Source organism: Hippopotamus amphibius, chromosome 15, assembly GCF_030028045.1.
Source record: "Hippopotamus amphibius kiboko isolate mHipAmp2 chromosome 15, mHipAmp2.hap2, whole genome shotgun sequence".
Lineage (NCBI taxonomy): Eukaryota > Metazoa > Chordata > Mammalia > Artiodactyla > Hippopotamidae > Hippopotamus > Hippopotamus amphibius.
In genome coordinates, this window is record NC_080200.1 from 14,213,897 (window position 1) to 14,358,075 (window position 144,179).

General features: G+C 37.9%; 4 protein-coding genes and 3 pseudogenes across 4 annotated transcripts; 5 read left to right on the top strand and 2 right to left on the bottom strand.

The window, feature by feature from the left end:
• Positions 1 to 10,366: 10,366 nt before the first annotated feature.
• Positions 10,367 to 17,611, top strand: LOC130836263 (olfactory receptor 7A17-like). The gene is made up of 4 exons (XM_057708327.1): positions 10,367 to 11,273; positions 14,469 to 14,491; positions 15,289 to 15,304; positions 17,154 to 17,611. The coding sequence occupies exons 1-4, from the start codon at positions 10,367 to 10,369 to the stop codon at positions 17,609 to 17,611; spliced, it is 1,404 nt and encodes a 467-aa protein (XP_057564310.1).
• An 8,279-nt stretch (positions 17,612 to 25,890) lies between these two features.
• Positions 25,891 to 26,894, top strand: LOC130836620 (olfactory receptor 7A17-like; annotated as a pseudogene).
• Positions 26,895 to 36,638: 9,744 nt separating this feature from the next.
• Positions 36,639 to 62,071, top strand: LOC130836264 (olfactory receptor 7A17-like). Its single transcript, XM_057708328.1, has 2 exons — positions 36,639 to 36,887; positions 61,088 to 62,071. The coding sequence occupies exons 1-2, from the start codon at positions 36,639 to 36,641 to the stop codon at positions 62,069 to 62,071; spliced, it is 1,233 nt and encodes a 410-aa protein (XP_057564311.1).
• Positions 62,072 to 67,519: 5,448 nt separating this feature from the next.
• Positions 67,520 to 68,487, top strand: LOC130836265 (olfactory receptor 7A10-like; annotated as a pseudogene).
• A 12,805-nt stretch (positions 68,488 to 81,292) lies between these two features.
• Positions 81,293 to 82,231, bottom strand: LOC130837283 (olfactory receptor 7A5-like). Its single transcript, XM_057710105.1, has one exon. It carries the CDS (start codon positions 82,229 to 82,231, stop codon positions 81,293 to 81,295), a length of 939 nt encoding a protein of 312 aa, XP_057566088.1.
• A 27,272-nt stretch (positions 82,232 to 109,503) lies between these two features.
• On the top strand, positions 109,504 to 110,565 carry LOC130837451 (paraneoplastic antigen Ma1-like; annotated as a pseudogene).
• A 15,400-nt stretch (positions 110,566 to 125,965) lies between these two features.
• Positions 125,966 to 126,862, bottom strand: LOC130836266 (olfactory receptor 7A17-like). Its single transcript, XM_057708329.1, has one exon. It carries the CDS (start codon positions 126,842 to 126,844, stop codon positions 125,966 to 125,968), a length of 879 nt encoding a protein of 292 aa, XP_057564312.1. The 5' UTR covers positions 126,845 to 126,862.
• Positions 126,863 to 144,179: the final 17,317 nt, after the last annotated feature.

Genomic DNA, 144,179 nt, shown 5'->3' on the forward strand with positions numbered 1-144,179 from the left:
ATTTCTTGCTCTAGTTCTGTGAAAAATGCCATTGGTAATTTGATAGGGATTGCATTGAATCTGTAAATTGCTTTGGGTAGTACAGTCATTTTCACGATGTTGATTCTTCCAATCCAGGAACATGGTATGTCCCTCCATCTGTTTGTGTTGTCTTTGATTTCTTTCATCAGTGTCTTATAGTTCTCTGCATACAGATCTTTTGCCTCCTTAGGCAGGTTTATTCCTAGGTATTTTATTCTTTTGGTTGCAATGGTGAATGGGAGAGTTTCCTTAATTTCTCTTTCTGCTCTTCCGTTGTTAGTGTATAGGAATGCAAGAGATTTCTGTGCATTAAGTTTGTATCCTGCTACTTGACTAAACTCATCAATTAGTGCTAGCAGTTTTCTGGTAGAGTCTTTAGGCTTTTCTATATATAATATCATGTCATCTGCAAAGAGTAACAATTTTACTTCTTCTTTTCCAATTTGGATTCCTTTTATTTCTTTTTCTTCTCTGATTGCTGTGGCTAAAACTTCCAAAACTATGTTGAATAATAGTGGTGAGAGTGGACACCCTTGTCTTGTTCCTGTTCTTAGAGGGAATTCTTCCAGTTTTTCCCCATTGAGAACGATGTTGGCTTTTGGTTTCTCATATATGGCTTTTATTATGTTGAGGAAATTTCCTTCTATGCCCATTTTCTGGAGAGCTTTTATCATTAATGGATGTTGAACTTTGTCAAAAGCTTTTTCTGCATCTATTGAGATGATCATATGGTTTTTATCCTTCAATTTGTTGATATGATGTATCACGTTGATTGATTTGCGTATATTGAAGAATCCTTGCATCCCAGGGATAAACCCCACTTGATCATGGTGTATGATTTTTTTAATGTGCTGTTGGAGTCTGTTAGCTAGTATTTTGTTGAGGATTTTTGCATCTATATTCATCAGTGATATTGGTCTGTAGTTTTCTTTTTTTGTGACCTCTTTGCCTGGTTTTGGTATCAGGGTGATGGTGGCCTCGTAGAATGAGTTTGGGAGTGTTCCGCCTTCTGCAATATTTTGGAAGAGCTTGAGAAGAATAGGTGTTAGCTCTTCTCGAAATGTTTGATAGAATTCGCCTGTGAATCCATCTGGTCCTGGGCTTTTGTGTGTTGGGAGATTTTTAATCACTGCCTCAGTTTCCGTACTTGTGATTGGTCTGTTCATGGTTTCTATTTCTTCCTGGTTCAGTCTTGGAAGATTATATTTTTCTAAGAATGTATCCATTTCTTCCAGGTTATCCAATTGATTGGCATATAGTTGCTTGTAGTAGTCTCTCATGATCTTTTGTATTTCTGAGGTGTCTGTTGTTACTTCTCCTTTTTCATTTCTAATTCTGTTGATTTGCATCTTCTCCCTTTTTTTCTTGATGAGTCTGGCTAATGGTTTATCAATTTTGTTAATCTTCTCAAAGAACCAGCTTTTAGTTTTATTTATTTTTGCTATGGTTTCCTTCCTTTCTTTTTCATTTATTTCTGCTCTGATCTTTATGATTTCTTTCCTTCTGCTCACTTTAGGGTTTCTTTGTTCTTCTTTCTCTAGTTGTTTTAGGTGTAAGGTTAGGTTGTTTATTCGATAATTTTCTTGTTTCTTAAGATAGGACTGTATTGCTATAAACTTCCCTCTTAGAACTGCTTTTGCTGCGTCCCATAGGTTTTGGGTTGTTGTGTTTTCGTTGTCATTTGTTTCTAGATATTTTTTGATTTCCTCTTTGATTTCTTTAGTGATTCCTTGGTTGTTTAAGAGTGAATTGTTTAGCTTCCAGGTGTCTGTATTTTTTGCAGTTTTTTTCCTGTAATTGATATCTAGCCTCATGGCATTGTGGTCTGAGAAGATGCTTGATATGATTTCAATTTTCTTGAATTTGCTGAGGTTTGATTTGTGATCCAAGATGTGATCTATTCTGGAAAATGTTCCATGTGCACTTGAGAAGAAAGTGTAGTCTGTCGTTTTTGGATGGAATGTCCTATAAATATCAATTAAGTCGAGATGGTCTAATGTGTCATTTAAAGCTTGTGTGTCTTTATTTATTTTCTGTTTGGATGATCTGTCCATTGATGTAAGTGGGGTGTTCAAGTCTCCCACTAGTATTGTGTTACTGTCGATGTCCCCTTTTATAGCTGTTAGCATTAGCCTTATGTATTGAGGTGTTCCTATGTTGGGTACATAGATATTTACCATCATGATATGTTCTTCTTGAATGGATCCCTTGATCATTATGTAGTGTCCTTCCTTGTCTCTTGTAATAGTCTTTACTTTCAAGTCTAATTTGTCTGATATGAGTATTGTTACTCCAGCTTTCTTTTGACTTCCATTTGCATGGAATATCTTTTTCCATCCCTTTCCTTTCAGTCTATATGTATCCCTTGGTCTGAAGTGGGTTTCTTGTAGGCAGCATATAGAAGGGTCTTGTTTTTGTATCCATTCAGCCAGTCTGTGTCTTTTGGTTGGAGCATTGAATCCATTTACATTTAAGGTGATTATTGACATGTGTGTTCCAATTACCATTTTCTTAATTGTTTTGGGTTTGTTTTTGTAGGTGTTTTCCTTTTCTTGTGTATCCTACTTAGAGAAGTTCCTTTAGCACGTGTTGTAAGGCTGGTTTGGTGGTGCTGAATTCTCTTCACTTTTGCTTGTCTGGAAAGCTTTTGATTTCTCCCTCAAATCTGAATGAGATTCTTGCTGGGTAGAGTATTCCTGGCTGTAGGTTTCTCTCTTTCAGGACTTTCAGGATATCCTGCCATTCCCTTCTGGCCTGCAGAGTTTCTGTAGAAAGGTCAGCTGTTATCCTGATGGGTTTTCCCTTATATGTTGTTTGTTGCTTTTCTCTTGCTGCTTTTAATATTTTTTCTTTGTGTTTAATTGTCATTAGTTTGATTAATATATGTCTTGATGTATTTCTCCTTGGGTTTATTCTGTATGGGACTCTCTGTGCTTCTTGGACTTGGTTAATTATTTCCTTTCCCATGTTGGGGAAGTTTTCCACTATAACCTCTTCAAATATTTTCTCAGACCCTTTCTTGTTTTCTCTTCTTCTGGGATGCCTATAATTCGAATGTTGGTACACTTAATGTTATCACTGAGGTCTCTGAGACTGTCTTCTATTCTTTTTATTCTTTTTTCTTTTTCCTGCTCTGTGGCGTTTATTTCCCCCATTCTATCTTCCAACTCACTTATTTGTTCTTCTGCTTCAGTCATTCTGCTGGTTATAGCATCTAGAGTATTTTTAATTTCAATTATTTTGTTATGCATTGCTGTTTGTTTTTCTGAGTTCTTATGAACTGTTTCTTGTACTTTCTCTATTTTGTTATTGAGATTTTGTATCATTTTTACTATCATTACTCTGAATTCTTTTTCAGGCATTTTTCCTATTTCCTCCTCATTTATTTGGTCTTGTGGGTTTTTTTCCTGCTCCTTTGCCTGCATGGTGTTTCTTTGTTTCCTCATGGTTGTCCAAGCTTTTGGGGTTGCTTGTCCTGGCGATAGAGGTGTTTATAGAAGACTGTCCAAGCCTCAGACTAATGTCCAAGTATTGAATTAAACAAATATTAAGTCTAGGAAACACATACATGTATAAGACACATGATTACTGAATCCATTAGGACATAAGGCTCTAGAAAGACCTGACAGAACCCCAGTGTGCTATCAGATATTCAAAGAGAAACCCAACAGAAATTGACAACTGAAACAGAACAAATCAGAGACAAAAGCAAAAGCAAACAAGCAAGCAAATAACACCTTACACACACAAACATTAATCCAGGGAGATTTTGTAAGCTAGGATCAAATATAGAAAAGAGCCAGATTACCACCAGAGAGAATGGAGATTCTCAGAATGAAATTAGACAACTGTACTAAGAACTAAGATAAAGACAAAAACCTAATATTAAATACCAAGGTGGTGCATCATCTGGAGAATAGAGCAAGGAGTCTGAGCAGATCAATAGTGTTGCTTATAAGTATGTTAAGATAAAATAAACTTAAAATGGCTGGAAGAAAGGGGAACAGAAGAGCGCAGTGTGGTTGGAAATATGCAAATAAAAAGAAAGGAATAGAAATGTATAAAAGATAGGGATGAAAGGAAAGTATGAGAGATATATTGTCCATACTACCAAAAACTTAGCTAGATATAGAAGTATATAAAAAGGCAAAAAAAAAAAAAGAATAAAAAATATCATTAGAAAATTATGTTATAAAACTTGTAGATCCCTTAGGGCTAAGATTGTATTTAATAAAGAAAAAAAAGAGAGAGAGAGAAAAAGAAGAAAAAAAAATCCAGAACTGATCCCAGAATGGACCAGTTCAATAGGAATTGATAGTAATATTTCTGTTTCCTTAGTGTCTCAGCTGTAAGTGTCCTTCTCCTCGCCTTGGGTTTTTTTGCATTATTCTGTGACCAGCAGAGGTTCCTTTGTTGTTCGACTGTAAGCATAGGTGTGTGGGGAGGGAGAGGGTACAATAGTGGCTCCTTCCCCTGGGAGTGAGTGAGCAGTGGCGCACTGTTTCAGTCGGGCTTGGAGGTGCCTGTTGCAGAGGGATGCTGGTGGCTCAGGCGTAAACAGAAAGTCTCAGAGTTGGGCCTCTCTCGGGTTTTTTTTTTGTTGCTGTTGTTGTTTTGTTTTGTTTATTTTTTCTTGGCAGCCTCCCTGCTGCCAGCGTTCCAAGGGGTTTTAATCTAGCCTTGCCCAAGTGCCTGAGCGTGCTTGTTATCCCTGAGCGCCTTAGGTGGCCAACGGGGCGTCTCTCCACTGCCTGTTGCAGAGGCGCGGAAAGAGAGAGAGAGGCTATGCGCGCAGCTCCTCCCCCCCGCCCGTGAGCCTGCAGCCTCCAGCCGCCATCATGGCCGGGCAGCTCTCAGGGGCAGGCATTCCTCACCCCGGACCTCTTCCCTCCTGTCCTCTCAGTCCGTCACCTTACTGGCAACAATTCTTCTCCCCCTGAACCAGCTCTCCAGTTCCCACGCTCCTGCTCCCGGACCCTCTGTTCAGCTGTGGATCCACGTCCCAGTCCGGGAATGCTAAGCTGCGCTGCAGACCCTCCGTATGTTTCTCACTCCCTCCCGTCTGCCATAGCTCTGCTGCTTCACCCTCTTTGAGCCGTCGTAGATGCCTCCCTACCGGTCATGTCGGGCTCCTTGCGATCCTTTCCAGCGTCCGAGGCCGTCTGCTGGTGTTCAGCTGGTTCTCTGTGGGAATTATTGCGTCCTTCGGTGTATTCCCAATGCATCTGTGGAGAGGGATGCATTCCACGTCCCTCTACTTCGCCGCCATCTTTTTCCCCTCTGAAACTACAGTTCTTGAGACACCCATGTCACAGAATTTTCACTCACATTGAGTATTCACTTGATTAAACAATTGCATTTAATATACAAACAGGTATATGGTAAAGGGCTTAACTTTGTAATTAGTTCATTACCTGGGAGTCCGAATATATTTCGGGGCTTATTAGCCATTTACTTTCTCCATTACAAATTATCTATGCAGATTTTTTGTTTCATGTACTGGCTTCTGTTTTATTCATTTTTTTTTTCTGTACCACTTCCTTTATAATTTATTTCATCTCCAGCTAGAAAAGTCCAGGGACTGCACACCAACATGTGGAAGAAGGGGAGCATGAGATGTATTTTAAATACCTTGACAAGTCTTCTTCCTGAAAATAGAGTTACATGCAGCTTCTCTATCCCCACTCATCCCCTCCCCCACATAGATGTGTCAGGCACCATTTCTGTGGCACAATTTCAAGAAAACTGCTCTAAGCTGCAATTGCTTCCCCTACTCCAGATTCCTTAACCCAGTCTCTCTTCTTGTTTTTTATTGTATTCTTTTATTTTATTTTTAATATATCTTTATTGGCGTATAACTGCTTTACAATGTTGTGTTAGTTTCTGTTGTACAACAAATTGAATCAGCTACATGTATACATATATCCCCATATCCCCTCCCTCTTGAGCCTCCCTCCCTTGCTCCCTATCCCACCCCTCTAGGTCTTCACAAAGCACCAAGCTTATCTTCCTGTGCTATGCATCAGCTTCCCACTAGCTATCTATTTTGCATTTGGTAGTGTATATATGTCGATGCTACTTTCTCACTATCTCCCAGCCTCCCTGCCCCAACCCATCCTCAGGTCTGTTCTCTATGTCTCATTGCATTCTTTTAGACAAATAGCTATATTTTTTAAAAGAAGTTTGCTATTTGCCATTTAATTTTTGTATGTATGTATAATGTATTTGTTGGGTTGTAGGAGAGTTTATAAACTGAAAGTGGTCAAACCTATCAGTTGGTTGTAGGACAAATCTATCAATTTGTCCTCCCTCCCTTTGCTTTTCAAACATAGAAAATTCTTGTGCATCTTTAGTAAAATAAACCGCCATTGATATGAATTGCCATCTTATTTCACATGTTTTTCCTTACCACTACCTTTTGCCATTTATGAGTAGATCTATTTTTTTTAATTTTATTTATTTATTTATTATTTTTGGGGGGGTACACCAAGTTCAATCATCTGTTTTTATACACATATCCCCGTATTCCCTCCCTTCCTTGACTCCCCCCGCCTCGAGTCCCCCCCACCCTCCCCACCCCAGTCCTCTAAGGCATCTTCCATCCTCAAGTTGGACTCCCTTTGTTATACAACAACTTCCCACTATCTATTTTACAGTTGGTAGTATATACATGTCTGTGCTACTCTCTCACTTCGTCTCAGCTTCCCCTTCACCCCCTGCCCCCTCCCAAACCTTGAGTTCTCCAGTCCATTCTCTGTATCTGCGTCCTTGTTCTTGTCACTGAGTTCATCAGTACCATTTATAGATTCCGTATATGTGAGTTAGCATACCATATTTGTCTTTCTCTTTCTGACTTACTTCACTCTGTATGACAGACTGTAGTTCTATCCACCTCATTACATATAGCTCCATCTCATCCCTTTTTATAGCTGAGTAATATTCCATTGTATATATATGTCACATCTTCTGTATCCATTCATTTGTTGATGGGCATTTAGGTTGCTTCCATGTCCTGGCTATTGTAAAGAGTGCTGCAATAAACATTATGGTACAAGTTTCTTTTGGGATTATGGTTTTCTTTGGGTATATGCCCAGGAGTGGGATTACTGGATCATATGGTAGTTCTATTTGTAGTTTTTTAAGGAACCTCCAAATTGTTTTCCATAGTGGCTGTACCAACTTACATTCCCAGAGTAGATCTATTTTTAAAATGGCCGTCATTTGGTGCCATCTTGCAGAACCCATGCTTTTGAATTCAACTAAATGTTGCTTATATCTTTTTCATAAGCATGTTTGAATCCATTTATATATATATATGTTGAAATTATACTTTTACATACTGCTTACTACAATGTATTAAAAAATTATATTTCCTATCCTTTTTTTTAGGTTTTTGCCCATTTCATTTAACTTTTGTTAATGTGACTATTATTATTTTGTATATTTTTTCTTTCAAAAGTTCATCTTACTATTTAATTTTGTTTAAAGTTGTTTTGAACCCACTATATTTAATCTGGCTTTACTTCCTCTGCTATTCTTTTTATTTTATAAATTCCACTTTTTAAAAACTTATTTTATATAAATGCATACCTTTATGAAACCACAACAGTAAACAAAGCAGGTGAGGTCCCTGCCCTTTTGGTTCTCACATTTCTTCATGGAGAAAGAATATTACAATAAACTAAATATATGTATGACAAAATGTCCTCAGGTATAAATCAAATGAAGGAATGGGTAGGTTTTGTGACATGTAGAGGATTTTATAGGGTATATTGTAAGGAGGCCTTCTCACATGAGACAAGAATCAGAAAGAGAAGTAGAACTTACATGAGAAGAGTCTGAAAAAGAATGGACATATGACTGTGTAATTGACTCATTTTGCTGTACACCTGAAACTAACACAATATTGTAAATCAACTATATTCCAATGCAAAATTTAATCTTTTAATAAATAAAAGGAGTAAAGTTTAAAAAAAGAGAACTAGAGTGTGACCAATGGGTTTTTCAAAAGAAGAGAACAAAACCCAAATCCCAAAAAGAAAAAAGAAAATGACACATAAGTGAGAAAAGGGCCAGCATCAGCCTTTGGACCATATAAAACAGTGTGGTCAAATACACGGGAATAAATATGGAATAATTCAATCAGAACCCTTGTACGGATACTGTGATGAGGCAGGTGGAGGAATAAAAGTGCAGTCCGGATGTGGTCCCTGGAGTCTGAGGTCATGTCAGCACCCACGCTGCTGCCTGTTCTCTCTGCAGCCTGGCTTCTCTGTTGAGTTCCTCATTCATATTGCTTTTCCCTCCACAGAAGCTAGCCTTCTGTAAAACTATTCTTGAGTTTACTGCAGTGTATAAGAAACTTTTTTGATGTGTTCCAGCAGTCTACATACCTTTTACATGTGATCCTCATGTGTGCACAGGCAAGCAAGAACTAGACACATATGCACGTGTGCACACACACATACACACATCTGAACAAAGAGAACCAAAAAACCCTTACTGTGTACTATGCACTCTGTTATTTTCTTTTGTATTTTATTTATGTTCTCTTTTATTCTTACAAACCACATAGTCTGACCCCCAATAGCTCAGCATGTTTTCCATACCTACGTTAATGTTTCCCTGCTTCTTTTTGTTCTCTCATCCACAGCAATTTCTGTGAAGACATTCTTTAATTCCTTTAGGCAATATATATATATTTAGCTACTGTTCCCAACTAAACTAAGTCTGGGGTTTGAGGAGTATGTATGATATTGACACATGCCTCAGGACACTCACAGTCTAACAGAGAATAAAAGATATGGAATTAAATAAAAATTATACAATGACAACCTTCTATCTAAATTATTACAAGAAAAAGTGTTCTTTTTCTGGGGGAATGTTAAAAAAAAAGATTCATGAAGGAGATGATCTAGGCAGTCTGAAAAAGAAGATGGAGTTTTGAAGATAGGGATGCGTGAAAAAATTCCAGATAGACACACGGTTGACCCTGGAAGCAGGTGTACATAGGTTCTGAGGTCTGAGCCTGTGGCATCAAGTGAAGCTGTGTCTCAAGTTCAATGCTTATGACATTGATGTGGGTGAGGGCAGCACGAGGGTGAAATTGGTCGTTCAGTCAGGGAGATCAAGGCTAGTGTTTGAAGCTATGGAATTGTGGGTTCATGCTCTAGTGGGGAGTCACTGGGAGATGGTTAAGTCAGGGAGCGGGACAATCTGCTTTATAATATAGAAAGATTTCTCTGGGTCAGTGTGAACATTGGCTACAGGGGTGCCAGCCTTGGATAGAAGGAAATGATGACAAGAAACTGAAATAAGTTTGTGGAATTGGGGACCTTGATGTAGGAAAGCAACGGAGATATTTGAGAGGAAGTAAGAAGAAAGCCAGTCAAATCTCATTGTCAGAGGTAACCTTTCATTTACTAACAGGAAGGAACCATGCTAAGCTTTTCACATATATTGACTAAATCTGTCCACCACTCTCAGAGGATAGATTCCTACTGTTTGGGTGAGGATATTAACATTTAGAATGTTTCTGGTGGCTCTCCAAGATCAAACAGCAAGTATGTGCAGAACAAAAATTCAAAACCAGGGTTTCAAATGACAAAAGTTTTGCATTTGATATCACTTAGAAACGTATTTTACCAACTAACTTTTTTAAATCCTCCACTTTCACTGTACTTTGTGTATATTCCTTTGTGAATTTTTTTTAATTTTATTTATTCCTCTTGCCCATTTTTCTAGTAGGATGTTCAGTTGGACAGCTATCATAATAATGTCAATATATCATTCCTTTCCTTTTTGATAAAATAGTTTTTGCTCCTTTACCCTTCTGGGCATCATGGGAATATATCCGGGGTTGAAAGTTTGCCAGGACCAAGGAAATTTTTATCCTTATCACAAAAAAAGATACACCCATTAAGTCTCTTCTTTATATGTGGTTTCTTTTGCTTTACAGCACCTGTCATTATCTGATAATTTTTATATTTTTATTGCTTATATTCTTTCTTCATCATTGAACTATAGGGACTATTATATCTCAGCACTGTATACTGCTTGTCCAGATGATGGTCAGTCCTCAATTTAGATACCCCAACTATGTGACATAAGTTCTCATTAAAAGTTTACAATAAATGATTACATGAGGAAAAGCCTGCATACGGGATAGGAATTCCCATTCAGAGAGAACACAGAGGACCCCTTGAAGGGAAATTTCCATACAAAAATTATGGATATTAATTTTAAATGCAAAATATAAATTGTAGAATTATAACAATGTTTGCAATGCCAATTTCTGAGAAAACTAGTCTTGTTATTTTTGTTTCCTGGTAGTCACATCCACCACATGGAACCAGGGAATGATACACAAATTTCAGAATTCCTTCTTCTGGGATTATCAAAAGAACAAGAACTGCAGCCCCTCATATTTGGGCTTTTCCTTTCCATGTACCTGACCACCTTGTTTGGAAACCTACTTATCATCCTGGTTGTCAGCCTTGAAGCCCACCTCCACACACCCATGTACTACTTCCTCTCCAACCTGTCCTTTGTAGACATCTGTTTCACCTCCACCACCATCCCAAAGATGCTGCAGAACATAAGGACACAGAGGAAAGTAATAACCTATGAAGGATGCATCGCCCAGATGTATTTTTTCATACTCTTCGCAGTATTGGACATGTTCCTTTTGACCGTGATGGCCTATGACCGATTTGTGGCCATCTGCCACCCCCTGCACTACACAGTCATCATGAAATCCTGGCTCTGTGGACTGCTGGTTCTGGTGTCCTGGGTGATGAGTGCCCTGAATTCCTTGTTACAAAGCTCAATGGTATTGAGACTGTCCTTCTGTACAGAATTGGAAATCCCCCACTTTTTCTGTGAAATTAATCAGGTGGTCCAACTTGCCTGTTCTGACACGTTTCTTAATGACATAGTGATGTATTTTGCAGCTGGGATGCTGGGTGGTGTTTCCCTCATTGGGATTCTTTACTCATATTCCAAGATAGTTTCCTCTATAAGAGGCATCTCATCAGCTCAAGGGAAGTATAAAGCTTTTTCCACCTGTGCATCTCACCTCTCAGTTGTATCCTTATTTTATTGTACAATGCTAGGAGTGTACCTTAGCTCTGCTGCTACCCACAGCTCACACTCAAGTGCAATCGCTTCAGTGATGTACACTGTGGTCACACCCACGCTGAACCCCTTCATCTACAGTCTGAGGAACAAAGACATAAAGAGGACTCTGAAAAGATTCATTGGGATGGCAGCTGTAAAAGGACCAACTGTTCTGGGGCTGAAGAAGTAGCTGAAGAAGTACCCGTGATTGCAGGGCTCAAATAAATGGAGCCAGAAATTGCTATTCTTTGGTCAGATTTGGGAAGGAGAACTCGTCCTTCTATTTATTTCCTGGAATTTCCATTTATCTGAATTCAATTCCTCTGCACAATTTAAGTAACTCACTTTCTTGAGCCCTATTGTGAACAAAGTCTTTGAAATGTTGATAGAGATTGCATTGACTCTGTAGAATGCTTTGGGTAGTATGAACATTTTAATAATATTAAGTCTTCCAAATCTTATACCTTTTCATTTATTTCTCTTCTTCAATTTCTCTCATCAATATCTTTCAGATTTTAGTGTATGTGTCTTTCAGCTCCTTGGTAAAATTTATTGCTAGGTGTTTTATACTTTCGGATGTTATTGTAAGTGAGATTGTTTTCTTATTTTTTTTATTTCTGATAGATTATTGCTACTGTATAGAAATGCAACTTATTTTCATATGTTGATTTTATACTGGGAAACTTTATTTGATTTATAGTTCTAATCCTTTTTTAATTGAGTCTTTAGGATTTTCTGTATATGAGATCATGTCATCTACTAATACAGCTAATGTTACTATTTCTTTCTGAATTGGATGCCTTTTACTCATTTTCCTGCCTAATTTTCTCTGGAGAAATCTTCCAGTACTATCTTGTATAGAACTGGCAAGAGAGGGCATTCTTGGCTGTCTGCTTAGGGGGAAGGCTTTGAACTTTTCATCTTTGAGTTTGATGTTACGAGTGGGGTTGTCATATAAAACCTTTATTATGAAAGAATGTCGAGGTATATTTTTCTAAAACCATTTTGTTGAAAGCTTTTTAATCATAAAAGGATGCTTAATTTTGTCAAATGATTTTTCTCAATATGTGGAGATTATCATATAATTTTTTTAATTTATTTATTATTTTTTGGGGGGTACACCAAGTTCAATCATCTGTTTTTATACACATATCCCCGTATTCCCTCCCTCTCTCGACTCCCCACCCCCACCCTCCCTCGAGGCCCCCCTATCCTCCCCCTCCCAGTCCTCTAAGGCATCTTCCATCCTCGAGTTGAACACCCTTTGTTATATAACAACTTCCCACTGGCTATCTATTTTACAGTTGGTAGTATATATATGTCTGTGCTACTCTCTCGCCTCGTCTCAGCTTCCCCTTCACCCCCCGCCCCCTCCTAAACCTCGAGTTCCTTTTTGTTCTTCATTCTGTTAATGTGGTGTATTACTTTTATTGATTTGTATATGTTGAAACATCCCTGAATCTCAGGGGAAAATCTCACTTGCCTTCAATGTATAATATTTATATTGTGCTCTTGGATTGTTTCCTGGCATTTTTTTTTTTTGAGCACTTTGCGTCTATGTTTACAAGGGATATTGTCCTATAATTTTATTTCCTTGCAATATTTTTACTTGGCTTAAGTGTCAGAGTAATGTTGACTTTGTCAAGTGAGTTTGAAAGTTTTACCTCCTCATCAAATTTTTAGAAGATTTTGAGAAGGGTTGGTATAATTCAACAGGGGAGCCATCTGGTACAGGATTTTTCATTCACAGGCGATTTTTAATACTGATTCCTTACTTGTTATCGGTGTATTCAAATATTCTATTTCTTCATGATTCATTCTTGGTAATTTGTATGTTTCTAGGTATTTATTCATTGCTTCTAGTTACCTAACTTGCTCGTGGAAGTCTCTTATGATTCTTTGTGCTTCTGTGGTATCAGTTGTTATGTCTTCTCTTTCACTTAAACTCTTTTTAGTCATTACTCTTTAATCCTTAGTCTAACTAAAAGTTTGTCAATTTTATCTTCTCAAAAACAACCTGTTAGTTTCATTGATTTTTTTAATCATCTTTATAGTTTCTATTTTGTCTTTTTTTTAAGCTCTTTATTGGCATATAATTGCTTTACACTCTTGTACAAGCTTTTGAGGTACACCAAAGTGAATCAGCTGTATTTATACATATATCCCCATATACCCACCTCTTGCGACTCCATCCCGCTCTCCCTGTCCTGGCCCTCTAAGGCATCACCCATCATCGAGTTGAACTCCCTTTGTTTTACAGCAACTTCCCACTAGCTATCTATTTTACAGTTGTAGTGTACATCTGTCTATGCTACTCTCTCACTTTGTCCTAGCTTCCCCTTCGACCCCACCCTCCCAACCCTGTGTCCTCCATTCCATTCTCTGCATCTGCATCCTTATTCTTGCCCTGTCACTGGGTTCATCACTACCATTTTTTTTTTTTTTTTTTTAGATTCCGTATATGTGAGTTAGCATACAATATTTGTTTTTCTCTTTCTGGCTTACTTCACTCTGTATGACAGACTCTAGGTCTCGCCACCTCATTACATATAGCTCCATTTCATTCCTTTTCATGGCTGAGTAATACACCATTGTATATATATATGCCACATCTTCTTTATCCATTCATCTGTTGATGGGCATTTAGATTGCTTCCATGTCCTGGCTATTGTAAATAATGCTGCAATGAACATTATGGTACATGTTTCTTTGTTGGATTATGGTTTTCTCTGGGTATATATGCCCAGTAGTGGGATTACTTGATCATATGGTAGTTCTATTTTTAGTTTTTTAAGGAACCTCCAAACTGATTTCCATAGTGGCTGTACCAACTTACATTCCCAACAACAGTGCAGGAGGGTTCCCTTTTCTCTACAGCCTCTCCAACATTTATTGTTTCTAGATTTTTTGATGATGGCCGTTCTGACCAGTCTGAGGTGATACCTCATTGTTGCTTTGACTTGCATTTCTCTAATGATTAGTGATGTTGAGCATCTTTTCATGTGTTTGTTGGCCATCTGTACATCTTCTTTGGAGAATATCTATTTAGGTCTCCCTCCCTTTGGGGATTGGGTTATTTGCTTTTTTGGTATTAAGCTGCATGAGCTGCTTGTATATTTTGGAGACTAATCCTTTGTCCATTGCTTTGTTGGGAATTATTTTCTCCCATTCTGAGGGCTGTCTTCTTGTCTTGGTTATGGTTTCTTTTGCTGTGCAAAAGCTTTTAAGCTGCATTAGGTCCCATTTGTTTATTTTTGATTTTATTTTCATTATTCTAGGAGCTGGGTCAAAAAGGATCTTGCTTTGATGTATGTCCTGGACTGTTCTGCCTATGTTTTCCTCTAGGAGTTTTATAGTGTCTGGCCTTACATTTAGCTCTTTAATCCATTTTGAGTTTATTTTTTTGTATGGTGTTAGGCAGTGTTCTAATTTCATTCTTTTACATGTAGCTGTCCAATTTTCCCAGCACCACTTATTGAAGAGACTGTTTTTTTTCCATTGTATATTCTTGCCTCCTTTGTCAAAGATAAGGTGCCGGACTTCCTAGGTGGCACAGTGGTAAAGAATCTGCCTGCCAATGCAGGGGACATGGGTTCGAACCCTGCCCTAGGAAGATTCCACATGCCATGGAGCAACTAAGCCCATATGCCACAACTACTGAACCTGTGCTCTAGAGCCCGTGAGCCACAACTATTGAGCCCATGTGCCACAACTATTGAAGCCCACGTGCCTAAAGCCTGTGCTCCACAAGAGAAGACACTACAATGAGGAGCCTGCGCACCACAATGAAGAGTAGCCCCCACTCACAGCAACTAGAGAAAGCCCGTGTGCAGCAACGAAGACCCAACACAGCCAATAAATAAATTAAATAAATAAATAAATAAATTTAAAAACAAAAAGATAAGGTGCCCATATGTGCTTGGGTTTACCTCTGAGTTCTCTATTCTGTTCCATTGATCGTCCTTTCTATTTTTGTGCCAGTACCATACTGTCTGGATCACTGTGGCCTTGTGGTATAGTTTGAAGTCAGGAAGCCTAATTCCACCAACTCCATCTTTCCTTCTCAAGATTGCTTTGGCTATGTCTTTATGCTCTAATACTTATTTCCTTCATTCTGTTATCTTTAGGTTTAGTTTTCTCTTTTTATAGTTCCTTGATGTGGAAAGTTAGGCTGTTTACTTGAGATCTTTCTTTTACCTTAATTTAGTCATTTATAGCTATAAACTTCCCTCTTAAACTGATTTTGCTGTGTTTCAAAGTTTTGGTATATTGTATTTTCATTTTGGCTTGTTACAAGTTATTTCCCATTTGAATTCTTTGCTGACTCACTGGTTATTAAGTAGTTTTTAAAACTTTCCACTTACTCTTGAATTTTTAGCTTTTTCTCCAGTTAGAACCATTGCAGTTGGAAAAACTGCTTGATATATTTTCAGTCCTCTTAATTGTGTTAAGACTTGTTTTTTGACCCAACATATAACCCTTTTGGACAGTGATTTGTGTGCACTTGTGAAGAAATTATTCTGCTGCCTTTGGATAGAATGTTTTGGACACACTTGTTAGGTTCATTTCATCTAAAGTTTATTAGTTCAAGTTAATTATTTCCCTCATTAATTTTGTATCTACATGATCTATCCAATGTTGAAGGTGGGGTACTGAATCCTCCACTATTATTGCATTATCTCTGTTTCTGCCTTCAGATCTGTTAATAACTGTTTAAATGCTCTAACGTCTGTATGTGTATTTACAATTTTATACACTTTTGATTAATTGCCTCCTTTGCAATACAGAATATCCTTCTTTGTCTCTTGTTAAAGCTTCTCACTTTTACTGTATTTTGTCTGATGTAATTACAGTTACCCCTGATTTCTTTTAGTTTCTATTTTCATGGAATGTCTTTCTCCATCCATTCACTGTCAGTGTATATATTTCTCTAAAGCTGAAATGAATCTCTTTTAGGCAATATTGTTAAATCTTTTAAAAAATACATTCAGTAACTCTGTGTATTATTGTATAATTTAAACCATTTTTATGTAGTGTAATTATCAATAGGTAAGTACCTTCTGTTACCACTCTGTGAATTGTTTCCTTACTGTTTTATAGTTCCTTTGTTACTTTCTTGGCCTCTTTCTGTCTTCCTTGGTGAAGTGGTGATATTGTTGGCACTAGTATGTTTTTATTGCTTTTTCTATACTTTGGTGAATGTACTATGTTTTTGCTTTTGGATTGCTCTAAGGCTTTCAAAATACATATAGTACTTATGGAAGCCCATTTTAGGCTGAGAATTTCAAATACATAAATGGCTCTACACATTTATTTGTCCCCTACATTTTAGGGAATGTGATTCAATTCAAAATTTTTATGTTATTGTTCTATTAACAAAATATTGTAACTATTCTTATTCTTAACACTTTTGTTTTTTAACCACGACACTAGAATTCAACATATGATTTACATACTACAATTACAATGTCAATTTTTTTTAATTTCACTATATATTTATCTTCACCAGTGATATTTAACTATCATATGTTTCATGTTACTAATTTGGGTCCTTTCATTGTAGCTTGAAGAACGTTCTTAGCATTTGGAGGAAGGCAGGTCTAGTGGTGATGAATTCCCTCAGCTTTTGTTTTTTGGGAAAATTTTTTCTTCATTTCTGAAGTACAACTTTGCTGGCTAAAGTAATCTCAATTGACATATTTTTTATTGAGCATTTTGACTATATCATGCCACACTCTCCTGGCCAGCAAGGATTCTGCTGAGAAATCTGCTGATAGAATTATTGGGATTCCCTTTTATTTCATGAGATTTTTTTTCTCTTACTTCTTTCAAAATTATCTTTCCCTTTTATTTTTGAGAGTTGACTAAATAAATGTCTCAGTGAAGATCTCTTTGGGTTGAATCCGTTTGGGTATTTTGAAATGCATGTACTTGCATATCTGTAACTTTCCACATTGTTAGAACTTCCAGCCATTATTTATTTTATTTCACTGTATTCTTTAATTTTTATGGAGCCGGTCGAGGTGCTGGGCTTTCCAGCCTTTTGGAGCAGCGTGCACCGCCCCAGCGAACACTGCACCCAGACGCAGCGGCACAGGTTCACCTGGAGGGCCACTTCCCCAAAGCTGGCTCATCCAGTACAGAGCAAGGCCAGGGCTCATCTGTGAAAAGTGGGCCACGATCTGCAGCTGCTGGTAGCTGTGGAAGTACTTGGCAGCCACTAGCTACCCATAGTCCTGGAGGGAAGAGGATGAGGCAACACCGGCAGAGGAGGAGGCCAAGCGAGGGTAGCCCCTGTCTGGTGCAACCAGCCTCACCACCACTGCCCTCCTGCCCTTGGCGGCTGGAACGTACAGGTACCAGCAGAGGGCGCATGCCTGTTACATGCAGCCATCCAGCACAGAAGGTAAGAAGAGTTACAAGAAACTGTGATTCACCAAGAAACAGCAGCTTTGCACATATTCCCAAGTAGATATAGAAACACGGTGAAATAGCTGAAAGAGTAGAAAAATTCTTCCTGAAACTATGTGCAGCCAGCGTGAGAGAGACAAGTGTTTAGGTCCCTGCATAGAACAAAGGTAGGATGGTGGCCTCTCAAGGACTCTGCTCCCTGCATGGGGCCCTGGGAGCAGATCTTCAAGACCACATCTCGCTGTCTCCCAGGATCAGGTAATGTTGGACTCCCTTCTTACCCCAGGAGATTCTCTGGAGTCCCAGGGAGCTTAGTAAATGCAGAACTTGGACGCAGTCATAATAGCTGCTGTGAATTGAGCATCTGCTCCATGCCAGGTAATTTCCTATGAGCTCTGCATTATTACCAACGTTTCACACCAACTGCTTAGGAGGAATTTCCCCAGTTTATAGATAAGGAAACAAAGGCCCAAAAATTTATTTCCTGTCAAGTGGGAGATACTCAAGAGGCTCCTGTAAACCTGTACATGAAGCTGAATGACTGTATCTAATATCTGACCACCTTACATCAGACATATGGTGGGAAGGAAGATTATTAATAGAAAGGGACTAAAGATACCCATACCTGATTCTAACGCTTGGATCACAGTCTAGATAGAGAAAGAGTGGTCCACACAATAGGACCCACAATACCAACAACATCTGGGAGTTTGTTACAAGTGCAGAATCTCTAGGCCACCCTAGTTCTACCAAACTTGAATCTGTATTTAAACAAGATACCCTAGTGATTCATATATACACTGATGTTGGGAGAAGTGCTTGTTTAGAATAGTTTTTTCTCCATCTCACAACTATTGACACTCGTGCTGGGTAACTCCTTGTGGTGGGGGCTGTGCTCTGCCTTGTAGTTTTCTGGTCTGCATCTCTGGCCTCAACTCACTACATGCCAGTAACAGTTCCCCAAATATAAAAGTCAAATATTTCTCCAGATATTCCCAAGTGTCCTCTGGAGGCAAAATCTTCTCCAGTTGAGAACCCCTAGCCTAAAGCATGAGAACTAAAATTATCTTGTGTTCTGTACAAAGCACATTCCTTACTCAGTTCGTATCTTTGGGCCAATCACTTAACCCTTCTGAACCACAATTCTGCAAATTTAGAAGGAGGTTCATAACTGTACATTCCTCATAGGCCGGACTTTCGCAAAAAATGAATGGGACCATACATTTAAGATTCTAAGCTTAGCCTGTGATGTATTAAAAGAGCCCAATGTATCTTTATTTAGCAACTGTGTTATAAATAAAGTACTAATTGCCAGCTCTTTGCTTGTGTTAAAAGCATGAAACTCCTGATTGATGTGTCAAAAGCATTATGAAGCTAAGGGTTGTTTTAACCATGGTTTTATTGCAGAGGAACACAGCTCACTCCCTCACTGAAGAATAAATACGAGTAATTTTCTGGAGCTTTCAGGAGCTGTTCCCACCACAAGTCAATGCTTTCAAGGCTCAAAGGACCTACTCAAGACAGGTTCCTCAGGCTTAGCTTTGGAGAAATATTTAACTCAGGGTTTTAAAAAGATTCAATGTTGCACCTCTGGAAGCCAGAAGTGTTCCTGGAGTAGTAACAAGAATTGGATACACCTGACTTCTAAATCTGGTCTCTTGGGAACAGCAAACCCGCACAGAAAATTTCCATTCTGTCCAGATAAATTCCCATGGGGGAGTATGCTCAAGGTTGGAGCAAGGATGGAAAATGTGTTAATGAGCAGATATAGTGAATATACAGAGCTGTAAATGTCTCCACTGCTGCAATATCTGAGCACATTCAACCTTGAGCTGGGGGGGAGGGGAGGGGTTTTTGCTTTTGGATTCCTAAGTCTTGCTTAGGTACCAATGCTTCACTCCATCCTTCTTTCTCATCTCAAGACACAGCTTCAGTCTCCACCATCAACCATCCTGGGAGGAACTGGATTTTCACATAGAGACCTTCCTGTCAGCCTACCAATCCAGGTGAGTATGAGACCCCAATAGACACTGCAGGAGAAAGTCAGGGGGAATGAAACCCAACAACATTTACCTGAGGTCACCCGAAAACCCAGACAGCTTGCTCAGAGCTGAAAGATCTCCATGTTTATTTGCTTGATTGACTTATTTATTTATTTTCCTGATTTACTTTGCTGTATACCTGACACTAACACAACACTGTTAATCAACTATACTCCAATAAAAAATTTTAAAAAGAAAGTTAAAAAAAGACTGATTTATAATCAATTTATTTAATATGTTAAAAGAGAATTATCTACCAGATTCAGCAATACAAGAATTATTACTGACAATTAAGTGATGGGAATGAAAATCTGATCTAGCTGGATGAGATTGAAGAAGAAATTGGAGGCAGAGTGGTGTCAGTAAAATCTGAACATTTCAAAAGAGATTTAGGGAGTAGGAAAATAAACTACTATGTGAGGAGGAATTTGCAATGAAATGAAGACACTATTCATTTTTTTTTTTAATTTTAAGATAGGGTATATTTGAGCATATCCTGTATTCATTAGGAAGAGCCAGGTCAATGGAGTAGCTACTGCTGGAAACTACAGTTGTTGAGACACACATTTCACAGAACCTTCTCTCACACTGAGTATTCACTGGAAAAAGTGCGTTTAATATGCAAACAGGCAGCTAGTAAAGTGTTTAACTTTGCAATTATTTCATTACCTAGGAAACTGAATATATATGGGGGTTTATTAGCCATTTACTTCCTTGCAAATTGTCTATGCATATTCTTCACTTTATATACTGGAGTCAGAGAGTTTTTATTCTTCCCAGGGTTTTGGGGGGGTTGTTTTTTTGTTTTGTTTTTTTGGTTTTTTGGTTTTTTTGCTTTGTTATTTCCCAACAAAAGGTCAGGAATTACACTCCAATATGTGGAAGAAGGGGAGAGTGAGCTGTATTTTAAATACCTTGCCAAGTCTTCTACATTGAAAATAGAGATACACGCAGCTTCACACTCCCCACTCTTCCCCTCCCCACACAGATGTGTCAGCACCATTTCTGTGACACTATTTCATCCAAAACTACTCAAAGCTGCAACCACTTCCCCTCTGCTGGATTCTCTATCCCCATTCTCTGTTTATTCCTTTCTTTTATTATTATTGCTTTCCTTCAAACAAAGAATTGCAATTTTAAAGCAAGTTTGCTTTTCACCAGTTAAACCTTGTATAATGTATTTGTTGGGTTGTGTGAGAGTTTATAAATTTGGGGGTGTTTAAATCTATCAGTCAGCCATATTTTATCCACTCTCCCATTGATTTTTTAAACATAGAAAGTTCTTCTGCACTCGTAGTAGTATTAGGGCACCTGTTATATGTATTACCATATTATTTCGTGTGTTTTTCCTTTCTGCCATCTTTTGCCTTTCGTGAGTAGGTCTGTTTTAAAAAACAGCAATTATTTGCTGCCATCTTGTGGAATACGTGCTTTTGCATACAACTAAAGATTGCTTATATGTTTTTCATAAGCAGATTTGAATCCATTTATGTTTGCATAGGTTGAAATTATAATCTTAGATACCACTTCCTGCACTATTTTTTAAAATTGTATTTTCTAGTCTCTTTTTTTAGGTTTTTACCCATTTCATTTATATTTAAAAACTGTTTTAATGTGACTATTGTTATTTTGTATTTTTTCTTCATCTTATTACCTTGCCTTATTTTGTTTAATAACATTGTTTTGAATCCAATATATTTAATCTGGTTTTTTCCCTTTCTGATCTTTTTATTTTGTAAATTCCATTTTCTAAAGTATTTGTTTCTGTGTAAATGCATACCACTATGAAACCATGAGAGTGAACAAAGTAGCTGAGGTCCATGCTTTGGATCTCACATTTTCATGGAGAAAGAAAAATGTAATAAAAAAATGCATGTATGACAAAAATATCCTCAGGTATAAATCAAATGAGAAAGGAGTAAGTTTTGTGACATGTGTAGGTTTTTATAGAGTATATGGTAGGGAGGACTTTGCATCTGGGACAAGAATCAGAAACAGAAGTGGAGTATGACTGATGGTTTTGGCAAAAAGAGATCAAAACTCAAAGCCCAAGATTAACAAAGATGTCACATAAGAAAAGAGAGAAGTGACATCTTCATCCACTACTAGACCACATGAAAACAAGTACGGTCAAATACACGGGAATAAATATGGGATAAAAATTCAATCAGACATCTGATGTGGATACGTAATGAGGCAACTGGAGGAATAAAAGTGCAGTATGTGTGTGGTCCCTTGAGTCTGAGGTCACTTCAGCACCCACACTGCTGCCTGTCCTCTCTGCAGCCTGGCATTTCTTTCTTTTTTTTTTTTTAAGCTCTTTATTGGAATATGATTGCTTTACACTCTTGTACCAGTTTTTGAGGTACACCAAAGTCAATCAGCTGTATTTATACACATATCCCCATATTCCCTCCCTCCCTCGACTCCCCCCCACCCTCCCCATCCCGGCCCTCTAAGGCATCACCATCATCGAGTTGATCTTCCTTTGTTATATAGCAACTTCCACTAGCCATCTATTTTACATTTGGTAGTGTATACATGTCTATGCTACTCTCTCACTTCATCCCAGCTTCCCCTTCGCCCCCCATGCCCCCCAACCTTGTGTCCTCAAGTCCATTCTCTGCATCTGTATCCTTATTCTTCTCTAGTCCCTGGGTTTCCCTTGAACTCTATTTATGTTGCTTCTCCCTCAGCAGGGACTAGCTTCTTTTAAAAGTATTCTTGCATTTACTGCAGGGGATAAGAAACTTTTTAGAATGTGTCCCAGAGTAAAACATGCCTTTTACATGTGACCTAGCATGTGTGTACAGGCAGAAAAGAAATACACATGTGCATGCGTGTACACATACACACTCACAGCTGAACAAAGAGAATCAAAAACTCCTTACCATGTACAATGCACTCTGATACTTTTCTGTGTTTAATTTATTCCGTTTTATTCTTAAAAACCATAATCTAATCCTCTAATAGGTCTGGATCTCAGAATATGGAAAAAATTCTTCCAGCATGTCTTCCATACCTATGTTAGCAGTTTCCTGCTTTTTGTTCTCTCATCATTGGCAACTTCTGTGAGAACACATTTTTTTTATCCCTTTATGCAATATATATTTATTCAGCTACTGTTCCCAACTCAACTATGTCTGGGGTGTTGAGGGGTATGTATGATATTGATATATGCCTCAAGGCACTCACAGTCTAACAGAATAAAATATGGAATTAAATAAAAATTACACAATGACAACCTTATGTCTAAATTATGGCAAGGGAAACTGTTCTTTTTCTTTTGGAATGTTTAAAAAAAGATTCATGTTGAGCATTTTTTTTATGTGTTTGTTAGCCATCTGTATGTCTTCTTTGGAAGCCAGGAAGAGAAAAACAAATACTGAATGCTAATGCAAATATATGGAATCTAAAAAAATGGTACTGATGAACCCAGTGGAGGGGAAAGGGAGGAGAAGCTGGGACAAAATGAGAGAGTAGCATTGACATATATACACTACCAAATGTAAAATAGATGGCTAGTGGGAAGCTGCTGCATAACACTGGGAGATCAACTCAATGACTGGTGATGACCTAGAGGGCCAGGACAGGGAGGGTGGGAGGGAGGCCTAAGAGGGAGGGAATATGGGGATATATGTATAAATACAGCTGATTCACTTTGTTGTACAGCAGAAACTGGCACAACAGTGTAAAGCGATTACACTCCAATAAAGATCAGAAAAAAAATGATTCATGAAGGAGATGATCTAGGCAGTCTGAAAAAGAAGATGGAGTTTTGGAGATAGAGATGGGTGAAAAAATTATAGACCAGTGGTTGACTCTCCAAGAAGAGGGAATCAGGTGTATGTAGGCTCTGAGTATTGAGTCTGTGGCATCAAGTGAAGCCGTGACTCAAGTTCTATATTTAATAAGATTGAGGTGGGTGAGGGCAGCATGAGGGTGAAGTTGGTGGTTTGGTCAGGGAGCGTCAAGCCTAGAATTTGAAGCTATGGAATTTGAGGTTCATTCTCTAGCGAGGAGTCACTGAGAAAGTGTTTAGTTGGGGAGTTAGACAATATGCCTTATAATATACAAAGATTTCTCTGGGTCACTGTGAACATAGGCTACAGGGGTACCAGCCTGGGGTAGATGGGAAAGATGACAAGAAACTTAAATAGACTCTAAAATTGGGGACCAAGAGTTGGGAAAGCAATGGGGATATTTGAGAGGAACAAAAGAAAAACCAGTCAAATCTCATTGCCAGAGGTAACCTTTCACTTACTACCAGGAAGGAACTATGCTAAGCTTTTTACATATATTGACTAAATCTGTCAACTACTTTAGAATGGGTACCGCTATCTCTAATACTTGCATAAGGATATTAACATTTAGAATGGTGCGCCTGGCTCTCTGTGTTCAAGCAGCAAATATGTGCAGATCCAAAATTCAAAATGGGTTTCAAATTACAAAAGCTTTGCATGTGATAACACTTTAAAAAGTCTTTTACCAAATCATTTTTTAAACTCCTCCAGTTTTGCTGTATTTGTGTATTGACTTTGCGAATTGTGGGTTTATTCCCTTCACTTATTTTCTACTGCAATGCTCAATCTATCACATATCTTGATAGCACAAATATATCACTCCTTTCTTTCTTGAAGAAAATGCTTTGTGTGCTTTGCTATTCTGGGCATCGTGGGGATAGAACAGAAGCTGGAATGTTGCCAAAACCAAGGAAGCTTTATCCTCATCACAAACTCTGGGGATCACCTGAGCTTATTAGACTTTTCTTCCCCCCACATATCCTGTTTGACCCTCTCAGATTTTTTAACTGACATTTTATTTTTCTTTATTTTTTCAGGCTTAAACATCTTATTTTTTATTTATTTTTAATTAAATTTTATTGGAATATAGTTGATTTGCAATGTTGTGTTAGTTTCCGGTATACAACAAAGTAAATCAGTTATATACATGCCCACTCTTTTTTAGATTCTTTTCCCATATAGGTCATTCCAGAGTATTGAATAGAGTTTCCTCTGCTATACAGGAGGTCCTTATTAGTTATCTATTTTATATGTAGTAGTGTATATATGTCAATCCCAATCTCCCAATTTATCCCCCCCTCCCACCATTTCCCCTTTGGTAACCATAGTTTGTTTTCTATATCTGTGACTCAATTTCTGTTCTGTAAATAGGTTCATTTGTACCACTTTTTAAATACTGGACACAAAATGGGCACATTAAAAAGGACAGGTCCATGGGAGACAACAACTGGAATTAGGTATTATTTCTACAATTTTACAGTAAAGATAATCTAACACTGACAGCGTGCCTTATGTCATTGTTTTCCTAATTATTGTGGCTGTGGGTAGCCTGATAGTAGCATCAGCCCAGGAGGGGTGTGTGTGTGTGTGTGTGTGTGTGTGTGTGTGTGTGTGTGTTGTGGAACATGAGCCATTCTCAAGGTAGAGAAGGGGTACCTGAGCCCATATTCTCCAATATGAGACCCTTGTAATACAGGTTCCAAAATATTAACTAACATATAAAAATAAGGAAGAGATTCATTTCTAATCACAGAATTTCTTGGTAACAAAGTTAATAAAGTACAGGTAACAACATATGAACTAGGGACTCCCTGTGACTTGAAGTTTCAGCTTCCACAGGGAGGATACCTTGTTCCTCCAAATTCTCTGACACCAGCTGGCATCACGCTCCCTCTTGCACATGCCTCTGGATACAATCGCTTAGCTGGAACCTTGATTTTTTTGAAATGACTGCCTTTTCAGGGCCTTTGCCCTGCTTGTTCCCTCTGACCTGCGCACACTTCCCCCAGATAACCTCATGTCTACCACCCTCTTTTCCAAGAGGTCTCCAATCAAATATTTTCCAGTCTAACCTAATGACCAAGTGAAAAACAGTACCCCCATTAACCGTCTTCTTATACTACCTGATTTCTTTTACTTCATAGCATTAGTCACCATCTGATAATTTGTATGATATTTTCCTTATATTCTTTCTCCATTGTTGAACTATAGTGACTATTGTCTCTCAGCACAATGTACTCTTTGCCTAGATGTTGGTCAGAGCTCAAGTTGTATTCCCAAAATGTATGACATAACTTCTTATTAAAAGTGTAGAATGCATGAGCATGTGGACAAAAGGCTGAATGCACAGTAAGAATTTCTATTCAGAGATGGCACAGCTGATTCTTTGAAGGGAAAATTTTCATACAAAAATTATGGATACTGATTTTTAATGCAAAATATAAATTGTAGAATTTCAACTTTGCTTGAAACACCAATTTTTAAGAAACTTAGTCATGCTATTTTTGTTTCCTGGTAGTCACCTCCACCACATGGAACCAGGGAATGATACACAAATTTCAGACTTTCTTCTTCTGGGATTATCAAAGGAACCAGAACTGCAGCCCCTCATATTTGGGCTTTTCCTCTGCATGTACCTGATCACTGCGTTTGGAAACTTACTATCATCCTGGCTGTCATCTCAGACCCCCACCTCCACACACCCATGTACATCTTCCTCTCCAACCTGTCCTTTGTAGACATCTGTTTCACCTCCACCACCATCCCAAAGATGCTGATGAATATACAGACGGAGAACAAAGTTATAACTTATGAAGGCTGCATCACCCAGATATACTTTTTCCTACTCTTTGCTGCACTGGAAAACTTTCTTCTAACTGTGATGGCCTATGACCGCTTTGTGGCCATCTGTCACCCCCTGCACTACACAGTCATCATGAACCCCCAGCTCTGTGGGCTGCTGGTGCTGCTGTCCTGGGTGATGAGTGCCCTGAATTCCTTGTTACACAGCTTAATGGTGCTGTGGCTGTCCTTCTGTACAGACTTGGAAATCCCCCACTTCTTCTGTGAAATTAATCAGGTGGTCCGACTTGCCTGTTCTGACACCTTTCTTAATGACATAGTGTTGTATTCTGCAACTGGGATGCTGGGTGGTGCTTCCCTCATTGGGATTCTTTTCTCATACTCTAAGATAGTTTCTTCCATGCAAGGAATCTCATCAGCTCAGGGGAAGTATAAAACATTTTCCACCTGTGCATCTCACCTCTCAGTTGTCTCCTTATTTTATTGTACAGGCTTAGGAGTGTACCTTAGCTCTGCTGCTGCCTACAGCTCACACTCAAGTGCAACAGCCTCAGTGATGTACACAGTGGTCACACCCATACTGAACCCTTTCATCTACAGTCTGAGGAACAAAGACATAAAGAGGGCTCTGAAAAGAATCATTGGGATGGCACTTATTCAAGGACCAATAACCCTGGGGCTGAAGAAGTACCCATGATTATAGGGCTCAAAGCCTCAGAAACAGAAATTGCTATTACTTTTTAATATTTATTTAATTGAAGTAGAGTGGATTTATAATGTGTTAATTTCTACTGTACAGCAAAGTGATTCAATCATACACATATACATTTTTTTTCATATTCTTCTCCATTATGATTTATCACAGGTTATTGACTATAGTTCCCTGTGATATACAGTATAGGACCCAGTGGTTTATCCATTCTATGTATAAGAGTTTGCATCTGCCAATCCCAAACACCTAACCCATTCCTCCCCCACACCCCCTCCCATGTGGCAACCGCAAATTTGTTCTCTATGTCTGTGAGTCTGTTTCTGTTTCATAGTTAAATTCATTTGTCATATTATTCTTATTTTATTTCATTTTATTTTAAATACATTTTTATTGGAGTATAATTGCTTTACAATGTTGTGCTAGTTTCTGCTGTACAACAAAGTGATTCAGCTATGTGTATACATGTATCCCCATATCGCCTCCCTCTTAAGCCTCCCTCCCACCCTCCCTAGCCCATCCCTCTAGGTCATCACAAAGAACTGAGCTAATCTCCCTATGCATGCATCAGCTTCCCACTAGCTCTCTATTTTACCTTTGGTAGTGTATATATGTCAAAGATACACTCTCACTACGTCCCAGTTTCAACTCCCCCACCAACCCTGCAGTGTCCTCTAGTCCATTCACTACATCTGCATCTTTATTCATGCTCTGCCACTCTGTTTATAAATACCATTTTTCTAGATTCCATATATATGTGTGTGTGTTTGTGTGTGTGTGTGTGTGTGTGTGTGTTAGCATACAGAATTTGTTTTTCTCTTTTTGACTTACTTCACTCTCTATGACAGTCTCTAGGTCCAGTCACCTCTCTACAAATAATTCAATTTCATTCCTTTTTATGGCTGAGTAATATTCCAATATATACATGTACCACATCTTCTTTATCCATTCATGTGTCAATGGACATTTAGGTCATTCCATATCCTCCTATTGTAAATAATGTTGCAATGCACATTTTGGTACATGGATCTTTTTGAATTATGGTTTTCTCAGGGTATATGCCCAGTAGTGAGATTGCTGGGTCATATACCAGTTCTATTTTTAGTTTTATAAGGAATATCCATACTGTTCTCCATAGTGACTGTACCAATTTACATTCCCACCAACAGTGCAGGAGAGTTCCTTTTCTCCACACCCTCTCCAGCACTTATTCTTCCTAGAACTTTTGATGATGGCCATTCTGACCAGTGTGAAATGATACCACATTGTGGCTTTGATTTACATTTTTCTAATAAACAATGATGTTGATCATCTTTTCATGTGTCTCTTGGCCATCTGTATGTCTTCTTTGGAGAAATGTCTACTTAGATCTTCAGCCCATTTTTGGATTGGATTACTCATTTTTTTAATATTGATCTGCTTGTATATTTTGGAGATTAATCCTTTGTCAGTTGCTTCATTTGCAAATATTTTCTCCCATTCTGAGGGTTGTCTTCTTGTCTTGTTTATGGTTTCCTTTGCTGTACAAAAGCTTTTAAGTTTCATTAGGTCCCATTTGGGCCTTTTTCTGTGCCACTACCATACTGTCTTGATTACTGTAGCTTTGTAGTATATTCTGATGTCAGCGAACCTGATTTATCCAGCTCCATATTTCTTTCTCAAGATTGCTTTGGCCATTCAGGGTCTTTTGTGTTTTCATAAAAATTGTATAATTTTTTGTTCTAGCTCTGTGAAAAATGCCATTGGTAATTTAATAGGGATTGCATTGAATCTGCAGATTGCTTTGGGTAGTATAGTTGTTTTCACAATGTTGAGTCTTCCAATCCAAGAACATGGTATGTCTCTCCATCTGTTTGTATTGTCTTTTATTTCTTTCATCAGTGTCTTATAGTTTTCTGCATACAGGTCTTATGCCTACTTAGGTAGATTTACCCCTAGCTATTTTATTCTTTTTGTTGCAGTGGTAAATAGGAGTGTTTCCTTAATTTATCTTTATGATTTTTTGTTGTTATTGTATAAGAATGCAAGAGATTTCTGTGCATTAATTTTATATCCTTCTACTTTACTAAATTCATTGATTAGCTCAAGGAGTTTTCTGGTGGCATCTTTAGGATTTTCTATGTATAGTATTATGTAATCTGCAGACAGTGAGAGTTTTACTTCTTCTTTTCCAGTTTGGATTCCTTTTATTTCTTTTTCTTCTCTATATTCCGTGGCTAAAACTTCCAATACTATGTTGAATAATAGTGGAAATTGTGGGCACCCTTGTCTTGTTCCCAATCTTGAGGAAATGCTTTCAATTTTTCACCATTGAGGATGATTTTGGCTGTGGGTTTGTCATATACAGCCCTTATTATGTTGAGGTTGTTTCCCTCTATGCCTACTTTCTGGAGATTTTTTATCATAATTGAGTGTTGAATTTTGTCAAAAACTTTTTCTGTATTTATTGAGATTGTCATATAGTTTTTATGCTTTAATTGTTAATATGGTGTATCACATTGATTGATTTCCATATATTGAAGAATCCTTGCATTCCTGGAATAAATCCCACTTGATCATGGTGTTATGATTCTTTTAATGTGTTGTTGGATTCTGTTTGCTAGTATTTTGTTGAGAATTTTTGCATCTATGTTCAACAGTGATATTGGCCTGTAATTTTCTTTTTTTGTGACATCTTTGTCGATTTTGGTATCAGGGTGATAGTGGCCTCATAGAATGAGTTAAGGAGTATTCCTCCCTCTGCTATATTTTGGAGGAGTTTGAGAAGGGTAGGTGTTAGCTCTTCTTGAAATGCTTGATAGAATTCACCTGTGAAGACATCTGCCCCTGGGCTTTTGTTGGTAGGAAGAGTTTTGATCAGTTTCAATTTCAGTGCTTTTGATTGGTCTGTTCATATTTTCTGTTTCCTCCTGGTTCAGTCTTGGAAGGCTGTACTTCTATAAGAATTTGTCCATTTCTTCTGGGCTGTCCATTTTATTGGCATATTGTTATTTATAATAGTCTTTAATGATTCTTTGTATTTCTGAAGTGTCAGTTGTTACTTTTCCTTTTTCATTTCTAATTCTGTTGATTTGAGTCTTCTCCCTATTTTTCCTGATGAACCTGGCTAATGGTTTATCAATTTTGCTTATCTTCTCAAAGAACCAGCTTTTAGTTTTATTGATCTTTACTATTGTTCCCTTCATTTCTTTTTCATTTATTTCTGATCTGATCTTTATGATTTCTTTCCTTCTGCTAGCTTTGGGGTTTATTTGTTCTTTCTCTAATTGCTTTAGGTGTAAGGTTAGGTTGTTTATTTGAAATTTTTGTTTCTTGAGGTAGGCTTGTATTGCTCTAAACTTCCCTCTTAGAACTGCTTTTGCTGCATTCTATAGGTTTTGGATTGTTGTATTTTCGTTGTCATTTGTCTCTAGGTTTTTTTTATTTCCTTTTTGATTTCTTCAGTGATCTCTTGGTCATTTAGTAGGATGTTGCTTAGCCTCAATGTGTTTGTATTTTTTACAGTTTTTTTTCCTTTAATTGATATCTAGTCTCATAGCATTGTTGTCAGAGAAGATGCTTGATACAATTTCAGTTTTCTTAAATTTACAGAGGCTTGATTTGTGACCCAAGATGTGATCTATCCTGGAGAATATGCCATGTGTACCTGAGAAGAAGGTGTATTCTGCTGTTTTTGGATGGAATGTCCTATATATATCGATTAAGTTCAGCTGATCTAATGTGTCACTTAAAGCTTGTGGGTTTTTTTATTATTTACTATTTGGATGATCTGTCCATTGGTGTAAGTGGGGTGTTAAAGTTGCCTACTATTATTGTGTTTCTGTTGATTTCCCCTTTTATGGCTGTTAGCATTTGCCTTATGTGTTGAGGTGCTCCTATGTTGGGTGCATAAATATTTACAGTTGTTATATCTTCTTCTTGGAGTGATACTTTGATCATTATTTAATGTCCTTCCTTGTCTCTTGTAATAGTCTTTATTTTAAAGTCTATTTTTTTCTGATATGAGTATTGCTACCCCAGCTTTCTTTTGACCTCCATTTGCATGGAATACCTTTTTCCATCCCCTCACTTTCAGTCTGTATGTGTCCCTAGGTCTGAAGTGGGTCTCTTGTAGACAGCATATATAAGGGTCTTGTTTTTGTATCCATTTAGCCACTCTGGGTCTTTTGGTTGGAGAATTTAATCCATTTGCATTTAAGGTAATTATTGACATGTATGTTCCTATTACCATTTTCTTAATTGTTTAGGGTTAGGTTTTGTAGTTTCTTTTCTTCTCTTGTGTTTCCCACTTAGAGAACTTCCTTTAGCATTTGTTGTAGAACTTGTTGGGTTGTGCCAAATTCTCTTAACTTTTGCTTGTCTGTAAAGCTTTTAATTTCTCCATTGAATCTGAATATGGTGACCTCCATATTTTACTCCTTTGACATCTTCCTGTGAACTCATGTCATATTTTAGATGCCACATATAAATTATATCACACAGTATTTGTCTTTCTCTTTAGGACTTACTTCACTGAGTATGATAATATCTAAGTCTCTTCATGATGCTGCACATGGCATTATTTTATTCTTTTTTATGGCTGAGTAGTGTTCCATTGTGTGTGTATGTATGTATGTATACAGACATACACAAACACACACACACACACACACACACACACACACAGGAGGGTGAGTCAAAAATTATCCACACTCGGGTTATATTAAAACTTCTGTTGGCCACACTGTCTTAGCATTTTCCATTCAAGGCTACTGTCTCCCCAGTCACTGCTGTGCAGATGTGAACGTGTTATATCAGTTCAGTTGTAACTGCAGTGTGAGCAAAAATGGATGCCCCACTTGTGATTTGCATGAAAGAAAAGCAACATGCAGTGATTTATTTTTTGTGGTCTGAGGGTGTACCTGGTGCAATTATTCATTGAAGACTTTGTGTGCAGTATGGAGAAAGTGTTTTATTGTGAAGAAGTGTGTATGAATGGATAGAGAAGTTCAAGGAAGGTTGCACAAGTGTCAGAGATCAAGAAGGAGCCAGGCACCCATCCATGTCCATGGATTAAACACAGAGGACTGCTATCCAAGGGCTTTGTGATCTTGCATAACATTGCACGTCCACACACTTCTACCCACACTGTCAACACTCTGCAAAAACTTCATTTTGAGGTGTTAAAGCATACTCCCTGTAGTCCTGATCTTGCTCCATCAGACTTTCACCTGTTTGGTGCCCTGAAAGCAGCCCTACGAGGGTGAAGATTCACTTCTAAGGAAGAAGTGAAGACAGTGGTGCATTCATGGCTGCAGCTCAGCCTAAAATATTTTTTCAATGAGAAAATATGAAAGCTTGTTGACAAATGGACAAAGTGTATTGCAAGGCAAGGAGATTAGGTCCAAAAATGATGTATTCATCTTTTCTAAAAGTTAATTAAAATAAATTCTACAGCCAGAGTGCAGATAATTTTTGACTCACCCTCATATGTGTGTGTGTGTGTGTGTGTGTGTGTACATCACTTATACTTTATCCATTCATCTGTTGATCAATATTGGGGTGCATTATCTATTCACATTATAATTTTCTATGGATATATGCCCAGGAGAGGGTTGCAGGATCATATGGCAACTCTATTTTTACTTTTTTGAGGACCCTCCATACTGTTTTTCATAGTGGCTGCATCAGTATACATTCACACCAACAGTATAAGAGGATTCCCTTTTCTCCACACCCTCTCTAGTATTTGTTATTTGTGGACATTTAATGATGGCCATTCAGACATTGTGAGGCGGTACCTCATTGTAGTTTTGATTTGCAGGAAATTGCTATTCTTGATCAGATAGTTGAGTTAGAATTTGCTTCTTCTATTTATTTACTTGAACTCCCATTTCTTTGAAATCAACTCCTCTGTACAATTTGTCACTCACTTTATTAAGCTTCTGCTCTGTATGATATATAGACAGTTTTTCTCTTTGTCCATATTCATACATTCCCTAAGTTGTTCCCAAGCTTAGATCACAAATATTTGAAAATTTCCATATCTTACATGAGACAATTTCATCTCAAATGACCTATATCATACCAAGTAATTTTACCTTGTTTTCCTGAAGGAATACCTGCTGTATTACTGATGGGGGGAGAAACTATACTCATCAACTAAGCCCATTTACGTAACTTCATGGTAGATGAAAATCTGAAGTTACAGATTTTACTTTAGTTCATAATTTTTTTAATGATGAAACAATAGGGTTTATTAATAGGCTCATTTCAAATGCTTAACTTTAGGGCAACAAATATAATTTTGAGTTTCACTCTACCTTCTTAAAATACCCAAACAAGCATTCCAGGTGGGCAACATTTATTCTGCAATTTAAATTCAGAAAGTCAGAATTTCAATGTGTATTAAAATCCATTGCCTCAGCAATATCTGTAGGGGAACTTAAATAAAAAAACTTACTATTCACAAGTCCTGGAGGGTACACACATTCCTAAAGGCCATACAGGTCTGTCTTGGGTAGGAAGAGAGAGAGAGAGAGAGAGAGAGCGCCAACTTGGGCTCTGCCTTTATTGGGTTCTGTGGGCAGAGTGACTAGGATTCAGCTAGTTCACACTTTACTGATGAATTTCAAACATAAGAGTGGAATTAGGAAATGATCCAGGAAAAACAGGTTCACATATATGGTTGGGTATCAATCTACACAAGGTTTTCTAAAAGGAAGACTTCATGGGTGTCAGTGGCCCGGGTTCTTGTCTAGTAGCTGTGTCGTATTGCTGGCAATATGTTTATTTGACATGATTGCCTTTGAAATGGATACATCAGAAATCAAAAGCTGAATTTCAGTCACTTACAATCAAAAAGGTTAATGTATGGCATTTATATTACACTCATAAAGCTTAATGTAAGGCACTTACACTGCAAACATGCTACTGTGTCTTATAAATTCTCTCCTGGTTTTATTCAATTATTTACCTTGGTGTCCAGAATGCCTAACCTAGTCACTGGCAAAAATATTGTCAAATATATATCTGCCAGTGGTGTCTATGTGGAAAGATAAATTGGAATAAATTGACCTGATATGATCTTAGTGTCAGAAAAGACCATAAATATAAGGGAGCAAAATGTCAAGCCACATATTTTGTTCCTATGCACAATATTTTTTTTCATGCTCTACATCTATTTATTAAAGTATGGAAGACTAATGGCCATAGGTGAGGGGATTTATTCATTGAGGTGAGGGATTGGTTACTGTTTTATTACTGAATTATCTTCATGTTTCTGCTTCTAATGCTACCTACAAATATGACTCTTTCTGTTGTTCTACAAAATATCTACCCTTTTCCTAACATTTATCATAAATACAGAAGGGATAGTGAATGAACAATGTCAGTTCATCCATTTCCCATCTCCTTCACACCCAGGAGTCTCTTCATTCTTCATGATTAGGGGATGATCCACAAGACAGCTTGATATCCTGTCCAGGCATGTGATTCAGGTCACCAGTTTTTCTGCAGAACATGAATGTCTGTCCATCTCTCCTAGTTACCTAGAAGGGAGCCTCAAGGTTGTCCCTTGTTACTACAGTTATCTGAAATAAACTTGAGTAACAGAATTATCATGAATGTTCTCTTCAAATATCAGAACATATGCCAAACATAAAAAGATGCAGATTAGTATAATTGTCCTCAGATCTGTTCATTTGGATTATTGTGTCAGTCAGCTCTTGCTGCATAACAAGCCATTCTATGTCAAATTAGACAACCTAATACCTTTACTATAAGATGAAATTATACATGCTGACTTCTATTGTGCTCCTCATGAGTGAGTCATCAGCTCAGTCTCTACTTTGTGTTCTAAAGCGCATCCATGATGTTGAGTGATGCTGTCATGCTCTTCTGTCTTGAATCAATCTATGGTTAGTTTACTATGTTTCTATATCTAGGTTAACCTTCTATTTACAGGAAAAAAATGAGTTTATCAGGTGAATTACTTAAATTTAATAACACTGATTCTACATCCATAAATTTCACTTGGCTTCCTTCCCAGTTAGAAGACATATCTCTCATTCCTGTTAAGTGAGAACCTGCTGTCTATGCTCTAGACTCAACCATTAGCCATGCAGCAGCAATTTTTCAATTTAATTAAATTATTGAAGTATAATTGCACACAATAAAATTCATATTTAAAGTGTACAATTTGATGAGTTAAAAGAGTTACAAAAGCTAAGAGAACATACTGCATATTTCCATTTGTGTATAATTTGACAGTGCACATAGCTTTAGATGCTTTGCTATGTAATTTTTAACATTTTAAGTCCCCTGAGGCTCAGTTTCCTTATTTCTGACATTAATACGGAATACTAAGTATGACTTTATATGGATGCTGTGAGAAATAAATGAAATGTATGGAAGTTCTTTTTTTGTGTGCAAAGAGAATATTCAAGGGTAAATTATCTTTTATGTTGAAAGAAAACTTGAGAGAAAGTTGGAGAGAATAAAAATGAAAATAATGAATATTTGAATTAACATGAAATAAAAGAGTGTAGGAATATAGGCACAAAAATTTAAAGTAAAATGGGTGACCTTCATTTCCATAATGGATTACTCTCCATCTTAATGTCACAAAGACATCATAGTCAAGCAACATTTACATTTATGCATTTTGGAATTCACTAATGGGACAGCATGTCTTCAAATTGATTAAATATTTTTCTCCTTCATGTGGGTTTTCAACATAAAATGCCCTTATCCAAGGTAAACCAATGAATGAATGAAGAGGCTTAAACTAAATTCCTGCAAACAAATTTTATTGAATAAATGTGTATATTAGATTCTTATTGCTATTATAAAATACTCCCACACTCATTGCTTAAAATAAACAAATATACTGTCACAGTTCTAGGTGTTATAAGCTTCAATTGAGTCTCATTGGGCTAGTATTAAATGTCTGGGGAGTCAGTTTATGATGGTAGCATAGGAAAATTCTAAACTCACCTCCATTTACAAACACACCAAATATACAGCTACATGTGAATCAGTTTCTTCTGAAAAAGACCAGAAAACTAGGTGAGTATCTCCTTCATAACAAAGACTAACAGGGCCACATGAAGATGGTAGGAGAAGCAGAGAAGTGGTCTCTTCAAAAACCCCATGCCTGGGGTTGGTAATCCACAAGTGGGCAGGATCTCACAGTTTCGCTAAGGGACAATGGGTGTGTGCCTTACATCATGCACGCCAACCCTTGGGACCTACACCAAAGAGAAAAGTCACCAAAATGTGTGGCTTTTGAAACCAATGGGGCTTATGTCCAGGAGACCCAAATGCCAATGAGGAAAGGAAAGTCTCTTCTTAAAGAGCTCATGTGCAGATTCACTCATCCTGGGACCCAGCACAAAAGCTGCAGTTTAAAAAGCACCTAGAACATACATAAAGGAGATTCATTATTTAACTAAAGCACCTGCTGGGCATACAGGGGCTTGTTAATATTTTCTCTGGGAATACAGACACAAACAAACATCATTTTTGTGCTCTCAATCCACCTTGCTAGCACCATAGCTGACAGGTGCCACTATTGCACTCCTTCTACCTTACTAGCGAGGGAATGTCATACCCTCATACTTTCCCTTCACCTTGTGAAGCCAGCAGGCTTTCCTGAAACTTGCATTCTCGCATGCCACACTAAACCTGGAGAGGTGGTCCCACCCCACACTCTCCCATGCCCCTGCTATGGTCAGTGGACTTGTCTCACCCATGGGTCCTCCCACTGCCCTACTGCCCTTGGAGGGCTCATTTGACCATGGCTACCTCAATCCCCACTACACCCAGTGGGCTTTACCTGGCTCTGGACTCTCCTGTAGTGCCACTGCAGGAGAGTGTGCACCCATGATCTTCCAAGGCCCTGATGCAGCTAGGGGCTTCCCCTGGTCCAGAATTCCTAGCAGCCTCACTGAAACCAGAGAGTTTGACCAACCCTTGTGCTCATCCATGGCCCTCCTTCAAGTGAGCTTGCCCTATGCTCCTGCCCCTCCCATTACAGCTAGTGGTCTTGCACAAGACCTGGACTTCCCTGCACACCCCCTTCATGCAGCAAGCACATACAGTACACACAGGATATGCCCTTTGAGCGCCTGGCATGGTGATCAGGGGGCCTGTGTCTGTGGGGGAGAGCACAGACTGAAATAAGCAAACAGTTCTGAGCAGGCTACTACCCCTCAAGGCATAACACATAAACTAGACTGAAACACTGCTTCAAGTCTTCCTTTGAAAAAGGCCATTCACTTGTCCTGGAGCTTCAGCCTGAGGGGTAGGCTTTGTGTAAATCACACCTCTAGAGGCTATGGAAGACCTCTTAGGGCACAAACCTCAGGGATGCTATCATTGTGCTTTCCCATGGCCTCACCACAGCTCACTGGTATACTTCCAAAAAGGATCTTATAGATGCATCTGGATCCCCAATTTTTGCAACTAGCCAAGTAGAGGGGTTACAATGGTGGTCCCAAAGAACTATAAATATTCACATGTTTTAATAGCTGCTGCCTGAGGATCTATCTTCCAATAAATCTGAAACTACATACTGACTGAGATCCCTTCCTTTGTAACACTGACAAGGCTTGACACCATCTCCAAAACTGGACCAAACAGCAGTCACAGAACCAAAGAACACAATTCTTAAATTAAAAAGAAAAAAAATACAAACACTAGAGAGGTTCAACAGCAGACCAGATGACATGATGTAAGAATGGATCAGCAACCTGGAAGACATGGTAGTGGAAATCACCCAAACAGGGCAGCCAAAAGGAAAAGAAAAAACAAAATGAATCTAGTTTAAGAACCATATGTGACAACATCATTTGGAATGATACTTGCATTGTCAGAAGGAGAATAGGTCCCAGAAGGAGAAGAGAGAGGGAAAGGTACAGAAAATTTATTTGAATAAATAATTGCTGAAATTTTTCTTAACCTTGGGATGGAAACAGGCATTCACATCTAGGAAGCCCAGGGAGTCTAAAACAAGAAGAACACAAATAGATCAAGAACAAGACACATTATAATTAAAATGACAAAAGTTAATGTAAAGTTTTAAGAGCACCAAGAGAAAAAAAAAAAAAAACTTGCTTTACAGAAGGACACTCCTATCATCGTAGCAAAGTTATCATTCAGAATTGGAGACTCATACAGTTTTATAGATAAGCAAAAGCTAAAGGAGTTCATCATTACTAGACAGCCTTACAAGATATGTTAAAGGGACTTCTTGAAGTTGAAAAGAAAGACCAATATTAACAACAACAAGAAAAACATATGAAAGGATAAATCTCATAGGTAAAGTAAATACATAATAAAGATAATGGAGTGATTACCAATAAGCCAGTATGAAGGTTAAACAATAAAATAGTAAAAATAGCTGTAACTACAATAATTTGTTTAAAAATACACAAATAAAAACATAAAATGTGATATCAAAAACATACAACATGGGGAGGGAAAATTTAAGGTTTTTAAAAAGTGTCCAAATTTAGGTTGTTAGCAACATAAAATAGACTGTTCTAGTTATAGGTTGATATATATAAGCCTCATACTAACTCTAAGCAAAAAGCTATAGTAGATACACAAAATATAATTTAAAAGGATTCTAAGCATAACTATAAAGAAAGTCAACAAACAACAAAGAAAGAGAACAAGAGAAGAAGAAAGTATAGAGAGGAACTACAATGAAACAAGGAACAAAATTATTACTTTAAATGTAAATGGACTAAATTCTCTAGTAAAAAGACTGAATAGGAAAAAAAAAGAACCATCTATATGCTGCCTACAAGAGACATACTTTCAATATAAGGACCCACAGACTGAAAACGAAGGGGTGGAAAAGATGTTCCATGCAAATGGAAACAAAAAGAAAGCTGAAATAGCTATACTTATGTTATAATAAGTAGTCTTAAAAACAAGGACTGACATATGGACACCAAGTGGGGAAAGCTGGGGAGGAGGGGGGATTGGGGTGGGATGAATTGGGAGATTGTGATTGCCATATATATATTACTAATAAGTAAAAAATAGCAAATTGTACACTTTAAATATATGCAGTTTATTGTATGTCAATGATATCTCAATAAAAGTTCTAAAAAAATAAAATAAAATGTGGAAGCAAAAAAAAAAGATTATGATAAAAGATGAAGAACATCTTTACATAATGATAAAGAGATCAATCCAAAGCCAGGATACAACATTTATAAATATTTATGCACCCAGAATAAAAGCAACTGAATATAGAAATCAAACATTAATAGACCAAAAGTGAGAAATAGACAGACATACCATATTAGTAGGGGACTTTAATACCACATACTTAAATGGATAGATCATCCAGATAGAAAACCAATAAAGAAACATTGGCCTTAAATGAAACATTTGACTAGAGGAGCTTAATAGATGCATATAAAACATTCCATCCCAAAGCAGCAGAAGACACAATCTCTCAAGTGCACATAGAACATTCTCCAGGATAGATCACATCTTAGGCCACAAAATAAGTCTCAATACATTTGAGAAGACTGAAATCAGATCTAGCATTTTTTCACCTACAATAGCATCTTACTAGAATTCAATTACAAGAAGAAAGCTAAAATTATTACAAATATGTGCAGATTAATCACAAGGTTAAATGAAGAAATCAAAGGGGGTAAAAATATACCTTGCCACAGATGAAAAGAAATACATTACAAAATCTATGGTATTCAGTAAAAGCAGTTCTAAGAGGAAATGCTAGTGATGCAGGCCTTCTTCAAGAAACAACAATCTTTTCAAATAAACAAACTAACTTTACATTTCAAAGAACTAGAAAAAGGAGAAAAAAATTGATGCCCAGACTCAGCAGAAGGAAGGAAATAATGCACATTAGAGCTTAAATAAATAAAATAGAGATTTAAAAGATAATAGAAAAGATCAATGAAACTAAAAACTGATTCTTTGAAAAGATTTTTTAAATTACAAACTTTAGCTACACTCACCATGAGAAAAAGAATGTGGGTTCAACTACATAAAATCAGATATGGAAATAGAAGTTACAACTGATACCACTTAAGTACAAAGGAGCATGAGAGTACTTCCACATCAACAAAGTGGAAGAAATAGATAAATCCCTATAAATATACAATCTCTGAGACTGAATCATGAAGAAAGAGAAAATCTGGATAGACCAATTACTATAAATAATCAAAAAACTTCAAACAAATGTCCAGGACAAGAGAGACTCACCAATGAATTCTATCAAATATTCAAAGATTTAATTACTTTCTATTTCAAACACTTCTAAAAAATCAAAGAGGAAAGACTGCTTCCAAACTTATCATACAAGGCTGGAATTACCTTGATTCAAAACCAGACAAAGACAAAACACAAAAAAATAAAATTATAGGCCAATATCCTTGATGCACATACAAGCAAATATCCTCCATGAAAAACTAGCAAATAAATTAATCAGTACATCAAATGATCATACACCACAATCAAGCGAGATTCATTTCAGAAATGCAAGGATGGTTAAACATCAGTAAATCAATCAAAGTGATACCAAATTAAGAAAATGAAGAATAAAAATAACATGATTATTTCAAGAAATACAGAAAAAGCATTTTTAAAATTTTAACATTCATTTATGAAAAACTCTCAACTAATGGGTATAGAGGAAACATACCTCCAAATAGTAAAGACCACATAGGACAAGGCCACAGATTAAACCATACTCAATGAAGAAAAGGTGAAAAATTTTCCTCTAAGATCAGGAAAAATACAGGGATGCTCACTCACACCACTTTAATTCAACATAGTGTTGGAAGTCCTAGCCACAGAAATTAGGCAAGAAAAAGCAATAAAAGTTTTCCAGATTAGAAAGGAAGAAGTAAAACTGTCACTATTTGCAGATTAAATACTATATATTTTTAAAAATACTAAAGACTCCAGCAAAAAACTTTTAGAACTAATAAATGAATTACATAAAATTCCAATATACAAAATCAACACACACAGATATCTTGAATTTCTAGACATATAAAAAATTATCAGGAAGAGAAATATAGAAAACAATCCCATTTACATTTGCATAAAAATTAATAAAATACATTGGAATAAACTTGACCAAATACTTAAAAGACTTGTATACTGAAAACTATAAGTTATTGAGGAAAGAAATTGAAGAAACAAATAAATGGAATATACTTTGTGTTCAAGGATTGAAAGAGTGAATATTGTTAAAATGTCCATACTACACAAAGCAATCTAGAAATTCATTATAATCTCAATAAAAATTTCAATGCCATTTTTCACAGAACTAGAACAAACTATTCTAAAATGTATGGAACCACAAAATACTGTGAATAACCAAAGCGAACTTGAGAGAGAACAAAGCTGCAGGCATCACTCTTTCTGATGTCATACTATCTAGCATGGTATTGGCATAAAAAGAGACACATAGATAAAAGGAACACAATAGAAGGCCTAGAAACAAGCCCACACAATTAATTTATAACAAAGGAGGCAACGGTACACAATCAGAACCGAGAGTCTCTTCAATAAACGGTGTTGGAAAACCTGAAAAACAGCCAACCTGCAAAAGAATGAAACTAGACCACTATCTCACACCATACACAAATATTAACTCAAAATGATTGAAGGGTAGAACTGAAGACGTTAAACCAAAAAACTACCAGAGGAAGACATGGGCAGTAACCTCCTTGAAATTGATCTTGGCATGGATGTGTTGAACTGACACCAAAATCAAAAGCAACAAAAGCAGAAATAAACAAGTGAGATTAGATCACACTGAAAAGCTTCTGCATGGCAAAGGAAACCTTCAACAAAATAAAAAGACAACATATAGAATAAAAGAAAATATTTGCAAATTATGTAACTGATATGGATTTATATCTATAATAAAAAAGAAGGCAAACAACTAAGTAGGAAAGAAAAAGAAAGAAAGAAAGGAAGGAAGGAAGGAAGGAAGGAAGGAAGGAAGGAAGGAAGGAAGGAAGGAAGGAAGAAAGGAAGAAAGGGAAAGGAAGGAAGGAAGGAAGGAAGGGGGGTCAATTGTAATGTGACAGATTTATTATGTTGATTATTTGTTGATTATTTTGTAGTGTATACAATGATAAAATTATTATTTAAATTATTATTTTTTACACCTAAAACTAACATAAGATTTTTCATCAATTTTACCTTAATGGAAAGAAAAAAGAAAGGGAAAGGAAGAAAGAGAGAAAGAAAGAGAGAGAGAGGAAAGAAAGAAAGAAAAGAAAGAAAAAGAAAAGAAAGAAAGAAAGAAAGAAAGAAAGAAAGAAAGAAAGAAAAAGAAAGAAAGAGAAAGAAAGAAAGAAAGAAAAAAGAAAGAAAGAGAGAGAGGGAGGAAGGAAGGAAGGAAGGAAGGAAGGAGGGAAGAAAGAAAGAAAGAAAGAAAGGGAATGTGATTTAAAAATGGGCAGAGGAACATTCATTGCAGTACTATTTACAATAGCGAGGACATGGAAGCAACCTAAATGTCCATCAACAGAAGAATGGATAAAGAAAAGATGGCACATATATACAATGAAATATTACTCAGCCATAGAAAGGAGTGGAATTAAGTTATTTGTAGTGAGGTTGATGGACCTAGAGTATGCCATACAGATTGAAGTAAGTCAGAAAGAGAAAAACAAATACCGTATGCTAACACATATATATGGAATCTAAAAAAATGGTACTGATGAACTCAGTGGCAGGGGAAGAATAAAGATGCAGATGTAGAGAACAGACTTGAGGACACAGGGAGTGGGGGAAGGAGAAGCTGGGACAAAGTGAGAGAGTAGCATTGATATATATACTCTACCAAATGTAACACATATGGCTAGTGGGAAGCAACTCCATAACACGGGGAGATCAACTTGATGACTGGTGATGACCTAGAGGGGTGGGATAGGAAGGGTAGGAAGGAGGCACAAGAGGGAGGGGATATGGGGATATATGTATGAATACAGCTGATTCACTTTGTTGTACAGCAGAAACTAGCACAACAGTGTAAAGCAGTTATACACCAGTAAAGATCTGGTGGGGGGGTGAAATGGGCAGAGGACTTACAAAGAGATTTTTCTAAAAGAATATGCAGATGGTCAACAGCGACATAAAAAGATGTTGAAACATCACTATTTATAAGGGAAATTTAAACCAAAACCACAATGAGACATCACCTCACATCTGTTAGGATGGCTATTATCAAGAAGACAAGACATGGCAACTGTTGGCAAGGATGTGGAGAAAAGGAGACCCCCAAACACTGTTTTTTAGGATTGTACGTAGGTGCAGCCACTAATGAAAAACAATATAGAGATTTTTCAAAAAAATTGTAAATAGAACTGCCACATGATCCAGCTATTCCACTTCTGAGTTTTTATCTGAAGAAAATGTAAATGTATGTGAAAAGATGTATGCACCTCTATGTCCATTGCAGTCTTATTTATAATAGGCCAGATATGGAAACTATATACTTGGTCATTGATATATGAATGGATAAAGAGTATGTGAGATACACACCATGGCATACTACTCAAGCATAAAAAAGAAGGAAATCTTGCCATCTGAGACAAAAATGGATGAACCTTGCAAGTATTATGCCATATGAAATGGGTCAGGCAGAGAAAGCCAAACACTGTATGATTTCACTTATATATGGAATCTAAAAAGCAAAACAAACAAAGAAAGCAAAGAAAAAACTCATAGATACAGAGAACAGATTGGTGGTTATCAGAGGGGAAGTGGATTGGGGTGGGTGGACAAAATGGATGAAGGGTGTCAATTGTAATGTTACAGATGGTGACGATTTATCATGTTGGTTATTTTGTAGTGTATACAACGACCAAATTATTATTTTTTTACACCCGAAACTAATATAATGTGGTTCACCAATTTTACCTCATTAAAAACAAAAAATTGTCTGCAGAGCTGAGTTCCTCCTAGAGGCTCAGGGGAGTACGTGTTTCTTTCCAGTCCAGTTTATATTGCTGGCCACCTGAATTCTTTGGCTCATGGCCCCTTTTCCATCTTAAAAGCAAGTAGAGTAGCATTTTCAAAATCTCAGTGATAGCAACTCTTTTGCCTCCCTCGTCCATGTTTAGAGGACAAGCATGATCACCTTAGTCCTGTCTCAATAATCACAAATAAATTTTAATCTTAAAGTCAACGGTTAGCATCCCTGATAAATCCAGTACCTTAATCCTCCCCTGCTACAAAAAAAAATATCATATTCAAAGTTACTTGGGATTAGGATATAGAAATATTTTGGAGGTCTTTATTCTGCATACTACACAGTCTTTTCCAAAAGTGTATCATTTTGTGTCATTCAAGAACCCTTATATAAAAGAAACAAACAGAATTTACCACAGCCTCTGGAATAACTGAATAAATTACTCCTTCCAAATTACATACAAAGACAGATTTTGCTGCAGAAGAACTAAAACTATCTACAACTAACCGTGTCACGGTATCACAGCCTTCCTACTCAAGGAGTGGTCCACAGACCAGGACCTGCAGCATCAGTATCACCCAGGAGCTTGTTAGATATTCAGAGCCTCTGGGACCAGCCGGACCTGCTGAATCAGATTCTGCATTTGTAGTAGGATTGTGGTTGATCGTAGATACACTGAAGTTAGAGAAGAGCTGGTCCAGAGTAAATTTTTCCACTTTACTGTTGATATTTGGGGCAGGAGGATACTATTTTGGGATTGCTTTTCCCATGGATCTTAGATGTTTAGCAGCAGCATTTCAGACATTGTCAAACATCCCAGGGGTGGGCAAATCTTTGGTTGAGAAACACTGGCCTAGAGTTTGAAAACCAGAAGCATGTGGACAGATTTACAATCAAGACCGATCACAGTCAGATATTAACTTTGGACAGATCACCTCCAAGCCCCATTTCTGCAATACTTCCTCATAGGTAAGACATTTGTAAATAACCAATCAAACAATACGTACAAGGTGCTAAGCTCAGGTTTTAGTAAAAAAGACCTAAATATATGTCTTATAATTAACACATATTTTATAATGAATGACTAAATGACGACTCTGAACTAGAGACATAAGTATGAAATTCTAAATTGTTATGGCAAAAGAAGACATGAAGACAACACATGTAGTGCCCAAGCTTTACTATCAAAAGAACTCAGTCACACACCCCACCCCCCACCCCCCACACACAAAGGAGAATAGAAATTTTCTGGGGATTCAGGGGCTGTGTCCCAACCACAGGTCAGTGCTTTGAAGATACAAGAGACCTAATCCAGACAGGTTCCTCAGTCTTAGACTTGCAGAAAACACGAACTCAAAGTTGAGATAAGGTGCTATGAGATGTAGAGATCTGAAAGGCAGGCAATTTCATGGAGAAGGAGTGAAAAAAAAGAAAACAAAACTGGATTCACTTGACTTCTACCCTGATCCCTTGTGAATAGAGAATCATTAGGGAAAACTTTGATCCTTCCAGAACAGTTTTCCACAGGGGAATTATGTGTTTAGAGGTTGAAAAAACGAGAAATGTGCCTAGTGAACAAATATAGGCAGTTATAAATATCTCCATGTCTTCAGTCTCTCAGTGTGTGTGATCTTGATCTGGAAGAGCCCTTTTTTTCTTTGTTTGTTTGGAGTCCTAATTCTAGGGTGTGTGGGGAAGCTGTAGCTTCACTCCTTCCTGCTGCCTTATCTGGGGACAAAGCCTTAGTCTCCATCATCAGCCATCCAGGGAAGAATTCATACTCCCCCACGGAGACCTTCCTCTCAGAGTTCCCACCCAGGTGAGTCCAACAACCCAGTTGACCTGCATGAGAGAATCAGAGAGAATGGAAGCCAGTGCACCTCAGCCCAGAGGCAAGAGATTGCTGTGTCAGCCTGTTTGCTTGATTAATTATTTAATGTATCTATTTAGGTTGTCACATAATATTTCATAGTGCAGCAGTGCTGTTTACACTTTTGATCATTTTTCACAATTCTTTCTCATTAAATTGCTAGAAAAATATGTCAAGATTGTTAAGTTCAAGCTGTGGTTCCTATCAGGGGTGATTTTTCCCCAGGGGACACATTGAGCTATGTCCAGGGACATTTTTGGCTGTCACACTGGGGAGGGGTGGGTGGTGACCACAGATGCTGTAAACATCTTTCAGTGCATAGGACAGAGCACACAGCAAAGAATGACCTCGCCCAGAAAATAACAGTGCTGAGCTTGAGAAACCCTGGGGTAAAGAATATCATTATTTTAATACTTACGGCTGTCTTTGGGTTGTTTTCCAATTGTGCAACACTTTGTGTTTCTGCTGGCAAAATTAGAGTACTGCTTTTGCTACCAGCTTAAAAATTCCAACCTCAATTAGCATGCCAGTTCTTTTTTTTTTTTTTTTTTTTTGGGGGGGGGTACAACAGGTTCAATCAACTGTTTTTATACACATATCCCCATATTCCCTCCCTTCCTTGACGCCCCCCCCTTCGAGTCCCCCCCACCCTCCCTGCCCCAGTCCTCTAAGGCATCTTCCATCCTCGAGTTGGACTCCCTTTGTTATACAACAACTTCCCACTGACTATTTTACAGTTGGTAGTATATATATGTCTGTGCTACTCTCTCGCTTCTTCTCAGTTTCCCCTTCACCCCCCGCCCCCTCCCATACCTCGAGTTCTCCAGTCCATTCTCTGTATCTGCGTCCTTGTTCTTGTCACTGAGTTCATCAGTACCATTTTTAGATTCCGTATATGTGAGTTAGCATACAATATTTGTCCTTCTCTTTCTGACTTACTTCACTCTGTATGACAGATTGTAGTTCTATCCACCTCATTACATATAGCTCCATCTCATCCCTTTTTATAGCTGAGTAATATTCCATTGTATATATATGCCACATCTTCTTTATCCATTCATTTGTTGATGGGCATTTTGGTTGCTTCCATGTCCTGGCTATTGTAAAGAGTAGCATGCCAGTTCTTTAAGTCTTTTTCGCCAGGTTGACGGCTGTGAAAAGATTTATTATTTTCTTAAACTATTGCTCAGTTTCAGCAGATTTTACATACCTGATCACCATTTTGGTTTGCCTATTATTATTATATGTCCAGGTATTATTTGCCTATTTTTATACAGTTTTCAGCATTTCAAAAGATATCTGCAGACATAAACCTTCATCAGTGATTGTTATCTAACAACAAAATCATCTTGAAAACGTAACAAACAAATCTGGCTTTTGTTATAAAAAATTTAACTGTGTCTTTGATCATGCACTGTGATAAGAACAGAGTACTTAACCAGAGGGCTGATGGATATGAATAGAAAAGGGACAATAATGGGATTTTTATATTTACTGATGAGTAGAAGTTCAAGTATATCTGCACGTCTGCAATCAATGCCCTGTGTAAATGTAAGCAAAATGCACTTATCTACCTGAAAAGAAGCTCATCTTGCAAAAATAAAGATTTAGAATAGTTTCTGTTTTGCAATAGGAAAGAATGGTGATAAATGAGAAACTTGTGTTCATCGTAGAGACGACTGTGGTTCACACTAGTCCAGGTGCCACAGGGTCACTACCAAACTCTCACGTTCATGGTTGAAGTTAGAGTGGTTTGCTTAGGTACATGGTTTGGAATGAACAATTATTACCCATATGTTATACACATGTCTCAACTTCTATGGTGGTATAGAAAGAACAGAGACTTCAGAATCTCCTCTTCAGATTCACAGTGTTACAAAGACAAATTAATGGAAACCAAAATGAACTCCTACGAGCCCAAAGAACATAACTTTGACACTATCAGCCTAAAATACTGCCTTCACTTAGTCTCATGGAAGTTCTAAAAGACACGGGAGGAAGCATTCATCCAGAGGTAAAATGTATTCTACAGAAACTGTCCTTTCTTTAAGGATGCTTCTGGTATGATCAGCGCTTATCTCACAAATGATTCCAAAAAATGACTCCATAGTCCATGATTTATCTTTTCAAGTGTGCATCCTACCCAACTCTGGCAGTTCCATTTTCAAACCCCAAAGAGGTATAAGCAGGACTGTGAATTATGTCACCAACCTGATAATAACCAGTGATCAAATTTAATCTGTTTCCAAATTTTCCAATAATGATACAACATTACAATGTTTGGCTTCAAAATGATGTAAATAACACATTTTTAAAATGCCAAAAGAAAGATTTCTGCAGATCATTGTTTCTCAATAGACTTTTGGAGGTTGTACATAATACTTCTGGTTCCTTTTTGTATGAAATCTGAGGCAGGAAACCAGTTTTATTTTCTTCCAGAGAGGTAGTCACTTATCCCAGATTTTATTTAACAATTTGACCTTTTCCAACTAAATTGAAATATAACTTTGCCATATGGTAAATATCCATAAACACTGAGACCTTAATTAATTATTGATCAATATATAGTTCAATTACTACTATTGTACATTATATTTTAGTTAGTTTTTAATGCTCCATTTCTTTGTTGAATGCAGTTGCATGACTCTATTATATTTAACTGTTTTCATTATCTTTGCCAGTCCTTTTATTTCATAACATCATTTTCTAACATTTGTTTTTATATAAATGCACATATATTCACATGTTATTTTCAAAAACTACAGCGAACACTGCAAGTGAAAGCCCTGCTCCTGTGGGACTTGCATTGTCATGGTGAAGTCACAACACAAAATAAATGTACATATGACACGTAACCTCAGAAATAAATCTTGTGAAGGAGGTTATTCAGAGTTAGAGGATGGGTTACCATGGTGTGTGCAGAATTTTATAGTGCGGTCAAAGAGGGCCTTGGTACAAAGGCCAGAACCAGGACTAGATTATGACCCATGATTTTTTAAAAAGAGATGAAAATGCAAAGTCCAGGAAAAACGAAGAAAAGATGACACACAAGAAAAATAAAATGGACTTGTCTCACCTCCTATAATGTCATATAAAATCCAATTGGTCACATAAATATGGAATAGGCACAGAAAAAACAAGTCTTCTACTGCTTCATGCAAAGCCTGCCCAACTTGGTTGAACTTTGCCTATTTCCTTTGGTGACATGTTGGTTTATTCCCTTAGCATGTTTTTCTCATGCAGTTTGAATCTACAAGAGATTGACACCATGAAGATATCACTGCTTTTTTTTCTACTGGCCAAATTTATTTTGCTCCTTTATTATTTTTTCTGTATATCAAGGAGCTATCACAAGAGTTAGAATAACACAGATTTTTTTTTTCTTTCTCATCATCTCTCAGGGCCCACTTGAGCTATTAGATCTTTCTTCCTGCTCATTCATGTACAATCTCTCTCTTTCTCTCTGTCTCTGTCTCTGTCTCTCTGTCTCTCACTCTCTCTCTCTCTCTATTGACCAGATTCTTTATGTTTCTTTAAATATAGGGTATGAAATGAGCATGCGAATCTGGATCCTCAATTTTCTTTGTCCATGAGAAGCTTACTGATTGGAATTTCAGTTACCAATTCTACATTCTTTGGGGAAATGATAATTGATCTAGACAGCTTGAGTTATATTCACTCATAGATTAACCACTGGGGATGGATATGAGAAAGGTATAGTGGGAACACAGCCCAGGAAGCAATGGTTTGGGTGTGTGTGTGTGTGTGTGTGTGTGTGTGGTGAAATAATCCTCTGGGCAGCAGTAAACAGCAGGTCTCATATATTCCAAGGTGACCCTTATAATACAGAGGTCAGAATTCAAACAACAGATGGTGTTAAAGAGAGGGTCCATTTCAATTTACAGGATGCCTTTACAGCCAGATTTATAAAACACAAGAGGTGCAGATGAGTGACTCCTTTTGTCTTAAAGTAAAACCAACAGTGAGGCCACCTATTTCTTCAAAATTGCCTAACACCATCTCTGATTACTCTCTCACTCTCTCGCTTATTCTGCTTCCTAAACATGTTTCCAATTTTGGAGTTGAATAAATAAAACTACTGTAATCCTGTAGGCCTTTGAAACGGTCATTCCCTCTACCATGCACACACTTTCCCAGTTATGTTTGTGTCTTCTGCCCTCTCTTCTCCTTGAGGTCTCTGTTCAAATGTCATGTTCATTACTGGTCTTGTCCAAACACCAGGAAACTATACAATTACTACAGGAAGGAATAATGCTATCCTTTTTACATATATTGACTAAATCTTTTAAGCACCTCCAGAGAATGGAAATCATTGTTCCCACTATTTGAATGAGGTTATTAATAGTTCTGTTGGCTCTCCATGGACAAACAGCTAATATGTAATACATCCAAGATAAAGACTCAATTTTCTCAGAACCAAGGACATAGGGAATAGACTGGGAGCAGGGGAAGGAAGGATTGGAAGTTTGGAATTAGCAGACACAAACTGGTATATATGGAATGGATAAACAACAAGGCTATACTGTATAGCTCAGGGAACTATATTCAATATCCTGTGATAAACCATAATCGAAGAGAATATGAAAAAGAGTGTATATATGTGTATAACAGAATCACTTTGCTGTACAACAGTATTTGACACAACATTGTAATTCAGCTACACTTCAATAAAAATAAATTAAAAAAATAATAGAAAAATAAAAGTGAAATACACAAAGTGTGTAATTATTAAAAATGCTGTAAAAATAGAATCATTCAGTATGAAATCTTTGGGATTGACTTTTTCACTCAGCATAAATGTGGACATTCATACAACTTGATATATTAATCATTCATCCCCGGTTATTAATAAAGAATATTCCATGTGATGGATGCCCCAGTTTGTTTCACCATTGATCTGCTGATGGGAATTTGAGTTCTTCCCAGTTTCTGACTCATACAAATAAAATTGCTATGAATATTTGTATAAAAGAAAAAAAACTCAGTTTTCTGATGCCAAAAGGTTTGCATTTAATATCATTTTTTGTCTTTCACCATTTAATCTTTTAAACTCTTCAATTATTTTTGTACCTTGTATAATTTCTATTGTAGTTTGAGGGTTTATTTCCTATGACCACTTATCTAATGGGATGTTGAATCAGTTAAAAAGTCATAACATTATATCACTTCTGTCTCTTCAGAATATATCTGATTTTTTTTCCTGCTTTATTAGGTCTTCTGGGCATCAAGAGGATATAACTGAGGTCGGAATGCTGCAAGAACCAAAACTCTTTTCTTTTCAACATAGTCTCTCAGGGACCACCTGAGCATGTTAGATCCTTTTTTCCCACTCCTGTGTATATCTATCCTTGCTCTCTGTTTTTGTACTGCTTTTACATTTCCTTAAAGCCAGGACAGAAAATGGCCATATGAATACAGATCCCCATGCTTGCATATCCATGGGAGGCTTACCAACTGGAATTTGGATAAATTTCTTTTATTTATCAAGGTAACATTGGTTTATAACATTATATGTTTCACATGTACAACATTATGTTTTGAATTCTACCACAGTGTGCTCACCACCAAACATTTAGTTTCCATCCATCACCACATAGTTGACTCTCTTTACCCATTTGGCCTCCCCCTCCTCTCCTCTCTGGTAACCACTACTCTTTCTCTGTATCTAAGTGTTTGTTTTTATTTAGTTTGGTTTGTACGTTATTTGATTTGTACATTCATTTGTCTTGTAGTTTTTGTTTTGTATCTTCCACAGATAAGTGGAATCATAAGGTGTTTGTCTTTCTCTATATGACCTATTTCACTTAGTATAATACTCTCGGGTCTTTCTTCTTGTCAAAAGTGTCAAGATTTCACATTTTTATGGCTGAGTGGTATTACATTGTTTATATATGTATGACATCTTTATCAATTCATCTAACAATCACACGGGCTGTGTCTATATTTTGGCTACTGTAAATAGTGCTGCAGTGAACACTGGTGTGTGTGATATCTGTTCAAATTAGTGGTTTTGCTTTCTTCAGCTAAATACCCAGAAGTCAATTGCTTGATCTTATGGTAGTTCTATTTTTAATTTTTTGAGGAACCTCCACACTGATTTTCGTAGTGGCCTCACAAATTTACATTCCTACCAACAGCATAAGAAGGTTCCATTTTCTCTACATCCTGTTCAACACTTACTATCCCTTGCCTATTTGATATTAGCCATTCTAATGGGCCTGAGGTGGTGTCTCATTGTGCTTTGATTTGCATTTCCCTACCAATTAGTGATGCTGAACACCTTTTCATGTGCCTGTTGATCATGTATGTGTCTTCTTTGAAAAATATATCTATTCAGATATTCTGATAATTTTTTAATACATTCTTTGCTTTTTCTTTGGGGCAGTTTGAGTTTCTTATACATTTTAGATAGTAACCCCTTCTCAAATACTTGATCTGCAAATATCTTCTCCCATTCAGTACATTCCCTTTTCATGCTGTTCATTAAGAAATGTTTTACTTGGAAATAGTCCCATTAGTTTAATTTTGCTTTTGTTTCCGTTGCCTGAGGAGACATGTCAAGAAAGATATTTCATAGAGTATACTGACTGTGTTTTTTCTAGTAGTTTTAGGATTTCAGGTCTTACATTCAAGTCTTTAATCATTTTGAGTTGATTTTTTTGATGGCGTAATATAGTGGTACAGTTTCACTCTTTTCCATGTGGCTGTCCAGTTTTCCAAACACCTTTTATTGAAGAGACTATCCTTTCTCCATTGTATGTTGTTTGTTCCTTTGCCATAAATTAAACTACATATGTGTGGATTTATCTGGAGGCTCTCAATTAATTCCACTTATCTGTGTGTCTGGTTTCTGCCAATACCATGCTGTTTTGATTTCTATAGCTTTGTGACATAATTTGAAATCACGCAGTGTGATACCTTCAGCTTTGCTCATTTTCCTAAGGATTTCTTTGGCTATTTATTTTATTTTGCAGTTCCATATAAATTTTAGAATTTTTTGTTCTATCCGTGAAAATGCCATTGGGATTTTCATAAGGATAGCATTGAACCTGGTAAAATGGACATTTTAACAATTTTAATTCTTATAATCCATTAGAACAGAGTATGGTTCCACTTATTGGGTCTTCTTCAATTTTTTCAACAATGTCTTATAGTTTTCAGTGTACAAGACTTTCATCACCTAGGTTAAACTGATTCCTAGGTATATTATTCTGTTGCAATTGTTTTCTTAATTTCTTTTTCTGCTAATTCATGATCAGTGTATAGAAACACAAAAGATATTTGTGCATTGGTTTTTGTATCCTGCAACTTTATTATTTCTAATAGTTTTTTGATGGAGTCTTTAGGATTTTATATAAACTAAATCATATAATCCACAAATAGTGACAGTTTTACTTCTTGCTTTCCAATTTGGATGCCTTATTTATTTTTTTGCCTATGCTCTATCTAGGACTCCAATTCTATCTTGCATAAGGGGTGAGAATGGATATTCTTGTCTTGTTCCTGAACTTAGTGTGAGAGCTTTTAGTTTTTCACTGTTGAGTGTAAAGTTAAATGTTGGTTTCTCATGTGTTGCTTTTATAATGTTCAGGTACATTCCCTCTGTACCTGTATTGAGAGTATTTATCATAAATGGGTGTTGATCTTGTCAAATGCTTTTTCTGCATCTGTTGAGTTGATCATATGATTTTTTTAATTTTATTGAAGCATAATTGATTTTTTAAATTATTTATTTACTTATTTATTTATTTATTTATTGGCTGTATTTGGTCTTTGTTGCTGCACTCAGGCTTTCTTTGGTTGTGGCAAGCAGGGCTACTCTTCATTGTGGTGCATGGGTTCCTCATTGTGGTGGCTTCTCCTGTTGTGCAGCACAGGCTCTAGGCATGTGGGCTTCGGTAGTTGTGGCACATGGCTCAATAGTTGTGGCTCACAGGCTTAGTTGCTCTGTGGCATGTGGCATCTTCCTGGGGCAGAGATCGAACCCATGTCCCCTGCATTGGCAAATGGATTCTTAACCACCGTGCAACCTAAGAAGTCCCAAGCATAGTTGATTTACAATGTTGTATTAGTTTCAGGTGTACAGCAAAGTGATTCAGTTTTATATATATATATATATATATATATATATATATATATAAATAGTTCTTCATATCCTTTATGCATATAGGTAATTACAGAATATTGAGTAGAGTTCATTGTGCTATACAGTAGGTCTTTGTTAGTTATCTATTTTATATATAGTAGTGTGTGTATGTTAATCCCAAGCTCCTACTTTGTCACTGCCCCCTGCCCGGTATCCACCCTGGTAACCATAAGTTTGCTTTCTGAAATCGATGAGTTCATTTCTGTTTTATAAATAGATTCTTTTCTATCATTTTTTAAGATTCCACATATAAGTGTTATCATATGACATTTGTCTTTTTCTGTCTGACTTAACTTACTATGATATCTCCAGGTGCATTCATGTTGCTGCAAATGATATTCTTTATTTTTTATGCCTAAGTAATATTCCCTTGTGTATATGTAACACATATGCTAAACTATAATGAGATATCACCTCACAACAATCGGGATCACCATCATCAAAAATCTACAAACAATAAATGCTGGAAAGAGTGTGAAGGAAAGTGAACCCTCCTACACTGTTGGTGGGAATGTAAATTGGTGCAGCCACTATGGAGAACAGTATGGAGGTTCCACAAAAAACTAAAAATAGAACTACCATATAACTCAGCAATCCCACTCCTGGGCATATATCCGGAGAAAGACATAATTTGAAAAGATACGTGCACCCCAATGTTCATAGCAGTACTGTTTACATTAGCCAGGACACTGAAGTAATGTAAATGTCCATCAACAAAGGAATGGATAAAGTAGAAGTGGTACATGTATACAATGGAATATTACGCAGTCATAAAAAAGAACACAATAATGTCATTTGTAGCAGCATGGATGGACCTAGAGATTGTCATACTAAGTGAAGTATGTCAGACAAAGACGAAATTCATATGGTATTGCTTATGTGTAGAATCTAAAGAAAGGGTTACAAATGAACTTATTTACAAAATGGAAGTGGAGTCACAGATGTAGAAAACAAACTTACAGTTACCAGTGAATGAGGGGGGAGGGATAAATTGGGAGACTGGGATTGACATATACACACTACTCTATATAAAATAGGTAATTAGTGAGGACCTGTTGCATAGCACAGGGAACTGTACTCAGTACTCCATAATGGCCTATATGGGGGAAGAATTTGAAAAAAAAAAAAAAAGAGTGCATATATGTGTGTGTATATATATATATATATATATATATATATATATAGCTGATTCACTTTGTCATATACCTCAAACTGATACAACATTGTAAATCAACTATACTCCAATAAACATTTTTTTAAAGTTCATATGATTTTTATCCTTTATTTTGTAATGTAGTTCTTCATGTTCATTGATTTGCAGGTGTTGAACCATCCTTGCATCCTTGAAATAAATTCCACTTGATTATGGTGTGTGATCCTTTTGAGGTATTATATTCAGTTTGCTAATAATTTTGAGAATTTTTGCATATATGTTTATTAGAGATGTTGGACTATATTTTTCTTGTTTTGTGTGTGTTGTCCTGGTCAGGTTGTGGTATCAGGCTAATTGTGGCCTCATGAAATGAGATAGGAGTGTATCCTCCTCTTGAACTCTGGAAGAGTTTGGGAAGGGTGGGTATTAAATCTTCTTTGAATGTTTGCTATAAGTCATGTGTGCAGCTATCTGGACCTAACATTTGCTTTCTGGGAGCTTTTTGATTATTGTTTCAATATCTGTACTAGTTCTCAAACTACTCAGATCTTTTGCTTCATGATTCAGTCTTGGAAGGCTGTATGATTCTAAGAATTTGTTTATTTCTCCTAGGTTGTCCAGTTTGTTGGCATATGGTTGTTCATAACTTTCTTTTGTAAAAAAAAATCCTTTATTTTTGTCATATCCATTTTTACTTCTCTTCATTTCTGATTTTATTGATCATAGACTTCTCTCTTTTGTTAGTGAGTCTAGAAAATGTTTCTGGATTTTGTTTATCTTTAAAAAAAACAGTTGTTAATTTCACTGATCTTTTCTATTCTTTTTAGTCACTGTTTCATTTATTTCCACTATGATTTTTATTGTTCCCTTCCATCTACTGACTTTGGGCTGTTTGTTCTTTTTCTAGTTCCTTTTGTTGTAAGGTCAAATTGTTTGAGATCTTTCTGGTTTCTTAAGGTAGACCTGTATTGTGTAAACTTCATTCTTAGAACTGCTATTCCTGCATTCCAGACATTTGGGGATGTTGTATTTTCATTTTCATTTGTCTTCAGTGATTATTATTACTCCTTTGATTTTTCATTGACCCAGTAGTAGTTCAATATCATATTGTTCAACCTCTGTATATTTGTGATTTTTCCTGATTTCTTCTTTTAATTGTTTTCTAGTTTTGTACATTGTAATCAAAGATGCTTGACATGATTTCAATTTTCTTAAATTTATTGAGACTTGTTTTCTGTCCTAACTTATACTCTACCCTTGAGAATGCTTCGTGTCCACTTGAGTAGAATGTGTATTCTGGTGCATTTGGATGGAATGGTCTGTATAAATCTATCATGCCCATTGGGTCTAATGTTTGATTTATGGCCACTGTTTTCTTGTTGACTTTTTGTCTGAATGATCTATCAATTGATGTAAGCAGCATGTTAAGTTCTCCTACTATTATTGTATTTCTGTCAATTTATCCCTTTAGGTCTCAGTCATTATTTTATATATTTTGGTGCTGCTATGTTAGGTGCATAAATATTAATAGTATTATGTCTCTTGATGAATTGTCCTCTTTATCATTGTACAATGTCCATCTCTCTCTTGTTACCTTTTTTGGCTTGAAGTCTATTTTGTTATAAATATAGCTACACCCATATTCTTTTGGCTGCCATTTGCTTGGAGTATCATCTTCTACTCTGTTACTTTGAGCCTATGTTTGTCTTTAGAGCTTAGATGCTGGAGCCAGCATAGAGTTAGGTCCTGTTTCCACCCAACCACTATGTGTCTTTTAATTGGTGAATTTAGTCTATTTACATTTAAGGTTACTATTGACAAATTAGGACTTAGCACTGCCATTTTATCTTTTGTTACCTGGTTGCTGTATATCTCAACTGTTTAATTTTCCTTGTGGTTGTGCCTGCCATTTTAGTTTGGTGGTTTTCTAAGACGTTTCCCTCAAATTTCTCTTTTTGTAAATTTTGTGTCTCTGTTCTAGATTTATGTATTGCTGTTACCATGAGGTTTGTATACAACACCTCAGACATTAAATAGTAAATTTTCTCTGGATAGACTCTTATCTCCATCTACCTATGTGAGTTTCATCCTTTTTCTCTTCCCCTTGGGTTTTAGTTGTCTCAAATTATCCCTTTCTATACTATGAGTTTGTTACCAAGTTAAAGTAGCTATAGCCATTTTTACCACTTTTTTTCCCTTTACACTCTATATTATAATTGTGTGTTTAACAACCTATGTTGATATAGACTTGCAACTTCCTGATTCTGTCTATTACCTTACTCAAATTTCTTATACTTTGCCTTTTTGCTTCTGGTGGCAGAGCTCCTTTCAATATTTCTTGTAAGGCAGATCTAGTATTGATGACCTCCCTCAGCTTTTCTTTGCCTGGGCAAGATTTATTTCTCCTTCATATCTGAATTTTAACTTTGATGGATAGAGTATTCTTGGCTGTTAGTTTTTATCTTTCAGTATTTTCTGTGTGTCACCCCACTCTCTCCTGGCATGTAAAATTTCTGCTGAGAAAACTGCCGATAGCCTAATGAGGGTTCCTTTGTAGGTTACCCTTCTTTTCTCCCTGCTGCCTTTAAATTTCTTTCCTTCTCACTGACTTTTGGCACTTTTAATATAATGTGTCCTGGGGAAGGTCTTTTTGTGTTGAGGTAATTGTGTGTTCTCTTCGATTTATGGACTAGTGTACCCAGTTCCTTCCCCAGGTTTGGGAAGTTGTCAGCTACAATTACTTTAAACAAATTCCCTGCTCCCTTCTCCCTCTCTTTACCTCCTGGGATACCCATTACCCTAATTTTGCCCTCCCTCAAAGAATCAGATGGTGCTAATAGGGTTTCCTCATATTTTTGATATCATTTCTCTTTCCTATTCTACTTGTTTCATTTCTAGATTTCTATCTTTTTTTTGGGGGGGGTACACCAAGTTCAATCATCTGTTTTTATACGCATATCCCCGTAGATTTCTATCTTTAAGCTCATAATTCTCTTTTCCACTTAGTCTGCTCTGTTACCAATTAGTCTGCTCTGTTACCAATGCTTTCTGATACATTTCTCATCATATTCATTGAGTTTTTCAGATCCAAAATTTCTGTATGTTTCTTTTTAGATATTCAATTTCTTTGATAAAGTATTCCTTCTTTTCGTGAATTTTTTCTCTGAGCTCATTGAACAGCTTTCAGAATTTTGGTGTAGCTCATTGGGTTTTTTCATGGCAGCTGTTTGAATTCTCTGTTACATCACAATATTCCATGACTTTAAGCTTGGTTTGTGGAGGATTGTCACTTTCTTTCATGGTATAGTGTTACCATGGTTCTTCATGGTGTTTGATGAGCTGTTTCTCTGCTGGCACATCTTTTTAAAGCTCTTTATTGGAATATAATTGCTTTACACTGTTGTGCCAGGTTTTACTGTACAACAAAGTGAATCATCTGTATTTATGCAAATATCCCCATATCTCCACCCTCCCAAGACTCCCTCCCACTTTCCCTATCCCACCCCTCTAAGTCATCGCCCATCATCAAGTTGATATCCCTGTTTTATGCAGCAGCTTCCTACTAGCTATCTATTTTACATTTGGCAGTGTATATATGTCAATGTTATTCTCTCACTTCGTCCCAGCTTCCCCTTCACTCCCCACCCATGTCCTCAAGTCTGCTCTCTACAACTGCATCTTTATTGTTACCCTGTCACTGGGTTCATCACTACCATTTTTTTTAGATTCCATATACGTGCCTTAGCATTAGGTATTTGCTTTTCTCTTTTTGGGTAACTTCATTCTGTATGACAGACTCTAGGTCCATCCACCTCACTATAAATAACTCAATTTCATTCCTTTTTGTGGCTGAGTAATATTACATTATATAGATAGATATAGATATCGATATCGATATATGCCACATCTTCTTTATCCATTCATTTGTTGATGGGCATTTAGGTTGCTTCCACGTCCTGGCTATTGTAAATAGTGCTGCAGTGAACATTTTGGTAAATGTTTCTTTTTGGATTATGTTTTTCTCAGGATATATGCCCAGTATTGGGATTGCTGGGTCATACGGTAGTTCCATTTTCAGTTTTTTAAAGAACCTCCAAACTGTTTTCCATAGTGGCTGTACCAATTTACATTCCTACCAACGGTGCAGGAGGGTTCCCTTTTCTCCACACCCTCTCCAACATTTATTGTTTCTAGATGTTTTGATGATGGCCATTCTGACCGGTGTGAGGTGATACCTCATTGTTGCTATGACTTGCATTTCTCTAATGATTAGTGATGTGGAGCATCTTTTCATGTGTTTTTTTGTTGGCCATCTGTATGTCTTCTTTGGAGAAATGTTTATTTAGGTCTTCCACCCATTTGTGGATCGGGTTATTTGTTTTTTTTGGTATTAAGCTGCATGTGCTACTTGTATATTTTGGAGATTAATCCTTTGTCAGTTGCTTCATTGGCAAATATTTCCTCTCATTCTGAGGGTTGTCGTCTTGTCTTGTTTATGGTTTCTTTCACTATGCAAAAGCTTTTAAGTTTCATTAGGTCCCATTTGTTTATTCTTGATTTTATTTCCATTATTCTAGGAGGTGGGTCCAAAAGGATCTTGCTTTGATGTATGTCATAGAGTGTTCTGCCTATGTTTTCCTCTAGGAGTTTTATAGTATCTGGCCTTACATTTAGGTCTTTAGTCCATTTCGAGTTTATTTTTGTGTATGGTGTTAAGAAGTGTTCTAATTTCATTCTTTTACATGCTGCTGTCCAGTTTTCCCAGCACCACTTATTAAAGAGGCTGTCTTTTCTCCACTGTACATTCTTACCTCCTTTGTCAAAGATAAGGTGCCCTTATGTGCATGGGTTTATCTCTGGGCTCTCTATTCTGTTCCATTGATCTATTATTTCTGTTTTTGTGCCAGTACCATACTGTCTTGATCACTGTAAACTTGCAGTATAGTTTGAAGTCAGAGAGCCTGATTTGTCCAGGCCCGTCACTCATATTTCTACATTCATTAAGGTTAAGATCATTTGATGTTGAAAGCGTCCCTTGTATCACTGTTATACTAATGATTGTGACTGGAGTGAGAAAATTCTGGTAATATCATGGCCCCAAGAAGGCATAGTACACTGTGTGGGGGTGTTTGTGTGTGCACGCATGTCAGATTTGTGGGTATCTGTGTATTTTGTGAGGCAGGAGCAGTTATTAGGGGTGTAGTACCTAGCCCACACACTTTTTTTCTCTTAAGATGTCTTTATTTCACCTTTATTTTTGAAGGATGTTTTCACTGGGTATAGAGTTTGAGGTTAGTGGTATTGTCTTTTGGCACTCCTAACATGTCATTTTACTCTGAACTTCATTGTTGCTATTAGGAAGGCAGTCATCAATTTAAGTGTTGCCTCCTTGAAGATAGCACTTTTTCTTTTTCTTTTTCTTTTTGGCTGCTTTTGTTAAAAAAAAATTTTTTTCTATTGGAGTGTAGTTGATTAACAATGTTGTGTTAGTTTCAAGAGTACAGCAATGTGTTTCAGTTATACATATACAGGTATCTATTCTTTTTGAAATTCTTTTCCCATTTAGGTTATTACAGAATATTGAGCAGAGTTCCCTGTGCTATAGGATTCCTTTTTGGTTATTGACTTTAAACAAAGCAGTATGCACATGTGTGACCCTTAAAATATAGAGACCAGAATGTTAACCAAGATAAGTAGATTTCTGCTTACATGAATCCTTGAAAATACAATTAGTAATGTACTCCACATATCTTGAAGTTTTAGCTGTAGCAGAGAGGGTAGCTCATTCCTCAAAATTCTCTGACACCATTTCTCAGCATGCCCTCCTCCTCATTCTTTCGCTACACTGGTTCAACTTTCAGGCTTGAGCGTCTGAAGAAAGTGCCATCTTAAGGGTCTTTTCTCTGACTCTTTACACTGCAGGGCACGTGCTTCCCCATGATATCTTCACGTCTCCAGCTTTGTTTTCATCATTGACAGGTCTTCTGAACTGCCATTTATTTGTTATTTTTTTTTTCATTTCTAGTCATTACACCACAATATGCTATCAGGTAACTCTACACACAATTCAGAATTTTTTCTTCAGGGATTATCAAATGAACCAGAACTACAGTCTCTCATATTTGTGCTTTTCCTCTCCATGTACCTGATCACTGTGTTTGGAAACCTGCTCATCATCCTGGCTGTCAGCTCAGACTCTCACCTCTACACACCCATGTACTTTTTTCTTTCAAACCTGTCCTTTGCAGACATCTGTTTCACCACAACCACAATCCTAAAGATGCTAGTGAATATACAGACCCAGAGCAACACTATAACCTATGAAGGCTGCATCACCCAGATGTATTTTTACATACACTTTGCAGTGTTGGATGACTTTCTGCTGGCTGTGATGGCCTATGACCGTTTTGTGGCCATCTGCCACCCCCTGCACTACACAGTCATCATGAACCCCCAGCTCTGTGAACTGCTGGTTCTAGTGTTCTGGATCATTAGTGCCTTGCATTCCTTGTTAGAAAGCCTAATGATATTGCGGTTGTCCTTCTGTACAGACTTGGAAATCCCCCACTTCTTCTGTGAAATCAAACAAGTTGTCAGACTTGCCTGTTGTGACACATTTCTTAATGACACAATTCTATATGTTACAGCAGTGCTGTTGGGTGGTGTTCCGCTGGCTGGCATCCTTTGCTCTTACTCCAAGATAGTATTCTGCATACATGGAATCACATCAGCTCAGGGGAAGTATAAAGCATTTTCCACCTGTGCATCTCACCTCTCAGTTGTCTCCTTATATTATAGTACAAGCATAGGAGTGTACCTTTGCTCTGCTGCTCCCCGCAACTCACGATCACGTGCAACAGTCTCAGTGATGTACACTGTGGTCACACCCATGCTGAATCCCTTCATCTACAGTCTGAGGAATAAAGACATCAAGAGGGCTCTGAAAAGAGTTGTTCAGCTGGCAATTATAAAAAGGGAAATTGTTCTGGGTCTAAAAAAGTCCACTTGAAGCAGGCTGAAAGCCTCAGAATAAGAATTCTTTTTCTTTGGTCAGATTCTGGGGGTTAAACTTACTCCTATTTATTTCCTGGAATTTCAATTTCTTTTACTTTAACCCTTTATACAATTTATGGAACTCACTTGCTGAAGATTTCTGCTCTGATGTGTTTTTTTCTCTAGGTTTCCTGAAAGAATAGTCATGACTTGTCATACTTGTATGAAAAAAAAGAAATACATGTGACAGCTTAGCCCATTTATATGATTTCATTGCAGTGAAAGCCTGAAACCACGGTTTTCACTTTGTGTCCATAATTCTTTTCTATTTTGCTACCTTAACTCTCTTCCTGATAATTTAGACTTTACATGCCACTGTGTTTTTTAAATGGCCGCCTGGTTCTCCTGTCTTATTCCCCTCAGGGTCCACAATGCCTACCATAGTAAATGACAAAAAAGCAAATATCAAATGTATATCTCCCAGGGGAGTCTACATGAAAAGATTGATTTGAATAAACAGATTGACCTAATAATCATCTTAGTATCAGAGATGATCTTAAACATGAAGAAGCAAAATTTTAAATTACACATTTCATTACTATGCAAAATATTTTCCTTTTCATGCTGTATATCTGCTCATTAAAGTATGGCATATTGGTGCCCACCAGTGAGGTGGCTTATTCATTTAGGTGAAGGATTTTTTGGTGTATTTTATATTCTATTACATAATCATCTTCCTGTTTTTGCTTGAAAACTTGTAGTGAAAACTATTATGACTCTATTGCTCTAAGAAATATCTCCCCTTTTCTAAATATTGTCATAACCAATAAAGGGACAGTGAATAAACGATATCAAGCTCACCCATTCTATATCTCCTTCATGCTCAGAAATATTTCCATCATCCATCAAAAATAACTCACAAGAGGGCATGTAGAAAAGGGAATCCTCGGGCTTCCTAGGTGGCACAGTGGTTGAGCATCCACCTGCCAATGCAGGGGACATGGGTTCAATCCCTGCTCCAGGAAGATCCCACATGCCACGGAGCAACTAAGCCCGTGCGCCGCAACTATTGAGCCTGTGCTTTAGAATCTGTGAGCCACAACTATTGAGCCCATGTTCTGCAACTACTGAAGCTCACGGGCCTAGAGCCCATGCGCCACAACAAGAGAAGCCACGGCAATGAGGAACCCGCACACCACAACAAAGAGTAGCAACCAAAGAAAGCCCATGCACAGCAAAAAAGACCCAACACAGTCAATTAAATAAATAAATAAATAAATAAATTTATTTTTTTAAAAAAAGGGAATCCTCCTATACCATCGGAGAGGTTGTAAAGTGGTGCAGCCTCCATGGAAAACATATGGAGGTTCCTTTAAAAAGCTAAAAATAGAGTTTCTGTATGATCCAGCAATCTCACTTCTGAGCATATATCCAGAGAAAACTCTAATTCAAAGAGATATTGGGCTGGCCAAAAATTTCATTCGGGTTTTCCCAATACAGCACTATTTACAGTAGCCAAGACTTGGAAGCAACTTAAATGTCCATCAACAGAGGAACGGATAAAGAAGATGAGATAGATAGATATCTTTGTGTGCAGCCAACAGAAGTTTTACTATAACTGGAGTGACGATAATTTTTGACTCACCCTCTTAGATAGATTATAGATATAAATATAGATATATAGATATAGATATAGATGATATATGTTATGTAGGGCTATACATCTCCCTTATTCCTTGTTGTTCTTTTTGGCATTTTGGGATTAGATTTATTTCTAAAACTCACATCAATTTAGGCATTTGGAAGGCATTCAACCATAGAAAGACTTTTTTAACCATATGACTAAAGATAACCTATATCTCAATAAACATGTTTGAATCTTTCTGTAAGTTATAACAATGATACTGCCCCCTTCTTGAAAACCTTTTGTTATATTATGCCCAAGTCTATGATAATTTAGTCTTGAATTAGTGACCTGTGTTGATGTTATTAAATTATTACCATTTTGGACTTCCCTGGTGGAGCAGTGGTAAAGAATCCATCTGCCAATGCAGGAGACACGGGTTCGAGCCCTGGTCTGGGAAGATCCTGCATGCCTCGGAGCTACTAAGCCCATGAGCCACAACTACTGAGCCCACATGCCACAACTACTGAGGCCCACGTTCCTAGAGCTTGTGCTCCGCAACAAGAGAAGCCACTGCAATGAGAAGCCTGCACACCACAATAAAGAGTAGCCCCTCTCACCACAATTAGAGAAAGCCCGTGCACACCAACAAAGACCCAACACAGCCAAAAACAAATAAATAATAAATAAATAAATAAATTTATAAAAAATAAATAAATAATTACCATTTTATGTCTTTATATTAATTAGATGTAGATTTTCATTTGATTTGTCACAAACAATTGTTTTCATTTTTTAAATTTTTTGTTGGAGTACAGTTGCTTTACAATGTTGTGTTAATTTCTGCCGTACAGCAAAGTGAATCACCTATATGTGTACATACATCCCCTTGTTTTTGGATTTCCTTCCCATTTAGTTCACCACAGATCATTAAGTAGAGTTCCCTGTGCTATACCATAGGTTCTCATTAGTTATCTATTTTATACATAGTAGTGTATATATGTTTTAAACGAAAGTAACAGCTTATGAAAAATGTCAATAAGAATTAAATTAGGTTAACTATAGTTAGGTATAGTAGGTTAAGAACAATTGTTTGGGAGATTGGAATTCACAAACAGTTGATTTTAAACCACTCTACTTAACCTAATCTCATTCTCACTGGCATTTTTTTCATAAGTTATTACTTCCATTTAAAACTTCTGTTTCTATATCAGGCACACATACTCATTCACACACTTTTTTACAAATGCATGAATAGGATCCTATGCACATCAGAGATGCTCTTTGTTTCCTGCATTTTTTTCACCTTGTCTACATTTTCTTTCTTAATAAAACCTCAAAAACTTGCCTCTGATCAGCTAGTGTAATGATGACATTATTTTAATGGCTGTATATGTCATGGTGGGACTCTGCTACTCATAGTTTTAAAGGTCTTTTATGTTCTTTGTTATTACCTTGCTGTTATAACAAGGCTACAAAAATGTTGTGGGATATCAAATTCAAACTGTGGTTCTAACCAAAAGCAATTTTCCCCCAGGAGACACTGAGCGATGTTTGGAGAAATATTTGTCTGTCACACTGAAAAGTGGTGGGTGAAGGCCAGGAATGTTCTAAACATCCTACAATGCACAGGACAGTACCACCACATAGAATGATCTGCCCTAAAATATCAATAGTGCTGAGATTGAGAAACCTTGAGTTAAAGAACATCTGTGCTTTTAATATCTATATGATTCTTCAGTTTGTTTCCCCAAACTTATAACACTTTTTAGTTCTGCCAGAAAAAACAGAGTACCCCATTGCTACTTCTTTAAAAGTTCTAACCCCAATCAATGTTACAGCTCTTTAAATTTTGCGCAGGCTTATGGGTGTGAAAGAGATTTTTGTTGTTTTCCAAACTATCACTGAATTTGAGCACAGATTCATATATTCAATCACCATTTTCATTTGTCTGTTATTATTATATGGCCATATATTATATGTCTATTATTCAATCATCAGCCATTCAAATTACTTTTTTAAATTATTTTTCCTCCACTGACTTTTGGGGCATGATTTGACCATTAAAATGTTTTACATGTCCAAGTTCTTACTTCCAAGTTTCTTGCCTTAGTTAAAATAGTTTGGCCCTTCCATAGATTTTAATTTGTAGCTTTCTAGATGTTTACCTAAAGAGTATTGGTTACTCTTACAGTGAATAGGTAATCCTTCTGATTCGTTGTAATAGAATGGTTATTAGAATGTAATTAGAATGTAAACATAAAAACCAACTGGTCAAATAAATATGGGATAGGCACAGCGAAAAACATGTCTTCTTTTTGATATTAACAATAGCCAGGGCATGTTGTACTTCGTATATTACATTTTGAGAATTATTTGTTTATTTTCTTTGATCAGTTTTCACTTTGAGGGTTCAATCTGTAGTGTTTCACACCATAAATTTATCACCACTTTTGTCTTTCAGACAAATGTTTTTTCTCTAGCATTATTTTTGCTTAGCATCCGATGGAGTTAATCAGGGTTGGAATGCTGCCAAAAATCTATGAAGCTTTATCTTCCTCAAAGTCTCTCAGGGACAACCTGAGTTTATGAGATATTTTCTTTCTCGTGTCCATTTCAGTCCTCTCTCTATGTTTATGGAAGAGATTGTTTATATTTATTTAAATACAAAGCCAAAAAATGGACATACCATTACGTAGCCCCAAATTTAGCTGCCCATGGGAGATGTAAGATAGGAATTTCTGGGTAACATTTCTAAATTCTTTAGAGAAAGAATACCTGATCTGGACAATTTGAGTTGTATCTGCTCAAAGCCTGAACAGTGAAACAGTGTGGGAGGGAGTGAAAAAGACATGGACATAAGACTGATGAGGAGGTCTGGGAATGCTGTGTGTGTGTGTGTGTGTGTGTGTGTGTGTGCACGCACACGCGCCTTGTGAACTTAAAGCAGTCTTCAGAGCAGGGATAGCTGGAATTATACGTTCCAAGGTGATTCATAATAAAGGGTCCATAACTCAATCAAGTAAAGTACTAAGGAAGGGATCATTTTCAATTCACTGGATGCCTTTGCAACAAGATTAATGAAGTGCAAGATTTACATAGTATGGACAATTGATTCCTTATATCTTGAAATCTGAGCAGCAGCAGGCAGACCACCTCATTCCTCAACATTCTCTAACATCATCTCATCGCTCTATGGCTTGCTCATTCCCCTTCACATACTGGCTCAGTCTGAACCTTGATTTTCTAAAACAGACATCTTCCCCAGGGCCTTTGCACTGGCTGTTCCTTCTGCTAGGCACACACTTCCCCAGATAACCTTGTGTCTCTCTCTCATTCTTCTTTGAGATGTCTGTTAAGTGTCACCTTGTTTGCATGTCTTAGTTGAACTCTCAATAAAAAGAACACCTTCTATTCAGTCTCCTTTACACATGCTTTCCTTCTCTTCATAGAATCTGTGCTGTCACATATGTTGTTATTATTTTTATTTGATTATATTCTTTTTCCACCATTGACTTGTAGAGACTTCTTTTTAAGCATCCCTATACTCTGGCCGTGCCTGGAACATGGTCTATAGTCAATATATATTCCTCAAATGCATAAAAGATATTCTCAAAAAACAGTAGTATACATTATGCTTGGATACCAGATTGACAGTGGAAAAGCAATTTCTACAATATTGGACTATGGATGCCCTTAATGGGGACCAGACCATACACCAAATATGGAAATTAATGTATTGACTCTAAAATATAAACAGAACATTTATTCTAGGTTGCTAATACTTGCTTATGGGAAAATTAGTCTTTTTTAAAATTTTCTTGTAGTTACTTCCAACATATGGAACCAGGGAATAATACACAAATTTCAGAATTGATCCTTCAGAGATTCTCAGAGGAATCAGAACAGCAGTTGCTCATATTTGGACTTTTCCTCTCCATGTATCTGATCACTGTGTTTGGAAACCTGCTCATCATCCTGGCCGTCAGCTCAGACTCCCACCTCCACACACCCATGTACTTCTTCCTCTCCAACCTGTCCTTTGTAGACATCTGTTTCACCTCCACCACCATCCCAAAGATGCTGTGGAATATCCAGACACAGAGGAGAGGTATAACCTGTGAAGGCTGCATCACCCAGATGTGTTTTTATATACTGTTTGCAGTTGTGGATGACTTCCTCCTGAGTGTGATGGCCTATGACCAGCTTGTGGCCATCTGTCACCCCCTGCACTACACTGTCATCATGAACCCTGACCCTATAGACTGCTGGTTCTGGTGTCCTGGATCATGAGTGTCCTGAATTCCTTGTTACAAAATTTAATGGTATTGGATCTGCCCTTCTGTGAAGACTTAGAAATCCCCCAATTTTTCTGTGAACTCAGTCAGGTGGTCCAACTTGCATGTTCTGACACTTTTCTTAACAACATGATAATATATTTTACATCACTGCTTCTGACTGGTGGTCCCCTCACTGGGATCCTTTATTCTTACTCTAAGATAGTTTCCTCCATACATAGAATTGCCTCAGCTCAGGGAAAGTATAAAGCATTTTCTCCCTGTGCATCTCACCTCTCAGTTGTCTCCTTATTTTATTGTACGTGCTTAGGAGTGTCCCTTAGCCCTGCTCTTACCTACAGCTCACACACAAGTGCAAATGCCTCAGTCATGTACCCTGTGGTCACACCTATGCTGAACCCCTTCATTTACAGTCTGAGGAACAAAGACATCAGGAAGGCTCTGAAAGCATTCTTTGGGACAGCAGCTATAAATGGGATAAATGTCCTAAGTCTGAAGACGTGCCCTTGATAAGCAACCCAGACAGAAATTGCTTTTCCTTGATCCCACTGTGGAAGTAGAACTTATTCCTGCTATTGATTTCCATGAGTGTCCATTTCTTTAACTTCAAAATCTTTATACAATTTAAGTAACTCACTTTGTTAAGATGCCGCCTCAGCCTCACAAATAAACAGTTTCCCTGTTTATCCTTTTTCCGACCCCACAAAGATTTTCTCCCAACTTTTGATCAGGAATACTTGAAAATTTTCATTTCTTTCATTAGGCAGCAAGGATTTGTTAAGAATAATTTCTTCTCAGATAATATACATTATCCCAAGTAATTTTTACCTTGTTTTCCTGAAACTGTAGTCATATGAAAAAACAAAAGAAACTACATTTCACAACCAAGGAAATGCATCTAATTTTACAATAGGGGAACATCAAAGACCATATTTTTTCACATTTGTGTAAATCATTCACTGTGTATCACTACCTTAGCTACTCTTCCTGATAATATAGACTTTCATAGTGTGCACTATGGCTGGGTATTGAGTCTTATTCTCCTTCTTAGGAGTATGTTTTCCTATTCTGCTCTGTGTCCACAATGCCTACAATAGTGACTGGCAAAATGATTACTAAATTTATGTCTCCAAGTGGATTCTACAGAGAAACACAAATTGGAATGAATAGATTGAAATTATATTGCCTCTGAGTTAGAGAACTTAAATACAATGGAAGAAAATTTTAAATTATACTTTATATTACTAATTAAAATATTCATTTTTGTGCTATACTCTACTCTTTGAAGAATGGAAGATTGATGTCCATGTGTAAGGGAGCTTTTCATTGAGTAAGCATTGATTGACATGTTTGTGCTTTTTTAACTAAATTATTACTTTGTTTTTGCTTGAAAACTTTCAGTGCTACCTACAAATATGATCCTTCCATTACTCTAAATGAACTATTTCCCCTTTTCTAATTTTGTAATAACCATTTAGTGGGCAACGAATAAGCAATATAAATATAGTCATCTACTATATATACCATATATAATGATGATATTGATATATATTATGTTATATCCTCATGACCAACAGATGACTCAATAAAGAACATAAATTCTTGTCCAGTCATGAGATTCAGGGTCACAGGTTTTGCTCAAATGTGCATCTTTTTCCAACATCTCCTGTTTAACTGGAAGGGCACCTCATTGGAGTCACTTTTTAAAACAGATATCTGAAAAACACTTCAATAACAGAGTTCCATTTTCAAATATCAGAACAAATGCCTACAATGAGAAGAAGCAGATCATTATAATTGCCCTCAGGGCTTTTTGCTTTTATTATTGTATCAGTTAGCTAATGCTGCATGACAAGCCATTCTGAAAGCAAAATAGTAATATACTGCCTTCATCATCAAATGGGATTGTATGGTGGGGAGTGGTTCTGATCTCTACTGGGCTCCTCATGAGTGTATATTCAGCTGTGATTTTCTACCTTATGTTTCTTAATCTCATCCATGATATTGCGTGAAGCTATAGTGCACTTCTCTTCAACCAGTATATGGTAAATTTACTCCATCTGCGTATGTAGATCAATCTGCTAGTTTACACACAAAAAAAGGTTTGTCAAATGTGAATTGCCTTACTTTAATTACACTGTTTCTAAATACATATATGACACTTTGCATACTTTCTAGTGATAAGATACATCTCCCTGCCCTGTTAATGGTGACTCAGCTACTTGTATTCCAGATCCAACCCTGAGTCATGCACCACTAGAATTTTTACATTCTAATCAACTAACTGGAGTATAATTGTATGCAATAAACTTCACTTATTAAAAGTGTCCATTTTCTGAATTTCTGAGCTATACAAAATTATGACATTTTTCCAAAGAAGACATATGGTGAACAACTGATATATGAAAAGGTGTTCAACATGGCTAATCATCAGGGGAATGCAAATCAGAACCACATTGAGGAGAGGATGGAATAGTATTAAAATTTCACCTTAGCAGTCTTCACCTTGAACTAGTAGCTGAAAAACACTGTCCAATTTAAACCCTTGAACTGTTCCTTAAAATATATTATAATGAAATTGTATAGATACATTTCATAATCCAAGGTTGATAATGTAAGATATTATTAAATCTATCCTGAAGTTATAAAAGTTATTGAAAAATTAGTTTTCAACATGGAACAAATATACTAGAACATTCAAATTGTTGCCTAATGCCCAGGCAATGGAAATAAGATTATTCTCTCAGTTTCTCCTTATGCTAAAATCTAAGCTTCTGAGAATCTTAGAATATTCAGCCAAAGAATTATACTTCCTCCAAAGAGTTCACTTTGATTTTTAAAAATTGATTTAACTATATCAAAAAATGTTAAACACCTTATAAGTGCATGGAAAAGACTGGAATGACTTTAATGATTCCTGATTACATTCTTTTCACAAAATTATGAGTATTTTGATTTTTCTGATCTTTACTTGTCTGAATTGCTTAGATTTTCTGCAATAAATGTATATTACTTTTTTATAAAATAAAAATACAACTTTTTTAAAGAATTTTTATTGACATATAATTGACATAAAATGAACTGCATATATTTAAAATGTACAGTTTGATTTTTTTTTGGAATGTATATACATGGCACTCCTAATCTCCCAATTCATCCCACCCCATTTCCCCCCCCCAATTCCCCCCCTTGGTGTCCATATGTTTGTTCTCTACATCTGTGTCTCTATTTCTGTCTTGCAAACTGGTTGATCTGTATCATTTTTCTATATTCCGCATATATGTGTTTAATATATGATATTTGTTTTTCTCTTTCTCACTCTGAAAAATACAACTTCTGAAAACAAAAAACAAAAGATAAACATACTGAGATATCACATCACACTGGTTCAAATCGTTTTATCCAAAAAAGAAACAGCAAGTGCTGATTAGGATGTGGAGCAAAGGGAAAGCTTGTGCACTGTTAGTGGGAATGCAAATGGTTTCAGTCATTATGAAAAAACAGTATGGAGGTTCCTCAAAAAATTGAAAATAGAGCTACAATCTGATCCAGCAATTCCACTCCTGGGCATTTATCCAAAGAGAATAAATACACTAACTCAAAAAGGATACATGCACCCAATGTTCATTGCAACATTATTTACAATAGTCAAAATAGGGAAGCAACCTGAGTGCTTTTCAATGGATGAATGGATTTTTAAAATATGGTATATACATTATACAATGGAGTATTATTCAACCAAAAAAGGAAGAAATCTTGCCATCAGTGGCAACATGCATGGACTTTGAAGGCATTATGCTAACTGAAAAAAATTAGAGGAGGGCAAATACTGTATAATCTCACTTATGTGTGGAATCTAAAAAGACAACAGCAAACAAACAAAAAAGGACTCATAGATACAGAGAATAGATTGGTGGTTGCCAGAGCTGGGGGTGAGGGGAGAAACCCAGGGAGAAATGGGTGAAGTTGTCAAAAGACACAAACTGAAAAAAAAGAAAAAGCTTAAGAGGACATAGTTCCTGATTCTATTCGTACATAACAGAAGAAGTACACAACAAGTTTTAACTACTTTGTTTTGTGATTGTTAAAATATCAATCTCTCTGAGCCTCAGTTTCCTTGTTTCTGAAGATAGCATGGAGTACTAAACATAACACCAAATTGACATTGTGAGGAATACATTAAATGTGTGGAAATACTTCACTTATCCAAAGAAATTATTCAAGGCTGAAAGGTTTGTGTATGTATATACATGAAATCATTTAGTTGGGGGGTCAGATTAACAACAAGCACACCTAATGAACAGATGTAAGTAGTCATAAATGTCTCCTTTGCTGCTGTCCTTCAGCCTTTGCAATGTTGAATTGTACTGGACACAGTTATCTCTTTTGGAGTCCTAAATCTTCCTGGGATACCAGTTCTCAACACCTTCTGCTGTCTTGTCTGGGACAGAGCTTCAGTCTCCATCAACAACCATCTATGGAGGAATTTGAATTTCCAAGGCACAAACTTCTTCTCAGAGTCCCATCCAGGTGAGTCCAAAATTCCAGTACATATTACAGGAGCATGTCATAGACAATGAAAGCCAAGAAAGTGTACCTGAGGTCACCTGAGAGCCAATCCAACCTAGTCCCAAGTCCAGAGATCACTGTGGTTGTTTGCTTGCCTGGTTAATAAATTAATACAATACTTATAATTCTAAAAAGAGAAGTGGACATTGCATTCAGCAACACAAGTGACAATGTTGACAATTAAATTATATTAATGGAAGCCCAATTAGAGGAGGGAATGGGAGGCATAAAGTGTTTACAGTAAGAGTAGAACATAAGCTCAAGGATCTTATTAATTAACAGGAATAGAAAAATAAGGGGTTAGCTGTGAATAGACAATGAAGTGGAGGAATTTCTTTTTTATTTTTAACATGGGGCATATTTAGTTATGTTTCCATATTGATGAGAAAGATGCAGACCATGGGATGCTTGCAAATATATCCTGGCTATAGCAGTACAGGGCGCATATATTCAAACATATAGTTTGACCTATTTCTAAAAGTTGCATCCCCTTTGGCCATCCTTTGGGAGGCATTCTTCTTTATCATTTGATTAGAGATCATCTTTATACTCTTTAAGTGTCTCTGAATCCATATATCTTTATATGAGATGAAATTATAACTTAGATTACTCTTCATATTTTAAATATCTTTCTGTTATATTCTTTTATTGCTGTTTTTGACAATTTAATCTTGAATTAGTGACCCATGTTGATATTAAATTATTACTATTTTATGTCTTTTAATAACATATATATGCTAGTTGTTGATTTTCAATCAAATTGGTTACATAGTTTCATTCTCGCTGACATTTTTCCTCATAAGTTCTTAGTTTCTTTTAAAAGTCTGCTGGATTATCAAGTGGGGTTTATCCCTGGGATGTAAGGATTCTTCAATATATGCAAATCAATCAACGTGATACATCATATCAACAAATTGAAGGATAAAAACCATATGATCATCTCAATAGATGCAGAAAAAGCTTTTGACAAAGTTCAACATCCATTTATGATAGAAGCTCTCCAGAAAATGGGCATAGAAGGAAATTACCTCAACATAATAAAAGCCATATATGAAAAACCAACAACTAACATCGTTCTCAATGGGGAAAAACTGGAAGAATTCCCTCTAAGAACAGGAACAAGATAAGGATGTCCACTCTCACCATTATTAGTCAACATAGTTTTGGAAGTTTTAGCCATAGCAATCAGAGAAGAAACTAGAATAAAAGGAATCCAAATTGGAAAAGAAGTAAAATTGTCACTCTTTGCAGATGACATGATATTATATATAGAAAACCCTAAAGACTTTACCAGAAAACTTCTAGCACTAATTGATGAATTTAGTAAAGTAGCAGGATACAAAATTAATGCACAGATATCTCGTGCATTCCTAACACTAACAACGGAAGAGCAGAAAGAGAAATTAAGGAAACTCTCCCATTCACCATTGCAACCAAAAGAATCAAATACCTAGGAATAAACCTGCCTAAGGAGGCAAAAGATCTGTATGCAGAAAACTTTAAGACATTGATGAAAGAAATCAAAGATGACACAAACAGATGGAGGGACATACCATGTTCCTGGATTGGAAGAATCAACATAGTGAAAATGACTGTACTACCCAAAGCAATTTACAGATTCAATGCAATCCCGATCAAGTTACCAATGGCATTTTTCACAGAACTAGAGCAAGAAATCTTAAGATTTGTATGGAAACACAAAAGACCCTGAATAGCCAAAGCAATCTTGAGAAGGAAAAATGGAGTTGGTGGAATCAGACTTCTGACTTCAAACTATACTACAAGGCCATAGTGATCAAGACAGTATGGTACTGGCACAAAAATAGAAAGGAAGATCAATGGAATAGAATACAGTACTCAGAAGTAAGCCCAAGCACATATGGGCACCTTATCTTTGACAGAGGCAAGAATATACAATGGAAAAAACACAGCCTCTTCAATAAGTGGTGCTGGGAAAATTGGACAGCAACATGGAAAAGAATGAAATTAGAACACTTCCTAACACCATACACAAAAATAAACTCCAAATGGATTAAAGACCTACATGTAAGGCCAGACACTATAAAACTCCTAGAGGAAAACATAGGCAGAACACTCTATGACATACATCAAAGCAACATCCTTTTTGACCCACCTCCTAGAATCATGCAAATAAAATCAAGAATCAACAAATGGGACCTCATGAAACTTAAAAGCTTTTGCACAGCAAAAGAAACCATAAACAAGACTAAAAGGCAACCCTCAGAATGGGAAAAAATAATTGCCAATGAAACAACGGACAAAGGATTAACCTCCAAAATATACAAGCAGCTCATGCAGCTTCATACCAAAAAAGCAAATAATCCAATCCACAAATGGGCAGAAAACCTAAATAGACATTTCTCCAAAGAAGACATACAGATGGCCAACAAACACATGAAAAGATGCTCAACATCACTCATCATCAGAGAAATGCAAGTCAAAGCCACAATGAGGTATCACCTCACACCGATCAGAATGGCCATCATCACAAAATCTGGAAACAACAAATGTTGGAGAGGGTATGGAGAAAAGGGAACTCTCCTGCACTCTTGGTGGGACTGTAAGTTGGTAGAGCCACTATGGAAAACAATTTGGAGTTTCCTTAAAAAACTACAAATAGAACTACCATATGATCCAGTAATCCCACTCCTGGGCATATACCCAAAGAAAACCATAATCCCAAAAGAAACTTGTACCATAATGTTTATTGCAGCACTATTTACAATAGCCAGGACATGGAAGCAACCTAAATGCCCATCAACAAATGAATGGATAAAGAAGATGTGGCAAATATATACCATGGAATATTACTCAGCTATAAAAAGGGATGAGATGGAGCTATATGTAATGAGGTGGATAGAACTACAGTCTGTCATACAGAGTGAAGTAAGTCAGAAAGAGAAAGACAAATATTGTATGCTAACTCACATATACGGAATCTAAAAATGGTACTGATGAACTCAGTGACAAGAACAAGGACGCAGATACAGAGAATGGACTGGAGAACTCGAGGTATGGGAGGGGGCGGGGGGTGAAGGGGAAGCTGAGACGAAGCAAGAGAGTAGCACAGACATATATATACTACCAACTGTAAAATAGATAGTCAGTGGGAAGTTGTTGTATAACAAAGGGAGTCCAACTTGAGGATGGAAGATGCCTTAGAGGACTGGGGCAGGGAGGGTGGGGGGGACTCGGGGGGGGGGGAGTCAAGGAAGGGAGGGAATACGGGGATATGTGTATAAAAACAGATGATTGAACTTGGTGTACCCCCCAAAAAATAATAAATAAATAAATAAATAAATAAATAAAAATAAATAAAATAAAATAAAAGTCTGTTGGCACTATTTACAATAGCCAAGACATGGAAGCAACCTAAATGCCCATCAACAGATGAATGGATAAAGAAGATGTGGCACATATACACAATGGAATATTACTCAGCCATAAAAAGGAATGAAATGGAGCTATATGTAATGAGGTGGATAGACCTAGAGACTGTCATACAGAGTGAAGTAAGCCAGAAAGAGAAAAACAAATACTGTATGCTGACTCATATACGGAATCTAAAAAATTGGTACTGATGAACCCAGTGACAGGGCAAGAATAAGGACACAGATGCAGAGAATGGACTGGAGGACATGGGGTTGGGGGCGCAGAGGGCGAAGGGGAAGCTGGGATGAAGTGAGAGAGTAGCATAGACATATATACACTGCCAACTGTAAAAATAGATAGCTAGTGGGAAGTTGCTGTATAACAAAGGGAGATCAACTCGATGATGGGTGATGCCTTAGAGGGCCAGGACAGGGAGAGCGGGAGGGAGTCGCGGGAGGTGGGTATATGGGGATATATGTCTAAATACAGCTGATTCACTTTGGTGTACCCCAAAAGCTGGTACAAGAGTGTAAAGCAATTATATTCCAATAAAGAGCCTAAAAAAATAAAATAAAATAAAATAAAATAAAAGGTTGCCGTTTCCTTGCTGACTTTCTATCTTGATGGTCTATCTTTTGATGTAAGTGAGGTATTAAATCCCCTGTTATCATTGTGTTGCCGTCAATTTCTCCCTTTAGGTCTCTTAATAATTGTTCTATATATTTTTTGTTGCTCTTGTATTAAAGTGCATAAATATTAATAACTATTATATCTTCTTAATGAATTTTCCTCTTTATTGTTATATACTGTTTATATTTTTCTCTTGTAACTTTTTTGGCTTGAAGTATATTTTGTCTGACGTAAGTTTGCCTACACCCACTATCTTTCGGCTGCCATTTGCTTGAAGGAACATCTTCTATCCCCTCACTTTGAGCCTGTGTCTGTGTTTAGAGCTGTGGTGAGTCTCCTGCAGGCAGCATAGAGTTGAGTCTTGTTTTTAATCAACCTCGCTACTCTGTGGTTTTGGGGGTGAACTCAATCCATTTGTATTTAGGATTATTGGTAGATGAAGACTTAATACTGCCATTTAAAACTCTTCATTTTATATATTCATTTTTCCTTTTTCCTTGTGTTTCTGTCTGCCATTTTTGGTTTGGTGGGGTTTTTTAGATGTTTTTCTCAGTTTCCTCCTTTTTTATGTATTGTTTCTCTGCTTCAGATTTATGCTTTGTGGTTGCTATGAAGTTTGTAGGCATTGTCTCATAGGTGAAACTGTCCTCTTTCTGTTGAGAATATCCTATCTGTACCTACCTATATGAGTTCCAACTTCTTCATTTTGTGTTCTTGTAGTCTCAACTTACCTCTTTTTATATTGTGAGTTTAACAAATTGATGAAGCTATAGTTGTTTTCTTCTGCTTTATTTCCCTTTTAACCTTTAGCTACAATAAAGTGTTAGAAACTTACACTGATGAAGAGTTGCAGCTTCCCGATTCTATTTTTATCACTTTCCTCAATATCCAATGCTTCCTAGTGCATCCTTTGTCTTGTTTATTGAGTTCCTAAGCTCAAGAATTTCTGTTTCTTTTTCAGAGATTCAATATCTTTTTCTATGTATTCCTCTTTTCATTTATTTTATTCCTGAGCTCATTCAATTACTTTTCTGCATTTTCTTGACGCTGGTTGAGTTTCGTCATAACAGCTGTTTGAATTCTCTATCAGCTAGATCATGATATTCTGTGACTTTAAGCTTGGTTTCTGGAGAAATGTCATTTTCTTTCTATGATAGTGTTAATCCGGTTCTTCATGGTGCATGATGAGTTGTACTTCTTCTCATTTGAAGTAGGGAGCACCTCTCTGCTTGATTCTAATGATGCAACGGATTAGAAATTAGGGACCTTTCTTTTGTTTCCAGTAGGTGGCAATATAGCATTTTTTTGTTTGTTTCTCTCACCTGAGCTGCCTGTTGTTACATTAGAAAAATGGCACTTTGGCCTCTCCACTGCTTCTGTCAAAGGTGTGGCCCTGGGCCCTCATTATCACTTCTTGTGTCTCCATGGTTGTTGGTGCCTTCCTGCTACCAATGTCATTGGCATTGCTACTTGGTACACCAGGTTGGGGGGCTCTTCTCTCACAGCCAGGATGGCATGATTCACAGATAACACTGCCCTGGGGGACCTGGGGTCATGTGAATGCCTCTGCTGTGTCCGGTGTTGTAAGGTTCACAAGCTCCACTGTTGCTAGGTGGGGTATGGGGGTCCACAGTCATGGGCACCTCAATGGTAGGAGGAATAGGGTCCCAGACCCTACTGCTACTGTTACCAAGTTACCTGTGGCCACAAATGTCCTTGTGGCTGGAAGGCCAGAGTCTTGTGTTCTACATCTTCTGCTGCTACAAGGTTCTCTGGGGCTGCAGATTCAGCTATCACAGAGTGCTGGGATTGCAGGCACTGCCCCCATTGTTCCCTCAGTTTCACCTCCTCTATGTATTTCAGTCCACCCACCTTTAATGTACAGATGTGTGGAATTATCCATCATCTTGGTGTGCTGGACAAAGACACCTGTGTTGCATTGTGTATGTTTTACTGGTTGTAGATTGACGGGGAGAGACAACATCAGCTTTTCACTCCACCATGTTGCTGACATCAGTCTCCACCTTATCTATCTTCTGAATTAGCACCGTACATAAGAGAATAAACATCTCTACATCTTACAGGCACTTGATAGTATAACTAATTTCTGAAATTCTTCCAGTAACAGACTATTGCTTGGGCAGGTGGAGGGGGTGATATGTTTTAGCTTTCTGTTTCCTTGCCTGGAACTTGAACTGGGAATTAAAGCATTTCAAGTCCTGAGGTCAGTATTCCCTTCTCCAAATTCTCTGGTGCCCTTAGAAACAAGTCACCAACCCATTATACTTCTTTCACTAAAATGCTGTAAGACAGCAAATACTTGGGTACTCAGTGTCTTGCCTTCCACTGACATTTAACTATAGTTATCTGCAAGGAACGATTTAAGTTTAATTTAATTACTGTTTTGCCACAGCATGCTGTGAAATATTGCTGTCTCTTTTAGTACAAAAAAACATATATAGTCATTAATGCCTTTAAATCTAATTAGATCACAGAACCAATTCCAGACGCCCACCTAGAGTTCTATTCTTTTGCAACCACATCTGGAACCAATAATTGTAAAAGTTAGCATTTTCAATCATGGAACCAGGTCTACTATGAATGAGGGAAAATGGATTTATTATAGTAATTCGACCTTACACATTTGCGGAAACAGCTGGGAGATGGAACATTTGAAAGACAGAGTTTTGATTTTCAAAATACCCAGCAACAAGTTAATCAGAGAACATCTACCTGCTCTGAAGAGTGGCTGCAAAGGTTGAGTCTGTGACGAAATTTTTGCAGATGTGTCGTGTCTCTGGCTCTGCTGCCAAATGTCTGTTGATATTACCGGGAGGAGCTAAATTGGACTCCATGTTGGATCTGTTTCTTTGACTTTAACCTTTGGTTTTTGTTGCTTTTGTTATTGTAATCATACATGATGGCCTGCCTCCGGGAACACTGCCCCTCTGCCTGAATGTTGAACTAAAGCGCCTCTGTTCAGCCCATCAGTGGACAATCTGCCCTGCCCACCTGTGTGAATGGCTGAAATTAACATATCCCCTCACTAAGGCTGGTTATTCCCGGAGATCTTTTGTAAGACTGATGGCCCTTTAACTTTACTTCCCCACAGCCCCTCCCTCTCTGGTTCTAGAAAACAAACTGGCATCCAGACCCCAATAAGATGGTTTTTGGAGGAGACATTAGTCCGCCACCTTCTCAGTTTGCTGGATTTCTGAATAAAGTCGTATTCCTTGCCTCAACACCTTGTCTCCAATGCATTGACCTGTCAGGCAGCAAGCGGAACGAGCTTGCACTTGGTAACGTTGATAGAATTGGGGCCACTCTTGATCATCTGGAACATCAGTTGGAAAGAAGAGCTGAGCAGAGCGGAATACAGTGAAGTCAAGCTGAGATTCATTTGCACACCTGCATCTGTCTGTCAACCCATCAAATGCCGAAGGCCTTCAGAGCGCAGTTATTGTTACTTCACTTCTGCCTGTTAAATCACGTACTATCTTCTCTCTTGAAAAGAAGGAAGGTGATTCTAGAAAACTTGTTAAGCAAGCTGATATAGAGCAGCTGGGCACAAGCACTTGGATGGCATTAACCAGGAGGATAGTGTTTAAAGTATCTAAACATTTCCTGTAGCTAGTGATAGAAGTGCTGGAGTGTGGCAGATTGTATTATTATTCAAAATAGTCAATCCTACTCATTGGGTGAAATGTATTTCCCTCCTCCATTCAAGAGTTTGGCCACAGTGAATTTAAATCAACAGGATACTTGTGGTCTTAAATGTGAGGTCTATAGTGAATTGATGTATGCAATTATGCTTATTTTCCAAGTAGATTCCATTTTAATGTAATTAACTATGCAACAGATATTACATCACCAATTTGTGCCAAATGTCATGCTTGGCACTACTTACTAAGAGAAAAAGCAATCTGTTTACAAAATATTAAGTATATTATAGTCTAGATAAGACTTAGGGAAAATATGACCTGTAAATCAAATCTGACCCAGCACTTGTTTTGATCAAATCAGTCTTATTTAAATAAAGCCAAGCTCAATTTTTTTTATGGAGTCTATTGTGGTTTTGTTGACTGATTGCTGTTACAATGGCAGAGTTGAGTGGTTTTAATAGACATTATGTTGCCTGCAAAGCCAAAAATATTTGGCTCTGTTCCTTCATAAAAGTTGAGCAATCTTTGGTCTGGGTTACTATAAAAAATATGAAGGTAGGTATACTGAAAGAAAAGTTTGATTCAATGAGATGTTATCATTGTAATCGATGGTATAATTCTGAATGAAAAATTAAGCTCAAGCTCTTATATCTACAGAAATTTTAGCCTTCATCACAAACCTGACAGGTAAAATGAGAAAACATCACCTATATGTTTATATTTGATGGGATGGTTTAAATATATATTATTCAAAAAATAAATGTTGCCACTTAATAAAAACAATTACTACCAAATTCCTTCATTTCTAAAACTGGGGATGAACTTTAGGAAAAGAAAACATGAAAATTGTGAAAACAATTTGCAGATATCTAAATACATTATTAATGCGATCTTGAGAAATCAGATATTAGAAAATACATGAAATAATATTTCAAAGATTCATGAATTTTAGCAATAAAGAGAAACTGTCACCAAATATCTGGATTGCTGAATCTCAAAATACATTTTTTAATTTTATGTTATTCATGGGCACTTCTTCAGCCTCAAGACGAGCATCTCTGTCACTCTCTGAAAGTTATAGTAGTGACAAGACTTAACAAAGCAACTTTTATGTCCTTATTCCTCAGACTGTATATAAAAGGATTCAGCATGGGTGTCACCACTGTGTACATAACTGAAGCTATTGTACTGACCTTGGAATCTGGGGTCATGGCAGAACTCATGTACACCCCAAGTCCTGTTCCATAGAACAAGGAAACAATAAAGAGGTGAGAGCCACAGGTGGAGAATGCTTTATACTTGCCTCTAGCTGATGAAATTCTCAGAATAGAGAAAACAATTTTAGAGTAAGAGAAAAGAATAAAGGTAAGTGTGATAAAACCCAGAAGACAAGATGCAAAATACAGCACTATGTGATTAAGAAAGTTGTCAGAACAGGCATGTTCAAGCACCTGATTGATTTCACAAAAAAAGTGGGGGATTTCCGGGCCAGCACACAGGGACAGCCGCAACACCAGTAAGCCATTTAACAAAGAATCCAGAACACTCAGTAACCAGGATACCAGAAGCAGGAAGCCACAGAGCTGGGGGTTCATGATGCCTGTGTAATGCAGGGGGTGACAGATGGCCACAAACCGGTCATAGGCCATTGCACTCAGCAGAAAGTTGTCCAAATGTACAAAGAGCATGAAAAAGTACATCTGGCAGAGGCAGCCTTCATAGGTGATGGCTTTGCTCTTTAGCTGGATGTTCCACAGCATCTTTGGGATGGTGGTGGAGGTGAAACAGATGTCTGCAAAGGACAGGTTGGAGAGGAAGAAGTACATGGGGGTATGGAGGTGGGAGTCTGAGATTGTGGCCAGGATGATGAGCAAGTTCCCAGTAAAAGTGAGCAAGTACATGGACAGAAACAGCCCAAAGATGAGAGGCTGCAGCTCTGCCTCTTCTGAGAATCCAAGCAGAATAAATTCTGAAACCTGAGTATGGTTTCCTGGTTCCATGTAGGTCATGAGATTTCTGGGGGGAGAAAAGACATTTCACTTATGGATCAACATGTTCAGCAGAATGCAATTGGTCCAGCTGCTCCTGGGTACTGTCAACTGTGAGTCAACATTGTACCTAATCTCACCCTTTTCCCCAAACTGTTTTTCCTCCACAAATTCTCTGGGAGGACTTCCTAGGTGGCACAGTGGTAAAGAATCTGCCTGCCAATACAGGGGGACATGGATTCGAGCCCTGCTCTCGGAGGATTCCACATGCCACAGAGCACCTAAGCCCATGTGCCACAACTATTGAGCCTGCGCTTTAGAGCCCTTGAGCCACAACTATTGAGCCCATGTGCCACAACTATTGAAGCCCACGTGCCTAGGGCCCATGCTCCACAACAAGAGAAGCCACTACAATGAGGAGCCTGCACACCACAATGAAGAGCAGCCCCTGCTTGCAGCAACTAGAGAAAGCCCATGTGCAGCAATGAAGACCCAATGCAGCCAATAAATAAATATAATTAATTAATTAATTTAAAAAAATTCTCTGGGAAATTCTTCCTTATTGGACAAATAGTTTTAAGCACTCAATCATGTACAAAATACTGTTTAAGGCACTAGAAATTAAGCATTGGGCTTCTTAGAAAAGGTAAGTCCATGTTCAGAAGGAAGTTATATTCCAGTGAGAGGGTAGAGCAATAGAATATCAATATATTAATAAAAATATTAAAAAAAATATCCCCATTTTAGATGGGGATAAATATGTCCAAACAATATAATTCTAGGTAAACGGTAATGATGTGCTCTCTTCATCCCATGTGAAGTGTGCCCAGAAGAGGGTACAAGGAGACTAAGGATATTCACCACTTCCTGGCAGTAAGAAGACAGCCTATCTCATGTCAGTGGAGGCTGCATGGGGAGCAAGAACAAGGCAGCATTCTCTATCCAAGCCTGGGAGTCATTGGCAAATGTCTAATGGGGAACCTCAACTCCAACCTTTGCCCAAAGGCAACAAGGAGATCTACCCAGGTGTGAAAAGAGGATAAAAAGAGAATCTAGACTTCCGCCCAACCTGGTAGTAGCAGGGAAGCTCCCTCATCCATCCACTGGAGTGATGTCAGAGGAGACATGCTAAAACACAATTTACACAGGAGTCAAGATCTTATAATACCCCAAATGCCCAGGTTTCAATCAAATTCACTTATTGTACCAAGAACCAAGAAGGTGTCAAACTAAATGAAAAAAAAAAAAGGCAATCAACATTATCAAATCTGAAATGGCACAAATGTTAGAATTCTCTAATACAGATTTAAAAGAAGCCATGATAAAAATAGGTCAATGATCAATTACAATATGAGTGAAATAAATGAAAAATAGAAAGTCTAAGCAAATCAATAGAAGGCTCAGCAAAGAAGTGGATGATATAAAGTAGATCAAATGAAAATCATAGAACTAAAATTTACAATGGGTGAAAATAAAAATCCCCAATGAATGAGCTAAAAAGCAGAATAGAAATGACAGAAGACTCATTAAACTTGAAGATAGAACAATGAAAATTACACAGTACATACAACAGAGAGAATTTAGACCTGAAAAATAGCCTCAAGGAACTGTGGAACCATTACAAAAGATTTAGCATTTATTTCATCAGAATCTCATAAGGAGAGGGAAAAAGTGTGGATGAAATTTTATTTGAAGAAATAATAGTGAAAATTTCTCAAATTTGACCCCCTAAAAGCCTATAAATCTATAATTGGTTCAAGAAATTGAACAAAACTTAACCAAGAGAAACTCAAAGAAATACATGCCAAGACACATCAGAATCAAACTTCTGAAAGCCAAATACAATGATATATTCTAGAAAACAGCCTTAGAGAAATGATATATTACTTACAGGGGAAAAGCAGTTCAACTGACAGCATACTTTTCCTCATAAATGGTAGAAGCCAGAAGGAAGTGGCACAACTTTTTTTCAGGCACAGAAAAAGAATTGTCAACTCAAAATTTGGTATCCAATGACAACATCATTCAGGAAGAAATGGGAAATGAAAACATTCTCTGATGAAAGAAAGCCAAGAGAATTTTTGGCTAGCAGACCTATCCTAAAGGAATGACTAAAGAATAGGAAAGATCTAAAGATAAGGAAAAAATTTTTAAATGGAATCTGGAACATCAGGAAGAAAGAAGTAACAAGGAAAACAGAAAAGGCATGGGTAAATGTAATAGACTTTACTTTTTTCTTGAATTTCTAACTTACGTTTGGTGGTCATAGCAAAAAATTTTGACTGTTTTATGTGATTTTCAGTGTATCATGGAAATATATGACAACTACATTATAGAAGATGTGAGTAAAAGTAATCGTGAAGAGAGGCAAGATTTCTATACCTCACCTAGCTGATAAAATGTCAGCACCAATAGATTGTAATTATACATATATATAATGTTATACATAAGAGTAACAATAACAAAAAGCTATACAAAGGGAAAGACTCAAAGCACTATAGACTAGTGAAAATATACTTCTAAAAAATGTTCAAGCATACAGGAGGAAGGCAGGAAAGAAACTAATGAAAAGAGAGGAAACAAGAAGGAAAATGTCAGTCTTAAGCCTTAACATGTCTGTAATCGTATTAAATGTATTTTCTAAATTCACTAACTAAAAGAGAAAGAATGCAGACTGGTGGTTTCTAGGGGCTGAAGAGTGGGAAATGGGAAGAAACCAGTTAATGGAAAATGGGTTTTATTTTGTAGTGATGGAAATGTTTTGGAAACTGAAAGTGGTGGGGATGCAATAGCATTGTGAAAGTACTAGATGTCACTGAATTATTCTCTTTAAAATAGTAAATTTTATGTGAATTTTACCTTAATAAATTGTTTTCTTAAAGACAGAGAATGCCAGAGTAGAATTAAAAAAAAAAAAAAATAACCCAACTACGAGAGTAAGTCAAAAATTATCCACACTCTGGTTATATTAAAACTTCTGTTGGTCACACTGTCTTAGAGCTTTCCATTCAAGGCTACTGTCTCCCCAGCCACTGCTGTACAGGTATGAACGTGTTACATCAGTTCATTTGTAACTGTGGTGTCAGCAAAAATGGATGACCCACTTGTGATTTGCATGAAAGAAGAACATTGTGCAGTGATTTGTTTTTTTTGTGTGTGTGGTCTGAGAGTGTACCTGGTACCATTATTTATCGAAGACTTTGTGCACAGTATGGAGAAAGTGTTTTGCCATGAAGAAGTGTGTATGAAAAAAAAATGAAAAAAAAAAAAAAAAAAAGAAGTGTGTATGAATGGATAGAGAAGTTCAAGGAAGGCCACACAAGTGTCAGCCATCAAGAAGGAGCTGCTCGCCTGTCCACGTCCATGGCTGATGACAATATTGAGCGTACACGTGAAATGATTCTGTCAAGTAGATGAGTGACAGTGGATTATGTGGCAAATCATTTTTAAATCAGCCATGGCTCTGCCTATGATATAATCCATGACAGACTTAGTTTTCAAAAAGTTTGTGCTGAAGCCTAAACTTCAGATTAAAAGCAGAGAACTGCTATCCAAGGGCATTGTGAATTTGCGTGACAAGGCACGTCTGCACACTTCTGCCCAAACTGTTGACATCTGCAAAAGCTTCGTCTTGAGGTGTTAAAGCATCCTCCCTATAGTCCTGGTCTTGCTCCATTGGACTGTCACCTGTTTGATCCCCTGAAAGCAGCCCTACAAGGACGAAGATTCACTTATGAAGAAGTGAAAACAGCAGTGCATTCATCGCTTGTAGCTCAGTCTAAAACATTTTTTAATGAGGGAATATGAAAACTTGTTGACTGATGGACAAAGTGTATTGAGAAGCAAAGAGATCATGTCAAGAAATGATGTATTCATCTTTTCTAAAAGTTAATTAAAATAAAGTCTACAGCCCGAGTACAGATAATTTTTGACTCACCCTTGTATATTCTGTCTACAAGGAACTTATTCTAAATATAATGAAATAGGCAGACTGAAAGTAAAATGATGGAAAAGGACATATCACGCAAGCATTAATCAAAGGAAAAGAAGAGTGACTATATTAATATCAGATAAAGTACACTTCAGAGGAAAGGAAATTACTAGTGACAGAGATGAGCATTATGGACCAATAAAGGGTCGATCCACCAAAAAAGACATAGCACTCATAAATTTGTATGGACCAAACAACAGAGCTGCAAAATGTGTGAAACAAACACACATTGAACACAAGGAAGATATAGAGAAATCCATGATTAACTTTACATGGTGTGGGAGGGGTCAGGAAAGGACGCTCAGGGAAGGTGACTTTTGAGCACAGTATCTGAAGGCAGTGGGCACAGGAGCCAAGCATGTATCTGTGAGGAGGACATTTAGGGCCAAGTAACAGCTAGTACAAAGACTCTGCAATAAGAGCATTCCTGAAATCATCAGGAAAAGGGAAAGAAGGTGGTATGAGTGGAACAGGTAACAAAACAGGGAAGAAGGTTGGAGGGAGGTAAGCAGGATGTTAGAGTACCCTGAACCAAATCTTGAGAAAAGATATGGGAGTTAAAATATTTTAGTGTACCCTGAATCTCCTTCAAGAATCAGTCTTAGAAACACTCTTGATCATTAAAATTTTCTTATCTTGTTTTTCCTGTGGCTCCCCAGGAAATTCACAAATGTAAAGGACCCTTTGTGCTATTACACATCCCCCAGCACCTGTGAAGATGCTGTGGCTCACCGAGATATTGTCAGGGCAGCGTCCAAGTTCTCCCATCCAGCACTTCCTTGAACGATGGACAAAATTTGATGCTGCCCCTAGAAGGGCAAGGAGATACAAACACTCATGAGGCTTCTGCAACACAATTGTGTTTTCTCATCCCCTGAATTTGGCGATATAGACTTGAATATATTGAGGAAAAACATTTGTAATTTTTTGTGACTTCTGGATGTGAATTCCCATAGGGCCTCATTAAATGAAATATTCTTTGGTCCTTGTTCTCTGATGGATGTAACTGTTAGTTTCCAGAATATTAAAAGAAAGCAAAATTCTTCTGCCAGATTTTACCCTTAGGGTGCAGCATGGACGCTCCGTTCACGTCTCCTATCTCACTGGACTGCTCAGAGTGGCTTCCAAGATGCAGGGTAGCATCAAAAGTTCATTTATGTGGCTGTGGCACACAATTCCTTCCTCCAAGGACTGAAGGATACAACTGAGCACCTTGAGCTGATGCTCTGGGATTCTGACCCAAACATGTGAGAAAACTCTTTGATCACATGTAATACAGGAGAGAATTACCTGTGTGTTTACCGTGAGGTCCCTTCTGACTAACTGACAGTGGACACTAATAGAAGGGAAAACCATCACCATTGAGTGGGGCAATGGAGTAAGGATCACTGGATGCTTGCCAGATAAAGTCCCATGGGGTCACCACAGATAAGTTTGGTAATTTCAGTAAGAGGAGAGCAAGGGAATATTAGCATCTGCTATGCCGCAGAGTCATCTATGAGTCTCTAAGTCAATTATGTGCTGTCATATACATGTCATATGACTTTCAAAGGATTATAGTAGTGCTTTTAATAATGATAAAATGAAATTCCAAGTCAATGACAAGGTCCATGTTCAAAGTCAAGCAAATGTATTCCTTTGGTAGAATACTGTCAATAAACTTCCAAATCATTGTGTGACTTTTTTTCCACACTATGGGGGAAAAATATATGAGAAGTATGAAAACATGTCACAGAGGGATGGAACTCCGTTGGGGATAAGAGAGGAGAAGAAAAATCTTTTTAAGGCAGAGCTACTTAGAACATATTAGAGAGTGAAAGTTATAACATTGGGTGATGTTAGCTAGTTGAGGGAAGATGTGCAGACTGGGAAGAAGCTCTTGCTGAACCCTTTTTATGTCTTTTCTCCAATATTCTTCAGCACCCCTTTTTTTTAATCAGCTATTGTTTTTATTTATTATTTTTTGCTGTTATCTCCACACATTTTTTCCCATCTTTATTGGAGTTTAATTGCTTTACCGTGTTGTATTAGTTTCTGCTGTACAACAAAGTGAATCAGCTATATTTATACGTATATTTCCATATCCCCTGCCTCTTGAGACTCCCTCACACCCTCCTAATCCAACCCCTCTAGGTAGTCATCACCAAGCATTGAGTTGATCTCCCTATGTTATGCGGCAACTTCCCACTAGCTATCTATTTTACATTTGGTAGTGCATATATGTCAATGCTACTCTCTTACTTCGTCCCAGCTTCCCCTCCTTCCCCCTGTCCTCAAGTCAATTCTCTATGTCTGTGCCTTTATTCTTGCCCTGCAACTAGGTTCATCAGTACCATTTTTTTAGCTTCTATATATATGCCTTATCATATGGTATTTGTTTTCCTCTTTCTGATTTACTTCACTCTGTATGACAGACTCTAGGTCCATCCACCTCACTACATATAAGTCAATTTTGTTCCTTTTTTTTTTTGGCTAATATTCCATTGTATATCTATGTCTCACCTTCTTTATCCATTCCTCTGTCAATGGACATTTAGGTTGCTTCCATGTCCTGGCTATTGTAAATAGTGCTGCAATGAACATTGCAGTACATGTATCTTTCTGAATTACGGTTTTCTCAGGGTATATGTGCAGTAGTGGGATTGCTGGGTCATATGGTAGTTCCATTTTTAGGTTTTTAAGGAATCTGCATACTGTTCTCCATTTTCTCCACACGCTCTCCAGCATTTATGGTTTCTAGATTTTTTTTGATGGTGGCCATTCTGACTTGTGTGAGGTGATACCTCATTGTGGTTTGATTTGCATTTCCCTATTTCCCTAATAATTAGTGATGTTGAGCACTTGTCATGTGTTTGTTGGCCATCTGTATGTCTTCTTTGGAGAAATGTCTATTTAGATCTTCCACCCATTTCTGGATTGGGTTGGTTTATATGAGCTGCATGAGCTGCTTGCAAATTTTAGAGGTTAACTCTTTGTCAATTTTTCATTGGCAAATATTTTCTCCCATTCTGAAGGTTTTATTTTAGTCTTGTTTATGGTTTCCTTTTCTGTACAAAAGCTTTTAAGTTTCATTAGGTCCCATTTGTTTCTTTATGTTTTTATTTCCATTACTGTAGGAGATGGGTCAAAAAGGATCTTGCTGTGATTTATGTCATAGAGGGTTCTGCCTATGTTTTCCTCTAAGAGTTTTATAGTGTCTGGCCTTACATCTAGGTCTTTAATCCATTTTGAGTTTATTTCTGTGTATGGTGTTAGGAAGTGTTCTAATTTCATTCTTTTACATGTAGCTGTCCAGTTTTCCCAGCACCACTTATTGAGGAGGCTGTCTTTTCTCCTTTGTATATTCTTGCTTCCTTTGTCAAAGATAAGGTGTTGACTAGGGCCTTTTAATCAGATAATCTAAACAAAATGAAGGCACAAGGAAGCCTACACCTTAGGAAGAGTATTTAGGGCAGAGAAATGGCCAATTTAATGGTCTTGAGACAGGAGCATTCCTAACATGTTCAGGAATAACAAGGATAGGTGATGTGACTTGAGTGGAAATAACCAACCTGGATCAAGGTTGTGGGTAAGATAAAAGGAAGAAAAGAGATTAGATTTTTATTCTCCTATTGAAAGCTACTGACATATTAAGTTGCTGTTCTTTATATCTATATGCATATTATATTACATTACATCATAATAGAGCAAATGATGTATTTATATAGTTATAAGAATGTAGCGGTCATTCTACCATAAATTACATTCTATCTCCTTCAATTTTCATTTGGTCTAAATTCTGCATTTTACTTTCAGAATACAACTTCAGGTTGGGATATATGTTGTACCTGTTTCCTCTATACTAATAACTTCTCCTACCCCCTCTATGCACACTGTGATGAGAAAGTAGCTATTCTGAGTTGGTGCGTAGGAATTTTATAGTATGACAACCCTACTAATTCCTTATTTAGATACGGACCCAAGCTTAGGATTCATTCTATAAGTTCCTACTTGGCTTTACCCAGGGAATATTTTAAAACACAACTTAGAGATGAGCCCAAAAATGGTGACCTCTGCCCCAATTGTCTTAGAAACAATAGGAGATTTCTACCCTGCTCTATCTCTTGGTCACTCGTGATCTAGGACAGAAGACTGCCCTTCCCCTGGCTCATTGCATTCCATCCCATTTCTTGGATTTGTAAGTAATAAATCTTAGGACTCTACTTTCTTTTTGTGAGTGTATTGAAACTGCTCTATTAATCAAAATGTCCCCAGAATTTTCATTTGCCCAAAGTGGGAGCTCAAATGCTGAGGGACTTGCTGATCCCACGCGGTGGCTTGTGCCTCTTCATTCAGCAGGTCATAATCTGCATAATTTTGACTTAACATGCCAGTAGGGGTCCCCCAACACACACTCACACACACACACACACACACTGAATGCAATGATAGTAGCATTGTGCACTCTTGCAAATAAGGCATAGGTAATCGGCCTTTATAAGACACTATATAACATGAGCCAACCAGCTTTCTTCTCCCTTGAAAGTTGAATGTTATAATTCACGTGTTCCCATGGGGGTAGTCATAGAAAAAAAAGACAAAGGTTTGCATGGAATTGAAAACTGGAGAATGGGAGAATTGATGAAAACATTACAGTTTCTACTTATAGTCCCCACAATGCCTGGAAAATGATCATGATATTGGTAATACCCAACTAAATAAATATCTACACTCTTTTTAACATAAAAAGATTTACATCCTCAAACTGTCAAGAGTACTTCACAAATACGATTCTAGAAAAAAAAACTTTCATACGTTTTAAAAGAAGAGGGGATGTTTTTCAGAGAAGGATATGCAAAAGGAGGTCTATGGTAATTAACTATATGTTCCAAGACTATAAATATTTACAGGGACTTGAAAGTTCCATGGGATAAACACTGGTTTTGCTTAAGTAACATTTTCTTAACATTTTCTTTCTTTCTTTCTTTCTCTTTCTTTCTTTCTTTCTTCTTTTTTTTTTTGAAATGCAGAAATATTTATTTTGGTTTCCTTCATGGTTTTTGGAAATTCTGTTTTGGTTTATAAAACATAGAAATAGCCAACACTTAAAGCAAACATTCAAAACCCAGTGTGACAAATTATTGACTTCTTGTGCAATTAATAATACATGTATGAAGTTAGGCTACCAAATAGTGTTATTACAATAACTCTTTAGGGCAAACCCTGTTGTGCTTGTATAATACGGGTAATCACGTATCCAAAAACAACTGATTTCAACGTATAAATGACAACTAAATTCTGTCACATGTGGCAAAGACTTGCAGTAAAGTGAAATGCTGCTAATTTCCCAAATTAACTTAAAAAAAATCCCTTGAAAAGTTAATCCCAGGAAATGAGTTTTCCAGATTCCTATGTCCTAGAATTTTGGCTTGTCAAATACATTTCATAGAAGTCAGGTAGCATTATGATAGATGAGCATTTATTTATCACTGTGCATTTCAATAAGTACCCTAGTGTATCTACTCCCTTAATATTTTTTAAAGACATGCCTTGCCTGAGAGTTTATTCTGGGGAGAAAAAGCCACTTAATCACAACGTACTCTTTTGATATGAAAACCACATATTTCTTATCAGCTTAATAAGTTAGGGAGTTTTTATGATTGCTGTCTTCAGTGACAATGACTTTATCATAATTATTCCATATCTGATAAAGTAAAAGGAGCAAAACTAACAAAATGCTTGCCAGGGCAATTTCAATTGACTCTCCCTGCTCTCATTCAGAAACTTCGAGATTGTTCTACTTCCTCTTATTTGGTCAGTTTCTCCCAAGCGTGCATATGGTTTGAAATTATCCTTACTTATCTCTAATTTTACATTTCTCTCTCTTTTTTTAACCTACAATAAGCATCACATTTTAAAACTTAGTCTGTTAATTAAAAACAGGTATTGTCAACAATTATTAATATTGATATTTGTGGGAGATTCATCTCATACTAACTCATTTTGTTTTCATCAGATCAATGTACACTTTCTTTTTCTGTCTTAGAGAAGAAAACATTGACTATTAGAAGAAAGTGACTTGTTTTCCCCAAATTACTCATTAAGCAAGTGAAACTGGACTTGAACCCAGCCAGTCTTTGAATTCTTTTGTTTACTTCACCTAGAACTTTTCTACTTATACAGATCAAGTAAGAATTTGATGGGCTTTCTATTTCACATCTATGAACACCGTGATCAACTAGCCGACACCATATGTCTGAACCAGTCAGACTATTCCAAAGGCAGCTTCAACTCTGCTGTCCATTATGGGAACCATGCCCCTCCTTGCCTTTGGTGGTTCAGTGCCAGTGCTTGGCCCAGGCCGTTTCAAGACTTACCTACTCCCTGTGCATTTGGGTTTCCCAATTCAGTGGCTGGGATTTCCACTATAAGATCTGGGCTACAGAGAAAAGTGACCACAGAGCTCTTCAAAGATATTGGGACTCCCCTCACAAATTTATTTCTCACAGTCATAGTAAAAGGTATGTCTTCCGTACCCTCCCAGTGTGGGTGAATAGGTCTTAAATGACAAATCCGCTCTAACATCCCAATGTCCCAAAGTGTTTGAATCCTTTCCTATACATTAAAGCAAAGCAAGCTTTGGTTGGGATGAAGTGAGAGAGTAGCATAGACATATTTACACTACCAAATGTAAAATAGATAGCTAGTGGGAAGCAACTGCATAACACAGGGAGATCAACTCGATGATTAGTGATGACCTAGACAGGTGCGATAGGGAGGGTGAGAGGGAGGCTCAAGAGGGAGGGGATATGGGGATATATGTATAAATACAGCTGATTCACTCTGTTGTACAGCAGAAACTGGCACAACACTGTAAAGCAATTATACTCCAATAAAGATCTGAAAGAAAAAAATAAGGAAGCTTTTGGTTGGCATTTCCAACTCACTCACCCTGAACCACCTTTGGCCCATGTTTCAACCAAGCAAACGAACAACCTGATAAAGTGTTTTTTAAGTCCCCAAGCTGCAATATTAGATGCAGAAGCTCTGCTTAGTGAATCCATAACAATAAACCAATTCTGATCCAACTTCATGTTCCTGCCACCATTGTCCTACATCACAATGTTCTCTGAATTTCTGTCTGTATAAATTAGAACACTTAAGCAGTTCTTTTGGAGTATAAAGTCCATAACCGCAATCTAATTATGGGATACCCAGCAGACAAAATTCAATGGAAAGAAATTTTTCAAAATACCTGATCAGTACTTTTCACAACTACCAAGTTCTCCAAAACAGTGAAAATCTAAGAAACTGTCATAGCCAAGAGGTTCTAAACATAACATATTCTGTATGCGTAGGGGAAATTGGTGCAGGTTTATTGAAACTACCTGGAATATCATTGCAATTTCCTTGTAAATCTAAATGTGTTCAAAAATTAAAATACATTGAAAGTAAAATTATTTGTGAAATACAAAAGCCTTGGAAACTGATCTCTAAACTTGGCTCCAGACTCCATTACATGCCTGTTCTAAGTGTCACATGCTTCATCCATAAAATCTGAATAATAATACCAATTACTTAGAGTTACTAAAATAATTACAAAATAAGCAATATAAAATGTCCACGTAGGTCTAGTATTAACAGTGGACATCTGTATAACTGTTTCAAATCGTTATAGATTCATCTCCCACCTCCCACCTCTACTTTCTCTGACTTATTTCCACCTCTCATTACCTTCTTATGGCTTTCACAGCAAAAATTATCTGTTGCTCATGTTAACCCAGTTGGCCAGTCCACAGGATGAGTCTGGTCATGATCATCACCTGATATGAACTCTACAATGTCTCCACACTAATTTCATAATTATGTGTCAGTTCTATAGCCAGAATGTAAGACCCTCTGTTATTGAGTGACTCCTTCCTGGCCAAATTTCGCTTGTCATTCCTGGCCTCACATTGTTTGTCAGATATTAAGAAATATTTTTCATTTCCTAAACACAACATTCAGTTTATTTACTCCCCACTTTACTGTCTTGCTGTCTTTCCTGGAGGATTCTTGCATATTCCCGACCTGGAAGAACTCCATACCTTCTTCAAAGCTCTGTACATTTATAAACAGGGCAGTGAAGACATCACAAATATCCCTGGGAAAAGGCTACTCTTCTAGGATCCACTTCACCAGAATTGGAGTGCCATGTCAGGATATCACATGTACTTATTTCTATGTCTTTTTCCCTATTTATACCATGAGCACCATGAGAGGAGGAACAACATCTTATCCTTTTCTTTATTACTAGAATATAACTTAGTGTCTACCATACAGCAATTTGTCAATAGATATTTGTAAACCATTAAAAGAAAAAATGCTTGTGACATTAAAAATAGATACTTCTAACAGCAGGGAGAAAGGAGAAACAGTGAAACAACAGAACATGCTCTTGGTGGGGTGGGGGTGATTGACAGTCAAGACCAGAGGAGACAAATGGAAGTGCCTAGAATCAAGCTCCATAATTTGGGACTTTAACACACTTAACGTTACTTATTATCCTTCTGTATCACATAGAGTTACTACCAATAAAAAGAATCCCATGCACCCTTACCACATTCCCCAGTACCTGTGAAGACCCTGTAGTTCACCTGAATATTATCAGAGCAGAGTCTGATTCCACTCATATTTTTTTGTCCTTGAACAATTCATGGGGTTGCCCCCAGAAAGAGCAGAGAGATGGAGCCACTCATGAGGCCCCTGGAAGATACAATCGTTTTCTCATTATTTGAAGTTAGTAAGGTACACTTGAGAGGGTTTAGCTGAAGCACTTAAAGAGTTTGTGGCTTTAGAAGATGAATTCCCATAAGCGTCATTAAAGGTGTTTCCTTTTGTGTTTTGTCTCACTGCTCCCTGAGAGATTTAGCTCCCTGGAGCCAGAAGGGAAAAACGGAATGCAAACATGTGCCAGATTTAGTCCTGGGAGACATATTTGGAACTCTAACCTCTTTGGGCTCTTTCCTCCCAGAAGGAGGTCATCACTCTTTAGGTATGGTCTCTATACTGCAGGTAACCCCAAAATAACTACTCCAACCCTGATTCTGAGGAAGAGTCTGGATATACCAAAATGTCTTCTATCTCCCATCTGTCTTTTCTGGTGTTGACCTCAATCTTTGGGCCTCAACAATCATAGCATTTTCCCTTGTTTCTGCACTTCTCATTCTCCCACCATGTAGGAATTATTTGTTTACATCACTCAACAATCTGATTTTTCAGTCTTCCACAAATATTTACTAATTTTATCATTGCTGTATGGTAGTCACTAAAATATGAGGAAGAAGAGAATAATCAGCGTTTGTTCTTTCTCTTAAGGAGTTCTCAGTCTAAACTTGGGGAAAGTCATGTAAATAAATAAATGCAATACTGTAGTCCTGCTGAAATGGACCCCCAAAATAGTCAACTCTTCCTGGGGAGATTCACAAAGACTTCACAGAAAACTTACAATTGTAATGAAACTTCAAGGAGGATAGAAGTTATACCTGATATAGAAGTGGATAAGCACATACCAAGAAGAAGCTACAGAAGAGTAATCTGGCATTATAATGAAACTTTAAAGTGTACTTAGGAACTGTAAAACAGTTATGAGGAACAGGGGATGAAAACCAAAACATGAGCATTGCTATGTAGGCAGCAACCAGATAACAGAGAACCTTATATTCTGGTTACAGAATTAATAATTTTAAAATTCATAAAGAGTCTGTGCAAGGTTTACAGCAAATGATACCCATGTTTAGGCCCACCCTGTGTAAAGGTCATCCTAGAATAATGTGAGGAACATACTATTGCTGAAATCAAAGCCATAGAGAAATGTTAAGTGGAAATAGATGTTGAAGGTGCGTATAGAAAGGAGGAAATAAATTGAGAATTGTGAGTGTAAAAGCAATAAAATATTTTTAAGCTCTTTATTGGAATATAATTGCTTTACACTCTTGTACCAGCTTTTGAGGTACACCAAAGTGAATCAGCTGTATTTATACATATATCCCCACATCCTGTCCCTCCCATGACTCCCTGGCACCCTCCCTGTCCTGGTCTTCCAAGGCATCACCCATCATCCAGCTGATCTCCCTTTGTTATACAGCAACTTCCCACTAGCTATCTATTTTACAGTTGGTAGTGTAAATATGTCTATGCTACTCTCTCACTTCGTCCCAGCTTCCCCTTTGCCCCCTGCCCCTGCAACCCAGTGTCCTCCAGTCCATTCTCTGCATCTGCATCCTTATTCTTGCCCTGTCACTGGGTTCATCAGTATCATTTTTTTAGATTCTGTATACATGTTAGCATACAGTATTTGTTTTTCTCTTTCTGGCTTACTTCACTCTGTATGACAGACTCTAGGTCTATCCACCTCATTACATATAACTCCATTTCATTCCTTTTTATGGCTGAGTAATATTCCATTGTATATATGTGCCATATATTCTTTTTTTTTTTTTTTTGGATTATTTATTTATTTATTTATTTATTATTTTTGGGGGGGTATACCAAGTTCAATCATCTGTTTTTATACACATATCCCCGTATTCCCTCCCTCCCTCGAGTCCCCCCCACCCTCCCATCCCAGTCTTCTAAGGCATCTTCCATCCTTGAGTTGAACTCCCTTTGTTATACAACAACTTCCCACTGACTATCTATTTTACAGTTGGTAGTATATAAATGTCTGTGCTACTCTCTCGCTTCCTCTCAGCTTACCCTTCACCCCCCACCACCTCCCAAACCTCGAGTTCTCCAGTCCATTCTCTGCACCTGCATCCTTGTTCTTGTCACTGAGTTCATCAGTACCATTTTTAGATTCCGTATATGTAAGTTAGCATACAATATTTGTCTTTCTCTTTCTGACTTACTTCACTCTGTATGACAGACTGTAGTTCTATCCACCTCATTACATATAGCTCCATCTCATCCCTTTTTATAGCTGAGTAATATTCCATTGTATATATGTGCCACATCTTCTTTATCCATTCATTTGTTGATGGGCATTTCGGTTGCTTCCATGTCCTGGCTATTGTAAATAGTGCTGCAATGAACATTATGGTACATGTTTCTTTTTGGATTATGGTTTTCTTCGGGTATATGCCCAGGAGTGGGATTACTGGATCATATGGTAGTTCTATTTGTAGTTTTTTAAGGAACCTCCAAACTGTTTTCCATAGTGGCTGTACCAACTTACATTTAAAATTTTTTTAAGTCATTGAGTGGTAGGAGTTCTTTTTTGATTTTGGATAATTACCCTTTATCAGATATTCAGTTTATATATCAGTTATACCTCAACAAAACTGTTTTTATAATATTTAGCAAAATTCAATAAACCATAAAATGATAAATAACTCCATTGTACTTTTTTTAAGCTCTTTATTGGAGTATAATTGCTTTACACTGTCTTGCGACTCCTTCCCACCCTCCCTATCCCGCCTCTCTAAGTTATCCTTAGAATTTTATTATTTTTTATCTGTATTCTGGTAAATAGAATTTTTAATATACAAATTTGTGAAAATAAGGGAAAATATTGATTGAGTAGTGAAGGTGGTGGAGTAGGGAACTACAAAGTGCTCTCATCCCTCAAAACACTAAAAAAGCTGGAAAAAATCAAGAATAAATCTAACCATAAGTATGAAAGATAGTCAAGGTTTTCAGCAACCAAGTAAAGATTTAACCAGGAGAAAGATGACAGATTGAGTAGGAGAGCCCTGAAGCATTTTTACACAAACTTCCACTATCGTTCTCTCCATCCAGTGGTTGACTTAAAAGTAGCAGACCACATTACCAGTGTAGATTCCTGATTCAAGAGGGAATAAAGCAACCCTGTTCCCAAAGAACTGTGTTTTTGTGTTTTGATCTGAGTAGCGGTTCCCTGAAAGAATGATGTGAGAGACTTGCCTCTTTTTTACTAACTTGGAATCTCTCTAGAAAGAAAAGTGGCTACAAGTAGGATTCTCCTTGAAAATAGTGAAAGGAAAATAAGCCCCTACAACATGAGGTGAAAGCTGATTAGCTTTAAGACCAAAAAAAAAAAAATAGCCACAACAAAAACTTAAGTGAAAAACCTAGGAAGCGAAATACCTTCGGGAATAAGATTTTTGAAAATTATTGTGTATATTGCAGAATAAAGGATATCATTCACACTCCCAGAGCAGGACCAATGCTCAGAAAAGTCCTAAGAAGACCATAAGCTCTCACCTTTGATGGATCTTCACATTCAGCATAAACAGAAACTAAAGTCAAAGCAAAGCCAATCTGAAAATTCTGAAGAGTATTTTTATTTTTCCTTCTTTCTTTCCTTCTTTCTGTTTTGTTTGTTTGTTTGTTAAGGCATTAAACAAATTCTCTTTCAAACTTCTAGTGGATGATCAATCTAAACAAACAGAGATACCAAGGACCACACATGAAAAAAATACAATTTTTACAAAAACAGTTTGGAATAATCATTAAACAAGCAATTATAATCCACCACAAATGACAAGAAAAATCTTGGGAGAATGAAGAATCTGATTCTCAGTGTTATCATCTCAAAATATTGAATATGTCCAGGTTTTTTTTTTAATTAAAAAGCATTCAGAGACACAAGAAAGTATGGCCCATTTACAGGGGGAAAAAGTAGTTAACACAGAAATTAACACTACTCTGAGGAAGTGCAGACATTGGATTTACTAGCCAAAAGGTTTAAAACATCTGTTTTAAATATGCTCCAAGAGCTAAACTGAACCATGGGAGGAAAATAAGAAATAATGGAGGCTAATGATGATGCCACAAATAGGTAATATTGTAAAGAGATAGAATTATAAAAATGAACTTGCTGAAAATCTGCTGCTGAAAATTCCAAAAACTGAAAGGAAAAATACCCGATACGGGTTTAACAGAAGATTGAAAATACAGAAGAGAGAATCAGGGACTTTCCTGGTGGCCCAGTGGGTAAGACTTCATGCTCCCAATGCAGGGAGCCTGGGTTCGATCCCTGGTCAGGGAACTAGATCCCGCATGCCGCAACTAAAGATCTGACATGGGGCAACTAAGACCCGGCACAGCCAAATAAATACATAAATAAATATTAACAACAAAAAAGAATCAGAACCACTTAGAAGATAAATCAACTGAAATTCTCCAGCATGAGGAACGCAAAGAAAACATAAAAATAAGAACAAATCTAGGACTTCCTAGGTAGCGCGGTGGTAAAGAATCCGCCTGCCAATGCAGGCGACACAGGTTCAAGCCCTGTCCTGGGAAGATTCCACATGCCATGGAGCAACTAAGCCCGTGCGCCACAACTATTGAGCCTGTGCTCTAGAGCCCGTGAGCCACAACTACTGAGCCCATGTGCCGCAACTATTCAAACCCACGTGCCTAGACCCCGTGCTCCACAACAAGAGAAACCACTGCAATGAGGAGCCTGCGCACCACAATGAAGAGTAGCCCCTGCTCGCAGCAACTAGAGAAAGCCCGTGTGCATCAACGAAGACCCAACGCAGTCAATAAATAAATTTAAAAAAAAAAAACAAATCTAAAGCAATCTGTACTATATCATCAAACACACCAACATATACATAATGGGAATTTCAGAAGAAGAGAAGAGGGAGAATAGGACAAAAAAAACTTGAAACAATGATAGAACACTTCCCAACTTAGATAAAAGACATGAATCTACTCACATAAGCTCAATGAACTCCAAGCAGGATAATCTCAAGCAGACTCATACCAAGAGACATTATGATGAAACTGTCAAGAGTCAATGGTAAAGGGAGATCTTGAAGGCAGCAAGGGATAAAGGACAAATCATATAAAAGGTAAACCCAATACATTTTATGTTTTAGCAGACATCATGAAAGCCAGAATTTAATAGGATGGCATATTTAAAATGTTAGTGGAACAATGAAGAATTTTATATGTAGAAAAATTATACGTCAAATGTAGAGAAAATACTAAGACATTCTCAGACAAATGAAAGCTTAGAAGGTTTATCACTCCCAACAAGAAATGCTAAAGGAACACAGCCTTAAGACTTGAAGGACTAAGACTGAAACAAAAGGGTAGTAGACAGTTATTTTTGGTTGGCCCTAAGTTTTGTTCATTTTTTTTCCCTGTAAGATGGCTCTCATAGTACTTGGTTGTCTTTAACCTCATTTAAAAAAATTTTGTTAGATTGTATGTGACAGCTGTCATATCAGTGTACATTTAAAAAAAGATTTATCACAATTGGTGAATTTTAATATTGAAGATAGAAGGAAAAAAGCAAATTTTCAGCATATTACATTTTGTTATTTCAAGAAAGGTAAAAACACAACCAAAATGCAAAAAAAAAATTGTGCAGTGTACAGAGAAGGTGCTGTGACTGATCCAACATGTCAAAAGTGGTTTGCAAAGTTTCATGCTGGAGATTTCTCACTGGATGGTGCTCCATGGTTGGGTAGACCAGTTGAAGTTGATAGCAATCAAATTGAGACATTAATTGAGAACGATCAATGTTATACCTCGGGGGAGATAGCCAACATACTCAAAATATCCAAATCAAGAGTTGGAAATCATTGGCACCAGCTTGGTTATGTTCACCATTTTGATGTTTGGGTTCCACAGAAGTTCAGTGAAAAAAATCTTCTTGACCGTATCTCCACATGTGATTCTCTACTTAAATATAATTAAAACATTCTGTTTTTAAAACAAATTGTGATGGGTGATAAAAACTGGATACTGTACAATAATGTGGAATGGAAGAGAAAATGGGGTAAGAGAAATGAGCCACCAAACACACCAAAAGGGTGGTCTTCATTCAAAGAAGGTGATGTTGTGTATATGGTGGGATTGGAGGGGAATCCTCTATTTTGAGTTCCTTTCAGAAAACCAAACAATTAATTCCAACAAGTACTGCTCCCAATTAGACCAATTGAAAGCAACACTTGATGAAAAGTGTCCAAATTTGTCAAAAGAAAATACATAATCTTCCATCAAGATAATGCAAGACCACATGTATCTTTGATAACCAAGCAAAAATTGTAACAGGTTGGTTGGGAAGTTCTGATTCATCTGCTGCATTCACCAGACATTGCAACTTCAGATTTCCATTTATTTCAGTTTTCATAAAACTTTCTTAATGGAAAAAAATTCAATTCCCTCGAAGACTGTAAAAGGCACCTGGAACAGTTATTTGCTCAAAAAGATAAAAAGTTTTGGGAAGATGGAATTATGAAGTTGCCTGGAAAATGGCAGAAGGTAGTGGAACAAAAGCATGAATACATTGTTCAATAAAGTTCTTGGTGAAAATGAAAAATGTGTCTTTTATTTTTACTTAAAAACCAAAGGCATGGAATCAGGCTTCCTGACTTCAAACTATACTACAAGGCTACAGTGATCAAGACAGTATGGTACTGGCACAAAAACAGAAATATAGAGCAATGGAACAGGATAGAAAGCCCAGAGATAAACTATGGTCAACTAATCTATGACAAAGGAGGCAAGGATATACAATGGAGAAAGACAGCCTCTTCAATAAGTAGTGCTGGGAAAACTGGATAGCTACATGTAAAAGAATGAAATTAGAACACTCCCTAACACCATACACAAAAGTAAACTCAAAATGGATTAAGACCTAAATGTAAGGCCAGACACTATAAAACTCCTAGAGGAAAACACAGGAAGAACACTCTTCAACATAAATCACAGCAAGATCTTTTTGGACCCACCCCCTAGAGTAATGGAAATAAAAACAAAAAAAAATGAGACCTAATGAAACTTTAAAACTTCTGCACAGCAAAGGAAACTAAAAGATTAAAAGACAACCCTCAGAATGGGAGAAAATATTTGCAAATGAATCAACAGACAAAGGATTAATCTCCAAAATATATAAACAGTACATGCAGCTCAATATCCAAAAAAAAACAAACAACCTAATCAAAAAATGGGCAGAAGGCCAAAACAGGCATTTCTCCAAAGAAGACATACGAATGGACAAGAGGCACATGAAAAGATGCTCAACATCACTAATTATTAGAGACATGCAAATCAAAACTGCAATGAGGTATCACCTCACACTGGTTAGAATGGGCATCATCAGAAAACCTACAAACAGTAAATGTTGGAAAGGGTGTAGAGAAAAGGAAACGTTCTTGCACTGCTGGTTGGAATGTAAATTGGTACAGTCATTATGGAAAACAGTATGGAGGTTCCTTAAAAAACTAAAAATAGAACTTCCATATGACCCAGCAATTCCATTACTGGGCATATACCCTGAGAAAACCATAATTTAAAAGACACATGCACTCCAATGTTCATTGCAGCACTATTTACAATAGCCAGGACATGGAAGCAACCTAAATGTCCATTAACAAATGAATGGATAAAAAAGATGTGGTACATATATACAATGCAATATTACTCAGCTGTAAAAAGCAATGAAACTGGGACATTTATAGAGACATGGATGGACCTACAGACTGTCATACAGAGTGAAGTGAGTCAGAAGGAGAAAAACAAATATCGTATACTAGCACATACATGCAGACTATAGAAAAATGGTACAAATCAACACGTTTGCAAGGCAGAAATAGAGACACAGATGTAGAGAACAAACATATGGACACCAAGTGGGGAAAGTGGAGAGGGTTGGGGGGGAATGAATTGGGAGATTGGGATACCAAATTGTACACTCTAAATATATGCAGTTTATTGTATGTTAACTGTATCTCAATAAAAGTTCTTAAAAAAAGAAAAAGATACATATACCACAATGTTCATTGCAGCACTATTTACAATAGCCAGGACATGGAAACAACCTAAATGCCCAACAACAAATGAATGGATAAAGAAGATGTGGCACATATATACAATGGAATATTACTAAGCCATAAAAAAGAATGAAACTGAGTTATTTGTAGTGAGGTGGATGGACCTAGAGTCTGTCATACAGAGTGAAGTAAGACAGAAAGAGAAAAACAAATACCATATGCTGACTCACATATATGGAATCTAAAAAGAAGATACCAATGAACCCAGTGACAAGGCAAGAATAAAGATGTAGATGTAGAGAACAGACTTGAGGACACAGGGCGGGGGGTGGGGGACGAAGGGGAAGCTGGGATGAAGTGAGAGAGTAGCATTGACATATATACACTACCAAATGTAAAATAGATGGCTATTGGGAAGCTGCTTCATAACACAGGGAAAACAACTCAATGATGGGTGGTGACTTAGAGGGCTGGGATAGGGAGGGTGGGAAGGAGTCACGGGAGGGAGGGGATATGGGGATATAAATATAAATACAGCTGATTTACTTTGTTTTACAGCAGAAACTGGTACAGCAGTGTAAAGCAATTATATTGCAATAAAGAGCTTTGAAAAAATCAGTTAAGCACAACAGAAGGAAGCAAAGAAGGAATGAAGTGCAAAAATATTCAATATGTGAAGAATAACAAAATAATAAATACTTTATCAAAAATACTTTAAATACATAAATTCTACAATTAAAAAGCAAAGACTGGCAGAATAGATTAAAAAGATGTAATCCATGTGTGTGTTCTCTACAAGAGACTCAGTTTGGATACAAAGACACAAATAGGCTGAAATATAAAGAATCAGAAAAGATTCAGAATAGACTGCTTGGAGACAATGCATTTTTTCCAAGGCAGAGGTATTGCTCTGCCTGTTTATAAAATTCTTCTTTTTAAATATCTTCCAAAGAAATTATAATCTAGAGAAAATTATCTTTGGGTATGCTACTTTATTTTTTAATTTTTGAAACGTTTAAAAAATTTTTTTCTCCTTTTCTCAGTTCACTTTACACCATCTCTCTTTGCTATCTTACTTGAAACAACTGACCAATGATCCTGGGCTGTGGTCCTAAATTCCAAGAAAAAAATAAAACAGCAAGTTCTACGTCTATAATCTGATCGAAGAATCTGACCGCAGATATGTCAGTTCTGGCTCTGAAGCTTTGAATCTTTCAAATATGTGCCTTTCTTCAGCCCATGACAAGTGGCCTTTTTATAGCTGTCATTCTAAAGAACGCCTGCAGAGCCTTCCTTATGTCTTTATTTCTTAGACTGTAGATGAAGGAGTCCAGCATGTGTGTGACCACAGTGTATATCACTGAGGCAATTATACTTGAATGTGAACTGTGAGTAGTTTCAGAGCTAAGGTACACTCCTGAGCATGTACAATAAAATAAGGAGACAACTGAGAGGTGAGATGCACAGGTTGAAAATTCTTTATACTTCTGAACTGATGAGATTTTAAGTGTGGAGGGAGTTATCTGACAATAAGAGTAAAATATACCTGTGAAGAGGCCAGTGCCCAGAAGCCCAGTTGGAAAATACATGATGGGTTCACTAAGAAAGTTGTCAGAACAGGCAAGTTGGACCAACTGTTTGAGTTCACAGGAATAGTGAGGGATTATCAGTTCTCTACAGAAGAACACCCTTGACACCATTAAGGTTTGTAACAAGGAATCCATGACACTGATGATCCCGCCAACCAGAGCCAGATTTACACAGAGTTGGGGATTCATGATGACTGTGTAGTGCAGGGGGTGGGAGATGTCCACAAAGCAGTCATGGGCCATCATGGTCAGGAGGAAATCATCCAACCTTGAAAATAGTATGAAAAAATGCATCCGCATGTTGAAGCCTTCATAGGTTATGAGTTTGCTCTGTGTCCGAATGTTCTGCAGCATCTTTGATATGGTGGTGGAGATAAAACAAATGTCTAAGAAGGACAGGTTGGAGAGGAAGAAGTACATGGGTGTGTGGAGGTGGGATTCTGAGCTGACAGGAGAGTGAGCAGGTTTCCAAACATAGTGATCAGGCACATGGATAGGAAGAGCCCAAATATGAGGAGCTGTACTGCTGTTTCCTCTGACAATCCCAGAAGAAATTCTGAAACATTTTTTAGGATCTTGGTGCAAGGTGGTGGAGGTGACTATAAGAACAGGGGACAATAACATCAGTAATTTTCACAAAGGTGCTTGTTTAAGATGTTCTCTGTGGGGAGGGTTATGGGCAAGAGGGAGAGTAAGGAAAGATGGTGTTAGAGGATGTTGAGGAAAAAGGCGGCCTACCTGTTGCTGCTGCTGCTGCTGCTGAAACTTCAAGACACAGGGGTCCCTCATCCACTATGCTCCTGTAAAACTTTATGAAATTGTTGCAAAGGTGGCCTGTATGTTTCAATGGATCCCATCTGTTGACTGAGTTCTGGCCTCTGTATATAAGTCACATTGGAATATATGAACTCAGTACCCCTGCACCAATGACTTCTCACACTCCACAAGGCATGAAAACAAAGACACACACAGAGACACACAGTACCCCGGTTTCCTAGGCTGTGTTACTCCCATGTCTTTTTCAACCTTAACTATTCTGATTAAATTATAGCTTGCTACAGCTCAAGTTGATCAGATCAGATTATATACAAATGGCTTCCAGAAATTCCAGTGCATAAACTTCCCAGGTACCAATAAACTTGGTGCTCAATTTTGGTATGGCCATTTTATTCCTGTATTAAAGACTCTTAGACCTGATAGAAAATGGAGGAAGAGTAAGACTTGGAGATCACCTTCCTCCCCACAAATACATGAAAAATACATCTACATGTGGAACAACTCCTACAGAACACCTACTGAATGCTGGCAGAAGACCTCAGACCTCCAAAAAAGCAGTGGGGCCTAAGCCTCTGAGGTGGGAGAGCTGAGTCCAGGACATTGGACTACCAGAGAATTCCTGGCCCCAGGGAATATTAATTGGCAAGAGCTCTCGCAGAAGTCTCCATCTCAACACTGAGACCCAGCTCCACTCAACAGACAGCAAGCTGCAGTGCTGGATGCCTCACGCCAAACAACTAGCAAGACAGGAACACAGCCCCACTCTTTAGCAGACAGGCTGACTGAAGTCATGCTAAGCTTACAGATACCCAAAACACACCACCACATGTAGCCCTGCCCATCAGAAGGACAAGACCCAGCTCCACCCACCAGAACACAGGCACAGGCACTGGGAAGCCTACACGAGCCACTGGACCAAGCTCACCCACTGGGGGCAAACACCAGAAGTAAAAGGAACTACAACCCTGCAGCCTTAGGAAAGAAGACTCCGAACACAGTAAGTTAAACAAAATGAGAAGACAGAAATATGCTGCAGATGAAGGGGTGAGGTTAAAACCCACAAGACCAAACAAATGAAGAGGAAATATGCAGTTTACCTGAAAAAGCATTCAGAGTAATGAGAGTAAAGATGATACAAAATCTCAGAAATAGAAAGGAGAAAATACAATAAACATTTAACAAGGACCTAGAAGAACTAAAGAGCAAATAGTGATGAACAACACAATAACTGAAATTAAAAATGCTCTAGAAGGAATCAAAGCAGAATAAATGAGGCATAAGAATGGATAAGAGAGCTGGAAGAGAGAATGGTGGAAATAACTGCAGTGGAACAGAGTAAAGAAAAAAGAATGAAAAGGATTGAGGAAAGACTCAGAGACTTCTGGGACGATATTAAATATACCAACATCCAAATTATAAGGGTCCCAGAAGAAGAAAGAGAAGGGTGTGAGAAAATATTTGAAGAGATTATAGTCAAAAACTGCTCTAACATGGGAAATGAAATAGCCATCCAAGTCCAGGAAGCACAGAAAGTCCCATGCAAGAAAAACCCAAGGAGAAACAGGGTGATACACATATTACTCAAATTAACAAAAATTAAATACAAAGAAAATATATTAAAAGCAGCAAGCAAAAAGCAGCAAATAACATACAAGGGAATCCCCATAAGCATATCACCTAATTTTTCAGCAAAAAAAATCTGCAGGCCAGAAGGGAGTGGCAGCATATATTTAAAGTGATGAAAGGAAAAAAAACTACAACCAAGATTACAGAGAAAGGATCTCATTCAGATTCAACAGAGAAATCAAAAGTTTTACAGATAAGCAAAAGCTAAGAGAATTCAGCACCATCAAAGCAGCTCTAAAACAAATGCTAAAGGAACTTCTCTAAGTGGGAAACACAGAGAAGGAAAAGAACTACAAAAACAAACCCAAAACAATTAAGAAAATGGTAATAGGAACATACATGTCAATAATTACCTTAAATGTGAATGGATTAAATGCTCCAGCCAAAAGACACAGACTGGCTGAATGGATACAAAAACAAGACCCATATATATGCTGTCTACAAGAGACCCACTTCAGACCTAGAGACAAATACAGACTGAAAGTGAGGGGATGGAAAAAGATATTCCACACAAATGGAAATTAAAAAAAAAAAGCTGGAGTAGCAATACTCATATCAGATAAAAATAGACTTTAAGATAAAGACTTACAAGAGACAAGGAAGGAAACTACATAATGATCAAGGGATCCATCCTAGAAGAACATATCACAATGGTAAATATCTATGCACCCAACATAGGAGCACCTCAATACATAAGGCAAATGTTAACAGCCACAAAAGGGGATATCGGTAGTAACACAATAATAGTAGGAGACTTTAATACCCCACTTACACCAACGGACAGATCATCCAAACAGAAAATAAATAAGGAAACACAAGCTTTAAATGACACAATAGACCAGATAGTTTTCATTGGTATTTACAGGACATTCCATTCAAAAACAGCAGATTACACTTTCTTCTCAAGTGAATACAGAACATTCTCCAGAACAGATCACATCTTGGGTCACAAATCAAACCTCGGTAAATTTAAGAAAACTGAAATTGTATGAAACATCTTCTCTGCGCACAGCACTATGAGATTAGAAATCAATCACAGGGAAAAAAAAACTGTAAAAAAAAAACAAATACATGTAGGCTAAGCAATACGCTACTAAATAAGCAAGAGATCACTGAAGAAACAAAGAAGAAATTTTAAAAAATACATAGTGACACATGACAATGAAAACACGATGACCCAAAATCTATGGGATATAGCAAAAGCAGTTCTAAGAGGGAAGTTTACAGCAATATAACCCTACCTCAAGAAACAAGAAAAATCTCAAATAAACATTCTAACCTTACACATAATGGAACTAGAGAAGGAAGAACAAAAACCCCAAAGTTAGTAGAAGGAAATAAATTATAAAGATCAGAGCATAAATAAATGGAATAGAAACAAAGAAAACAAGAAAAAAGATCAGGAAAACTAAAAGCTGGTTCTTTGAGAAGATAAGCAAAATAGACAAATCTTTAGTGAGACAAAAAAAGAGGGAGAGGACACAAATCAATAAAATTAGAAATTAAAAAGGGGAAATTAGAACAGACACCACAGAAATATAGAGGATCATAAGAGACTACTACAAACAACTATATGCCAATAAAATAGGCAATGTGGAAGAAATGGGCAAATTCTTGGAAAGGTATGGCCTTCTAAGACTGAAACAGGAAGAAATAGAAAATATGAACACACCAATCACAAGTAATGAAATTGAAACTGTGATTCAAAATCTTTCAACAAACAAAAGTCCAGGAACAATGGCTTCACGGGCAAATTCTATCAAACATTTAGAGAAGAGCTAACACCCACCCTCCTCAAACTCTTCCAAAAAATTGCAGAGGAGGCCGCCGGCGCGCGCAGCCGGCGGGCGCAGCCGGCGCGGCCCGCCTTAGCCTGCGCCGCCTCTAGCCTCGCTTCCGCATCCTTCCCGCACCTCCGCTACCTGTGTTCGGGGTCCTCGGCCGTGCTCGCTGCCCAGAGGGGTACCTGCGCCCGCGAAGAAGCCGCTCTCGGGCTGGCCCTGCCGCGGCGCCCTCAGGACAGTCTCTTCTTCCAGGCGCGGCACAATTCCCGTGGACAGAGAGGCGGCTCCTCGCGCGCCTGAAGGCCGGGCTCTGACCGCGAAGGCTCGGTTGACGCCGGCAGCCGCCACGATTGCCCGGCGCTCGGGCTGCGGAGAACGAGCGGCCATGCCCCGTGATCGCACCGCGGCGGCCTCTCCGGCCCGGCGGCTCCCGCCCTCACCCCTCGCCACCCGCCCTCGCCCCTCGCCTCTGCGCGGCGCCGCCGCGACGCCCTGCCCGCAGGTGGAGGACCCGGCCCGCTCACCCGACCCGAGACGCAAGATGGCGATGGCTGCGTGACTGAGCAGCCCCCGAGCGTCGCTCGGAGAACGCTGAGGACTGACATTGGGCGGCAGCGGAGGGACGAGAGCGGGACTCTGGGGTCGTTTGTTCATCGTGGTTGCGTGACGCTTGACTCCCTCTGGCGTGTTGCGGAGGGGTGTCTGCTGTGGTCCTAAGTCCTAGAGCACAAGGGAGCCACAGTAACCCGTATTTGTGGAGTCGGGGCCCTTGATAGTCGGGAAAATGGCGATGACGCTGTTGGAAGACTGGTGTAGGGGGTTGGACGTGAACGCCCAGAGAGCCCTGCTGGTCTGGGGGATCCCAGTGAACTGTGATGAGGCTGAAATTGAAGAGACCCTGCAAGCTGCGGTGCCCCAGGTGCCCTATAGAGTGCTTGGGAGAATGTTCTGGAGGGAAGAGAATGCCAAAGCGGCCTTGTTAGAGCTCACTGGCGCTGTCGATTACGCCTCCATCCCCAGGGAGATGCCGGGTAAAGGAGGCGTCTGAAAGGTGGTCTTTAAGCCTCCGACTTACGATGCTGAATTTCTAGAAAGGTTTCATCTCTTCCTAGCAAGAGAGGGGTGGACCGTGCAAGATGTTGCCCGTGTCCTTGGGTTTCAGAACCCCACTCCGGCCCCAGGCCCAGATATACCAGCAGAGATGCTAAACTATATTTTGGGTAATGTTATTCAGCCTCTTGTTGAGTCCATATGGTACAAGAAGCTGACACTGTTCTCGGGGAGGGACATCCCGGGGCCTGAGGAGGAGACATTTGATCCCTGGCTGGAGCACACTAACGAGGTCATAGAGGAGTGGCAGGTGTCAGATGTAGAAAAGAGGCGGCGGTTGATGGAGAGTCTTGGAGGCCCTGCTGCTGATGTCATCTGCATCCTCAAGACCAACAACCCTGCAATTACCAGCGCCGAATGCCTGAAGGTGCTTGAGCAGGTGTTTGGGAGCGTTGAGAGCTCTAGGGATGTGCAGGTCAGATTTCTGAACACTTATCAGAACCCAGGAGAAAAGTTATCTGCTTATGTCATTCGTCTGGAGCCTCTGCTGCAGAAGGTGGTGGAGAAGGGGGCCATAGATAAAGATAGCATGAACCAAGCTCGTCTGGAACAGGTTATTGCCAGGGCCAACCACAGTGGGGCCATCGGAAGGCAGCTGTGGCAGACCAGGGCTGCGGAAGGGCCAGCCCCTAACTTGTTCCAGTTGCTGGTGCAGATCCGCGAGGAGGAGGCCAAGGAAGAGGAGGAGGAGGCTGAGGCTGCCCTCCTGCAGTTAGGCCTGGAGGGGCACTTCTGAGTCCTGAGAAAAGGGGCTTTAGCGCAGACCTAGATCACGGCTGCTTTTGTTAGTTTGTCTCTGTGCTGTGTTACAGATGTGTCTCCTAGAAGTAAAGACTTAGTCATGTTTTTTCTGGGGGTACTCAGGCCTGCATATTCATGTAACATTAGTAAAATCATGCAAGCGTGCACCAGAGCTGCTGCAGTAGGAGTCATGCTAGCTACAATGCCAGGGAAAGGTTTGGACACAAGTGCTCAGTGCAAACTGTCATCATAGCATTATCATCAGTTCTGAAAAATATGTGAACGCGTGACACTTCCCATTGAGGTAATTAAATGTGAAATTGCATGTTCAGATGTTTAGTGCAGGGCCTGGCTAACACAAGAAGAGTTCAATAAAAATGTGAACTGTTATTACTACTATTGTAAATAGTTTTTGTGTTTACTGTAAATTGTTCCTGATTTATATTAACAGAAATGTGAATTAGATATTATTATTCAACTTAACAGTGCAAATTTCTTATTTTTCACCTTTAAACATCTAGGTCAGTTCAATTGAAAAGTATTCTGAAACTAAAAAATGGGCTGTTAGAAAAATACTGCAATTATAGAGCTGTGTAAATCAAGTTTTCACTGATTGCAAGGGGCAATTAATATGAACCAGTTACAATATCTGTTCCGGCATTTCAAATCTTTATCATTGGCAACTATATGCCAATAAATTGGATAACCTGGAAGAAATGGATAAATTCTTAGGAAAATACAATCTTCCAAGACTGAACCAGGAAGAAATAGAAACCATGAACAGACCAATCACAAGTACGGAAATTGAGGCAGTGATTAAAAATCTCCCAACACACAAAAGCCCAGGACCAGATGGGTTCACGGGCAAATTCTATCAAACATTTCGAGAAGAGCTAACACCTATCCTCCTCAAACTCTTCCAAAATATTGCAGAAGGCAGAACACTCCCAAACTCATTCTATGAGGCCACCATCACCCTGATACCAAAACCAGGCAAAGATGTCACAAAAAAAGAAAACTACAAACCAATATCACTGATGAATATAGATGCAAAAATCCTCAACAAAATACTAGCTAACAGACTCCAACAGCACATTAAAAAAATCATACACCATGATCAAGTGGGGCTTATCCCTGGGATGCAAGAATTCTTCAATATACGCAAATCAATCAACATGATACATCATATCAACAAATTGAAGGGTAAAAACCATATGATCATTTCAATAGATGCAGAAAAAGCTTTTGACAAAGTTCAACATCCATTTATGATAAAAGCTCTCCAGAAAATGGGCATAGAAGGAAATTACCTCAACATAATAAAAGCCATATATGAAAAACCAACAACTAACATCATTCTCAATGGGGAAAAACTGGAAGAATTCCCTCTAAAAACAGGAACAAGACAAGGGTGTCCACTCTCACCATTATTATTCAACATAGTTTTGGAAGTTTTAGCCACAGCAATCAGAGAAGAAACTAGAATAAAAGGAATCCAAATTGGAAAAGAAGAAGTAAAATTGTCACTCTTTGCAGATGACACGATATTCTATATAGAAAACCCTAAAGACTCTACCAGAAAACTGCTAACACTAATTGATGAGTTTAGTAAAGTAGCAGGATACAAAATTAATGCATAGAAATCTCTTGCATTCCTATACACTAACAACAGAAGAGCAGAAAGAGAAATTAAGGAAACTCTCCCATTCACCATTGCAACCAAAAGAATAAAATACCTAGGAATAAACCTGCCTAAGGAGGCAAAAGATCTGTATGCAGAAAACTTTAAGACATTGATGAAAGAAATCAAAGACGACACAAACAGATGGAGGGACATACCATGTTCCTGGATTGGAAGAATCAACATCATGAAAATGACTGTACTACCCAAAGCAATTTACAGATTCAATGCAATCCCGATCAAATCACCAATGGCATTTTTCACAGAACTAGAGCAAGAAATCTTACGATTTGTATGGAAACGCAAAAGACCCCGAATAGCCAAAGCAATCTTGAGAAGGAAAGATGGAGTTGGTGGAATCAGGCTTCCTGACTTCAAACTATACTACAAGGCCACTGTGATCAAGACAGTATGGTACTGGCACAAAAATAGAAAGGAAGATCAATGGAATAGAATAGAGAACTCAGAAGTAAACCCAAGCACATATGGGCACCTTATCTTCGACAAAGGATGCACGAATATACAATGGAAAAAAGACAGCCTCTTCAATAAGTGGTGCTGGGAAAATTGGACAGCTACATGTAAAAGAATGAAATTAGAACACTTCCTAATACCATACACAAAAATAAACTCCAAATGGATTAAAGACCTACATGTAAGGCCAGACACTACAAAACTCCTAGAGGAAAACATAGGCAGAACACTCTATGACATACATCAAAGCAAGATCCTTTTTGACCCACCTCCTAGAATCATGCAAATAAAATCAAGAATAAACAAATGGGACCTCATGAAACTTAAAACCATAAACAAGACTAAAAGGCAACCCTCAGAATGGGAAAAAATAATTGCCTATGAAACAACGGACAAAGGATTAACCTCCAAAATATGCAAGCAGCTCATGCAGCTTAATACCAAAAAAGCAAATAATCCAATCCACAAATGGGCAGAAGACCTAAATAGACATTTCTCCCAAGAAGACATACAGATGGCCAACACACACATGAAAAGATGCTCAACATCACTCATCATCAGAGAAATGCAAGTCAAAGCCACAATGAGTTATCACCTCACACCAATCAGAATGGCCATCATCACAAAATCTGGAAACAACAAATGTTGGAGAGGGTGTGGAGAAAAGGGAACTCTCTTGCACTGTTGGTGGGAATGTGAGTTGGTACAGCCACTATGGAAAACAATTTGGAGGTTCCTTACAAAACTACAAATAGAACTACCATATGATCCAGTAATCCCACTCCTGGGCATATACCCAAAGAAAACCATAATCCCAAAAGAAACTTGTACCATAATGTTTATTGCAGCACTATTTACAATAGCCAGGACATGGAAGCAACCGAAATGCCCATCAACAAATGAATGGATAAAGAAGATGTGGCACATATATACAATGGAATATTACTCAGCTATAAAAAGGGATGAGATGGAGCTATATGTAATGAGGTGGATAGAACTACAGTCTGTCATACATAGTGAAGTAAGTCAGAAAGAGAAAGACAAATATTGTATGCTAACTCACATATACGGAATCTAAAAATGGTACTGATGAACTCAGTGACAAGAACAAGGACGCAGATACAGAGAATGGACTGGAGAACTCGAGGTATGGGAGGGGGCAGGGAGTGAAGGGGAAACTGAGACAAAGCGAGAGAGTAGCACAGACATATATATACTACCAACTGTAAAACAGATAGTCAGGGGAAAGTTGTTGTATAACAAAGGGAGTCCAACTCGAGGATGGAAGATGCCTTAGAGGACTGAGGGGGGGGGGAGTCAAGGAAGGGAGGGTATATGGGGATATGTGTATAAAAACAGATGATTGAACTTGGTGTACCCCCAAAAAAATAATTTAAAAAAATTGCAGAGGAAGGATCACTCCCAAACTCATTCTAGTAAGACACCATCACTCTGATAACAGAACTAGAAAAAGATATCACACAAAAAAATATAGACCAATATCACTGATGAATATGGATACAAAAATCCTCAACAAAATACTAGCAAACAGAATTCAACAACACATTAAAAGGATCGTACACCATGATTAAGTGGGATTTATCCCAGGGATGCAAGGATTCTTCAATACACACAAATCAATGTAATAAACTATATTTAAAAATTGAAGGAAAAAAGCCATGTAATCATCTCAATAGATGCATAAAAAGCTTTTGACAAAATTCAACACCCATTTATGATTAAAAAAAAACTCTCCAGAAAGTGGACATAGAAGGAAGCTACCTCAATATAATAAATGCCATATACAAGAAACCCACAGCAAACATCATTCTCAATGGTGAAAAACTGAAAGAATTCCCTCTAAGATTAGGAACAAGACAAGGATGTCTGCTCTCACCACTACTATTCAACATAGTTTTGGATGTCCTAGCCACAGCAATCAGAGAAGAAAAAGATATAAAAGGAATCCAAATTGGAAAAGAAGAATCAGAATTGTCACTGTTTGCAGATGACATGATACTATGCATAGAAAATCCTAAAGATGCCACCAGAAAACTACTTGAGCTAATCAATGAATTTGGTAAAGTTACAGGATATAAAATTAACACACAAGAAATCTCTTGCATTCCTATACACTAACAACAAAGGATCAGAAAGAGAAATTAAGGGAAAAGCCCATTCACCATTGCAATGAAAAGAATATAATACCTAGCAATAAACCTACATAAGGAGGTAAAAGACCTGTACTCAGAAAACCATAAGACACTGATGAAAGAAATCAAAGATGACACAAACAGATGGAGTGATATACTATGTCCTTGGATTGGAAGGATCAATACTGTGAGAATGACTATGTTACCCAAAGCAATCTACAGACTCAATGCAATCCCTATAAAATTGCCAAAAGACCCAAAATAGACAAAGCAATGTGGAGGAAGGGATTAAAAAAAAAAACAGGGCTGGAGGAATCAGATTCCCTGAACAGACTATACTACAAAGATATAGTAATCAAGAAAATATGGTACTGGCAGAGAAAGAGAAATATAGATCAATGGAACAATATAGAAAGCCCAGAGATAAACCCATGCACCGATGTTCAACTAATCTATGACAAAGGAGGCAAAAATATACAATGGAGAAAAGACAGTCTCTTCAATCAATGGTGTTGGGAAAAGGACAGCTACATGTAAAAGAATGAAATTAGAACACTCCCTAACACAACACACAAAAATAAACTCAAAATGGATTAAAGACCTAAATGTAAGACCGGTCACTATAAAACTCTTAGAGGAAAGCATAGGAAAAATACTCTTTGACATAAATCACAGCAAGATCTTTTTGACCTACCTCCTAGAGTAATGGAAATAAAAGAAAAATTTTTAAAAATGGGACCTAATGAAACTTAAAAGCTTTTGCAAAGCAAAGGAAGCCATAAACAAGACAAAAATACAACCCTCGGAAGAGGAGGAAATATTTGCAAATGAATCAACAGGCAAAGAATTAATCTCCAAAATATACAAACTGCTCATGCAGCTCAATATCAAAAAACCAAAAAGCCAATCTAAAAATGGGCAGAAGACTAAATAGACATTTCTCTGAAGAAGACATGCAGATGGTCAACAAACACATGAAAAGATACTCAACATCACTAATTATTAGAGAAATGCAAATCAAAACTACAATGAGGTATTGCCTCATACCAGTCAGAATGGGCATCATCAAAAAAATCTACAAACAATAAATGCTGGAGAGGGTGTGGAGAAAAGGGAACCCTTCTGCACTGTTGGTGAGAATGTAAATTGATACAGCCACTATGGAGAACATTATGGAGGTTCCTCAAAAAATTAAAAATAGAGTTACCATATGGCCCAGCTATCCCACTACTGGGCATATACTCAGAGGAAACCATAATTCAAAAGGACACATGCAGGGCTTCCTAGGTGGTGCAGTGGTTGAGAATCTGCCTGCCAATGCAGGGGACACAGGTTCGATCCCTGCTCCAGGAAGATCCCACGTGCCATGGAGCAACTAAGCCTGTGCACTACAACTATTGAGCCTGTGCTCTAGAGCCCGGGAGCCACAACTATTGAGCCCATGTGCCACAACTACTGAAGCCCACGCACCTAGAGCCCATGCTCCACAACAAGAGAAGCCACAGCAATGAGGAGCCCACACGCCACAGTGGAGAGTAGCCCCCCACTCACCGCAACTAAAAAGAAAGCCCATGCACAGCAAAAAAGAGCCAACACAGCCAATAAATAAATAAATAAATAAATTTATTAAAAAAAAAAAAATGCACCCCAATATTCACTGCAGCACTACTTACAATAGCCAGGTGATGGAAGCAAACTAAATGCCCATTGTCAGACAAATGGATAAAGAAGATGTTGTGCATATATACAATGGAGTATTACTCAGCCATAAAAAATAATGAAATTGGGTCATTTGCAGAGATGTGGATAGATCTAGAGACTGTCATACAAAGTAAAGTGTATCAAAAAGAGAAAAACATTAAATAATAATGCTTATATGTGGAATCTAGAAAAACGATATAGATGCACTTATTTTCAAATCAGAAATAGAGACACAGACATAGAAAACAAACAAAGGGACACCAAGGTGGGAAAGGGGGGTTGGGGTGAATTGGGAGATTGTGACTGACATATATACACTAATATGTTTAAAACAGATTAATAATAAGCTGCTGTATAGCACAGGGAACTCCACTTCGCTGTACAGTAGAAACTAACACAACATTGTAAAACAACTATACCCCAGTAAAAAAAAAGAAAAAAGAAAATAAAAATAAAATAGTTATAAAGAACAAAAAAACATAAAAATATGTTTATTGAACATGTATGTCTGTATAATTATATATCTATATAACTATATCCTTTCTCAAAGCCTGAATTTTAAGGTATGTGTATATATTCAGTGAGACAGAGAGAGAGAGAAATCTAATAATCTCAAATGGTCCCTGAGATACTGTGGTTAAGGAAAGATTCTTTGCTTCTGGCCACATTTCGTGTCCTGTTATGCTTCTTTATTCCCAAGAAAAGTAATGAAAAACCAAAAATGAATTCGTCCAAAAGAAACAGTCATGATATCTTTACAGTGTGAGACCATTACAGATTGTACAGCCAATGAAATAAAGTAGCAAAGACAATAAACCAACACTCCACAAAAGATGTATATAAAGTACAGTGAATGTTAACTGATTATTGGGCATTGTAAATATCAGGTAGTAAAACTTGTTTTTCCTGTTCTTGTTTCATATTTATTTGACTAACTGGTTTTATATGGTCCGATAGCAGGTAAGGGAAGCCTCTATCTCCATTTTCGTATGTGGCATCTTTTCTTTGCTATTCTTGGGTTTCAATGGCTTTTTTGATTGGTTCTATGAGCACACATTGGTCCTATGTCTGATCTTTGCCCTACCATCAATAACATCTGCGGTCCATCCACGTAAACCTACACATGCTGTGACAACTCAAATCTTGTCACTGAATTATTTCTTCACATTAGTTATCTCAGGACATTGTATTATACACACATTTCTTTCTTTGTACTCTCTCTTCTCAATTATGATTCTGGATGCAAACAAGCAGAGACTCCCCCTCTTTTGTTCACCTTTGTATTTTAACCAATTATGTGAATATATGTGCACTTATATTACAAAAATAAATTTGAAAAATAAAATAAGGAAATAAAAAGAATGACAAAGAGAATGAAATCAGATTAAATGGTACAATTCTGAAACAAGTCAAGTAAATGGAATTAAATGCAGCACTGAAAACTAATTGAACAAGAAATATCATGACAATAATTTACGATATCAATATGGATTAAATTGAAAGTGACCTAGAAGTAAAATAATATACTATATAATGTTTATAGAATGTCATGGCATGTAGCACATGCTCAGTTATTATTGTTGAATGAATCGGCACTTAGGTCTCATTATATATGGACATCTAACATATGTCAAGGTTTTATTTAAATTTATTTGGAAAGATAGAATTGTTCATAAAAGCTGGCATAGCTATCGATCTAGCAAAAAGTGAAGTTTCTCCCCTCCCTCAAACATCTAATAAAACATTAAAAGGATTATGACCCCGGTGTAAGAGTAAACAAAACATTTTAGATTAATATCTTGAAATCCACATATAAAATCTATGGATGGGAAAAACTATCATAAATAAGGCAAGAAGCTAAGAAGTAAAGCAACAGACATGTATAACTAAATAAAAATTTAAAAAATTTATGGCCAAAAATATGCCTCAAAAGTCAATTGAAAAACAATCATTTGTAAAAATTACTTAAAACTCTGTTTAGTGCAGAAAAATGGGCATATAATTTATGTGCATATAATAGTAATAAGCAAATCAAAATGGTTGCCAAATGTACAAATTTTTTACTCTAATTCAATATATAGTTTAAGAAAACGATCAAGAAAGTCTTACGTACCATTACCTTGGGATAAACTTAAAGACCTTTCAAATTTGGGCTAAGAACTTTTGAACTAGTAGCAAAGGAGTGCTCTCTGATTTTTCTGGCAAACATCTTGGGGAAAAAAATCTGAAGACAGGTATAAATATTCGAAGTACTGATATGCTTTACCTTAGGGTTCTCCAGTGTTGACACAATTGACATTCTGATCCAAACCATTGTTTGTGACAGGGTCTGTCCTGTGCATTATAGGATGTTTAGAGCCATCTCTGACCTCTACTGACCCCTCCTTGTCTGACAGCTATAAAAGTCTTTGGACATTGCTAGACGTACCCTGGTGCACAAAGTCAACCACAGTTAGAGCAAGAGTCTGAATTTCACTATCATATTTTTGTAGCATTTATATAATAGCAACTTAATTTTAAAGGACATAAAAGACTATCAAAGTGAGAGTAGCACAGGCATGCAATGAGATGTTATACAGTCATATAAACAATAAATTGTAGTAGTAATTGGAGGCAAGTCTGTGAAAAATTATTAATAAGGACAACAGGATAAAAGGTAGAAAAATGCTGCATCAAAACATAAAGAGCATTTTGGACATGCAAAGGATTCTATTCATGCATTTTTATAAAAGTGTATGAGCATGTATGTGTACATAGTATACAAAGAGAAGTTTTATAATAAGTTAAGAACTTATGGGACAAAATGTCACAGAATGAAATTTGGTTAAGTCAAGTGGTTTCAAAATAACTGTATATAACAAAATTGAGTGAAAATCTACAAGTAAGTTATATAAAAATATGAAGTAGTAATAATTTAACAACATCAACATGGGTCACTAATAGAAAATTCAATTGCCAACAACTTGGAAATAAAATAATATAACAAAATGGATTTTAAAATGTAGAGAGAAAGCATTATCTGAATTATTCCATCTTACATGAAGGTGTGTGGATTTCAAAATGCGTAAGGAAGAAACAGACGATCTTTAGTCGAATGGTAAAGAAGAATGCCTTCCACCTGATGGCCAAATGTGATGCAACTTTTAGAAATAGATCTAATCACAAAAGACAAAACAATACAAAACAAAACAAAGCAAGGAAAACAGAGGTGTACAATAAAAACTTGAAGAAATTATACAGGGTGATTTATTAGCACTAAAGATGCAGATATTTCTTTGTCATCTTTTTTTAAACCAATGATTTGCAAGTGAAGAATGCTAACCTGAGAGCTCAATTCTTTCAGAAAAAAATTAAAAATAGAAAATCAATGGCGGGGGGGAGTCAAGGAAGGGAGGGAATACGGGGATATGTGTATAAAAACAGATGATTGAACTTGGTGTACCCCCAAAAAAATAATAAATAAATAAATAAAATTTAAAAAAAAAAAAAGGACATCAACAACAATCTGTTGAGTGTCATCAATTCAAAGACTATTTAAGAATGGTCACTGCACAAGAACTGGAAATCTTACAACTCTGTGTGAAAGAAACCAGATAGAGGGACTTCCTTGATGGTCCAATGGTTAAGACTCTGCCTTTCCACTGCTGGGGGCCTGGGTTCAATCCCTGGCTGGAGAACTAAGATCCCACAAGCTGCAACTCCCAGCCAAAAACAACAACAACAAAGAAACTTGATAGATGTTTCTCCAAATCAGACAAGAATCTTAATAACTTACATGACACTACCAATAACTTAAGTTGTAAATCTGAACTGTCAATACAAGCTAAACAATAAATCAAGCAAGAAATCAATGTAAAAAAAGCAAAACAAAGCAAGATAAAACATTAATCAGTTATGCCAAAGGCCAAAACATCTTTCAATTTTCTCGATAGAAAATATTATAAAATTATTGTCCTAAAAGGAGGTACTAAAGAGGATATAGCCAAAAATGGAGACAAAAAGTGTTGTAGACATGAGTAGGCAGTTAATGCCATGTTTCTGAACTTGGTGATTTTTATGCTAGTTTTTGACTATTAAAAAGATAATTTATTGTGAAAAAAAAGAAAAAGAAAAGCAATGGTGAGAACCCATGTGATTAACTGATAGATTTGATCACATGAAATTTATATCCACTTGCAATTTCCCTCAAATACATCTAAACATATATAAAAGAACTAAGTAGCAAACAGCTACTTTGGGGGGGGGGGGTGAACCAACAATTCTTAGTTGGAAAGATTGCAATCAAAACCAGGAATAAAAATTATCTGATCCAATCATACTAAAGCAAAGGATTCACACAGTTAATCTGAGATAGAGAAAGTAAATGGCTAACAAATCAACATATGTATTCAGCCTAACAGGTAATGAAATAATTTCAAAGTAAGCTCATTAGTATTCCCCTTTTCACATTTTACTTTTTTCTTTTTCTTTTTCTTTTTTAACAGAAGGTACTGAGAGAAATATGTCACTTGAAACTGCTCTTGCAAGGAGGTATTTGCAAGCACTCCTTGGTGTGGAACTATTTCATCAGTATGGAAACATGGTCAAACATGCTCCATGTTAAAAGTTAGAAAGAAATGCTTTCACTTCATTGTATATCCCTCCAGCTAATACCCTGTCTCCCTACTCCAGATAATTAATAACAAACTTGGACATAGGTGCTGCTTTTACTGGAAGCACTTTATGCCTCTCCTCCATTTTCTAATTGAGCTTTCATTCCTATCCTGTAATTGGTATCACTGGGCATTGCTTTACCGAATTCAATATTCACTTCTCCTTTTAGCATCATTAAAATACATTGTCTCTTGCGGGTGATTTCTTAGTTTGTGCCCTTGCCGGAACATCAAGACATTTCTCCCGTGAAAATGTGATTATAAAACCTCTGAAGGGCAGTGGTCAGTCAGGTGCTGATACGTCCTGGGCGGGGGGCGGGTAGGGGCCTCCAGGGGCCCTGCCTGCCTTCTTTGCAGCCCCATTGACCGCAGGCCTCAGGCCCTGGGGGCAGAGTCTCACCTGAGTCAGACCCTCCCTGCTGTCTGCCATGGTCCCTTAGGGCACGCGGGTGACCACAGGTCCGCCCTCGGGAAGCAGGGGCCGCGCGCTGGCCGGGCTCTGAGCGGAGGCAGCAAGTGCGGGGTCGGTGACGGGATCTCCACGCACGACAGAGACGCTGGCGGTCGTCCTGCTTGTCCGACGACCCCAGCTCCCAGCCCGCTCGCTCCTTTTGTGTCGGCCGTGTTCTGGGAACTTCCTTCAGTGGCGGCTTCTTGGAAGGTGGCCTCCCGGTGCCCCGTGGTGCCGCATGTGCTGGTTCCCTTTCTTCCAGATCAAGATGCAGGACTACAGTAAATGGTTTGAGCACTTCCTGGCAGGGACAGCAGACGGTGAAGTCACTGTGAACAGCCTTTCTTTCTTTCTTTTTTATTTATTTATTTATTTATTTATTTATTTATTTATTTATTTATTTATTTTATTGTCTGTGTTAGGTCTTTTTTGCTGTGCCCAGGCTTTCTTTTTCTAGTTGCGGTGAGTGGGGGCTACTCTTCGTTGTGGTGTGCAGGCTTCTCATTGCTGTGGCTTCTCTTGTGGCAGAGCACGGGCTCTAGGCGTGTGGCTTCAGTAGTTGCAGCACATAGGCTCAATAGTTGTGGCATACCGGCTTAGTTGCTCCGTGGCATGTGGGATCTTCCTGGAGCAGGGATGGAACCCCCGTCCCCTGCATTGGCAGGCAGATTCTTAACCACTTCACCACCTATGAAGCCCTGAACAGCCTTTCTTAAAAGAAGTCTAAAAATAGTCCTAGTTGCCAAATTGCTTTGAATGAGAAAAACATTGAGCTCTGGGAAGGTAGGTGGACAGGTACGTGCTGTGGTGAGTCCACGTGGACCCAGTGATCAAAGAACACGTTCGGTGACACGTGCCGTGTTAGCTGCGCAGATCTGTGTCTGATTTAACAATTCTACCCCAAAGTTTCACAAACTTCTTAAGAAGAAACTTCAATAAACTCTTTAGTTTTATTTCTCTGGTTTCTTAGGCATTTGATAGCAATGAAAGTATTATTAAACATTCCCAAGTAAAAAAAAAAGAAAAAAGATACATTGATGTTTTAAGCAAACAAGAAAACAACCAGAGTGATCTCTGGGCTACACAGAATTGGTTCTCAGGTAACCTCTGGTAAACATTCTTGGATTTCATTCTCTCTGACCTTCTTCTGCAGTGCCTTTTGGGGCACTTGGACTCGCCTTTCATGGGAACTCTGAGAGGAAGATCCCCATGTGGAAGACTGAATCCCCTCCTGGAAGGATAATGATGGAGACCGAAGCTTTCTCCAGACAAGACAGCAGGAAGGGGTCAAGCACTGGTCCTTCAATCTGGTTTAAGACTCCAAAAGAAATAATTGTGTCTCCTCCAGGCCCATGTTATACCAGCTCAGGGATGAAGCAGAGGAGACATTTACAGCTCTCTATGTCTTCTCATTAGGTACATTTCCATCTTGTTACAACGACCTAGAACCACATGAAATCACTGAGTACTTGGTCTGGACAGGAAGGATGTTTTCCTGCTGATTGTCTGTTCTCAAGAGACCAGTTTATAATCCATAAGAATTCAGTTTGCATTAATCCTTCTCCATTAACTCTCTTGTCTGCCAGAGGTGGAAACCTCCCAACACCTTATCCCAGCCCTGAATTTAAGTTTTCTCCAGCATGATAGACTGAGGCAACTGTCTTGACTAGGTTGCTTGGAGCATTAAAGCATTGACCTGTGGTGGTGACATAGCCCATGAAACCCTTAGAAAATTATCGTTCCCATCTTTATAAGAGGTACAAGTTTGTTCCTTTTATGTGAAACATTGGGCAGTACACTCCTTGGTTTCCTGACACTTTTGCTAAAACTTATAGGACTGTCACATTATATCTGAAGTTGAGACCTTTCAGTTAACCCCTAATTAAAAATGTCTGTAAGTTGTGAGATCTATTTAGACATTGTCAAGCACCATAACCTACCTTAGCACATTATAGGGATTTTCAGATATAGGTTTTAGAGAAGTTCCTTCTGAGAGGTAGTACTATTATAATTCCACTCTCCATTTCAGGAATGAGGTTCAGAGGAATTTAATGATCGGCTAAAAATTACAAGCCGGTTTTGGGATGGAGTCTCAATTGGCATTCTATTAGGATCTTTTCAGTTCTTAAAACTCATGGTTCCCAACCAGAGATGGTTTTGATCCTGGGGATATTTGGCAATGTCAGAAAGGATGCTGCCAAACACCTACAACACGCAGGATAGCACTCCGCACAAGTAATTATCCTGCCTGAAATGTTAACAGTCCCAAAGTGACAAATCCATTTTACACAAGCACTGATCCAAGTTTATTGTGCATACACGTCACCAGGGATTCTAATTCAATTACAAATTCTGACTGAGGGGGCAGTACATACTCTTAACTGTTAAATGACTTTTTAAATACTTCAATTGGTACCCTTTAAGTGAGTACAATTTATTGCGTGTAATTATGCTTTAATAAATTTATTAGAATTAAAAAATTGTAATGTGCATGCCAGGATATAATCTGGAGCAATGCTAGCTGAGTCACACACCTAATGGGGCTGGGAGATATCTCTTCTAACTGGGAAAAAGCAAAGTTTCATCTGTGTATTTTAAGGTAGTGGAATTAAGTTAAGGTAATTCACATTTAATAAATTCATTTCCCCTTGCAAATTAAAAGATTAGCCTTCATATAAAAAGTATGACAAGTTAGTTCAAGACAGAAGAGCAGTACAGCCCCACACAGCATCATGCATGAGCCTTTGAAACACAACACAGAGGTTCACGTCTGACTATAGACTCAAGCGAAGCCCTGCAGGGATCGGAACAATATACCCCCGGACCATCCCATTTGAAAATGAAGATAATATATTAAACAATTTTATTTTAAGAAAGTGTGTATGCAGCAATAATTGATGAACTAATCAAACTGGGCCGAACTGAGGGGCCATCAAAAGAAATTGATTCCACGTATTCCAGACATGTGTTCTGATATTTGAATGTAACATTTATGATCACTCCGTTATTCAAGTTTATTTCATATAACTCTATGAAAAAGTGACTCCAGCGAGGTCGCTTTGAGACCACATGGCGAGGTTGGAAGGATGTGGATGTTTGCACAACACTTGTGACCCCGTATCACACACCTGAACAGGAATTCTAGCTTTCTAGTGAGTCATCCTTTGATGATGAGGATGAGACCGAAAGGATGATATTGATACTGTTTGTTCTCTGCCCCTTGAGTGCTCTGACAAAATTATGAATAGATGGAGATCTCGCATTAAGAGAAACGGAGTGGGGAAATAAAAATAACGAAAATACAAAAAAAAGGGAAACAGAAGGAATAATATTTTCTGGAAGCACTGGAAAATTTTAACCAGAAATAAGATAATATAATAAAAAAACAAAACATGCCATCAGTCCTTCAAAGAATACACCTTACAAATGGACACTGATGGTCCATATCTTAATGAGTCTATGAACTGCGTGGAAAAGACATATTTTGCACAGTAATAAATGTGTGATTTAATAGTTTACATCATCATACTTAAGGCCATCTCTAAGGCCATATTATATCCATACATTTTTTCATGTTTGTCTTTCACTGTAGATTTCACTTGGAGACGTATTTTATTATTAGTATTTGCCAGTAACTATGGTAGATGGTGAACACAAGTTGTACAGCAGAATAAGATCCTAACGAGCAGAAAAATACCCAATGATCAGTGATAACAGCCAATATGATAAAGTTTGGGTTATCAGGAAGAGCAGTTAAGTTAGCGAAATATAAAGGAATTGATGTTCACGAAATTGAAAAACTGCTCTCAGATTTTTCTCTATTGTGAACGTATTAATAGCTGTGGTTGCCAAGAGGAGGTTTTCCCCTTCCACCCCCGTAGGAATAGTACAACGGTTGACTCTACTTTTAGTCAAACAAAAGAAAAAATACTCAGCATGATATATTTCATTTGAGAAGAAATTATTCTTAAGAGATCCACGTAGCCTCCTGAAATAAATGGGAATTTCCAAACACTTCACATCCAAGATTGGGATCACAATCCGGAGAGTAGGACAATTAAAAAGGGAAAAATCTTGGTTACCATAGATATTGCAAAATGTAAAAGTAAGTTACATAAATTGTATAAAGTCAAAATGGAAATAAAAATTCCAAGAAAAATAGAAGAAGCATATTCTACTCCCACAATTAGATCAAAGGCTGGCAACATTTGGATCATGCTTTGAGCTCTGCTATCACGGTCACTGCTTAAGCTTTTAGCAAATAGGACCTTTTATAGTTTATTTCAGCATTTCAGTATTTTCAGACCCCTCCTTAAGTCTTTATTTCTGAAACTATAAATGAAGGGGTTCAGCATCGGTGTGACCACAGTGTACATCACCGAGGCTGTTGCACTTGAGTGTGAGCTGTGGGTAGCAGCAGAGCTAAGGTACACTCCTAAGCCTGTACAACAAAATAAGGAGACAACTGACAGGTGAGATGCACAGGTGGAAAATGCTTTATACTTCCCCTGAGCTGATGAGATTCCACGGATGGAGGAAACTATCTTAGAGTAAGAGTAAAGGATACCAGCGAAAGGACCGCCACCCAGCAGTGCAACTGCGAGATACATCACCATGTCATTAAGAAAGGTGTCAGAACAGGCAAGTTGGATCATCTGTTTGAGTTCGCAGAAAAAGTGGGGGATTTCTAAGACTTTGCAGAAGGACAGCCGCAACACCATTAAGCTTTCTAACACAGAATGCAGGACACTGATGATCCAGGACACCAGAACCAGCAGTCCACAGAACCAGGGGTTCATGATGACCATGTAGTGCAAGGGATGGCAGATGGCCACAAACCGGTCATAGGCCATCACAGTCAGGAGTAAGATGTCCAGCCCTATAAAGAGTGAAAAAAAGTGCATCTGAATGATGCACTCTACATAGGTTATGACTTTGCTCTGTGTCCAGATACTCTGCAGCATCTTTGGGACAGTGGTGGATGTGAAACAGATGTCTACAAAGGATAGGTTGGAGAGGAAGAAGTACATGGGGGTGTGGAGGTGGGAGTCAGAGATGGTGGCCAGGATGATGAGCAGGTTTCCAAGTACAGTGATCAGGTACATGGAGAGGAAAAGCCCAAATGTGAGGGGCTGCAGTCCAGGTGCCCCTGAAAATCCCATAAGAAGAAATTCAGAAACTCCTGTTAGGTTCCTTGCTGCCAGGTGGTGGATGATATTACCAGGAGAGGGGAAAATAGCATGACTATTTTCACACAAACTGGCATTATTCACATTTTTGAAATGGGACCACATATATTTTGCCATGAAGAAATTAATTTCAGTATTTTGTTCATGAATTTGAATCCCTTTTGGGAATGAGCAGGGTTTTTCTCAAGATGTCATGTAGTCACAGTTTTAATGAGAAATTCTTTCATGTATTTGAGGAGTATAAACTGAGTTGAGACAAAGCCCAGGTACTGTCCATGCAGGAAAAGTGCGGTTCTGAAAAAACAAAAGCTCAAAAATCCAGTTGTGGAGAATAGATGCAAAGTTTTAAAATATGAAGCATGCTCGATGGTTATAGGCACTATGAAGATAAAGAAAACAGGTGCAATAGAGCGAGTAAAGGGAAGGTGCTATTTCTTATGCATGTTCAGGAAAGAACTTCTAACAAGGTGATATTTGAACAGACTTCAAGGAAGAGAGAGCCAGTGTCATGAGCACACCTGAGAACGTGTGTGCCTGGCAAGGGAAGAGCCAGGGAAATGGCCTGAAAAAGGTGCTTATTTAAGGTGTTCCAGCTCAAAAAAAGGAAGCCACTCTCGTGAGGGAAATGAGCAGGAGATAAGTGAGAAGTGATGATGTCACAGTATGTTGAGGAACGAGATCGTCTCCCTGCTGATGCTGAAACTTCAGTCACAAGGAGTCCTCATTCATATATTTTGGACGCTTTTTGAAATTCAGTATTTAAAAAAAGCTATATGAAATAAAACTGAAGGAACATACACAGACAAATTCTAAAAGGAAATATGTAAAATAGTTATAATTTAGTAATATCAGTGGTGTCACTAATTTAATTTTAGATTACCAAAGTCTTGGAAATAAAATAATATGGCAGAAAATATTTTAAAACCTGGAGAGGAAGCAGTATCTAAATAATAATTTCCTCTTGCTTGGAGATATATGGATTTAAATATGAATGTGGAAGACAAAGTTGATTTTAGTCAAAAGTAAAGAAGATTGCCTTACAAATAGTGGTTGACCAAGGTGCAAATGTTAGCAATTGATCTAATCACCAAAGAAGAAAAGGACTAATGAGGAATAATAGATGTGGGAGGTAGTTGGAAATATATATAAAGCGTGATTTATTTATTTCCAAGTATGCAGAACGTTTACTTTTTGTTTAAAGCAAGAATTCTCAAGTGAAGAATATTAAAGTGACAGCTCTATGGTCTTTTTTAAAGACAATGGAGTGAATTCATGACACATTTTAACACACAAAGCTTATAAACTGTCAAACATTCTGAACATACTTGTATATATGCATAAAATAAATGGCAAAAGAAATTGATTTAAAAATTCCAATTCTTTGAAAGAATACAACAAAAATAGGAATAAAAAGTTCTGACTTCACTGCAAAAAACACAAGACTTAAGCAGGTAGAGAAAAAGTCTAAGAGAGAATGTAACTGACAAACTAATCTACAAATATATTCAGTCTTATGGGTAAGGAAATGATTGCAAACTAAGCCCATTAGAATAGCATTTTCATATAATATTTTTCTGATTTGAATATTAAGAGGAGATACTGTGATATGCATGTCTTATGAACTGCTATTGCAAGGTAATTTTTACCAGCGTTCCTCGGACTGAATCGTTCTCATTATAGTCAAATATTCACCATCTTAAAAAATATGCTTACATCACTGTACACCCCTCCACATCTAACACCCTGTTACTCTATTCCAGTTAACTACAAAGGTCTTTGGACTTAGGTTCTACTTTTATTGGAAGCACTTTACACCTTCCATTCCCTCTTCTATATGGGCTTCCATGTCCATCATTTAATGGTCAACATTGGCCATTGCACTACTGAGTTCAATATTCATTTCTATTTTTAAGATCATAAAATAATACACTTAGTTAATCAAGTAAACAATCACAGCAATCTCTGCTCTGGTTTAGTCTGGGTTGGCTCTCAGGTGAACTCAGATAAACGTTCTTGGCTGTCATTCCCTTTGCCCTTCTCATGCAGTATTTACTGGGCTCTTGGACTCACCCAGGTGGAGTCTCTGAAAAGAAGTTCTCAAAATAGATGTCCAAATTTGTTTTGGATGGTTGATGGTGGAGATAGTAGCTCTGTTCCCCAACAAGACAGCAGAATTATGTCAAACATTGGTCCCCTAGTCAGAGTTATGACTCCAAAAGCAACAACCATATCCTGTCCATCTCAACGATGCACAGGCTGAGGGATGCAGCAGAGGAGATATTTACAGCTCCCCATGTCTGCTCATTAGGTACATTTCCCTCATTACCACCACCTCTAAGTAATTGATTTCCCAGCAGAGTAGATAGAAAAATTTTCCTGCTCATTCTCTGTATCTAAGAGACAATGTTATAAGCCAGATGAATTCAGCTTTTATTACTTATTTTTCATGATCTCACCTGTGTCCCAGAGGAATAAACCTTAAGGTCCCAGACGTCATCCCAACTCTGAGTTCAAGTTTTCTCCAGAGTCTAAGCTTGAGTGTTTGGTCTCGATTAGGTCCCTAATCAAAGCTTTGACTTATGCTGAATCGCAACCCCTGGTGGCGCTTTAAAATGGAATATTACTCAGCCATAAAAAGCAATGAAATTGAGTTATTTGTAGTGAGGTGGATGGACCTAGAGTCTGCCATACAGAGTGAAGTAGGTCAGAAAGAGAAAAACAAATACCTTATGCTAACTCATATATATGAATCTTAAAAAATGGTACCGATGAACCCAGTGACAGGGCAAGAATAAAGATGTAGATGTAGAGAACGGACTTGAGGACACAGGGTGTGGGGGCAAAGGGGAAACTGGAAAAAGTGAAAGAGTAGCATTGACATGTATACACTACCAAATGTAGAATAGTTAGCTAGTAGGAAGCTGCTGCACGGGTGATCAACTTGATTATTGGTGATGACTTAGAGGGGTGGGATAGGGAGGGTGGGAAGGAGCCATAGGGGGATAAGGGGATATATGTATACATACAGCTGATTCACTTTGTTGTACAGCAGAAACTGGCACAACAGTGTAAAGCAATTATACGCCAATAAAGAGCTTGAAAAAAAACTATTATTCCCCTCTTTATAAGAGGGACAGCTTTGTTCCTTTAATGTAAAACATTGGCCCGTGCACGCCTTGGCTTTCTGACACTTTTGCTACAACTGTCCAAAAGTTCATACTTCTAGCATAAGTTAAGAGCTGTCATTTAGTCCTCATTAGAAAATCTTTTTTTATTATAAGAGACACATTTAGTCCTTAGCACCTTACACAAACTATATGATTTAACTTTTAGAAAACTCCACTCTATGACATAATACTATTAGGAACTGCAGTTTCCATTACAGAAATGGGGTTCACGGGGATTAGTGATCTGACAGTTATAATCTGAGTAAGGCACAGGACTCTTATTGGAATTCTGTCAAGTTGTTTCAAGTTTTCAAACTCTGGGCCAGCGGTTCTCAACCAGAGATGGCTTTGCCATGGATGTTATTTGGTCATGTTGAAGGGAAGCCCCTAAACATCTACAGTGCACAGGGCAGCACCCAATACAAGTATTGATCCTGCCCAAAAATATTCAGCACAGAGAAAATGAGTAAACCTATTCTTGGCCAGCACTTTTGCAACTTCATTGTGCAAACTGTCACCCAGATGCTATTTCAAATGCAGTTTCTGATTCAGGAGGTTCTGCCTGGGGAGCCAAGAGACTTTGCATTTCTAACAATTTCCTGAATGACGTTGATAAAGCAGGTACTGGACTGTGGCCACTCTGTGGGTAAGCCAGGCTGTGGCTATGTTTTAGAATCATGTGTACATTAGTTTTATATTTTCCACCAAAAAAACATTTTTGTATGAAATTTTGAATTAATTTAGGCTTAAGAAGATTAAATTTTTTACAATTATACTTTAAAGAAAGAAATAATATTTTGTACTCTCTTGAATTATGTACAAATAGAATCAGACAGTATGTACTCAATTTTATATGGTTCTTTCATTTATATGAAATATACATTTTATTTTATTTTCCAATTCTGCTGACAAGTAATTGACCTATCATTTTGTGTAGGCTTAGGTCTACAATGTAAAACCTGATATATTTATGTATTCCAAAATGATTACCCAATAAAGTTGGTTAACACCCTTATCACCTCAGAAAATTACCATAGTTTCCCTGGTGTGAGAACATTTAATATTTACTCTCTTAGCTGCTGATGGACATTTAGTTTGCTTCCACGCCTTGGCTACTGCAAACAGCACTGCAGTGAACATTAGGGTGCATATAAACTTTCGAACCATGATCTCTGGATATATCCCCAGGAGTGGAATTGCAGGATCATATGTTAGGTCTATTTTTAGTTTTTTATTTAACCTCCCTACTGTTCTCCATAGTGGCTGTATCAATTTACATTCCCAACAAGGATGCATGAGGGTTCCTTTTTCTCCACATTCTCACCAACATTGTTGGTTCTCGTGTGCTGATAATAGACATTCTGTCAGGTCTATTAGAGGTAGAATCGCATTGTGGTTTTGATTTGCATTTCCCTGAAGTTTAATAATGTTGAGCCACCTGTGCCTTCTTTCAAGAAAATGGCTATTCAGGTGTTCTGCCCATTTTTTTTTTTTTTTTTTGGTTTTTATTTTGTGCACTTTTTTTCTTTTGCTCTTTATTGGAATATAATTGCTTTACACTGTTGTGCCAGTTTCTGCTGCACAACAAAGTGAATCAGCTGTATTTATACATATATCCCCATATCCCCTACCTCCCATGACTCTTTCCCACCCTCCCTATGCCACCCCTCTAAGTCATCACCCATCATCGAGTTGATCTCCCTGTGTTATACAGCAGCTTCACACTAGCTATCTGTTTTACAGTTGGGAGTGTATATATGTTAATTCTACTCTCTCACTTCGTCCCAGCTTCCCCTTACCCCCTCCCCCCAACCTGTGTCCAAAATCTGTTCTCTACATCTGCATCTTTATACTTATCCTGTCACTGGGTTCATCTGCACCATTTTTTTAGATTCCATATATATGAGTTCACATACGATATTTGTTTTTCTCTTTCTGGCTTACTTCGCTCTGTATGACAGACTCTAGGTCCATCCACCTCACTACAAATAACTCAATTTAATTCCTTCTTATGGCTGAGTAATATTCCATTGTATATATGTGCCACATCTTCTTTATCCAGTCATCTGTTGATGGGAATTTAGGTTGCTTCTATGTCCTGGCTATTGTAAACAGTGCTGCAATGATCATTGTGGTACAAGTATCTTTTTTTTTTAATTTTTTGAGGTACACCAAAGTCAATCAGTTGTATTTATACACATATCCCCATATTGCCTCCCTCCCGCAACTCCCCCCCACCCTCCCTGTCCCAGCCCTCTAAGGCATCACCCATCATTGAGTTGATCTCCCTTTGTTATACAGCAACATCCCACTGGCTATCTATTTTACACTTGGTAGTATATAGATGTCTATGCTATTCTCTCACTTTGTCCCAGCTTCCCCTTTGCCCCGCGGCCCCCTAACCTCGTGTCCTCTAGTCCATTCTCTGCATCTGCATCTTTATTCTTCTCTTGTCACTGTGTTCATCAGTACCATTTTTTTTTTTTTTAGATTCTATATATATGAGTTAGCATACAATATTTGTTTTTCTCTTTCTGGCTTACTTCACTCTGTATGACAGACTCTAGGTCTATCCACCTCGTTACATATAGCTTCATCTCATCCCTTTTTATAGCTGAGTAATATTCCATTGTATATATATGCCACATCTTCTTTTTTTTTTCTCTTTTCATTTTTTATTGTGGTGAAATACACATAACATAAAATTCACCATCTTAACCATTTTAAAATGCACAGTTCAGTGGTACCAAGTATATTCACAAAGTTGTGCAACAGTCATCACTGTCTAGTTCCAGAACTTTTTCGTCATCCCAAATAGAAACCCAACAAGCAGTCACTCCCCATTCCCTCCTACCCCCAGCTCCTGGCAACCACCAATTTGCTTCCTATCTCTAAGAATTTGCTTATTCTAGACATTCTATATAAATGGAATTATGTCATATGTGCCCTTATGTGACTACCTTCTTTCATTTAGCAGGTTTTCAAGGGTCATCCATGTTGTAGCAGACTCAGTACTTCATCCCTTTTTATGGTTGAATAATATTCTGCTGTATGTGTAGATCACATTTTGCTTATCCAGTCATCTGTTGATGGACATCAGGGCTGTTTCCATCTTTGCACAGCCATTCACTCGTCTCCCCAGATCTGAAGTTCCTGAGGGCACACCTTTGCAGAGAGAAGAACCGGAGAGGAAAAGCTTCACAAGTTCACAGTGGGCTTTGGAGTAGGCTCCTGGTTCTCAGAGTGTGATCTCCAACCATCAGCATCAGTATCACCTAGGAACTTGCTAGAAATGCAAATTCTCCATCCCTGCCCCAGATCTCCTGAATCATAATCTCTGGGGGTAGGTAGTTATAAACTCTGTTTTAACAAGGCTTCCAGATGACTCAGACACAGGCTGAAGTTTGGGAACCTCTGGCATAACTGACACTGGGGTGGTGTTTCAACTCGAGGCATTTCTGCTGCCTTCACTCCGGTCAAGAGGGCCCACGTGGCAAATGAAACCTGTTCAGAGCAGCGCGGTCCAGCCCCGGGCAGCCTCCCTGGTGGATCAGTAACTGTACCCTGTGTGTCGGGATCCAGGATGCTAGTGTCACTGAGATCAGCTGGTGCACAAGACGAGGCTGACACAACCCCCTTCAGTTATCACAGCTCTCTGTAATAAACCCACACATGTTATAAGAAAATAGACTTCATGAGAGAGCTGAAGTCTAGCAGTTTACATTGTTGAGTGTCTCGTACCTGGGGAACCACAGTCAACGCGTTCTCTTCGGAAATTCAGAAAACAATTCGCAGGGTCTCCGCAGTCGGCGGTCTTCTTCTGCCCTCGCCTGTGAGGGTCCTGCCCTTCCTGCCAGTCTGGACTCTGCTCAGCCCGCAGTCCCGTGGATTGTGTGTCTGGCTGCCTCTATGCCTTTGCTCAGCCTGTCCTCCTCCCTGGGACCCCCTCCTGATGCTCCACTCCTCGAAGCTGGTCCATCCCTTGTTACTCAATCAGCCCTTCACTTTCCATCCTGAGAGCCAGGTAGGACTTCCCAGCTGACAGCCATCTCTTTTCCCTAATTTTTGGCACTACCATTTCTTACTTAATCACATTATGTGGCCATCTTCTGTTTGGGGTCATTTTTTTTTAAAAAAACAGACTTTTTTTTTAATTTTTTTTGGGGGTTACACCAAGTTCAATCATCTGTTTTTACACACATATCCCTGTATTCCCTCCCTCCCTCGACTCCCCCCCCCCCACCATCCCTCAAGTCCCCCCCATCCTCCCCCTCCCAGTCCTCTAAGGCATCCTCCATCCTCGAGTTGAACACCCTTTGTTATACAACAACTTCCCACTGGCTATCTATTTTACAGTTGGTAGTATATATATGTCTGTGCTACTCTCTTGCTTCATCTCAGCTTCCCCTTCACCCCCCGCCCCCTACCAAACCTCGAGTTCTCCAGTCCATTCTCTGCATCTGCATTCTTATTCTTGTCACTGAGCTCATCAGTACCATTTTTAGATTCCGTATATGTGAGTTAGCATACAATATTTGTCTTTCTCTTTCTGACTTACTTCACTCTGTATGACAGACTCTAGGTCTATCCACCTCATAACATATAGCTCCATCTCATCCATTTTTATAGCTGAGTAATATTCCATTGTATATATATGCCACATCTTCTTTATCCATTCATTTGTTGATGGGCATTTCGGTTGCTTCCATGTCCTGGCTATCGTAAATAGTGCTGCAATAAACATTATGGTACATGTTTCTTTTGGGATTATGGTTTTCTCTGGGTATATGCCCAGGAGTGGGATTACTGGATCATATGGTAGTTCTACTTTTAGTTTCTTAAGGACTCTCCAAACTATTTTCCATAGTGGCTGTACCAATTTACATGCCCACCAACAGTGCAGGAGAGTTCCCTTTTCTCCACACCCTCTCCAACATTTGTTGTTTCCAGATTTTGTGATGATGGCCATTCTGATTGGTGTGAGGTGATACCTCATTGTGGCTTTGACCTGCATTTCTCTGATGATTAGTGATATTGAGCGTCTTTTCATGTATTTTTTGGCCATCTGTATGTCTTCTTGGGAGAAATGTCTATTTAGGTCTTCTGCCCATTTGTGGATTGGGTTATTTGCTTTTTTGGTATTAGGCTGCATGAGCTGCTTGTATATTTTGGAGATTAATCCTTTGTCCGTTCCTTCGTTGGCAAGTATTTCCTCCCATTCTGAGAGTTGTCTTCTTGTCTTGTTTATGGTTTCTTTTGCTGTGCAGAAGCTTTTATGTTTCATTAGGTCCCATTTGCTTATTTTTGATTTTATTTCCATTATTCTGGGAGGTGGGTCAAAAGGATTTTTCTTTGTCATAGAACGTTCTGCCTATGTTTTCCTCTAAGAGTTTTATAGTATCTGGCCTTACTTTAAGTCTTTAACCCTTTTTGAGTTTATTTTTATGCATGGTGTTAGGAAGTGTTCTAATTTCACTCTTTTACATGTAGTTCTCGAATTTTCCCAGCACCACTTATTGAAGAGGTGGTCATTTTTCCATTGTATATTCTTGCCTCCTTTATCAAAGATAAGGTGCCCATATGTGCATGGGTTTATCACTGGGCTCTCTATTGTGTTCCACTGAACTATATTTCTGTTTTTGTGCCTGTACCATTCTGTCTTGATCACTGTAGCCTTGTAGTATAGTGTGAAGTCAGGGAGCCTGATTCCTCCAGCTCCATCTTTCCTTCTCAAGATTGCTTTGGCTATTTAGGGTCTTTTGCATTTCCATACAAAGCATAAAATTTCTTGTTCTAGTTCTGTGAAAAATGCCGTTGGTAATATGATAGAGATTGCATTGAATCTGTAAATTGCTTTGGGTAGGATAGTCATTTTCACAACATTGATTCTTCCGATCCAGGAACATGGTATATCCCTCCATCTGTTTGTATCGTCTTTGGTTTCTTTCATCAGTGTCTTATAATAGTTTTCTGCATACAGGTCTTTTGCCTCCTTAGGCAGGTTTATTCCTAGGTATTTCATTCTTTTTGTTGCAGTGGAAAATGGGAGAGTTTCCTTAATTTCTCTTTCTGCTCTTTCATTGTTGGTATATAGGAATGCAAGAGATTTCTGTGCATTAATTTTGTATCCTGCTACTTTACTAAATTCATCGATTAGTGCTAGCAGTTTTCTGGTAGATTCTTTAGGGTTTTCTATGTATAATATCACGTCCTCTGCAAAGAGTGACAATTTTACTTCTTCTTTTCCAATTTGGATTCCTTTTATTCTATTTTCTTTTCTAATTGCTGTGGCTAAAACTTCCAAAGCTATGTTGAATAATGGTGGTGAGAGTGGGTGCCCTTGTCTTGCTCCTGTTCTTAGAGGAAATGCTTTCAGTTCTTCACCATTTAGAATGATGTTAGTTGTTGGTTTGTCATATATGGCTTTTATTATGTTGAGGTAATTTCCTTCTATGCCCATTTGCTGGAGAGTTTTTATCATAAATGGATGTTGAATTTTGTCAAAAGCTTTTTCTGCATCTATTGAGATTATCATATGGTTTTTATCCTTCAATTTGTTGATATGAGGTATCACATTGATTGATTTGCCTATATTGAAGAATCCTTGCATCCCAGGAATAAACCCCACTTGATCATGGTGTACGATCTTTTTAATGTGCTGCTGGATTCTGTTAGCTAGTATTTTGTTGAGAATTTTTGCATCTATTTTCATCAGCGACATTGGCCTGTAATTATCTTTTTTTCGCCTCGTTTTGGTGTCAGGGTGATGGTGGCCTCGTAGAATGAGTTTGGGAGTGTTCCTCCTTCTGCTATATTTTGGAAGAGTTTGAGAAGGATAGGTGTTAGCCCTTCTCTAAATGTTTGATAGAATTCACCTGTGAATCCATCAGGCCTTGGGCTTTTGCTTGTTGGGAGATTTTTAATCATAGTCTCAATTTCCGTACTTGTGATTGGCCTGTTCATATTTTCTATTTCTTCCTGGTTCAGTCTTGGAAGATTGTATTTTTCTAAGAATTTATCCATTTCTTCCAGGTTATCCAATTTATTGGCATATAGTTTCTTGTAGTAGTCTCTCATGGGCTTTTGTGTTTCTATGGTTTTGGTTGTGACCTCTCCTTTTTCATTTCTAATTCTGTTGATTTGCATCTTCTCCCTTTTTTTGCCTGATGAGGCTGGCTAATGTTTTACCAATTTTATTTATCTTCTCAAAGCACCTGCTTTTAGTTTCATTGATTTTTGCTATTGTTTCCTTCATTTATTTTTCTTTAATTTCTGACCTGATCTTTATGATTTCTTTCCTTCTGCTCACCTAGCTTTTTTTTGCTCTTCTTTCTCTACTTGTTTTAGGTGTAAGGTTAGGGTGTTTATTTGAGCTTTTTCTTATTTCTTGAGGTAGGACTGTATTGCTATAAACTTCCCTCTTAGAACTTCTTTTGGTGCATCCCATAGGTGTTGGGTTGTTGTTTTTTCATTGTCATTGGTTTCTAGGTATTTTTTGATTTCCTCTTTGATTTCTTCAGTGATTTCTTGGTTTTTTAATAGCATATTGTATATCCTCCATGTGTTTGTATTTTTTACGATTTTTTTCCTGTTATTGATATCTAGTCTCATGGCATTGTGGTCTGAGAAGATTCTTGAGATGATGTCAACTTTCTTCAATTTCCTAGGGCTGGATTTGTGACCCAAGATGTGATCTATCCTGGAAAATGTTCCATGTGCACTTGAGAAGAAAGTGTATTATGTCGTTTTTGGATGGAATGTCCTATAAATATCAATTAAGTTGAGAGGGTCTAATATGTCACTTAAAGCTTGTGTGTCCTTATTTATTTTCTGTTTGGATGATCTCTCCATTGGTGTAAGTGGTGTTTTATAGTCTTCTACTATTATTGTGTTCCTGTCAATGTCCCCTTTTATGGCTGTTAGCATTTGCCTTATGTATTGAGGTGCTCCTATGTTGGGTGCATAGATATTTATAATTGTTATATGTGCTTCTTGGATGGATCCCTTGATCATTATGTAGTGTCCTTCCTTGTCTTTTGTAATAGTCTTTACTTTAAAGTCTAATTTTTCTCATATGAGTATTGCTACTCCAGCTTTCTTTTGACTTCCATTTGTGTGGAATATCTTTTTCCATCCCCTTACTTTCAGTCTGTATGTGTCCCTAGGTCTGAAGTGGGTTTCTTGTAGGCAGCATATAGAAGGATCTTGTTTTTGTACCCATTCAGCCAGTCTGTGTCTTTTGGTTGGAGCCTTTAATCAATTTACATTTAAGGTAATTATTGACATGTATATTCCTATTACCATTTTCTTAATTGTTTTGGGTTTGTTTTTCTGGTCTTTTCCTTCTCTTGTGTTTCCTGCCTAGAGAATTTCCTTTAGCAATTGTTGTAAGGCTGGTTCAGTGGTGCTGAATTCTCTTATCTTTTGCTTGTCTGCAAAGTTTTTAATTTCTCCATCAAATTTGAATAAGATTTTTGCTGGGTAGAGTATTCTTGGCTGTAAGTTTTTCTCTTTCAAGACTTTCTGTATATCCTGCCACTCCTGACCTGCAAAGTTTCTGCAGAAAAATCAGCTGTTATCTCTATGGGTTTTCCCTTATATGTTATTTGCTGCTTTTCTCTTGCTGCTTTTAATATTTTTTCTCTGTGTTTAATTGTTATTAGTTTGATTAATATGTGCCTCATTGTGTTTCTTCTTGGGTTTATTCTCTATGGGACTCTCTGCACTTCTTGGACTTGATTAATTATTTCCTTTCCCATGTTGGGGAAGTTTTCCACTACAACCTCTTCAAATATTTTATCAGATCCTTTCTTTTTTTCTTCTTCTTCTGGGACATCTATGATTCAAATGTTGGTGTGCTTAATGTTGTCGCCAAGGTCTCTGAGACTGTCTTCCATTCTTTTAATTCTTTTTTCTTTTTCCTGCTCTGTGGCAATTATTTCCCCCATTCTATAGTCCAGCTCACTTACTCGTTCTTCTGCCTCAGTTATTCTGCTGTTTATACCATCTACAGTATTTTTAATTTCAGTTATTGTGTTGTTCATTGCTGTTTGTTTGCTCTAGTTCCTCTAGGCCCTTATTAAATGTTTCTTGTATTTTGTGGGGGGTTTTTTTTTTTTTTTTTGAGATTTTGGGTCATCTTTACTATCGTTACTCTGAATTCTTTTTCAGGCAATTTGCCTATTTCCTCTTCATTTATTTGGACTTGTAGATTTTTATCTTGCTCCTTTGCCTGCATGGTGTTTCTTTGTTTTCTTATTTTGTCTAATTTATAGTATTTGCTGTCTCCTTTCCCTATTCTGCCTAGTAGTAATTCCTCTTGTTTCTGTTCTCTACCCCCTGTGGTGGCTTTGTTCCACTGTCTTGAGTAGGCTTCCTGGTGGGAGGGTCCGGTGCCTGCTTTCTGGTGTGTGGATCTGAGTCTTTTCCCTCTGATGAGCAGGGCCGTGTCAGGTCATGTGTTTTAGGGTATCTGAGTGTAATATGGCTTTAGGTAGTCTGTGTGCTGATGGGTGGGTTTATGTTCCTGTCTTGTTTGTAGTTTGGTGTGAGGTATCCAGCACTGGCCATTACAGACAGTTGGGCGAAACTGGGTCTTAGATTCTGATAGAGGCCTCTGTGAGAATTCTCTGCAGTTAATCTTCCCTGTGACTGAGGACTCAATAGTGGTCTAGCATCCTAGATTCAGTGTTCCCTCCCCAGAGCCTCCAACTTGACTTCTAGTCTAGGAATCCAGAGTCCAGAGGTCACTTGTCCCAGCAATAGAGGGGATTAAAAAAGAGTATCCTAGCTCCAGACTAATGGTAAAAGGCTAAGTCAAACAAACAAATACTGAATCAAGGAAACATGTACACACACAAGAAACACAAAAACAGAACCCAATAGAACATAGAACATAAAGCAGTAGAACAACCTGACAGTAGAACAACCTGACAGAATGCAATCAGACAAAGAGAAAACCAACAAAAATTCAAAACAAAAGCAAACCAACAACAAAAAAACAAAAAAACAAAAAAAAACAAAACAAAACAGGGAAATTGTGAAAACGAGGACCAAATAAAACAGGGACCAAATAGAAATAGGGAGGAAATATAACAAAGAGCAAGAGAACAACCAGTTAGACTGAAGATCCCCAAAACAAAATCAAAGAATTATAATTAGAACTAAGATAAAGACAAATCCTAATAATGAAAGCCAAAGCAATGTGTCATTTGAAGAATAAAGCAAGGAAACAGAGCAAACCAATAATATTGATTAAAAGTATAATAAGATAAACTAAAATGAAAAGGGTTAGAATACAGAGCAACAGGAGAGCACAGTAGGACTGGAAATATAGAAAAGAAAGTAGAAATATATTAAAGATAAAGAAGAAAAGAAGATAGAGGAGATAGACTCAGCACTACAAAAAAGCTAGCTAGAAATAGAAATATATAAAAAGGCTAAAAATAAAAGTAAAAAATAAAGAATAAAAAATATGTTATGAAGATCCCTTAGGACTAAGATCAGAAAAAAAAAAAAAAAAACTAGAACTGACCACAGAATGGATAAGATCAACAGAATTAATAATAATTCTGTTTCATTGGGGTCTCAGTTGTAAGTGTCCTTGTACACACCTTGAGCCTCAGGCCACCTTCACCTCCCAAGAGGTCCTCTTCTGCCTCTGTGTTGGACTCTGGACCTGCTGTGGGTCTTATGGGGTCCACTTAGGCTCTGATCTGGCCAAATTCCTGTGTGTGCTTGCTCCCACAGTCCACAGCTGCCAAAGCTAGACATTTTTAATTTGTGGGAACATTCACTGTCTACTCTGATATTCCAAAGACATAGGGTCTACCTAGCTGATCACAGGGATTTAGTCTGCATCTAGTGTGTATAGCTGATGGAAAGATTTAAGAACCTCTTCCTTAGTCCCCCTGTCCCTTGTGTTCAGCTCTGGTTTTGTCCTTCCTTCTGCGTGTGGTCTAACTGCCAGAGTCTGGTCCTGAGGCTGCCTTCAAGCTCTTTGGGTCTGCCTCAGTGAGCGTTTCCTTTATTATTCATCTGCAGACGTTGTGTGTGGAGAGAGAAAGGCTTTGATAGTGGCTCCTCTCCTTGCATGTGACTCAACAGTAGCACCCTGCTTGGATCGTGGGAGCCCTGGGGATGATGCCAAAAGCGTAGGGATGCCAGGGCCCATGGGTATAGGAAGTCTGGCCTTAGTGTGGTTGTTTACTCGGGTGCCTGGTGCCAGGCTCCTGATGGACAGCCCTTGGGGGCTTTTTGTATCATTCTGCGACCAGCAGAGCTTCCTTTACTGTTTGTCTCTAGGCACTGGTGTGTGGAGAGATAGAGGGTACAATAGTGGCTCCTTCCCCTACGTGTGAGCCAGCAATAGTGCCCTGCCTGGGTTGCGGGAGCCCTGGTGGTGGTGGTGGTGCCAATTGCAGAGGGAAGCTGGTGGGCTTGGGTGTAATAGGAATGTCTCCAGAGATGTCCTTCTCTGCAGCCTTCTTCTGGCTCTCAGCAGCAGGCACACCAGGCCAGCTCACCATCCCCCACCCCCGCCAGGGGGGCTTTTTCTACCCCTTGTTGACTGCAACAGCCAGACCCAGAGGGGGTCTCTCTTTGTTCATTGCAGGCACTGAGAGAGAGACTACAACAGTGGCTCCTTCCCCCTGCTTGTGAGTCAGCAGTGGCACACCGCCACCGTGGCCGCCCAGCTTTCTGCAGTAGGCATTCTCCGCTGCAGATTTCTTCCCTCTTGTCCCTTCAGTCCGTCTTCCCACAGCCAACAATGTTTCTCACCCTGAACCAGTTCTCTGGTTGCCACGTTCCAGCTCCCAGATGCCCCGAACAGCCGTGAACCCATGTCTCAGTCTGAGACATGCAGAGCCGTGGTACGGACCCTCTGTGTGTTTCTCACTCTTTCCCGTCTGCCACAGATCGGCTGCTTCACCTTCTTTGGACAGTCCCAAATGCCTTCTTTCTTACCCAGTCAAATTCCCCATTGGAGAGGGGGTTTCCCCATCAGATAAGGGGGCTTTCCACAAATTCGGAAATCTCTCCTCTGTTTCAGCTCCCCTCACCTCAGGGTGTACGACTCGTCCCTTTCCTTTCTTCTCCTATTCTTTCTCCTTTTTTTTTTTCCCTCTGTCTTGCCCAGTTATTTTGGAATCTTTGCAGACCTGTCTGGTGTCCAAGATCTTCTGCTCATGTTCAGCCAGTTTTCTGTGTGAATTATTGCATCTTTTGATGTATTCCTGATGCATCTGTGGAGAGAGATGCACTCCACCTCCTTCTACTTTGCCGCCATGTTTTGCCTCGTGCTTTTAAGTTTAATTAGGTCCCATTTGTTTATTTTTTGTGTTTATTTCTTTTGCTTTAGGGCACAGATCAAGAAAATACATATATTGCTATAAGTTATATCAAAGAGTGTTCTGCCTATGTTGTCTTCTAGGAGGTTTGTGGTTTCAGGTCTTATATTTAGGTCTTTAAACCATTTTGAGTTCTTTTTTGTATATGGTGCGAGGATGTTCTAATTCATTGTTTTATATATAGCTGTGCCTTTTTCCCAATACCACTTGGTAAAGAGACTGTCTTTTCTGCATTGTATATCCTTGCCTCCTTTGTTGTAGATTAATTGAATATAAATGCATGGGTTTATTTCTGGACTCACTATTCTCATCCCTTTGCTTGTCCATGTGTTTTTTGTGCCTACTCCATGCTGTTTTCATGATTATGATGTTAATGTTGGGATGCTTCTTTTTATCACAGAGGTCTCTTAAATTGCTTTAATTTTTTTTTTCTTTCTGCTGCTCTGTTTGGGTGATTTTCATTATTGTATCATTCAGATTATTTACGCATTCTTCTGAATCACTTAGTCTGCTATTAATTTCTTCTACTGTGTTTATATTTTAGATACTGAATTATTCATTTTTGATTGCCTTTTTTATATTTATTAGCTCTTTGTTAAAATGTTCAGTTTAGATCTATTCCTTTCCCTAATTCGGTTAATATTTTTATTATTGCTGTTTTGATTTCTTAATCTGGTACACTGTTTATTTCTGATTCATTATTTATTGTCTCAGGCATTTTCTCTTGCTCTTTCAATTGAGAGGATATGCTCTGCCTTTTCATTTTGCTTAACATTCTCTGCCTCTATGAATTTAGGTAAAACAGTTACCTTTTTCAGTCTTGAAAGGAAGTCTTATGTGGGAGCATTCCTGTACAGACTGGGCGTACTCAGTGCCTTTGATGGGAGAGCTGGAATTGGTGTGGATATCAGACACGTCTTTCCTCAGGGTATGCTGGCAGCTATCACCTTGGCATGGGGTGAGGCTGGAGGCGGAGGGGCTGGATTTGATGCTGGGTATGAGACGGTACTGCCTGTCTGCTCAGCGGCCATCACTGCCCTGTCAATGGTGGGGTCTGATCCCAATTTGCTGGAGCAGAAGTCCTGAGGATTAGGACCAAGCTACCTCAGTTCCCTTTACATGTGTGTTTTCCCCTCTCTGCACTGGAATCTTGCATCCAGAGGAGGTGGTGCTGCAGCAAGGGGGGCCCATGCTCAGAAGTAGGTCCAGTGTCCCACCTGTGTAGGCATCCAGGACTGCTCAGATGAAGCCTTATGAGCAAGTCCCTTTTGTCTCTCGTGACTGATCACTGTCCCCAGCACCCCCTGCTCCCATCTTGTTGTAGGACGTTTTGTAGGGGAGGCTGTTCTTCATGGTCTCTCTCCATATATCAGGGGTGAGCTGTGGTGGAGTCCCTGCCATCAGAGTTCTGGGCATCTTTGGGGCTGCTGCTTGAGAAAGTACCATTGACTGCTGCCACTAGCCTACCTGGGCTCTGACCTGGGACCAGGTCACCTCTGCCTTCCACAGTTGAGTCTTTTCCTTGGTCAGGGCTGCCCCAGATCCAGTGCTATGTGTGGCGTGGAATGAGCAGGCCTGGATAGTTCACCTGCCCCAGCATTCACTGAGGTAGTCACAAGTGCCCACCAGCCACCAGAGCTGACCCCTCTCTATCCTGCCTAGGGAGCTAGCCAGCATGCATGTGCTCCTTACAATGAGAGGCCAGGCTTCCCCCAGCACTTCCATCTTTCTCAGTTTTCCTCCAACCATCCAAGGGGGTTTGTCTCTTCGATGTAGGACTCCAGGTCTGGG

Coding starts and splice junctions, on each gene's coding strand:
- LOC130836266 (XM_057708329.1), bottom strand. CDS start 126,844: ATGGGATTTTCAGGGGCACCTGGACTGCAGCCCCTCACATTTGGGCTT.
- LOC130837283 (XM_057710105.1), bottom strand. CDS start 82,231: ATGGAACCAGGAAACCATACTCAGGTTTCAGAATTTATTCTGCTTGGA.
- LOC130836263 (XM_057708327.1), top strand. CDS start 10,367: ATGGAACCAGGGAATGATACACAAATTTCAGAATTCCTTCTTCTGGGA. Junction 11,274..14,468: donor CATAAAGAGGACTCTGAAAA/GATTCATTGGGA, acceptor GGACTGTTCTGC/CTATGTTTTCCTCTAGGAGT.
- LOC130836264 (XM_057708328.1), top strand. CDS start 36,639: ATGGGTCCTCCCACTGCCCTACTGCCCTTGGAGGGCTCATTTGACCAT. Junction 36,888..61,087: donor CATCCATGGCCCTCCTTCAA/GTGAGCTTGCCC, acceptor TTTCATTTCTAG/TCATTACACCACAATATGCT.